At 41.0% G+C, this 144179-nt stretch overlaps 2 protein-coding genes across 4 annotated transcripts; both read left to right on the forward strand.

The window, feature by feature from the left end:
- The first annotated feature begins 37823 nt into the window (after window positions 1–37823).
- fbln2 (fibulin 2) lies at window positions 37824–101935 on the forward strand. 3 transcript variants are annotated; one of them, XM_080026777.1, is made up of 17 exons: window positions 37824–37871; window positions 40408–42321; window positions 63431–63551; window positions 64543–64672; window positions 65966–66152; window positions 71909–72118; window positions 72438–72557; window positions 74979–75080; window positions 84502–84639; window positions 87212–87349; window positions 87951–88094; window positions 88972–89100; window positions 91109–91234; window positions 92509–92625; window positions 95448–95576; window positions 96252–96375; window positions 100165–101935. In XM_080026777.1, the coding sequence occupies exons 2-17, from the start codon at window positions 40518–40520 to the stop codon at window positions 100523–100525; spliced, it is 4080 nt and encodes a 1359-aa protein (XP_079882903.1). In that variant the 5' UTR covers window positions 37824–37871; window positions 40408–40517; the 3' UTR covers window positions 100526–101935. The 3 variants fall into 3 exon arrangements, with proteins under 3 accessions (XP_079882903.1, XP_079882905.1, XP_079882904.1); XM_080026779.1 differs by having other exon boundaries at window positions 37866–37995; XM_080026778.1 differs by lacking the exon at window positions 37824–37871 and adding an exon at window positions 37879–38005.
- A 6719-nt stretch (window positions 101936–108654) lies between these two features.
- acad9 (acyl-CoA dehydrogenase family, member 9) lies at window positions 108655–127986 on the forward strand. The gene is made up of 18 exons (XM_080026793.1): window positions 108655–108888; window positions 112955–113048; window positions 113590–113691; window positions 114628–114734; window positions 114946–115046; window positions 115761–115839; window positions 116245–116416; window positions 117518–117591; window positions 117669–117744; window positions 117854–117924; window positions 118424–118543; window positions 118627–118755; window positions 119793–119872; window positions 120551–120677; window positions 120778–120855; window positions 124483–124611; window positions 125958–126030; window positions 127645–127986. The coding sequence occupies exons 1-18, from the start codon at window positions 108712–108714 to the stop codon at window positions 127743–127745; spliced, it is 1890 nt and encodes a 629-aa protein (XP_079882919.1). The 5' UTR covers window positions 108655–108711; the 3' UTR covers window positions 127746–127986.
- Window positions 127987–144179: the final 16193 nt, after the last annotated feature.

A 144179-nucleotide genomic window follows, 5' to 3' on the forward strand; every position in this document is an offset into this window, starting at 1 on the left:
GTTGCAACACATATTATTGTGCTAATTTTCAGGTTCAAAATTGTAACTTGGGTTACTACTAGACACTGTTTTAATGGTGTAGTGTCCAACAAAACCTTTACATTTCTAACAATGCCTTTGCTGAATCTCCTCTTTTCAGCCTCTGTCTGAAACTCTCCGTTTGACGCACCTGTCTCTTTAAGCCTTGCCTTCCAAAAAGCCCAGTCTGCTCGGTTTGGCCCTGAATCTACCATGCTGATCCGAATCTCACTGCCAGTTAGATTCAGGAGTATCTGGGGGTCGTGCTTATCACAGGTGGAGGTACTGGTAATGAAGGGGCGTGGCTTTCCCCTTATGATGTCATAAGTGGAGATTAATCTGGCGGGCATCACAGGTTTTCAGAAAGGTGAAGTTGGTCCAAAAGAGAGGGTTGTTATTTTTCTTATGAAAAAGAGCATTTTACATTATAGGTAACCTTTAACACTCACATGTGTGCTCTACAGCTGGGACATTTAAAGGCACTCATGTAACTTAATATCGGGCTGTGATCGACCGTGTGACAGCAGTAACCATTTGTTTAGTTGAAGTACGAAGGGAGTGACCCTATGCTTGTTTGCACATATACGCAGTATGGAAAGTAATGGAAAAGTATGGAATTTAATTTGATACATTTTTCTGGTCTGGTTAAGCGAAGAGTATGGGGGAAGAAGACTTATGACCATACTCAATAAAATATAAAAAAAAATGCAAATCACAACAAGCTAGCTTACACTATATAACAATATGATGATATGCAACTAAACAAGCTGGCTGCAGGAAAGTGTCTGGTTACTGTGGAGACTACTTAGACCTTTGGCCAAAGCATTCATTGAAAATGTTTCGCGATTTATTAATTGTATCATATAATTTATAAATTATTTTATGCGTAAATTGCAATTAATCAAAGGGATTAATAACTTTTTTTTACTAAAACAATAGCCTTCTGCTGACTTCAGCCTATTTCATAAGCTCTCGCATGCCACAAAAATAGTAAAGATCTCATCAGTTGGAGAATGATTGGTTTTATGCTAATGTATTTTCACGGCAGTCTTCCAGAGAGGTATTCTACCACCTCAGGAAATGTAATAATATTGTGTGAAAAAAATGATACATAAATAGTCCATGAAATGGTAAAGACATGTGATATACACAGATACATTGGGAGTATATTAATAATTCTCCGTATCATCTTATTCTTACGGAGGTGAAACACAAGATAATTAACATGACAACTGTGATATCAAACATAATCTTAAAGTGATGTTAAACTGTCTTACAGAAGATAATGTCTTCTTCGTTCCTCATTAACATTCAGTTCAAGCATTTCTCGTCGGTGTTTCTATAATACTATTTTAATCATTGTAGAGTTATCTGTTTTTTTTCAATTTCAAGTTCAGCCATTGATTAGTTTTTGTACTTTTCAAAGCCATTTGATCTCTGCAGTCCACTAAAAATAAATATTGTATCCAAACACAATTGATGTGTTGTGTGATTTGAATTAGAAGCCTAAGGTAGCTCACATGCAACACTTTGCGATAGGGCTGTCAAGTGATTAAAAAAATTAATCTAATTCATTACAGACTCTGTGATTAATTAATCTAAATGAATCGCATACTTATATGACACTTGTATCTGTTTGTAAACAGCTGTATAGCCTACTACAGTTTGTTTCTCTCTCTCTGGCTCTCTCTCTCGCTCTCCGTCTCTCGTAACTTCTGTCTCCTCCCCTCAGCCAGCTTTATACATGAACTAGCGCCGAATTTTCTCAAAAAAACAAGCAGACAAAATTACGACTTTCCATCTCCCACAACAGACAGCGCTGCACTGCCACCATTTCGTAGCCTACTCATAGGCAAAAATATTGACACACACACACACACACACACACACGGGGCGGGTCCTAGACAGCTAGCAAACCAAATTGGAGGAAGATTGAGAGATAGACCTACTGTTTTGAACCTAGCCTACATTGTTGCGCCCACTAAATCAATAATGCACGGACACTGCGGAGAATTAAGTAAGATGTCTTCCTACCTTCATGCATCCCATAAACCGTCCATAGAGCCCTCGAGTCGGCCCCTTTCCCCTGCTTCTCTCTTTACCTTTCTCCCTTTAACCCACGCGCCCGGCCCGGCGAGCTACAGGTGCAGCTCCGCACCACTTTTGCACCGGGTCAAAGGGCATTATAGAAGTGCGATTAATCTGCGTTAATTTTTTTAATCGCGTTAATTTTTCTGTGATTAATTAATCGAAATTAACGGGTTCATTTGACAGCCCTAGTTTGCAAACATGAACATAATGTCAGGCTGAATGAATGAAGTGAAACAAAAATGGCTAAAGTCAAACTAACTTGAAAGCACAAATAAAAAGCTGAAATGATTACTCAAATGATGCTTGTGAACATTCGTTTCAGTCTAAAGTCCAACTTTCCTGACATTTTAGGAGCTTTCCCTCCGTACCTTTCAAATACAGTGCTACACTGCTGTCTTATTGACGGCCTGTCTGATAGCTGTGGTTTCTTACCCCATCACTCTTCGTTGCAGAAAATGTCACAATGCTTCTCAATCTCGGCAATATTGCTGTCATGTGGTGGACACTGAACACCTTTATCACAATAGAAATGATGGTCAAAACTTGAAAGATGACACCCAATAAGTTGTTATAACACTCATTTGGATGCTCCATTCAGGCAGAGTTTACATTCCTGCTGTTGTTTGGATCTGGCTTTATATCCAAATTCAATATCACAAGAAGACAAAATCATTTCCAATAGGTTGAAAGCCATGCTTACTGACATCCAGGCGAAAACCTAGAGGAGTAAAGTAGCTGAAAAGGAGGAAAGGTTTTAACGTGTTCACCAAGACATGTACCGGCACAACTTGTTAGGTCAAATGTGGAAGTCTTAGAGAAACGGGAGACATCAGAGGTGTGAGACATTCTTCATTTCTGTGATAGTGTTTGGAAAGCTCAGGGAGATGAGTTAAACAAGACAAAGCTGTTGACCAAGTTAGAAGAAATGTTAAAGGAATTCTTCACCCAATACGGAACCGGCGTTCTATCATTATAAAATGGCTGTTATAATATAAAGAATGAGGTTTTGCTGCCCTCAGTCTTTCCTCAGTCTTCTCTTGGCCCAGCTGTTCTGTTAATCCTAACCCTACATTTTACCATGTGTGATGTCAAACATGGTAAAATGTAGGGTTAGACAGTGAGACCATAACACACTCTTTCTGCCTTTTCTCAGGCTAGGATGAACCGATTTCTAAAATCTTTGCACATTTATACTAGCCGGGAAATCCAGACCCTGATATCTTGAACGATAGAGGGTCTGGCCACGATCGATAGTAATTTCCAACTCAAGGGGCGGCTCCTACTTGTGCATTTCAAATGCCACTGCACGCAGTTGGAAAGCACTACAACCAATCAGAGCGATGCACAAGGTGACGTAAGCCCTGTTCGTTTAGCGAACAGCTGTTAAACTGTTAAATTAAACTTTTGCCGTTGTCGGTCGGCAAAACAGAACATTCCACTTACTTGCTAATGAAAGATTTGAGTGCCGTCTTCCAAATCGTAAAGGGTCGAGGCCAAAGCAGTCTCAAACTCACACAACATATCCGCAGCCATCTTTGATGTTTACTATCACGGCTTCGACGTTGCATGCACGTTACTGTCATCATCCGGTTACGTCCTCACCAGAGCACCATACGAAGGGCTCTGGCGCGCCCATATTAGATAGAACCAATTGAAACGTGAGCCCGGATGTCTGGTCTTTTTGAAAAAGCTTCAACGGAGAGTTTCCAGACCAACAGGCGCAGCAAATATAATTTGCCAGCGCCTAGTGGCAGGTCTGGGAATGCCAGGCTACATTTATACTACATTGGATCTCAGAGTTCAATACACCGTCATATTCCCACCGGTGAAGTATAGGTCTGTAACCGTACTGTGAATGTGTCTCAAGTAGGGTTTCAAAATTGGAAACTTTCCATGGGAATCAACGGGAATTTACGGTAATTTACTAAATTTAAAGCAGCCCAAATGCACTAAATCCTTCTAACTATGTTATTTCAGTCCAGGCAAATGTTCTAGACTGTAAAAAGCAGTTTTTTCAACTAAGTTTTAATATATTTATGAACATTTAATTTCAAATCAGATTTTTTTTAAAGTTTATTGAGATACCCAACTTGATATCATAAATTGATTTTTACTAGACCAGGTTTACAGAGGCTTAAGCTTTCATTTTAAATATAGTTGGGGACAATATATTTTATCATAATCTTGACTGAAACAACCAGATTGTATGCAAGTACACTTGGCAAATTGCACATAGCACACATCCTACTGCAGGGGTACTGAGGCCACGTCCCCTACATGCTCTGTGCATTCCTCCATCACATGGTGGGGGGGCATTTGACTTTATTTATTGAATGGGTGGGGTCAGACAGATGAGTAATAATTTACTCAACATTCATCTTTTTGTTGTTCAGTGAAATTATTGATTGTTCATAAAATAATCAACTTGATAAAGTTCTTCTTACAAATAAATCTGTTCAAATGTAATGTTTTTTAATTGTATTATTTTGCATGGATGTCTGTCTGCTTATGACCAAACATAGTGTTTAAAAGTTTAGATTTATGGTTGGTTATGAAAAAAAATCATTTAAATTACCGCCATCTTGTTAATTCCTATAATTTCCAATTTTGAATATTCCCAAAATTCCCGAGCGAAAGTTCCCGTGGAAAGTTTCTGGAAACTTTCCGGTAATTTACCGGAAACTTTCCACCCCTTTGCAACCCTAGTCTCAAGGCTATTTGTGATATTAAAACCTAATATTTGGTGCATTTTGTCTGCCATTGTATTAAACAGGTTTTACAGCTGGCTAGACCTGGAGTGGCAGGTCACACAACAATGATTTTATGATGTATATTCACATTCATCAACTCCTTTGGCTTAAATGTACTTTTAATAAGTTGGCACAGTAACGAATGGAGTATAGACTCAATATCATTAGATTAATATGATGAAGAATTGAAAGGCCTATATTTAAACAGCATGGAACCTGGTCCTTTTAATTAGGACTCACATTTTGTATGCAGGTCTGTTCTTAATACACAATCATACACTGATCCCAGGTTCCAGCTCATCCGCTCCGTTCTGTGTCTTTTAAGCTGTTTGACAGTTGTGTGCCAAAAATAACACGTGAAGTCTTCAAATGTTCTACTGTGTTTGTTATGTGTTTTTTTTTCTTCTGACATTTAAAAACTAATTATATGCATTTATAATGATACTGAATAAATCCATGACAACCAAAAGGTCTTTCTGTAACTCTTTTAAGCCTTTGATTTGCTTTCACTGCCGAGATGCAAAAGATTATTTGGAAAACCCTAGTTAATAATGCTAATGCCATGCAGTGAGCTCAGCATTTCTCTGAATTTTTCCATGGAGTTCTGCTTTTTTCCCAAATGGGTGTTCCTATAGCCCTGCCCTTTTAGGGTGTATTCACACTGGGAACGTCTGCTAGTTCACTTGCTTTGTTCCAGACTAAATAGAGTTTTTTTGTGTTTGGTGTGGTCCACTTTCATATTGCCCCTTTTGCAAGTGAACCAGCATTACGAAGCAAAACCACACGTGATCTGAGGTCATTCATTCAGCTCCAAACTGACACGGGGACAGTATTGACGGTCCCGTACATGAGAAGCAAAATAAAAACACACACTTCTTGCGCAGCGTGAACCTGTTGGCACTGTGCGAGAGACGCTCCCCTCTCCTTCATCTGATCGCTGAACACATTCAGCATTTTTACGCGTCCTCTCGATCAAATATAATATATTGTTCTGGGCTCCCGGTCAAACCACAACTTATCGTCCTAACAATGGCGACAACAACACTTTCCCATAATGTGAAGCTGACGGCAATTTATTAAAAAAGAAAAGAAAGAAAAGGCACAGTGCCTCCTGCATTTGGGTCGGATCGAGTCCGGAGAAATTCACACCACAAACGAACTGCAGCAGAGTGTGTATGGAAGCGCACCGAGACCACCTCTTCAGCTGGGTCTCGGAGCGTTTGTTTGGTCCGCCCCCGAGTGTGATTGCTGTATTCACACCTGTCTGAAAGATGCGCACCGAAGGCAGAAGTGCATCTGAGTTCGTTTCGACCGAACTAAACACGGCATGTGTGAATACACCCTTAGTCTAACAGGAGGGGCACTCAGATTTGTACATATGATGTGATGACGATCCCACACTTGAATAAAAACATCTGAATAAAGCAATCTTATGAGATGAAGTTTCCCTCATGCGTCCTAATTTAAGTTGCTTCATTGTTCAATCAACACAAGGCAGATAAACACAAAGTACACTCACACAAGGCTACAAGGACCTGCTGGTGCCAACTTATTTCTTTACTTAGCCTATAGGTAATTCATTGGATCTGTTCAACTCGTTCAATTGTTATAGCAATCACGATGTTTTTGTTTAGTCTCATTAGAAATTTGCTTAAACAGATGTTGGACAACGTTAAAGAATTATTAGGTCCAAGTCTCCACACTCAATGTACTGATGAGTGGTCTAAAGCATTTACTATTCTCCAGCATGCACCATACACTACACTTTTGGACACAACTTGGGACAGCCCTTTAATCTAGCTGCTGTCTTTATTTCATACTAAAAATATTATGAATAACCTGTACTGAATACAGTGATCTGTATGTTCAGTGCATAATCCCTAGATACAAGTTAAGGGGAGAGTTGTAAATCGAGACACAGCAATCAACCAGCAGGACCTGTAGGCTACAAGCCAAGCCCAAACAGTCCTGAAAAGAGGCACACAGAAATCAAGTAAAATCAGAAGCACCTGTGCATGTGGACAGTGGGTTTGACTGCTTGAACTAGGTCTGCATATTTATGCTGCTTTCATTTCATTGTTCACACTACAGGCGACATACTACCACGCGGAAATTGTACCAATTACAGCCTACTAATGAGCTAATTAAATACGCTAGGCAGTGGATAAATTAGTGTATATTTAATAACATCATACTTGTCTTTGCCTAACACATAAGTTGTATTAAAATGAACTATCAAGTTTGTTAAAGGTTGAGTCTGGAAAATGCTCATTGTCAAAATCCCTTTTTGTCAAAATCAGTGAATACATATCTCCTCATTATCAGCTACCTGTCTGTACTGTGTATGCACGCTGAAAAAAAGGCTCTACACAGGCATGTTGCTTGCTACGTTGGGCACTCTTTGTTTACATACCCGTTTACAGAGCCTATATTTGCTGTGTATTAACACCAGACTTTCACACACTACGGACAGGTAGGGGAACGTGAGGAGATATTCACTGATTTGAGGATTTTTTTTTTTGATTTTGACAATGGTTCTTCAAAATCACTGACTCCACCTTTAAGTAGGAACTCCAAAATGTAATTGGGCAGAGTCTATCCTGGATTGTAATAAAGTTATTGTATTCCCTAACAGTTTCTACCCACACACAGACAGACAGACAGAGCCCATCATGACAAGGGAATTTCATGCAGACCTTGTACTGACAAAGAAACCTTGCAGTAAGCTTCATTAAACACACAATGCCCTGTGCCTGGCCCCTCGATGCCGTCTCGCCTCAAATGAACTGAGCCAAAGGGTTCAGCTGGACGGAGGCCGAGGCTGTCAAACTGCTCGTTGTCTAGCTGCTTTCGATTTTGGATGTGTTTTTCACCGCTCCAGACAAAAAACAACCCAAGTGGGATATAAACAGTCCCGCAATCAGCAGCCCCCTAAACCAGCAGGTGTGAAAACAACATTACAACGAGTTAATGAAAGATTTGCTCAATGTGTTTTACTACCATAGGAGACTGTGATAATGAGAGTTTTATGGCTAGATTAAAAAGGGGCCAATTGGACACATAAAGTTCAGTGAATGTGCCACCAAGGGGTCAGCCCTGTGAAAACAGTTGTATAATGGGTTCTAGAAGGAACCTTTTCTAAAGTTTGTCTCTAAAGAAAAATCAACCCAAATTATTTCAAAGGGGTTATCTCAGTATAAGAGAGTGGTTTATTGCCAAGTAGGTTTACTCAATAAATAGGAAGTTAAAAGCAAGTTACGCAAAGGCAAGAATACAAATACAAAAGAAATGTGTGTGTGTGCGCGCGCGCGTGCGTGTGTGTGTGTGTAATATCTGTTTTTAGAATAAACAGCTATGGAGTGTGCAGAATGTTGAACAAAGAAATTGTAAGGTGCAGGACATACCAGTCCCAAAGATGTGATGTCATACATGTAGACATTAGTCAAGACTGTGATGATGTAATGTGTAGTGTCTATGGGAGGGGGTGAGAGTCAGTCCCAGGGCCTTTTTCTGATGGCCGGCTGCAAATGGGAAGAAACATTTTTTTTAATGGCCTGATGAGGTTTTAGTCCTGATGGAATGCAGCTTCTCACTGGCGGGGGAGTGTCTCAAGGAGTTTGTGATCGGGATGGAAGAGGTATCTCCAATCATCCAGATTGCAATCAATCAATCAATCAATCACCTTCTGAGCAGAGTAAAATGATGCACTGCAGCCTGACATTGTGCTTGACAGTGGCAGAAGTGTGCCAGATGGTGATGGAGGAGGTGAGGACGGACTCAATCCCTGCCTTCCGAATCGTATACTCTTTCTTTTTCTATTCTACATACTACATCCGACGATAAAAATAATCTAGTTAGGATGCAGTAGGCATACTATTGGGACATACTTTTACTTATTTGTTTCATCAAAACATTGCGCCTTGATCTTGCCTGTTGCTTTTATATCCGTTGCACCCCCGTTTGTTTTCATATGCAGGCTCCGTTGACGTGACATATCACTTCAGGTTAGCACTGGATTATGGGTCAAAATCGCCCACATAGGATGCTGTTTTCAACAAACAGTGAGGAATCTATCTCCAAGACAACTTAATCATGCTCCACCTTTTTCTTTACTGCTCTGTGAATTGAGATGGTTTTATTTATGCAAAATACTACAACCTCCAGATCTCCTCTGGATGTGGCTTAATGTAAGGCATGTATTTCATGGAACAGTTCATGGGAAAATAGACAAAGCCATTAGGATTCAATGGAATATACCTGCATAAACATCCCAAAGGCGTCATTCAAAGGACCATTAGTGAGCAACATGTGACACCCCTGGCTGCCCTGTCAGAGTAAATAGGGCCAAACTGGGAGGCAATGCAATCTAGATGGAAATTTGATCAGACAGTCGTATTAAAATGTTCTCAGGTGTTTAAACTATGTCTGCGATTATACTGGCAATCTCATTATAATGTGAGGACTGGATTTTATCCTGATCCGAGTCTGCATGGGAAATGTATTCACTGGCAAATGGTTTCTAAGTGCTGTTGTGTTATGCCTATCCCTCATTCGGCAACGCAATATACTCCTGTCAGTCCTTCCCCTTGTTTTTCCTATCCACATGTGTGAACTGTGGCTGGCAACCACATAGAAAAGTGGGTAACAGTTTGATAGTCCACTGTTGACACTCAACAAGCCATCAGTAGATATGAAGTTGATAGTTTGTTGAGAATCAACTATTTTCTCTGTTTTGCTCTGTTAATAGTTTGCAGACACTAAACTGTTTTCACTTTAATTTGACAGTCCTAAGACCTGTCTACTTACAGTATGTTTAGTTGAATATTGACTGATAGTTTGTCGACAGTCATATGACAATCAACAGATAGTCACCTACACAGGGTGCCTATTGATTGATAAAACATTCTCATCTTTATTTTACAATGAACATATATGATCAACAGAGGGTTGAATGTTCATTCATTAGATGTGTTCCTTGTGAGTGGGGGGAAAGTTGATCCATATGAAACGTAAGTTGAGTATTGGTTAATAACAGCAGTTGATAGTCAACTTACTAGAAGTTGACACTCAACTGATAGTTGAATATTTGTAAAGAACATGTAGTAAAAAGTACAATGTCTGTTGCAGAATGTTTTTGTAAAAAAAAATAACAAAATAAAATGATCCTATAGTTAACTGACAGTTGAAGTTACATGTTTGTTGACAGTTCTGTTGAGTGTCAACTAACTCAATGTTGAATATCAACTAAACATCTACTAATTGTGCAACTTGTAGTTAACTTACAGTTAGTTGAATGCTTGTTTCTTATCTGTTGAAAGAGCTCTGTTGAATATCAACTAACCATCTACTAATAATGCAACTAATAGTTAACTGACAGTTGGTTGAATGCATGTTACGTGTACAACACAACATTTACTAATAATGCAACTTATAGTTAACTGACAGTTGAATGCATGCTACATATCAACTAACTCACTGTTGAATATCAACTAAACATCTACTAATTGTGCAACTTGTAGTTAACGTACAGTTAGTTGAATACATGTTACTTATCTGTTGAGATAGTTCTGTTGAATGTCAACTCATTCACTGTTGACATGCAACTGCATATCTACTGATGGCTTGTTGAGTGTCAGCAGTGGACTATCAAACTAAAGTGTTACCGAAAAGGGATAAAAATAAAAATGTTGAACAATTTGTTTAAGTCCTTCTCTACAAAAGATAACTTTTGTGGTTGTAATGTTTTAATCTGAAAATCAGACAGCTTTCTCTGGCATGGGTGTACACCAAATAACTGAGAACAAATCAGGCTTCAGGATGCTTTCTCTATCAGGGTTATTTGCCAGACTTTGACTAAACCTTGGTAGAGTGACTGGGGGCTCACTCGGTTACTTAAAGGAGCAGCCCCACTTGGGTCTCTCACAACACAGCCCTTCTGCCTCTGATAAGTGGCAAGTAGTGGTGTGCAGGGAATGATAACTAAACTGTAAGTAGAAGAGTTTTGTATTGTTTTGACAGTTGGTGACAGAGATTCAGTGTGGGGAGACTACAGGACGCAGAGCGACTTGTGAAGCTGAAGTTTTTTTGTCTCTAACAGTTTCGTCACCGGGGGTGAAACATAGCGACTGATTTGCATTCTCAAATAAAAATCAGCGCAACTTATGGTTAAGATACACAATTGTAAACTATTCACCCCAACTAAATATTCTGAGTGAGTTTATATAATATTAAAAGAGTAGGAGCAAAATGCACAATCTTCTGGTAATCAATACTGTCAGAATAATTTCCCCTTGGAGCAGCAGAACGAGCTGTAAACAGTCCAATACTCTGGATTTACATTTATGTCGAAAATCGATATTCAATCTCCTTTAAGGTCGTCAGCATCTCCTGAATATATCCACTCTTCAACCATCTGAACTGATTGGACAAAGATCAGCTAACAGGAGCATGATATCACACTCCAAAGCAAATCGGAAACAAAAAGGCATATGTCCATGTGACAAAAGACCCACGTTGCTCACATAACTCTTGGCTGTGTCTGAAATCGCACACTTCTGTACTTACACTTACTTTTTTGAGTGCACTTTGTGCAAAACCGGAGAGTGTGCCAAAATGCAGTGCACTGTAAGTTCCTCGGTCGTGCACTCAAAACGGTCTAAAACTTGAGTGTAGAGCGATGGACACTTTCCACACTCAACGGCCGCCATCTTGCCTACGTAACGGAGAGGACGGGGCATTCTAATCAAAATAGAGGAGCTTGAAGCAACGATGGAGGCGGACGCGCTCTACAAAAGTTGAATTACACATTGTTTTTGTCTTTCCGCGACTAATGTGCCTGTTTTGGCTATCGGTAACGCAAGCAGAAAAAAATACCACCGAAGAAGAACCGTCAAAATGCAAAGTCATTTCCAGTAGGTGCGCGACGGCAGTTTGGACAGTGCACTGTAGAAATGAGAGCACTGCGTCTATAAGTAAGTGTACTGTAGGGATAATAAAGTGCACTCAATGTAAGTGCACTTACGTAAGTGCGCGATTTCAGACACAGCATTGGCCAGCCTTTGAGATATCCATGTCTGAAACAATGTAGTTTGTGTTGCTCACTAGATGGACTATTTACATATGAAAAAGTATTCACTACAACATCATATTTCTTTTTCGCAAAAAATTTTGTATGAGGTAATTTATCGTTTTGTATATGGTTTGGTGTGTTATATTTGTATTTTGTACAACCCTTTGATGCATTATCTATCAATGTATGTGAGGACTGGGGGGAGAGGGGGGGGGGGGGTTTTGGGACACAGGTGCGGACCAAGGGGTTTCTAAAAGTTATCCCCAGAGGGATAACCACTGAATCGCAAAAGCGAAGAAGGGGAGGGGGAGAAAGCAAAAAGCCACACAGGCTACTTTAAAATACCAAACTAAAGTGAGAACAAAACCATCACTGCCAAGCAGCTGAACGGACAGACAAACACTTCAACAATTATTTTCTCTTAAACTCAGAGGGCACTAGGATACAACCTCTCACTACCTCTTAAAGTGAGACAATGAGCAGCACAGAGCACTGGGGTCTCAGGGCATATATAATCTCTTCACACCTGGGTTCAATCAGCCAATCAGTGCACACACACCTGATTGCACTGAGGAAATCAGTCACCATTCTCACGGAGGCGAAAGATTCCGTGGACTCACAGGGCTGAAATCTACCGTTTCCTCACAATGTATCTATCTATCTATATTTCTATCTTAGCACAAAAATTAGGCAATTTATGTTTGGTCGAGTATTTTTCTTTAGTGTAACAATGCTTCTTGGCTATAAATATGATTATTATTAATATTATTATAATCTTCAAATTATATATCTTATTCTGCTATTGACTCTTATCTGGTGTTGTTTATTGGATTTGATGATTGAAGTCTGAAGAAAAAAATATAAACATTATATACTGTCAATTTTCCAATTAAATTATTTAACAAACAGCGGGCTCAGTAGCATGTGGAAGAACCATACACAGCCACAACAGCCTGAAACCTGCAAACAAGCCGTTTGGCATTGGCAAAGAAGATCTGGCTTGTTTTTCATGGCCGCGACCCACATACTCAACTCTGCTGCTCAACACACAAATGCATTTTATTTACAATCGGGGCACCATTTGAAAGGGAAATGAACAGGCTTTCCAACGGTATAAGATTCACCAAGAAGTATTGTAACAACAAAGAAATACTCCACCAAACACAAACTGCCTTACTTTTTGTGCTGAGTTTATCCTATATCCATGTAGCTATCTTTCAATGTATATATTTCTTTCCATTTATCTCTTTCCATTGATCTCTAGTATATATACAGTATATACTGTGTATATATATACTGTATATATTTATATACAGTATATATATACTGTACATAATAGGTGAGCTCTGGTTGGCTGGCAGTATTAGTAGTCTTGCCAACCCCTCTTGACAGCATTACAGCACGATGGGACTTCATATATCTGGCAGACCACAAATCTGATTTAGACCCTGAACGGAAAAAAAAACAATCGTTGCTGAGATAAAAGTATTTGATCTGGGTTTTCACAGCTCTTACGTCACACGTCTGACTGCAAAATACATCCATACTCTGAAAAAAATCTTGTTTTTACGCAAGGTGATTCTCATGCCTGTGAGCACTCAGATCAATTCTCACTCCCCCTGGGGATGACCAAGGGATGACCAAGGGATTGTTTTGTCATTGTTTTTTTCATCAAATCAGCAAATTGCTCATGGTGGAAATTGTTCACTTTTTGCATGATAGATTATGCAATTTCCTCCCTGCAATGCGTTGGGGAATATTAAGTGGTTTCACTCACCCAGTCAGATGAATGTGGAAAGGAGGGCTGCATACACAAAAACCCTCAACTATACTATACTGCTGAGGGTTTTTTTGTTGTTGTTTTTTTAGTACTCACAGTGGGTTTGAATGGAATCAGAAGGACATTAAAGTGGAACATTTCTTACATACATTCTTCCTGTGCACTAGCAAAAAGACTGCTCCTCCCACTTCATGATGCCTCCTGTTCTTACAAACTCCAATCTTTTTTCTGGCTATTAAGTATGCCAGAAAAAGATTTAGAATGTACCAATACATGCATATCAAATGCAGTATGCCAAAAATGCCAGGATGGCCTAATACATCCAATAGCATTTTGCAGTATGGAAACCTGCATGCTTTAGTATGCAGTATAGTAAAAAGTAAAAATGTGTAAATTAGAACCCAGCTCAGTGTCCACAGAGTCCTACCAGCTGTCAGTTGTGTTAAATTCAGCTTGATGAACATTTCCACAACACTCATTCACTTAGTGCAACAGCAGCGTCACGTCATACTCAGCATCCGGAGTTTCTGTTTTTTGATAGAAATATATTCACTAATCATTTCCCATTAGTGCTAGTAAATGTAGATTAGGCCTACACTGAATTGATCAAGAACACTTTCACACATGAAGGACGTTTGCAACAGTTGCACAAGGAAACATTGGTGACAGGAGTAACAAATTTGAAGTCTGTACATCTTTTGAAATCTCTTCAATTTTTTTGGACTGCTGTTTAGATGTTGTTGAAAGACCGGGAAAACTATGTTTCAACTGTTCATTTCTCTCTAATATTGAATATGCATAAGTAAATACACAATGATAAAAGTTGTAGTTTATAAAACAAAAACCACCTTATGTGTTATTCAATAAAAAATGGCCAATGGTTTTATCTCCAGAAAATCCACACACCCTCTAAGCCTGCTTGGTGTTTGGTCCACAAGTTGCTTTCTGTCACAGTCAATGACACATGGCAGTATTGACCACACACACACACACACACACACACACACACACACACACACACACACACACAACTATTCATATATTGGGTTTGACATTTTGTCAATCTCCCCTCAGGATATTTCACCCCACTCTCATCTTGTATTTTTGGCTCCGTTTTCGAACACTTTTTCCTCGACACATTTGTTGCCAGTATCTGCTTATATACTGTGGAGCTGAAGAAGTTAATCGGGCAGCTGTTTGTGATCTGTTGATGTTTTGAACGGTATGACTCAGGCTTGTCTTTGGCTTTCTCTGGAGTTTCACACCATTTTCTTTAGCTTGTAATAGTGAACCCTAACCAGCAGAGGGCCCACTGAAGAGGGTAAATACTGGAGAGTAATGTCCCGTATAGCTGCACACTTGCTGGGATAAAAAAAAAGGCTTTTGTTAAACATAGTGAATCAACAACTCAAAATACCAATGACCCCCCCCCCCCCCCCCCAAACTTTAAATTCAGTTGGAAACTATGTGGAGCATAATTTTATTGTGCATTTTACTGAGCAGCCCCATAATATGTATTGATAAAGCCTGGCACAAACTACACAGGAACAGGGACATACAGTAAGTGCAGGTACTCATGTATAAGTGCTTTTCAAAGAAAGGACAATATAGTTTAATCTAGACGTTTGAAAGACTGACAAAGAATACATATGGTACAGATAAAGGGAGTGAAGAGAGATAGCTTCTTAGGGGATTATTGTTGTTTTTCTTCTTAGGCTTTCCCTAGGATTCAGATCCACACACTGATCAGGAGTTCTATCCAAACATTCCTCCATCCCTTATTACTGTGATTATTGGCACTGGTGTGCAGTAAGTGGCCTACTTTTTAAGGCTGCAAATTAAGGAGAGACAATATAGAGCAAAAAAGCTTCATTTACACTTACCAATTCAACCCATTTCCTAAATCTACAATAGGTTATCCTCTTGTGCTCAGTTTGTGAAGTCATGCATTACTGACACTTATTTCCTCATAAAAACACAATGGAATCTTGAATGAAGGGAGGTGTGTGTGTGTGTGTAGGGATGCTAGAGTGTAGGTCTCTGGGCATTGTAGGACCACACAGGGCTCCAGACTGATGGTTCATCTTTTCAATCCACCAACATGGCCCTCTGCCTGGATGCAGAGCCAAGTATAATCAATCAAGCTGCTGACTTGTCGCACAGAGACACACTCTGGGCGCAGTCTTTCAATGTCTTTGGAGAGTGATGGCTTTGTGTCTTCTTAGCTGTGATGTTATCTGTGAATCGGTTTTGTCTAAGAGATTCACCATACTCTAAAAACATTCCATCCCCAATCCCATGTTCAAAGATATGAGTCGACTGAGACAGATGTGATTGAGCGTGAAACATTTGAAAACGCTCAACAAGTCACTGAAATATTTATTACCTATAGGAGTTTTTATATTAAGAGATGTTGTTTGTTGTTTATATCTTAATACACTCAGTCATCATGAAAACGGAGTAAGGATGTCAAAATGAGACTGCCAAATTAGTTATTCTTAGAAAGGAGACAAGTGGGGCTGTTGTTTGGAGGCTCAGGTGTTTGTTACCTGACCCATTAAAGGTGTATTCCCGGCTGCTCTTGCCGTGTAGACAGCAGGGGGGTCTTGTTGTAGCCCTGGTTTGATTGGCCTGCTGGAGGTCCAGCTGGAGCCAGGCATCCTTATCCATCAGCCCCAGACCATGCTGTCAGGGAAGTCTCTGAAACCACCACGAAACAATTGAAGAAACCGCTGTCCACATCCAAGCCGCCACAGCCAATTAAGTAAAACAAAAGGTCTTTCGTAACATAACTGAGCCCATTAAGGTGTTTAATTCTCTTAGAGCTCCAAATACACTAGGAGCTTGCGTGACTTGGCAGTCACAAGATCCTTTAGCTAAAGTTGCCTTATACTGTACATGGTGATTCTTGCATGATCAAAAATAAATCTTCACTTTCCCTTTTGCTCAAAGAAATAGGAAAATGTACAATAAAGCTTAACGTGAAAGTATGTAGGGAAGTGGAGATTACTCATGCACTCTAATCTTCCCTGAGTGGATTGTTATTACCTGAAACAATGTTTTATCTGTGGCAGCCCTCCATTGATAACTCAGCCAGATTGTTTCTTCAGTCCTCGCCTCATTTCAGACTGCAGCCGAGTGTCTTCTCTAAGAATTGTATGACTTCAAATTATATTCATATATTTGCATGAAAGGGGAAGGGGGGAAAACAAATCCCATTTCATATTTTAGATGTTATTCCTTCAGTTAGTGTGTTATGCTTCAGTGATGGCACATCGGGGAATGAGCCACACACACGTCCAGATGGTGCCGCCTGCAGTCTCTCTGCTGCTGTCTCACAACTTTTCATCTCAAAGAAGATGGCAAGACAAAAACCTGAGCTATACACAAGCTACACAATGTCAGGACTTACAAATGAGCTGGATGCTAGGTTCAGGATTTCATGTTGTTTTACATTTACAGTTGAATACATGCTGCTGACTATCGGGGGATTATTTGAATTTTAATCAAAAAGCGAGTCCCTCATGCACTCTCCGCCTCAAAATGTTAACTTGCTGACTAAACCTCTATGAATACGATCATGGATCAAGGGAAAGTCATTTTGTACTTACCTTGCAGAGGATGTTCAATTTTTTGACTTACTGTATTTTAATACTGATATCATTTGTCAGGACTTAATGAAACCTCTCACAAAAAGCCACTGCAAAAAGAAAAGAATTCTCTGATCCGACCCACTATTAGGCTTGTGGATTGGGTTTGGTCAGGCTTAGGGGTAACACTGTGTTTTGAGTTGAAATTACTTTTTGGTTGAGGGAAGGGAACAATTGTGGTCACGGTTAGAATAAACCAACATCAGGGCGTTGTGAAGGCCTGGAGGCTAAGGCTGACCATGAACCACAACATGTTGAATCTGAGTTAATGTTCATGTCCAGTATCTGAATTCCTGGATATTAAATGTTCATGTGCAATTTTCTGTAAAGCTCCCTGTAATATTTGATCGGCAACACTTTACAATAAGGGTGCATTAATGACTGATAGGTAATGCTTACTTACCACTATTAATGCTAACTATAATTTGTCAACTAATGCTAAGTTAAGCATTAACTAGGCATAACAGTTAGTCAATGCTTAGTCAATTAAAATTAAGCATTAACTACACAGTAATTAATGCGTAGTTAATGCTTAGTTAATGACCATGAAGCATTATTTAAGCATTAACTTACAGTTAATGAATGTACCCTTATCGTAAAGTGTTACCAACATGGTTAAATTGCATTTTAGTTAAAAAAATAACAATGTACATTAATATCCTAAGATGTTTTGAAAGAGAATGTTAAGCATCACTCAGTTAAAGTAATGGTAGTTTAGCCAGAATATTATACAATTCACAGTATTTATAAAGTGGTCCATTCTATATTTCAAATAAAAATGTCTCAACATATTGAAATTATGGTCAAACCTGATACTGTCTGCAATCCCTGATCCTCTTCCTCATGTCATTATTTTCTTCCTCAGCTCTTTGTCTTTTATTACTCATTAGTTTACCCGAAGGCTTTTCTCAAAGGAGCATGAAAACTAATATTGGACTAAATATAAGCCACACCAGGCAGTTACTGTTTATAAAGACAGGAATTGTCTGCTTCCCAGCTAGAACGATATATTAATGAATAAAAAACTGTGTTGCATTTTTGGGAAAATGAAAATGAGTTCCCTGCTGTGCCGGCAGTCATGCATATGCATACGTCTTCATTTGTCTACCTCCCATTATACGACAGAGTTGGCATGGTCCTCCTGACTCAGCAGCCACCCACTGTCCCCGCTGTGAAGCCTCAAAAGCAGCACATCTCCCCCTGCTGTTCTCACCATATTTGTAAAAAATCCCCCATATTGTCTGGGAAATGGAACAGCCAGGGACCATCATCAAAGAAGTCAATGCTGATGCCTGAATACCTTTAGAGAAGAGATCAAATAGGAGGAGCATGTGCTTTTGTTCGGAAAATGAACGTTTCAAGTGATTCTCTGTCATTGTAAAGCTGTATCGTCTTGGGTGTTTGAAGATCCATTTGAGCCACACTTCTTCCCTGATTCATCACAGCTTCCCCCTATGACAGAACTAGAGAAGAGGAGGTACATCTATAATAGTAATAGTATAAGGTTTTATGGTTGAACAGAGACTTTCAGGTGGCCTGTGACTTACAGTATGAGGAATATGTCAACTGTAGGGGGGGAAAGGCATTACTGTAGAGGACAATAGCATTTTAGGAGAAGAAAAGTATTTGCTTTCAACTAGAATACTGAAGAATGGAAAGCACTTAGTATGTGGAGAGTGCAGGAAGTTGTGGGACAATGATTAGCTGCTAAAACAGATGGAGTTTGCTGTGATTCCAGTGAAATACTGCAGACTGCCTCAGCTCCCAGAGGGGCTCTGGATCATATACCATTCACCCTGAGAAGATGCCACAAAGGGGTTTTCTCTCTTTTTCAAAAAACTGTTCTGGGTGATCATCTTTCATGAGTGACTTAAATCTATAGTACATGACTTTTTCATATAAATGAATTGTGGCTACATTCAAGCCATCGCAAAACAAGTTGACACAGGGTGGATTAAGCCTATCCGCTCCACAAAACTCTCTCTCTGTGTTTCCGGGTATGGCAGCTATCACAAACTAAGAAATGAAACCAAGAAATGTGTCAGTTTTTGATTTTACTGCTAAGAAAAAACCTAAACATATAGCAGAAGGATCAAAATCCATGTTCGATCACCAAAGGCTTACCTCATAGATTCCCCAACATTGTTGTTGTAATCAAGATTCCTCATAGAGGCAACATAAGTTACGTACTATAGTTTTAAGAGCACATATTTGCGGTAACACTTTACAATAAGGGTACATGAAATAACTGTTAGTTAATGCTTAAATAAGGCTTAATGAGCATGTACTAAACATTACCTAACTGTTAATAAATGCTTAGTAAATGCTCAATAAACGTAAAGCATTACCTAACTGTTATGTTTAGTTTATGCTTAACTAAGCATTAGTTAACGAAGCATTAACTAACCGTTAATAACTAAGCATTAACACTTACTTAATACTTAATAGGCATTAACTACGCATTCACTAACCATTAATAGCATTGACTTAGCATTAACTAAGAGTTAATTAATGTACCCTTATTGTAAAGTGTTACCCAAATTTTATTATCAGAGGAATCCCTCATGCAACGTTTCAGATTCAGATTCAGAAAACGTTATTGTCTGTCGCAACAGAAAATCATCTTTGACATGGCTCGACATATAAACAGGACAATGTACTGATATGCATTCATACAACATTGATTTCTGAGAGCACACACAGTGTGTATAGATCTTAAAACAAGTATATATATATTAAAAACTGTAAAAATAAACAAGATAAAAGCTGTGGATATGTGCAAAGTGTAAAGTGACAGTGCGTCAGGGTTCATTTGTCCATTGTTCATTGTTTATTTAAGCTGTTTATGGTAATGGGTATGGAAGAGTTTCTGTGAATGTTTTTCTTAGATAGGGGTACTCTAGGGGTTTTTAGTCTATAGCTTCTTTTTGTCCTGAAACCAACTCAAATCCAGCACATTCTGTACCATTTCTTAGAAGATGGATTCCGTTTACAAATGTTCTTGCACGACATTAATCTATCAGTTGTGTGCAAAGAACTTCTAGGAGCCTTAAATGTTTTGGACAGAAGAAAGATATTTGCTGGCAGCTGAAGCCAGTGCAGATCAGAATAGAGCCCAGTGCAGGGCCAGATGGCAGGCAGGCACAGTGGAGAGAGCTCTGTGCCATGGAGATCATCCTTCAGGTGCTGGACCACAACTGAACCCACACAGTCCCTGAGTTCCGAATTGCATACTCTTTCTTTATTCTATTCTCTATACTACATCTGACGATAAAAATAATGTAGTTAAGATGCAGTATGGTACAATTGGGACATACTTTTACTGTTTTATTTCATCATAACATCGCGCCTTGATCTTGCCTCTAGCTTTTATATCCGTCGCATTCCTGTTGGTTTTCATATGGAGGCTCCGTCAAATAGGATGCTGTTTTCAACAATAAAAATCTTGGCCGGATGTAGTAGACATCCGGGTCTTTCTAACCATCCCAAATCTGGCCACAAGAATGGGGACATCCTAAATCTTTTTTCTACCATACTAAATTGTAGAAAGTGTGCGATTCGGAACGCAGGGTGTGTCATTCCTGAACGCTCCTGTGTAACGCAAAGAAACGTTGTCCAAACATGTCTGACCAATCTTCAAGGTCCGAAAAAGAAAAAGATGATGTTTGCATGGTAATGTATTGTCGGTGCTGTATCTCTACATTTCCTGTTTTGATACTTTTGAATTTTAGTACGCACTGGTTTTGCATTTTAAATACTGTACTAAATGAGGTTACGGAACTGGACTAATACTCAAATATACAAATGAACCGTAGATGTCAGTTAAAACCTGGCGTGTATGTTTGAAAAACCTTGGTCACGTCTGAAGCTGTCATCAGCCCTTTCCCTGCAGAACAAGTTGTTTCATTAAGACACAAGGCCCTGGAACAGCTTATACTGTATAACCTGGTGCTGGAACACACATCCACGTCAAGTCTGTTGGTCTTCTTTAGGCCATTGTTCAGGGATTTTTGTGTTTAACAAGACCAATAACCTAGTTATTCTTGAATTTATTGGGTGATTCTTTGTACAAACGTAACAATGCAATTTGTGCGGTTTTACAGCCAATCCATAATGCTTTAAATTGTCTCAGATACCAGCCCTGCCGAGCTAGTGTGACACATTAGGAGTGATATATGAAGCGCTCCTTGTAATGTGACAAATGGCTGGCACTTTGCCTCAGGCTCTTGCCTCAGACTCAGCGGACACTCACAGACCACTCACAGAGACTGAGGCCCAGATTCAACCATGTGTGTGTGTGTGTGTGTGTGTGTGTGTGTGTGTGTCTGTGTTGGTGCTTCTTGTACACATGTTGATGATTCCACAATGTTTCCGCATCCTAAAAAATAGTCACAGTGAAGTCCATTGATTATCCAGGATAACTGACACATTTCCAATTTCAAAAATGAAAATAAAAACAGAAGGCCATGACAAACTATTTTCTGTTCTTTGTGTTCTCCTCTTACCATAAACAATGGGCTCTTACATGAACATGACATTTCCTGCCAGCATTTAAAGACTTTTCCAGTAGAGGTTTTTTTTTGTATTTGTGGTTTGATGTGAACCAGTCCCACTTGGGAAAAAAAGGTGATGTCACATGTTTGGTTGCCCCAATCACAATTTAGCATTATGTCAATTGGAGGGTAGGAATCTTTGCAAATCCCATAATGCAGTTCAAATCCAAGTCTTGATTTAAGGATTCAAATCAGAATTGATTCTCATCTTATGTTTATTGTACACTAAAATGCACTATGGGACTAGCCTGGAAATCCAGACCTACCGCTGGCCAATTAAATTTGCTCAGGCAGTTGGTCTGGGCACGATCCATTGAAGGTCATCAAGTATGTCAGAAAATTCTGAGTTGCCAATCAAATCGTTCTATCTGAAATGGGCGGGCCAGAGCCCTATGTATGGTGCTCTGGGGCGGACGTTACCGGATGACGACAGTGCTGGGCATGCACCGTCAAAGCCGTGATGATAAACAACAAAGGTGGCTGCGGATACGTTGTTACAGTGTGAAAAAAAAAATGACATTTATATTTTTTTGCACATTAACAAATACAGTAGCTAAGTCAATTTCCTTTTACTGGTGATATTGGTTGAAATGTAAACAAAAAAAGGCTTTTCGAAACAGGGCTTGATTTGTAGTGTGAGGCCATGATATACTACACTTTAACTTGTCTCCCAGTTGTCTTCATTTGCTCTAAGCCCCCCCTCCCCCTACCCCTGCTGTGTCAGACTTTAAACCCCCCCTAGTCCATGTGTTCAGAGTGCTGTGCAGTGATATGTTGGAAACATTGTGTTGTCTCCAGCAGTAGAGATCACCCTCTGTGCTGTAACTCTAGTACCAGCCAAAGCACAACACTGTACATGGGGCATGTCTTGGTGAAATGAAACAGACTATATGGAAACAGATTGTTTTTTTCCCTCACCCAATCTGTATAGCCTGGAGGGTTTAGTAGAGTGATGCAATGTGCTTTGGTTTCTGGCTCGCTTTCAGAGCACCACTGTGCTTACATTATAAATACTAGTGCATTGCCCGTAGGAAGCAGGTCTGCTGTGTGTGTCCCGCTCGTCACTCATTTCAAGCTTTGGTCGCAGCAGCCAATCAAACCAGAGGGAGGCGGGGTTTAGCCGGAGACTACTTCTTGTCCGTCGTTACTGTGGCCTTACGTGTGCGCATGTATTCGCCCCCAGCATGATATAAATATGATATCTTCTACATATTTGGTCCAAAACTTCATAATCAATCAAGGATGCACACCTTCGTGCCGTGCGCAAGCCATATCCAGAAGCTCAGGCCGAACAGTGAGAGAGATATGCGAGTCACAGACACACAGACAGACAGACGTTTCTTGCTTTATAGATAGATTGAATAGATTGACTTCCCTTTTTCTAACAAAGCTAATTATTTGGTTATTAAGGTTCTCACCACTGCAGGCTAAAATGTAGTTTTTTTCAAGCACTGGTCAATTTTAAGATTTTTGTCTTGTTTGCTTCTTCTTTGAAACTAGTATACAAGGTCCAAGATGTACATTTAGGCCCCCTGGTGGCGGTGAAGAGCTGAAGGTCTGGATGATGCTGATAATGATGTGATGAGGACTGGAGGTGAATGGGGTGGAGGAGGGTTGCATCTGTCATTGAAATTGCATCGATCGCTGAAATGAAAACTGATAGCAATTTGAGGACGGTTTTAAACTTTTTTTTTTTTTAACCTTTATTTATACAGGTAAATCCCATTGAGAACAGAGACTCTTTTTCAAGGGAGACCTGTTCCCATTCTCACGTTACCATTCACACACACAGTCATACACCGATAGCAGGCTTACTATCGACATTCACATGAGGCAAAGTGGGTGAAGTGTCTTGCCCAAGGACACAACAACCATGACACAAGTGGCAGGGCGGGAATCGAACCTCCAACCCTTTGATCATCAGCCGACCCGCTCTACCAACCAGAGCCGGCCCAAGCCTTCAGGGGGCCCTAAGCGAAATATGATTAGGGGGCCCCTCTCCAATGTTAGCGCTGCTGAAAACTATAGATCTTTGTTAAATATCATTCACACACCCAGTGTTTTCCGCTAGTGCCTCCACTGTGCGGCTGTGCGAAAATATTATACAGCCGAGATTCAGACCCTCCTAGGGAGGTCCGGGGGTATGCCCCCCCAGGAGATTTTTTTAACCTTTTTAAAGTGAAATGCATGAATCTGGTGCACTTTGAGGAAAATTAAGAGGCTAAATCTGAGGAATTTTGTGTGAACAAATTATTTGGAGACACTGGGTCAGATGAATTAGAAGCTATTGAAGAAGGACACATGGATTTTCCATAAAAATATTAATATAAAATAAAATATTATGGAGGGTCCTCTGGGTTGGGCTTGGAGCTCTTTTTCTTTTACGGGACATATTTCTCTGTAATATAATGAATGCATTTAAATGCAGTGTGAGGAACTAAGCAGAAGAACTCTGTTGTCCAGCTACTGTATCTTTTTTGCACAGACAAGGCTGAAATAGGCTATAGACCAGGGGTCTCCAACCTTTTTTCAACTGAGAGCTACTTTGAAAAAATGTAAGTGGCCAAGAGCTACTTGTATCAAATCGCTTATATTTATTTACATAGCACACATCAAATGAATTAAGCTTCTGTTTGTACACGTGTGAAATTGCATACCTAATGCTTTTCATAAATCATTTCCCATCAAAGGTCCAAGAACACATTACTTTACACTTTTTGTGGGCCACATATCACTGAAAATTGACATCAATGTCTATTACACTTCTTATTGTGACGCAACAGTGTTCCCCCCAGGAAATGTCTTAGTCAAGGCGGTCACCACCCAGGTGTGGAGGAGGCGCGGCGCAACGCGGCGCGCTGAAAATTTTGGGGGTATTTTGCTCAAAGATGCCAATACGCACTACAGAAATAAACAACTGCTTATTTGAATAAAACAGACAACTGACCTTACAGTTGTACATTTTTAAAGTTCCTTTTTGGATAGGGGGCTGTTGTGAGATTATTGTGGACAATTAGGCCTACTGTGATAACCTATAATTCATTAATGGTTATTATTAGCCTACTTGCTTGATTTCTTTTTAAATACAGAGGTTATTGGTCGTTTTGGAACATGTATTTCCCAATTTAAAACGTAAAAATAAAGCAGCATTGAAAATTCAGAAAATAAATCTTGTATGGCTACACTAGCAGGCTGTTTTACAAATAACTCAATAGTTGAAATAATAAATAAAATGTGTTTTCCCCTTAAAATGATTAAATACATTTATGCAAAGGTCAAAGACAGTGCATGCCGTAGTCATGCATGGCCGCATGCAGAGCCGCAGAGCAGCACACACACCAGCTGATAGAGAAACGCTTTGAGACACATGTGAACATTTATTTACCGCAAATCGCAAAGTTTTGACCATGGGAAGAGGTGCATTTACCTTCATCAGATTTTGTAACTTGTAAAAAAAAAAAAAAAAAAAAAAATTTTTGACAAGTCGGTCAACCTATCAGGCGAGCTACTGAAAACCCGCCCGCGAGCTACCGGTAGCTCGCGATCGACCTGTTGGAGACCCCTGCTATAGACTATACACAGTGCATGGGCAACTGAGGGCAGCCCCATTTCCAATTGTTTTTAAATAAACTCAATACACACTGTGCATGGATGTGAACGTGACATGATCAGATAATTTCGGATTTCCTCCCAGATGAACTGATTACATTTTTAGGCTATTAATTATCTAGACCAAAACATTTTATTCCTTTTTTTGTATAACTCACATTTGCATAATATGATGTTAATATCAAACACACAAACTAAAAAAAAAAAAAAAAAAAACTTTTTTTTTTTTTTTTTTTTTTTTTTTTAGGGGGCCCCCCAGGCATTCGGGGGCCCTAAGCGGCCGCTTAGTTCGCTTATGCCTCGGGCCGGCTCTGCTACCAACTGAGCCACAGTCGCCCCAAAACTAAAAGTTTTTTCCCCAAAAGATGTTAAGGTAAATGTAGTCTCGCAAAGCCAGACCAAACTACAGCACGTAGTATGGTCTGGAAGCACTCTGTTTAGAGCCGTCTATTCGGGTGGGGAAACCGGGGGAAACTGGACTAGCCTGTTTGTATTTGTTTAAACCAATCACAATCATCTAGGGCGGGGCTAACCCCGGGAAGCAGCAGCGGTGTCCTGCAAAATAGTGCCGGGGGGGGACTTATTTTGATGGAACGTCTTCACGTCCAGAGACTGTAAGAGAAATGGCTAAACCCGCAAACGCCACACAAAAACTATTAAAGACAAAAGGAATATACATAGTGTGTTGCTTTCTAACCAGCATGTCAAGACACCATACACTTTAGCCCCCGAGGAGCTCACGGGATAACTTAACCGGAGTTAACTAGCCACGTAGTGTTATCTCTGGTAACATTATCATCGGCGGTTGAGAGGACGGCTACGGCGGTCGAGCAGAATTTTTAGCATTCGAGAACTTATGTCACCACCTCCTATCGCTGTAGTCAGAGCCGTAGTCCGTCTGTTTACAGGCAGAACAGGGTTTTGACGTTGTGAGCGCTACACCAACTGCAGCAAGTAGCCGTAAGAGTTGCTAGGTGATAGTGGAAGCCGTTGGAATCTTTCCCCGTCGCTAAAACACCGCTGCTTAGTCCCTCACCAAAGAAAGGGAACGGCGGATCTTAATCTAGCTGGTTATAAGGTCCGGTGCTCAATTCAAACCCCCACGCTTCATTTTCCAGAGTTTATGAGGGTATTTCTGCCCGGGGGTAGTTGTACAATGAAGTTGGACAGCTAGGCTAGGCTAAGCTAGGCTGCGTCCCGGACCGCCGCCGCCAATATTATTATCCCGAAGTATAGCCACACTTTATTTCTGTCTACAGTAATGTGACTTCTCACACCCTGTGTGTGTGTGTGTGAGAGCGCTGCACATAAGCACACGGGTTGACTGTGAGCGAATTGTTTCCGAATTTGAGGGGGATCACAATAGGGGAAAGCCAGCAACCGGAAAAGGAGGGGGCTGCGTCAGGGCTGCGTTGCTTTTCGACGCAAGCGAATAGACGCTGGCGGAAGTGGTCATGCCAGACTAAGGTAAATGTGATAGGTTTGAGCTAATAGAGGGAACCTCCCATGATGAGCTGATTTGGTTGAAGCAGCAGGTGAGACCGTGAATGGACTGAGGGAGGAATCTGAAATAAAGAACACGGTGCAGATAGTAAGTCCTCCTGTCGGAACTTTCGTTAAGCTTCATATCTCTCCACTACACCCATCTTTAACGATGACACATCACTTAAAAAAAAAAAAATTCAATACTCATAACCAAAAAACTCAACTTCAATAGCACTTACATAATCATTCTTAGCTCTATTCAGAAGGTTATTACAGAAGGATTCGTTCATGTGTTGTTGACTGTCTGATATGATACGTTTAATTTCTTAAAAACATGATGAAAGTGCATTTTTAAGACCTGTGCATAGTCCCATCAACCCACGATGATCGTGCTAGTGCTTTTTATCTGACTTTGTTGTTAGCTTTACTGACTGTTGTTGTTAGCTTACTTGCTAATATATATCAAAGTGTCTGTAGTGCATCATTAGTATTAGCATGAGCTTCCACTAAACACCAGGACAACACTACCTAATCCTGCTGTGCCCGTCACAGATGCTTATTCAGAGGCGCACCAGCAGATGTTCTGTGTTGTTGTGTCCCTCAGCTGAGGACCTCCAACATGGCTGCCTCCGGTGCATTGTTGTCATCTGAGAGCCCTTTGTATCATCATGATTGAAAGTCCTGGAGCAAAAGACGTCACACCGGCATGTTTTGAATTCACATTTACCCACCGACACTCCACAAAAGTAATGGGATTTCCACTGTCAGACAGATGTTTTTGCACAGGCTCATTTCTGCCATGTTTGTCTGCCATGGGGCTAATCATCATCATCATCATCATTAAGCCAAACACAGACACAGGATGACCTATGGGACCGGTCGGGCAGAACAGATCTGGCCCACTGGGTTTCATTGTTAAAGGTGGAGTCAGCGATTTTGTAGAAAATAATTTTTTTGTCAAAATCAGTGAATATCTCCTCACCATTTTCTACCTGTCCGTACTTGCATGCGCTGGGGGAAAAAAATCCAGTGTGAATACACAGTGTAGTCTCTGTAAGCTGGTATGGTAAGAGCTAATGCGTGCCCCTTTGTTTATATATCCACAACATGGACAGGTACTGGATCGGAGGAGATATTCACTAATTTTGACAAAAAGTTAAATTAACAACAAGCATTCTCCAGAATTGCTGACTGCACCTTTAAGACTGCACACATTATTTGGGGACTGCCTGGAACAAAAATGATCATCCCCCCATGCTTGTGTAATAACAGGAAGCTTCACGTGAACAACAGCAGCTTTGAGTTGATATGTTCTAGTTTCTCCTCTCTGTCCCTGCTCTACTCTCTCTGGCAGACAGAGGTGAGGTGCTGGAGGCCGGCTCATGTGGGTCTGCTGCACATATGGGAAGAGATCCTTTGTCCTATTTCAAACTGATGTTTCAAAAAGGGCTTCAGTGCTTCATAAAACAATGGTGCACTGTTGACTTCCAGCGTGACCATTGATTGGTTTGACATTTGTGATGTTCAAGGGGTTACTCTTTTGAATAGCTGCTATACTGCTGTTAAATGAAGGGACAAAACACCACACAAAGGCAGAAGGAACATGTTTTTGTTTTGTTTTTTACAACTGAGAACCATAAAAGGATAGAAGTCAAGACATGGCAGGAATTTATTTTTGACTTTTAAGCACTCATCAGTTTGGAGATATTTCGCTATATGGCTTCAATACCATGTCTTCTTTCAAACTAGTATGAATAACAGGTCCAAAATGTACATTTAGGTGTCTATTCGACTAAACATTGTCTGCTTGCATCTGTATATTTATTCTATACTCTCATCTTTAACTGCCTTATCCCAACATTAGTGGGGAGGAACTTTCAAATCCAAAGCCAACAAGATAATGTGTGACATTAACAGAGCTTTTCCAACAGCAACACTATTTTTTTGACTGATCTTTTCTTTTAAATCAAGATACATGTCAAGAGTATTGTTTCATGATGAACATTGCAATAGAGTTGTTGTCTGGCTGCATGCAGCCAGACGCCTCGCTGAGAGAAGGAACAGCTGACTCTATACTCCAGGTGTGTTGGTTTTGTTGCTAAAGGCTTGGCTTTGTCCACTGGCTTAGCGCTTTGCTTCCATCACCACACAGGGGGAGAAGACAACAGAGGTCGTGGGATGTTCGCTTGACTTGAGAGGTCCATTCATCAGCTCACGACAGGAATGCATCTTCCTGTCAACATGGGGGGGGGGCTTCAGAACCACTAGGGTTCAAAGGTGGGAGGAACATTTGAGGTAACGAGTAGCTCTTTCCCTGCGTTCCAACACCCATTCCTTCTGCTATCTAGTATGGTAGAAAAAAGATATAGGATGTCCCAATTCTTGTGGTCAGATTTAGCATGCTTAAAAATATCCAGATGCCTTTAAGTCCGGGGAAATTTTTTAGTGTTGAAATCAGTAGGCTATTTGGGCCATTCTGGCCCACAATCAAGTGCACACCGGAAGTGAAATCACATCGACAGAGCCTCCGTATGAAAACACCAGGGATGCAAACAGGATACAATGAATGGCAAGAGAGGCAAGATCAAGGCGCAATGTTATGATTAAATAAATAAGTAAAAGTATGTGCCAATAGTAGCATACTGTATGCTAACTAGATTATTTTTATGACCAGCTGTAGAACAGAGGAACGCAGGGCTGATTTCAGAATTTAACAGCACAGATATGTATTGCCACTGAACAAAATATATATTTAATAAGTAAGACAATGTGCGGAAACCTTTCTTTCTGGCTTTACTTTACCCTCTCCTACGCACCTGCCTTAAGTCACGGATGTCCGAAGTACCCTTTTGTTTCTAGAGTTTTCACAGCCTGAAACTTTGAGCTGCCATGTGAAGACTTGATATTTTGCTGCAGTGTATAGAAGGCTGAAGACACAGGGAGCCCATTTGGAGCGACACATACTTTGGATGCCTGCTCCCATTAGAGCAACATCCCCAGGAAACCAAAGCTCCCCGCGGAGCACCTGCTGCTCGCCCATGCATATTTCATGATATCAGAAGCTGATTAACCAAATGGGTGCAAATAGTGGCGTTCAACTAAGCAATCACTCGTATAAAGAAAAATATTTTTTTAAGTTAAAATCTAGGTGAGGAAAACATGATACAAAGATAATATTTGTGATACAAATCAACTTCCTGATTTCAAAATGAAAGTTTGTCTATACATTTCAATACAATTCATGGCAGTGATTGCATTATGTATGGTAGAGGACACAAAATAAAATTATCTACTATTTAAGATAATGTAAAAAGTTAAAGCAAATGTAGAGTACGTCTAAACTTCAACTATAATGACGGAATAATGCTTTAAAGCTGCACAAAAATAACATTTTGTTATCAACAATGGATCAAATGAATCAACTGTGTAATGTGAAAAGGGCCACATAGTGGACTGACCCACTATGTGGCCCCCGAAAAAAAACATGGCCCAGCCTTCCAACCCCCCACCCACTGTTTCCCTACAGATTCAGAAACCAACCATAGATTGCTATGCCAGAACCCCAACCCCAATTTTGTGATATTGTGAGTAAAACCACATTTATTTATGATAAATGACCATGTCTGAATTATATAACTAGTTCAAACATACAGTTATTATTGTTCTTAAAATATAAATAGTCCCTTCGTTCCAAATCGCAGGTACTCTTTTTTTCTATTCTACATATTACAGCTGATCATACAAATAATCTAGTTATCATGCAGTAGGAACACAGTCAGGACATATTTTTGCTTATTTATTTCATCATAACATTGATCTTGCCTCTTGCTTATATGTCATCGCATTCCTGGTTGTTTTCCTACCAAGGCTCCGTCAATGTGACTTCACTTCCTGTGCGCACTGGATTGTGGGTCAGAATCCCCCAAATAGTATGTTGATTTCAACACTAAAAATATCGGCCAGATGTAGGAGGGCATTCAGACATTTGTAACCTAAATCTGACCCAATCTGAATCGGGACATCCTAAATCTTACCATACTAAATAGAAGAAAGTGTGGGGATTAGAACGCAGGGAGTGAGTTTTACTCAAATTATCATAAACTTATTGCATGGTCATAGTAATAATGACATAACTCCAAATGCATGCTATTTCTATGCCTCGGCGCCGACGGTAGCCAAAGGCCAAAATGTTTTGCCGTACTGACCTTTGAGGGATTTTCTTCAGACCTCTCTAATTCAAGGATGAACTGATTAGATTTTGGAGGTCAAAGGTCAAGGGCACTATGACCTCACATATTGTGAAGACAGTATCTCAAGAATGCTTTATTTAGGGATGTTCTTCAAAGTTTGAACAAATGTCAACTCCGACTCAAAGATGAACTGAATAGATTTTGGAGGTCAAAGGTTACTGCAACCTTCCATATTGTGAGGTCTCAGTGACCTTGTACCATATTGTAGCTACAAAGAAGCTTGACCTTCTTTAAAACATTACCTACCACTCACTGGACTTTCACCGTTAGGCAATTGTATGCCTGGCAGAGGAATATTAACGCCAGGCAGAATTCTAGTTACTCTATGGCTGCAGGATGTGTAAATAGGCAACTGCTTAACGCAATCACCCCCAGAACTTCATATGATGATATTAACTCAGCTTATATCAGCTAATTCAGCTTTAAATAAAACATTTATAAAAATATCTTTTGTCACATTTAGGCAGAACCCCTCAACAATGTTACATCAGACACTATTGACTTATTATGTCCTTATACAGTTTATATGGCTAGTGAATTAGCAAACAGTTGCCATTTGACACATCCAAACAGCAAATATCCATTAGAATTGGCTGAATTCCTTTCTCACTTATTATTCCTAAGTAGTCAACAACTTGCTATTAATCTCAATCAGTACACGGGGGATAAAAGTCTCCAGCATCCTGTTAAGTGGCACATGGACATGTCAGTCAATGCCCTGCTCTTTTTATCATTCCAAACGTACTGGGCTGCCAAGCAATACAGGTCAGCCAGCCACTTAGACCAGATGACAAACTGGCAATTACAGAAGAGCCATTACTGCCCTCGTTGGCCCAGAATTTGTCATGTTTTATTCGGCCAAATCGGTTCGAAAAAGGTTTTGGCGAGTCGCTTTCTTTTATTAATTAAAGTGTAAAGTCTGATTCTATTTCTTCTTTACAAAATAAGAGCCTGGAGAAAAGGCAAATTAAACATCAGCTACAGAGAACTATTGTTGTCAAGTGAATATCTCCTACTCTCAGCCTAGGCTCTGTAAACTGGTGTGTAAACAAAGGGTATATAAACAAAAGGGGACTCACCTAGCAACATGCCAGTTTACAGAGCCTAGGCTGTGTATTGAAACTGGATTATTTTTTTGTTCAGTGTGCACACAGTACAGACAGGTAACGCATCGTGAGGAGATATTCACTAAAAAAAGTGGTTCTGACAACAAGCATTCTCCAGAATACCTGAAACCACTTTTTAGCTGCAGTTGCTTATCCTCTCTTGGTTGTGATTTAACAGACGCCTCGGCACCGGTGGATATGCCTAGGCACATTCAGATGGAACACAGCAGGTGAAGTTCCCCTGGGTCTTTTTAAGCCTTGATTTCTGCAGATATTATTCTTATAAAACGGTCCACTGAGCATTTTAACAATTGCTTTTAAAAAGGGCCTTTGGTTTCCTGACCCATTTAGTAAGAGAAGCATTGACAGGGGCAGGGGCACTCTGACCCCCTTACAGTGACTGGCTAATGGAGATTCCAGAGCACAACACCACCCACTTCCCTTCTCTTCCCAGTTCACTTAAAGGCCCTGCAAATCAACCTGCAGTTTGAGGCCCATGTGAAGGTCAACCCCTCTATTCAATCCTGTACAGTACACCAAAGACAATGTTGTTTCTCTTATGTGGGTTTCTGTACTGTTGGCAAAAAAAGATTGAGTGATGCCGCATTGATGCTTTGATCCAAGTATTTTAGTATCTCTCTGTATATAATAAAGTCCAGAGGACATACACTCAGCACCTCAGTGTCCTGTGTTTTCTGCAGGAAATAAGAATGTGCAGTTGAGTTGGTGCCAGACGTTAATTGCAACATGCTGCACATATACAGTAAGTTGTTCAGAGAGGGAGACGCAGCTATTTCCAAAGCTTTTTAAGTCTCCCAGTCTCAGTCAGCGATGTTCCACAAAAATATTCTACTTTTCAATATACATTACCATCTGAGTAGAATTAGTCTGGAAGTCATTTTCATGCATCTATTCATCAAAAAAAAATAAAAAAAAATAAAGTTTCGGCCAGCAACACACTGACTGAATCACAAACATTCCACAAATTAAATTTCTCCATCGCGTTTTTTCTCTCCCCTCAGTTAAATGGTGCCGTTCAAGGACAAACCAAAATTTGCCAGTTCGGACATCAGCAGAGTTGCATTATGATACGACTAACTACCTAACAGTTTGCATTCTACAAAGTGTCCTACTTTATCAAAATAAAATAAAAAACACAGTGTTGTATCATGTGATGATGTGCAGATCATTTGCACGATAATCATTTCAGCCAAACAGGATTTTTGTGACCTACGCTTGAACTACTCAGCAGACGGAGGGGCTGGTTGGTCTTATGTGACTTGGCTCATGTATTGCAGTGCCGGCATCATTAGTTAGCTAATGTGCTCCATCATGCCATATATAAAAGGATAGAAGTTGGCAAAAAAAAGCCTTAGTATGCTGCAAACAAAGTGTTTTTTTGAACATCACGCCAACAAGGTACAGTTGTCAAATATATTTCAGTTCTGGAAAAGAACCTGGATGTTCCACTTTCACTTTGCGCTCTCTGTAACAGTAAGCAGTAAGTAAAACTATTTAAAAAAAGACAGCCAGAAACAGAATTTTTCAAATCCCAGCGACTTTATCGCCTCTGTACAGCTGTCTGGTGGCTGTGTGCAGTTGGCATGACGTCTTATGTTATTTACGCATTTGACATCTGGTCAATCTTCCTATGTTATTTTTTCTAAAGCCGTCATACATCTTGTATATTCGAAGGAATCACATTTATTCAAGCTGTGCAAAATCATATCAGGAGATTATCTTGGAGTACATCTTGCACATATTTAACATGATCTCACTTTCCTCAGGCTCCAGCTGGTTTGGAGAAGGACGGTGATAGTAATCTAAATGCTCAGCCAAAACAGGAAACCAAAGTTATCTACAGACTGTCCCATTTCCCAGTATCCGTTTTCTCAATGAATGCACTAAACTGACCCACCCTGAGCAGTCCTCATAAGTATTTGTCGCTAACGTCACGTTATACAGTATATAGTATTGACACATTACTTGCAAGTGGAGCTAAAGAAAAATGGCCCCCCAGATGTGATGTTAAAGTCGTTTTTGAGGCCTCTCTTTAATAAAACCATACTAGAATAAAACTATACCAATGAGACTTGGAACCAGATGCCTCTCTATAACCCCACACACGAAGCCTCACTCCCCGGGGGTCGTGCCGGGCTATTTCAAATCCGTGTCTGCAGTTCTTGACGACTTTCCCCAGAGATCACACTGGGCTTCCACAAATCTCACCCATGCATTTGTCAAGTCCCCACTCACTCAGTGTTTTATAGCAGGGCTGAGCTTCATCCTGTTATATGGCGCATGCAAAATCCAAGTATGAGCTCTCTACAAGTGGCAGTCCCTGCTCTGATCCTGTTACCCTGTTACTACTCTGTGTGAGTCTTCGGCTCCATTTCAGACAGAGGACTGCACTTAAAGGTGGAGTCGGCGATTCTGGAGAACGCTTGTTGTAAAAAAACGTGTGTAGCCAGAATCAGTGAATATCTCCTGTACTGTATATCTAATATTGTACTTTGTGTGCGCTGAAAAAGAAAACTGGTATTAATACCCAGCCTAAGCTCTGTAAACTTGCATGTAGAAACGGAATGTTAACAAAGGGGGCCCACCATATCTAGCAACATGACTGTTTACAGAGCCTGGGCTGTGTAATAACGTTTTATTTATTTTCGGGGCACAGAACACACACAATACAGACAGGTAGTGGATTGTGATGAGAAAATCACATATTTTGACAAAAAGGGATTTGAACAACTAGCATTCTCCACAGACGCTGACTCACCTTTGACTCTAAAGAGATGTGCTGTCAAAGCCAAGTCCACTTTCAAATGTGAAAAATAAGGCCACTGGTTCGTCATATATACTGAATAAGAAGTGTAGGCCTGTAAGCAGGTTTTGACAGTATCCTTACAATGACCCAGCCCTGAACACTCTCTCAACGCGGGTCCTCTCTGTTGTTTGACCTCAATCTCTCATCTCTATAGTTGAAAGCTGGCCCACTCCCCTGGCCATGTGGTCTTATCTGGCCCATCAGAGCCAATCTGTTTATCACAGCACAGACCACCACTCCAGCCCAGGCCCTGACAGCTCCTCATTAAGACCTTTTTATAGGGGCTTCTGGGAGGGGTCCAAAGTGCTTGTCCGGCCACTGCGTTCCAACATGCTGATTGAATCCATTCAAACACAACTAGCGTGTTATTGTATCCCAAAAACAACACTCACTCTCCCCTACACTCTTTGAACTCCTCAACACATCCCCCTGGAGGTGCCAAATTTACGATGTCCTCCAAAGGAGCCGCGCTTCAAGTAAATTGAAGGTGTGTCGTGAAAGTGAGACACAAGATTGGTCTCAAGTTGTAAAGTCACTTTAGCCTTCTTCTGCCATTTGCTGTTGGAACATTTGAATTCAGATCCGTTTGAATTCAAAGCCACGCTCACTTGACAATGACGTGCATCTTTCTTCATCCCACCAGGGAAGGATAGGGGGCACAGCATGGGATCAAACAGGTAATTTAAAAAGAAAAACAGGCCTGCATTTGAAGATTTGTTCTGTTGTTAGTAGTTTAGATAGCCTATGGCCTTGTGTTGTAGCCTGGTCCAACCAGACCATCGTACTTCATTTCATTTGTACAGAAGGTCTGGAAGTGCTGTAATTGGCAAACGTTCACTCACTTGGAGGCGGGTGTCTGTTGAAGTTTAAAACTATTGGATCTGCCCAGTGCCACTCTGGATTAGCCAACCAATCACATCACGTTTGGTCAGACGTATGTCATGAGCCGACTTCTAACGGTGAGTTTCAGTTGTACAGGGAAATAGGAAATTTCCGACTTCACTATATTGTAGTCTATGGATCTACCGGTACCTGGCAACGGTAACTTTCTAGAGCCTAACGTTTAGTTATTTGGATGAGAAAGGTTGTAAGCGTCCATACTTTGCCGAGCAGATGCACTGGAACACAGACAGGTCGGAACTCAGAACTACCACGTCGGAAATTTCCGAGTTCCGAGTATAGAGGAACGCAGCATTCAACTGAAACTGGAGCGAGACTTCGACGTCATCATTCTCAACCACTCGCTCTGTTCGCTGATTGGACCGCCAAAAATGTGGACGAGCAGAATCCCACTAACACACCCCACCCCCAGACTGACTACTGAAGTGAAATGAAAATTGAGCGGAATTAGGTAGGCAGGCGGAGCCAGGCTACTTGTGTTGTGTATGTAATGTTAACTTGCAGGAGTAGGACAGAAAGCAGCAGGAGTTATGATGTGTACCTGAGCACTCTTGTTAAGCCAAGGTTACGGTCCTGCAAGATCCTTTAAAATCACAGCAGTGGACAGCAGCTACAGTTTACCCTGAGGGCCAACAACATGGCTCTAAAGGAAACGAGTGCCGTGGCATAGTAACTGTGTTTTAACCAGTTATACTGTTATACTACAATTAGCTAAATATGAGGGGACAAATAGAGTGGAACATTACCATCAACCCTGGCTTATCTTCCTCTGTGGGCTGATGTAAACCTTTTGTGAGTTCAAAGGAGATGACCAAAGTGCGTAACTTTGGACGGAACAAGGCTAGCTTCATTCCCCTTTCCTTAAAGTTATGCTATTCTAAGATAGGCTAATTTCTTCCTGGCTCTAGATCCATACTGGATACGACAGGTATACCCCTTTATATGTCATTATGTCAGATTAATAATCGTAATATGACAATGGCGAGGCAAAGTAAACTTTGACTCAGTAAAATAGACTTTGTCTAACTTGGCTGGGATTTGGACACGTGCAAAGTCATAATAATAATAATAATAATAATAATAATAATAATAATAATAATAATAATAATAATAATAATAATAATAATAATAATAATAATAATAATAATAATAATAATAATACATTTATATAAAAAATTGCGTTGTTTTAACTGATGGTCAACTCTGAGTGAATCAAAAAAGTGGTTTTAATACACAAAGGCTCTGATCGGTAAGGGGATGTTGACATAGGTGTCCCTCATTGTTACCACATGCCCGTTTCAGAGCTTAGTACCAGGTTTTATTTTCAGTGCACACACAGTATACTTTCAGGTGATGGATTGTGAGGAGATATTCACTGATTTTGACAAAAATTGTCTCCAGAATCACTGACTGCACCTTTAAAAGTCCCACCTTAAGCTATATTTTTTGTATATTCTCTTGCACAACCTTTTTCTTTAATTATCTTCTTTTTTTACATTTAGCATTTGACTAGGCTACATAGGCTACATGTTGAACTTTTTCATCATTTGTCCATGAGCCAAAGCTCAACAGGTCAAATACATTAAATGTCCCTATACTACCTGCAGTATAGGCTATGTGCTACTCATGTGGGACGGCCCTGTCTGGAATCTCGGGCCGGGGAAACTTTTCGTTCCTCCCCCTCCGCCTCCGCCTCCCTTCTGCCCAGATGGTCAAAAGGTTTCTCACTCGCGGCGCTCAGTGGAACCGGCAGCCGGCGGCCCATCACTCCGTGCATGACAAGGTAACACAAGCCGGTGTTTACAAACCGCTTCATTCGTTAAACTGCCCACCGTCCGCGGCCTATTTGATTTGAACCTACACTTAGTTCGCCAGCGTTAAACACAGCTGAATCCATGGGTGTTGCGGTAAGAACTTGTGAGTCGCTCAGTGCGGATTTCTTTTTTCAAACTTTACTTTCATTAGAGAAGGCGACTCAACTGTGCACAATCTTGCATTGACAGTTGTAGCCTATACGTTTTCTAGTTATCAGGTGGAAAATATGTGACAGGTAGCAATGCAGTGTATGACGGACTGAAAAAGATGCTAAGTCTATATGTATAACTAAAGTCTCTTTCGTCCAGTCTTTTGTAAATTGTTGAAATAGTTTTCTTTTGTTATTACTTTTTGATTTGCTCTTACTTTTATGTTGCTCAATGCACACAGGCGTCCTGACAGCAGCAAGAAAATGTATTCAGAATTATAAAACGTTTTAATATACAGTATGCTTGTCATTACAGTCTTTATAAAATACACAACCATGAGCGTCAATCAATTTGAATTTGAACTTTAAAGCATCTCTCTCTCAAAAACAGTAGTCCTACACTTCTGTTTCACAAGCGCACCGAAAGAATCGTCTTATTTCGTTCATGGTGTCCGAGCATGACATGAGGGGATTGTTTGGATTTTTGGATTGTTTGGAGATCAGCTGAGCTTGTGTGTGTGTGTGTGTGTGTGTGTGTGTGTGTGTGTGTGTGTGTGTGTGTGTGTGTGTGTGTGTGTGTGTGTGTGTGTGTGTGTGTGTGCGTGTGCGTGTGTGTGTGTGCTTGCGTGCTTGCGCTTGTGCTTGCGTGCGTTTGTGTTAGCAGGCAGAGAGAGCACAGAGGAATCCCCCATCCCTCAACACTGGGAAACACCCGGCTGCTAGACCCACTAATTTCGCATTCTTTTGCAGCCTTGCCTTGCCAAATTTTATTATGTCTGCCCTGGTACTGTATGACGGCATGCCATTTCCATTGACATGACTGCCTAGATCCTGCCCTCTCAGGGCTGACATAAGCCCCCGGTTTGGAAGACAGAAGGGCCTTCAGGGCAGGCTGGGGATAGTTAATCCCCCTGAGGAGCCTGTGACAGACGCTTCAACTCTGAAAGTTTGCAGTGAAAGAAATGCCAATTATTCAATTCATCTTCTTTTTCTTTGCTTTATACATTGTGCATTGTGGTTCAAACTGCTTGGCTTTGACTGCAGAATATCAAAAGCAGCCTTTATATTCCAATGGTCTGGGCTTCAGAGCAACAACAAAAAGCTTGTGAAATCCTCTATGACTAAACAACACAATTGCTTTTACATTTCATTGTGCCATGTGGTTCAGTTTGAGAACCTGAAACATGACAAGACTGATAGAAAGCAAAGAGATGTATTGGCTAAAAAAAAAGTTTTTAGTCTTTGAGTGGAACAATTTAGCTAGACTCCCACTGCGTGACAACATTCCCTAAGTGCAAGGATGTGATGGTAGTCTTTTGTATTACATAAGGCATGGCAAAGGTAATAAGACAGAAGACTTCTGAGTACAATGTGTGAACTATTTCCAGCTGTTAGGTCACTGTCTGGCTCCCTCTTTAATGTGGAGCTGATGACTCAGATCACAGATGATGAAGTGAAGAGCCATCCTTATTGAGAGCAGATTTAGCAGGTTTACTGACTTGTGACAGTGCCATTTTGTGACGAATCAGTGTTGAATTCAGCACTCCTTAGATACTTCATGGATATCAGGCCAGGGATAGCGTGGTCGGAGTTTGATGGAGCTGAGCCATGTGAATGTATGCTTAGTGTCTTTGATGATGAATTGGGTCTGTCCAAAAACATTCTGGCAAAGAGATGAATGTGTTGTGTTTGGAAATGTCTCAAAATCAGAACAGAACAATAGTGGAGCAGAAGGGATTTGTCATATTTGAGACGTTGATTCCTTTTGTTGTTTCTATTCTACAAAATTGTCAAATGATTTCATGAACTTCTTTATTAATATTTATCCATGCATGATTTTTGTGTTTTTTGTGAAATGAACCAAACTAATGAACTGACTCCATAATGGAGTAGTTGTGTCAAAATAGTCATTTTTTTAATCTGAAACAGCAACTCCCATTAAACACATCATTTAGAAGAATCATTAGTCAAATGAGACTTTGCACTTTAGTCTCTGTTCCACTAATAACTACAGTGAAATCATTTCCATGAAGTGGAATCAATTTCCATCAAACACAAATACTAAAGTATTATGTCGTTTCTATGTTCAGCAATTATACTTTAGAGTTTATTGCCACACAAGATTGTTATGGCAATGTAGATAATCAGGGATGTGGTAGACTTGCCTTGGGCAGGTTCCAACTTTCATCATAATGATTGAAAATGAGGTGTATGTGGTCTTATTGTTAGGGGAAGTATGAGGCTGTAAAGATTGGACTCTTGTGAGCTCAACTATAAAGCCAGATGTTGCTATGCTTTCTTTTTTTTTAAATAAGCCTGTCTGCCTATCTCTCTCTACTTCTTCTGTTTCTTGCAGACTAGAGGTGCTTTACGTGGGCAAAATGTGCCAGAATCCTTAAAGACAAAGTAAAGGATAATACCTGAGGATACCTGATCTCCCTTGCTCGTGTACGTACACCTGGTGCAATGGCTCGTCTTGCAATAACTGAAGCAACACTGCTGAGACTGTCACTTCTCTTTCTGTACGTGAGTGTTTGCTTGTGCCAGCGTGACTGCACCAGTGTGGACTGTCCCGGGTTGGACAATTGTATCGAAGAAGTGCTGGAGAAAGGCGCCTGTTGCGCTTCATGCCTGCAAAAAGGATGCACATGCGAGGGTTACCAATACTATGATTGCCTCAATGCTGGATTCAAGAATGGCAAGGTGCCGGAGGGAGATGCCTACTTTGTCGACTATGGCAGCACGGAATGTTCCTGTCCTGCAGGAGGAGGCAGGATCAGCTGCAATTTCATGAGCTGTCCTGAACTGCCTCCAAACTGTATCGAGGTTTCAGAGCCGGCAGACGCCTGCATGCAGTGCGAACGTGTCGGATGTATCAACGATGAGCAAAAGTATGACGCCGGACACTCCTTTCACATTGACCCCTGTCGGGTCTGCCACTGCCCCACCGAAGGAGGGAAGCTGATGTGCTACCCTGTGCCAGACTGTGATCCGAACAAGGTTCATAAACCAATGTTAGCTGCACCGACAGAGGAGGACACACCAGGCCGGCGCAACAGTTTCCCCCTCAGATTTGACCAAGAAGAACGTGTGGATCAAGTCTCAAGCCCTCATCGTCTGTCTCCTGTTGAGACTCTTCCTCTCTTCAAACCGTCGCATTCGGATAAAGAAGAGCCAGAAGATTATGATTACAGTCCTACAGACACTCCAGAGACCTACCCTCAATCTCGGGTCTCTCCCACCGTGGCTTCCTCCTCCAACAGGGTCATCTCTGTGTCCCGAGACTCTGAAAGACCCGACAGAACCTCTGCCCGTCAGAACTTTAACACTCGAGGCAAGCTGGAGCTGAGAGAGCGATACGGAGTGCATACCCAACCCGCGGACAGAGAGGAAATGAGAGGAAGTCTCCTGAGAGGGGAGCAGAGTACAGTCAAGCCAAATACAGCACACAAAGACACCACAACTTCTTGGAAGGCCTCACAGGGTCTAACAAGTGTGCAAAGTGTCACATTGGGGGATCTCACTACACATGCAGATGTAGAGAATCCATCGTATCCACTCCAAAGTTCGGATACATTCATATTTCCACTGAACCGAGGAACAGGGAATGAAAAACACTCAGAGTACCCACATATCACTTCAGAGAGTACGGTTCATCACCGAAATGCATCAGATAGTGTGACACCCATTGGTTCAAAGACACAGATTGACTCAAGTCATCCAGTTAGAGATACAGACAATCAAAACAGTCATCAGAGACAAACAGATAGAGTGGACTTTCCACCATACATGCTTAGAACCCCAGAAAGCACAAATGGCCAAGAAGTATTACTGGGGACAGTTGTTCCAGACAGGGAGGAAGGTGTTGATGAGGAAGAGAGGGATGAGGAAGAAACAGTATCTTTTCATGGTTTCACTGGGCCTGAAGGAAGGGACGTGCCCTACGAGCCAGAATCAGCACAGCAGGAGAGAAGCCATGAGGATCCAGAGAGCACCCATCCATCCAGCAGCTACGAAAAGAGCACACTCGAGCCCAGCACCAGCCCACCCAGGAGGCCTGAGGACCTGACAACCCCCATGGTCAGTTTCATCACCACCATCTCCCCGACCACCATTACCCAGCCACCAGTGAGGGTCAAGCTGGATAAGGCTGAGAACAACAGGAAGCCAGGTCAAAGGCTGTTTAACCTTTACAGTGAAGACGAGGAGGAGATGGAGAAAGAGGAGGAGAGAAAAGATGGCATTTCCCCCCCCTTCAAACATGATGGAGGTAAGTCAAAAGATGCTTTCAAATCACTGACATGCACAGGAATACTGTTCACATCTTTTCTGTCTTTAAAGATAGCGATTTATATTTAAGAATGAGTTACCAACATGAACTGGTGAAATGTTGTACGCCGCCAGTATGTGTCTTGGTCAAAGGAATCCATAGGGAAATACTTTATGTGTTTGTTTTCTAAAAATACTATCAAACAATATGTCGTTACCATATTTCTCATTGAGTTCCCAATTTTGAAATCAGTCATCTCAATGTTTAGCCATATAATAATGCTCTTATTCAGAACAATGCTCCCTTTCTCTTCCCCATTCTGAATACCCAAGCCAAGCTAAAGCCATACATCATTTAGCGCATGGAATGAGCGGAGACACTGGCCTTTCCCCAGGTATCTGCACTTCAACATAAATAGTGAGCCCAGGGTCTGTCTGGAGCGGAGAGTCAAACGCTCCTCCCGTGGTGAACATGCACTCACAGCAGTCTCATAGCAGTCCACTACCATCGCTCACCCAGCACACACCCACACACACACACACACACACACACACACACACACACAAACACACACACAAATGGCCTCGCTGCCGTTTTACTGCACCTTGCCTTAGCTCTCCCACAGGAGGCACACTTGGAGCTGGAGAACATGAATTTGGTAATAAATTATCCCTGGCCTTCAACCTTCAGTCGCTTTTATTTCAGTGTTTTGTCTTAGATTTCAGAGTTTCGATTTGAGGGATTTAGAAACGATACTAAATTGTATTTCTTTGTAGGATCTTTGTGTTTCAAGTGTCCCAACAAACAGGGTGGGTGGTACTGTGGACGCTTGCTTCTTGGATTTGCTCGTTGGCCATGTTTATACGACAACAGTCTCTCTGAAAACGGGAAGGTTTTTCCATTATGTTTGCAGAAACTTGCGCATTCAGACGTTTGTCCAGTGAAATGCTTTTAAGTGAAGCCAGTGAAATGCTTTCAATGTGAAGCCGGGTGGTCTCAATAACTTACTACTCGCTTAGACTAAATTTACCCGCATTTTGCGAGTGTTATATTTGAGCCTTGACACAGTGCATGTTGTCTTCTAACTTCTAACTCGTGAGTGGCTAGTTTGACAGCAAATGTAACAGGCCGACGCATGTGCTGAGTGCAAACGGTATTATCATGTAAATGATAGGCCGCAAACGTAGAAATACCTTTGCGTTGGTGCTGCAATCGTCACCGTGTAAGTACCCCCTTAAAAGATTAAGAAAAAACAATACTTTTCATACAGCCTACCTACGGGCGATCACTGCACATTCCAAATGTACTGTTCTTTTATTTCATTCAAAGAAAATGAAGTGAAACTACATCTGTTCCTGTACTTTATCTACCCAACAGAACTTGAAGGATTGAACATGTCGAAATGAATGGCAGAGTGCTTTGCATCAACTGATGGTGGGGTGAAGCATCTAAGAGATTTATTTTGATGAAAACTACTACTGCTATTTAAATGTTGAGCCGAAATAGTTTTGCAGGTCATTGCACTTAATGTGGGACTGGCTGAGTCATTTGATCCATTGCTGAAATGGCTTTTAAAAAGGTGTGTGCAGCTGGAGGCAGTAGCAGATCCAGATGTTGGTACCCACAAGGGATCAGATATACAGAGTTAGACTTTACTTTCTAGTTTTCATATTTTCTAAATATTATTTTTACTAGTTGCATCGACTCCTCTCTGTGATCAACTCATTGTATAAGGAGTTACTGACTGGATCACTGTACTGCGTTGCACCCCATCATACATGTGTTGCTTTATTGTTTGTAAAGCTGACATCGTGTCGTGTGAGAAATAGACACTCAACTCATTTATCCAAAGCGCTATTTTAATTGAGCGTGTGGGTGACAAAAGGATCCGGTTCTTTGCCTATTAGGAGGCTTGTCGTTATCAATTCATCTTTTGATGAGATAATTACATAATCACTCTGTGACACCTTCGATTTATGCTCAGGCCATTTGCACATTGATTCACGGTAATAAGGAAGGACTTGTGTTTGTGTGTGTGTTTGTGTGTGTGTGTGTGTGTGTGTGTGTGTGTGTGTGTGTGTGTGTGTGTGTGTGTGTGTGTGTGTGTGTGTGTGTGTGTGTGCGCAGTGGGACGGCTGTTGTATTGTTGTTGCTGGCCAAAGTGTCTCTAGCTGAAAATGACACATGCAGGCTGTGTCCTCTGTAGCATATGCAGGAGGATAAGCTAAGGATTTATCTATAGGGCTGGGACGATGCTCTTATTACCAGATAAACTGCTTCCTCTAGATAGAAACGCCCAGTACTGACTACAGACAGGTGGCTGCTCTCATGATCTCAGAGTGGAACGAGAGGGCAGGGCCAGGCAGGCCTCTCTCCAGCCTGCTGATAAGTTAAGAAGTTTATCAGTTGTTGTGTGATGGCACGTTGTCTCAGGATAGCACCAGCAAAGTGGGCACAGTTTTGGGGCTACTGTTTAATTCTATCTATAAAAATCCCTTTGTGGTAATCTTTTTTTTAAGATGGAAGGAAAAGTTTGTCCCGCACTTAATCTGCAAAAAAAAATACATCCAACATTTGACGCTATTTGATCTTTTTTCTAATGACTTGGTTTTGCCTTTAAAGGCCTACTTCACCGGTTTGAATATGAAGGTGTCACAGTAAAAGACATCACAGTAATATTTACAAAGTACGTTTTTTTTTTAACCCTACATTTCTCTTTCTGTGATGTCACGAGAAAGAGAAGTATAGGGTTAAAAAAAACACTCTTTCTGCCTTTTCTCAGGCTAGGATGAACCGATTTAAAAAAAATTCGCACATTTATACTACATAGGATCTCAGAATTCAATACACCTTCATATTCAAACCGGTGAAGTAGGCCTTTAAGTGTACTACGTTACACTTCTATTTGACCGAATGTGATTATTTTAACAAACATTCAAATGGAAAGTCATTAGTGGTGACATGCATGTAAATTGGAACTCTATTGATTCAGTTGTCACCTCTGTCCCATCTCTCCCATTCAAAAGACTTGTCTTCCTCTCTCTGACTGATATCTTATTGATATACACTGAAGCTGCAAGTATTTGCCAATGAGATTGACACCAAGAAAGTTGTTGTTGACAGTTTAAGCTTCTCATATGGTAGAACTGGCTCATGTCCCCTGTCCTTCATAAAAGCAAATTCAATATATTTGGGATCTGAACACAAAACAAGAAACTTGATGACATTAAATTGAACATTTTCACTGGCATTTATCATTGGTATCTCATGTATGTTAGACCGGACTGCTTATTAACTAATCTAATTAACTAAAAAATAATCTGCAGGTTAAATTGATGATACCCCGCCTGTGTGTGTCAAATTAAGGAGGTGTGGTGTAGTGGGCGATTGTGATGCTTTAAATTCATGCAATCTTCTCGCCGTGAATAGGAAAATGTAAGAAAGTCATAATATCTAAAGCGTGACAAAATACTCATTTGACACAGTGGAGGCCAACAGCCTGTTGTGCAGCTGTGTGGCTTCATTTGAGTTTTTTCTATAACTTGGTAAAAACAGATTCAACGTGAAGAGGGATGTACAGTGTGTACACCATCGTTGAGCAGGTGGAAGTCATTTCTCGTCAGTAGGAATGCTTAGCCACACTTCAGGCTAAATCCTTTTACATGTGGGATAAACGTTAAATGAGTACCCAGAAGCCCTCACTTAGCGGTAATATGGTCGTGATGCACCAATCAAAATGCAGGATGACTTTAACTGTTGACCGCAGAGGATCATTGGGCGCTTGAATATAGTGAGAATATGATTGGCTGTGCACAGTTGTCGGGGCTGGAGAATCTCAACACATCCCTTTTGTGGCATCCACCACCTACGGTTGACCTATGACAACATGTTTAAGTGGTTTGTAGAAGGGGGGGGGGGGTGTTAGCCGAGCAGTACTTGACGTGTCCCCTTCCTCCTCCAGTGAGTTATATCACTGATTCTCTGCCAGTCAGGCATCCTAAACAGTTTGTCAGCGTGATAGAGAGGCTTAGAGAGGCTGCTCAATCAAATGAGGATGATTTATTTGTCAGCTATGCTTCACACTCTCCTGGACCCAGGTGGAGTCAGTCCTGAAGTGGCTTTTTTAAAGGCTCCTGTCATGATCCATCAGGCATGGTGGCAACAGCTGTCTCAATGTGTGTGTGTGTGTGTGTGTGTGTGTGTGTGTGTGTGTGTGTGTGTGTGTGTGTGTGTGTGTGTGTGTGTGTGTGTGTGTGTGTGTGTGTGAGTGTGTGTGTGTGTGTGTGTGTGTGAGTGTGTGTGTGTGTGTGTGCTTTAGATTACCATCTGTTACATCTCATTGCTGTTGGTCTTTTTGATCTATTGTGATTCCCACTGGACTTAACTGGAACAAAAATAAGCTGTCTTTTATACACTTCTCTCATTTCTGGTATAGTGATTGTATTTATCTGATACATTTAAGTCAGCGTCAGCATGTACTGTAACTGTACTACACTTCATGGAGTAATCGAAGTACTCATGTAAGTACACTTACCTTGTGTAAAATAATAACAGTGTCAGATTCTCCACTCCAAACTCACTATAATTTTTTAATAATGGCCCCCTTGACAAACAGGCTATTTTTCTACAGCTGCTGATGGTCCATTTGGCTGGCAGAAATGTCACTAGCAGATTGTATCTGCTTGAAAAAACCTATCAGCCCAATAGTTTGGCTAATTACGCCATTGTATATGCAACATATCCCACAACATTTAGTCTTCTTTTTGCACTGTTTGTATTGTCAATGTGTTTTCTACATTCTTTATACATTATGTATTTGATGTCATTTGGGACACTCGTGACTTTATTGTGCACTATAGCTACATAATAAACGTAATATCATATAGGGTTCTTTTTGAGTTACGGTTACTAAGCTCAATTGGATAATTGCAATGGAGAGTAAGAAAAAAGATCCAATAGAAATATGCGTTATAAGTATACCATCATAATAAAAAGCTTAATGATAACACATATAGTAGCTGCCGGGAGCTTCCTCACACTCTTCTAGCTTTAGCCTATTTGTTTTAATACATTGTGCAGTCAGGACATTGTGTTAAAAAGCCCTTAAGTCTCTGTTACCATTGAAGTCATTGTAAAGTCACTGGTATATTGATAAACCACCAAAGTCTACTGCGGCAAAACATTATACCATTTTTGAACGATGTAAGAAGCACAACTAAAGGAATAACCGACTCTAATTCCCCCTCAGCCTTAAAACAAGTCCCTGCTGGATTCTGCCTGCCTCCACAACATCAGTGTGTGATCCAGATTCAAGGTCCAAGACAGACAGTCCCCTGGCCCTGAGAAAAAAAAAAACTCCAATGAAAATGCCAGTCACACTCGCAGTTCCCTGACAGATAGGATGGTCACGGAATGAGTTTTAACACAATCTGGTCTGCCCTTAGCCCCCCCCCCCCCCCTCCCCCCCTATACACCGCAAAGAAAACGAAAAGAGCTTTTACATCATGCTTTTTCCACGGAATCTCTTTCAACTCCAGGGAACACAGCTCATGTTATAGCAGACTCTCCAAGACCTGAGTCTAAACTACCCCTGCGTTCCAAATCACATACTCTTTCTTTTTACTACACTACATACTAAAGTACAGAACAGTTTTAGGGTCAAGGAAAGAAGAAAAAAAACAGATAAGGAAGATTTCTTTTTCATAATGTTGAGGAATGTCGAGAATAAAGACGAATACTCCACAATTCTATTGGAGTTAGAGGGGCATTTGTGTATTTTAAGCATACTACAATTGACTTGCATGTATTTTTCTGGCATACTTAATAGCAGGGAAGTATGGGTATTGGAACGCAGGGTACATATGTTTAACTTAAATGCGGGACTTAATTTTCCATCTGTTTACCTATACATGCACACTGCTTCCTCTGGGGACCTACAACATCAAACAGTGAACTTCTGCACTATGGCTAAAAAGGCTTTTTGATCTGAGGTCTGGGCATGTACATAACAGCTTAGCAGATATTTCTATATGTGTGGATTAGAGACAGAAAGGATTTCATCTCTACAAAAGGAATTACCGCACAAACGGTTCAAACGGAGCTATGCAGTTACACATGACGAGCGAATTGACGAAATGCCGTAAATCTTACTAAAGTCGAATCACTTCCAGTAGTGTCACGTTGAAGCACGAACTTGTCTCATACATTCAGGGAATCTAACCATATGGAGAGCCGTGGATTCGGTGCTGTACACCCGCGTGTTCATCTTGTCATTGACACATATAGGGTCCGTCCCAGTGGTCAGCCTTTCTGTATTTGCAATAAGTCAAGTGTCTCCTTACTGTTGACAGATTTACAGTTTTTCCCAACAATGCCCAAGTGCCGGTTAAGATGCACATGTGTGAAGGACATGTGTTTCCGGCTAAGAGACTTTTCTGCTAGATTTTCATTTTTTTTTTTCAACAGCACATTCAGTCGACCGATCCTTATTTCATTTGACTCTTTAAAACCTCCTACTAGAACATTCATTAAACAGTTCAATTGTCCCCCCGATGATCATAAATGAGCTTTAACAGCAAACGAGACCATCAGAGAAAGGAATGCTATTTTGATATAGTTTTTATTAATGCCATTGCTCAGGTCATGTTTTTCCCCTGGAACTTACTAAAGGCAGGCAAACTGGAAAAAGCCTGCGTTTCCCGAACGGTACTAAATCAAAGTTGACTTTGCTTCACCATCGTCATTTGACCATTATTAATCGGACATATCAATGCATTACCTCATCGCTACGCATCTGCGGTCTCTCTTCATTGGCGTATTGACACTGGCAATCGTAAAAAAACACTACCGCTTTTGTTCAAAGGTGCCACTAGAATGAACAAAAACTGAACGTCCTTCGTCGTAGCTACTTTAAGTTTTATTCTTTCTCAATATGCACAGAGTTTACATTTGATTCCACTGTCTGGATCCTCTCTTTGAGATACTTGAGTCCATACAACCGCCTTTATACATATACTGTAGTTGGCAACACATTGCTGTTTGGATTTCACTGCTTAGGTTTCTAAAACAGAGAGCAACAGAGATGTACCTAATTCATTTAGCCGTTTTTTACAACATTCAAGCAAGAAATAAAATGTCCTGACCTTCCCTTCAGTTTTTGGGGATACAGTTTAGAAAATGCGTTATTTGTGAATTATTTTTAAATCGACTGTTTCTAAAATCTCATCACTACCAACTATACAACACATACTGTCGGGCAAACAGAAAACTTTTGCCAAATTGGTTACCACTTTATTCAGATGCAATAAATGGGCCCATGGTGCTACTAATCCCCTATTACACTGTTCATGAGTAAATACAGCTGTGTGGGAAGAATGATGGGTTAGAGTTGAACCAAGAAGTCAGGCTGTGTACGGCGCAGCTTTATGGATGTTGTTGCAGCGATCAGTTCACTTTGAGTATATTGTGTTTATAAGCACTTAAAGCACTCAGGTTAAAGCCACTACGAGTAACTTGGTCCCTTGGCGCCCCCTTTGGACAAAAGGGGGCGCCCCTTACTTTCCTGAAGTAGTTCATACTAGAACCTCACATCAACAGAAAAACCAAATGGCTACTATATACATTCCATTTGTTATGTTTAAGAAACGTTAGATATGTCAACGACGTCAGACAGGAAATCTGACGGTGTTGACATCTGACGGTGGTGATAGGCCAATGACGGTAAAAAAAACAAAAGCTGGGAGGTTGTGTCAAAGCTTAGCTCAGTAGCTTAGTATATGTTGGATACATACATGTCATAATAATGTCATGTCATACATGTCTTAATTTGCCTAAACATAGGGTTTCTATTTTTTCAACATTGCACCCTGTTTTGTCCCACTTCTCAAGAATCACTGATATATTTGATTTTCAATTATAGAGACACACAAAAGTAATCTGACTCAATTATCACTTTTGCCTCACTAGAATGTGTGGTTGAGTGTTTACCCTGCACGTATTAAAATGTTGCATAGTCTGTGGTCATTAGAGACAGACCATTGATTTAACAAATTGAACAACATGAAATGTCTTCAACAGCTCAGTAGCATTTCATGTCAGTTGCCCACAAATCAGTCATGATAAGAAGCAGGAGATATTGATTTATTTGTGACAGAGAGTTCCTCACTGTGTTTGGTCATAGAGAGACAGTGATGGTTGTTCAGCTGAGCTCCATGTTATCTAGACAACATGGCCCCTGTCCATAGCTCTCCTTTCCCATCACGGCCCCGGCATCCGACTTTCTATTCCTCCACTTCCAGTTTCTAATTATGACAAAATTGTAATTACACTCGCACTAGATTAACATGACACAAATGAACAAACCGGAGGACGACTATAGCCATTTGCAGTTAGTCTTTGGCTATGCTGCCTGCAATTAAAGCCAAGGCCGTTTTTTTTCTCCAGGCAAATGCTCCCTCCAACACCAGTGTTGATTAGGGTGGACATTTCACATGTGATTACTTCTAATGACCTCAGAATGGCAAATTAATTAGTGTTGGAGGTTGAGAGGGAGAAGAGCAATTTTGGGATTGGCACAATATTGTAATGGTTTTTCATTCAGAGACCATTAAGGCAATCGTTTGTGACAACTCTAATGTCATGTTTTCTCATTTCGGTCATTAGTTTCATGTTAAACAATGGTTGGGTGAATTGAAGCTTTTTGTCAGTTAGCAGTGGCGTTTCCAGGACATTTTGACTGGGGTGGCCAAGGTGGGACACAGAGTGGGGTGGCCATCGGAAAGCAAACCTGAACGAAATGGCATGTGAAATGCATTATAACCAATCCAAAGATGATTAACAATCGTACCTTGCCTACCTTGAGAATTACACAAAATGAAATACATACAAAATTAAAATACATTGTTCCTACTTACGCTCAATTTTCATTTCCCTTCAGTAGTCAGTCTGGATCCATGGTATATTCGCGGGTTTTCTCCGGTAGATTTTTACCGGTCCAATCAGGAACAGAGGGAGTGGCTGAGAACAATGACGTTGAGGTCATGTGCCAGTTTCAGTTGTAGTCAGAAGCCGGCGCATGACATACCTCATGAACAAACTTTATGCGATTGGTTGGCAGGTCCAGAGTGGCACTGGGCACATCCAATAGTTTTAAACTTCAACAGACACCCGCCTTCAAGTTAGTTAACGTTTGTCTATTGAGCGATTCCAGACCTTCTGTACAAATGCAATGAAGTACGATGGTCTGGTAGAACCAGGCTACATTGTTCCTGCATTTTAGTGTCTATTAAATAATGAAAATAACAAAAATTATTAGTAAATCTTATGTCTTATTCTTCAATTTAATCTTTTAATTGTGCTTATTGCAATATAAAGTGCAATGCCTTGCAGCCAGCAGCCTGTAGCACCGTCCTATAGGTGTGGGCCTGTCCTGTGGATAATAGTTCCACACTGAAGACGATGATGTTGGCTAAAATAGACTGAATATAATAGAGGCTGCTAGCAGTAGGCTAACTGACACCCCACTGAACCCAATCGTCTCTGAACAGCCTTTCAGAGTATCTGAAAAAAAATCTGATCTGGGTTGGCCGCAGGGGTGGTCACCATAAAATCACCACTGGCTGTTTGCTGGCCTGAAATTTGTCAAGTGGCCACAGTCCTACCATTACTATAGTAGTTGGAAATTGCAAACTGGTCCTACATCAGTGGATAAGCTGTCATCATTGATTGATAAGTGTTTGTTTGATAAACACGGCCTATCAGAAAGAAAGTAAGAAAAAAAATATGTATCATCTTTGAACTAGGCTACCTATCAGGAAAAAAATGACCACTGTCAGTAAGCTCTCCTTAGGAAAAGCATTTAGCTTTGGATGTAGTGTTGTTGGTTTGGCAAATACCAAAACCGGAGCAGTAGAGGCAGATGCCATTTAGATCATTTTTTTCTAGCATTATGGTTCAAGTAAGTAAACGTATGACTGACAAAGACTGGTGGAAGTGATGACATGTTTATGCTGAAATTGTTCCAACCAAAGTTGGGAATGTCTCTGGAGGATCAATTATTTTGTCTACGGTTTTGCCATAGCATCCCTGCAGAAGTTTTCAGAGGTAAAAGCAACAGGCACATATCAGTATTCTAAAAAATGAAAGGATTGTAGTTACTGTAGTTTGGCCTTCAGCAATGGACACAGCTCACAGAATGGAAGGAACACAGTTGCCCATGAAGTTGAAATAAAACAAATTGACCTCTTCTCATGAAATGATTGTGATAATGTGAATTATTCTTGATAGATAAAGTGTATATCTTCTCAAAACTTTATTGATCAATATCATCCAAACATATCCCAGTGAAAATTAAACCACATTTAACCTTTGCAAACTGTGTTTTCAAGTTTAAATAAAATGGGGGCAAGCAGGCCATGGCATCTGCTGCACAACTTAAGAAATATGAGCCCATGGTGCAGGACGGTGTTGACGTTTCCATCCAGCACCACCAATGTTGTTTTTCCTCCATAATGAATACCGGCCCATACCATCACTGAGCTTCACCTGCTTGAGTGGATGCAGTCATCACAAAAGTTCTAACCACTTATTAACAGCACCCTTTGTCTTCCATCTATATACAGTCAAGGGTATAACGGCTCTCTTCCAAAAGACAACATGTCGCCAGTGCCCAAGCTCCAACGCCTGTCAGGGGTAGCCATACTCAATATTAGTGAGTGAGTGACATTTGAAAGAGTAATATTGGACATTCCTATGCACAAAATACTTAGATTTGTGTTTCGTGTTCAATTGACCAAGGTTTAAAAATAGATTAACAAAACCCTTCCTATTTTTCAATACCCCCAATTTAATTTAAACCTGAATACACAGTTTGCAAAGGTTAACACTGGGATATGTTTGGATGAGATTGATCAATAAAGTTTTGAGAAGATATACACTTTATCTATCAAGAATAAATCACATTGTCACAATCATTTCATGAGAAGAGGTCAAAAATATTGTATTCCAACTTTATGGGTGGCCGTGTACTTTGAAACCTTTGGCTACTGATTGCTGAAGTTTGCGTCAAAAGTTACTACGATTTAAACACACAGAAATAATACATTTTAAATTGAATTTGAGTTCCGGGAGAATAGATATCTCCCATATCCATTGTGATTAAATTCACATAAATCAATTTAGCAATCGTATAAGATTACGCTTGTGTTTTTATTTCAGTATCAAAGTAATCCATTGATAGTGTTCTGTGCATTCATGGTTACATTTCTAACAGATCATTCAACAATAATAAGCTAATGACCTTTACCATGAGACTTGTGGAAAATGTTTTTGTTATAGTCTGCTAAAAAAACAAAATGTTTTGTCCCATTTTTGAATTTGCTTTACTGCAAATACAAGTGTTAGAGTTGCCTTACTTTTGGAATAACACCTGCAAATGTTGCTTTTTGATTGAGTGTTGGTTTATTTTTCCCTACAGAAGGTGCCACTCCTCAGGTGCTATTTTTCTTCGGAGCACCTAACATCAGCTGTTGCGGGGGTGGCCTCTTGGTAGATTGACCCCTCTGTCAGATCAATCTATCGGGGTAAAAAGGGTCAAGAGGAAACGTGTTAAATGAAGTCAGGCGAGCTCAGCAGGAGGCACAAATCACCAGGCTATACCTCATGGTGTTGCCGACAGTATTGACTTGACCGAGGCGGGGTGTCAAACAGACAGAGGACAGACAACACACAATCCCAGTTATTTACGATGTCAGTGGTGGCACCGACTGATTAGCAGCTCTGAGACGGATGACCCTCAGCTGTCCCATGTCCTATCCTCCATGTTAGCATCGTTAGTGTATTTTCTGTTTCTTCCTCATTTTAAAAAGGGTGTGAAAGCAGTGTTACATGTGATAGATGGGAGGCATCCGTTATTGCTTTGGCCTCAAGGGGAAGTCAACCTACCCCCTTAAGCCTTGACAGTTCTTGCATCCAGCAGTCCCTGGATAATATCATTGTTGTGAAGGTCCGCTTCTCTCTCACAAACCCCCCCGGGGTCAACCTGACCTACCGTATGACCCCAATCACCAAAACAATAGTGCATTCTCACAGTGGTCGCACATTGACTTCACAGACGACTCCCTAGAAAATATGGACCAATCACATCGGAGTATTCTGGTGTTGTGCAAGAGCCAGAATTGGTGTGGCAATGTTCGCATCATGGGCCCAGGAATAAAAACAGTGATTCCCACTTGGCCAGATCCCATTTGTGTCGTAGCCTACAGTATACCGGCTGAGCAAAAAAGTACACAGAAGAACACATATAATACTTCCTTTCCATCCCCTCTTTTTTCGGCTCTAAACTGAAAACTGCTCAATTCCTCGGGTGGAAAAATGGGAGAATGATCTTTTTTTATTGTTATTGTTATTCCCAACAATAGAGCGAGTGTTCACATCGAGGTGTCTGCATTTGAATGCACCCGGCATATAGATAAGCTGAATAATGGATGGTATTGATTCTCATCTTCTGTTATATTCATTTTTATATAACTTTTGCTCGATGTCCTTTTTTTTTTTTACATATCTTAAGTGGATCTGTGAAAAGCTTTCTCCTCTCAGCCCCGCTATCTCCCGCCCTTGTTCCTTTAGCTAATGTCAGAGGCAGTTTTTGCTGGCGGGGCTCCGAGACAGGAAGCAAATCGTCCCAAGAACAAAAAAAAATAAAAAAGAAGGTGGATGAGGATGTAGAATGGCCGCCCCATCATCTGTCATCAGCACCGTTCTCATTATCTCTGAATGTGGAGATATAGCTGAGTCACGTGCACATGATTGCATGTTATGACCTCGCAGTCATGCCGCTTAAAGTGCCAGTTGTAAAAGCGGGACATCAAGCAGCTAATCATGCTCCAAATGCATCTGTTCGTTCCTGTGTTTCTGTCGGACTGAAGTGTGAGACCGAAAACAACAAACACTGGCGTCTGCTGTATAAAAACAAAGAAAATATTATGAAGAGTTTGATGAGGACTGCAGGGAAAGTAAAAAACTATCTTTTTTTGCAACTAATCAAAGTACAAACAAGCCCTCTGGTAATAATGTAGTTTTGCGAGGAGAGCATGTGAAACAGTTTAAAGTAGAGGCTTAAAGTTCACCTATTATGCACAATGCACATGGGTCTTTCAACATTAATATGGGTGCCCAGTGTGACTAGAGACTCCCAAAGTATGAGCCCTTCCTTCTCTCGTTTTCTCCCCCTCCACTTTTCTGAAAACATGTATGCAAAAAAAACCCCAGTCAGATTTACATCTCCTTATGACCTGGTAAGGGGAGAAGCCACGCCCCTCATTACTAATTTAGCACTTCCTCCATCTGTGATAAGAACACCCCCAGATACCCCTCAATCATTCAGGGCCAATCAGAGCAGACCAGGCATTTTGGAAGGCGGGGCTTAAACGGACAGGCTCTAAAAACGGAAATTTTTCCGAAGTTTTTTTTTGGACACTACGCTATGAAAACAGTTTATAGTAGAAAACTAAATTGCAATTTTAAACCTGATAATTTGCACAATATGTGACCTTTAAGAACCAAAGACTGGTGCTGCTGCATCTGGGATATGACACTCTAAAAGAGGTAAAGATGAACATCCAGCTAGCCAATCCCTATCCCTATCCAAAGTCAAAGTAACACAACCTTCAAAGGCTGATGGATGAAAACATTGGCTTTTTTGCATTTTGAACAGCCTCAGAGGTGTAGTAAGGCAAAGTGTGCGTAGCTGCCTAACCTAGTTTCCAGTCTTTATGAGCTTGCTGGGCATCATTGGCATTTGTACTTCTACATCTACATCTAATATGTTCGTTATTGACTTAATACCTGATAAAGTTTTCAGTCCAAATTTGAAAACTTGAGGTGGATGTTGTGTTAGAGCCACCCCTGCTGTCTCGTATTTACAGGAAAACACAGGCAGACTTTTTTCTCATGAGGCAGCTGTAGCCGGTGCCCATGGGGTGCAACTACACTGTGGATAGGCTGCTGTTGACGGGTGTCCGGGAGTGATGGATTGCCAGACATGTAAAAGGGCTGACTGGCGGTGGGAGGCCGGATGCTGGGCATTGCAGGAGATTATAGAATTACTAGACAAAAAAATGAATAATGATTGGGGACTGGAGCAACAACAAAGCCGCTATAGCTCTGTTGTTTAAGGGGAGGGACATGCTGTATTTCTGGCTATGCCTCTGAGGAAGGCTGAGTGTGTGAGACAAAGAGAAGGCATTGCTGTACTCACTGTAAAGGCCTGTCTTTTTCCATTTGAGTGGAACCATATATTTCAGGAACAAGCCCATGACTCTGTGTAAAAAGGACAGTCCTTTCAAGCTTACTGTCCATTCTACTCCCATCTGCTTTACAGATGGTTCCCCCGGGGGGCTGAGTGAGAAGAAAGACAGAGAGAGAGAGAGAAGAAAAAGAAAATGGAGATGATAGTTGTCGCTGAGGTCATGTTAAAAACCTCATATGGATATGGGAATGGATCAGTGCTGTGGATTGACTGAAAACACAAGACTGCTGTTGGTCATGGTTGTTTGCCAGATGACATTGTGGAGACACAGACATTTCAGGTGTGACAACAACGTGCTGATTGAACAGCAAGCAGCTATTTTTAAAAGCAATACTAAAAGCAGTCTTTAATGTAAAAATACACCTGTCTTTTTTCAGCCTGACTTTAAAAAGTGGCCTGTCTGTCTGCCAAAAAGAAATTGTTGCAATGGCTGGAAATGCCTTCCACTGACAGGAAACAACACATTAAAACTTGGAGTGAAATGCACTTTGTGTGTGTGTGTGTGTGTGTGTGTGTGTGTGTGTGTGTGTGTGTGTGTGTGTGTGTGTGTGTGTGTGTGTGTGTGTGTGTGTGTGTGTGTGTGTGTGTGTGTGTGTGTGTGTGTGTGTGTGTGTGTGTGTGTGTGTGTGTGTGTGTGTGTGTGTGTGTGTGTGTGTGTGTGTGTGTGTGTGTGCGCGTGCGTGCGTGTGCATATGTGTGTGTTTGTCTGGCTGAAATAGACTGGTGCTGCCAAGTTTGAGAACCTGAACCTAAAGTCATGCTTTATTTGATTGATTATTATTGATTAAGGTATAACGTATTAAGGGTAACTCTCAATAGCCAAATAGCTTGGTCTGGATTGTGAGGGTATGTTGTGTTTCTGATCAGATTATATAGACCTTAACCATGCCAACATAAGCAAACAACCCCGTCATCCGATCCTGATTCAAATTGTTCCAAATCCTGATTAGTGCACAGACATACAGTACGTGACATCACTTTTGTTTGGTTGCTGACTTGAATCCAATTAGATGACCAGAAACCCAAATACGGAAATATCTCATAAATAAACCAAAACCGGTTTTGAATTTGAGGCTGAGCAATGAGACTTCACTGTGAGTGAGAGGAGGGGCTCCTGTTTACTGCCACTCTTCTCCCTAACCCATTTCATTTCAAACATGTTCCTAAGAAGATTTAAAGGTGAAGTAAGCTTTAGATTTATTTATGTTAATATAAGTGTTAAATCGCTCTTTATTCATGCAGTGATCACTTATATAGTGTGCGCGTTTCATAAAGCCGATCTCTCAGTCACCCTCTCTGCATGTAATCGGCAAATAAACTTTTCGGGGATCCCACTCCTGATGACCAATCAGAAGAGAGAAAGCCACAAACCGGAACCCGTCTCACTGCCGGTGCACGTGCAGAGCGACAGATGGGTGAATGTTTATGCGCCTACGATGGCGGAGCAGGTAAAAATCCTTCCCAATGTCTGTTCTGATGGTTTTTATTATGTTTTATCACATTTATGGATCTGAGATAATGCTAGATAACTCGCTGCTTGAAGACCGAAGTGCATTAATGTGGTGATGTGGGGTCGAGGGAGGGGACTGCTAACTGCAGTCACTGACAGGAAGTTAGCTAAACTGACCATTCCGCTTAGTGAACCTTTAACAAAGGAAATGTGTGCTGAACAGATTCTGGACTGAATTCATTTGGTGCAAAACCAATGAATCCAGCTCGTAGGCCGAGCCAGTGTTGAGGTGAGGCATGACACGACAAGTTACAACATATATACAGTTTGACAAGCATTATGTTACACATGCTAAGACAGAGTGTGCAGTAGGAGATGAGTTGAAGGTGGGTTTTTATATGATATTTTCACACATCTCACAAGAATTTAAACACCTCCTTTTCCCTGTGTCCATACTGGACCTTGAAATAATTGTTTTCACATTCTTTGGAGCTCTGTATTTTAGTGACTTCAAAGTCTGAAATGTCATTGAATATATTGACACATACTCCTGCCATTCTGCTGCACTGCATGTAGTGTGTAGTTTATATTGTATATTGTGTTGTGGTGGTTATGTTGTTTGGGAAGCATATTGATGAATGTTGTTCCTAGGCGGGATAAAGCTTGTGACTGTGCCAGAGCAATAGGGGGCGGGGGGGGGGCTAAAGCAGTTCAGCATCCTCACATTGTTCTAATAAGCCATTAACGTGCCTTAGCCTGTTCCCGTGATTACATCGTAGAAACGTCACACCCCCGACCGCCTTGAGTGCCTCCGTCCGTCCGTTCGAACTGACTGAAAAAATAAACACAAATGGAAACAGCAAACATTTGGTGAGGTGGAAAATATAGAATCCATCATGTTTTGATGTCTGTGGAAAGTTCAACAAGAACGAAGGGGGAGCTTTCCTTTCAAAAGCTAAATTGTGGGGTGTTGTTTTGTTATTACCTTACTCTGTGATTTCCCATATAAGTGGCTTTTCAGCTCTTCTTTGCTGTTGTGATGATAAAAAAGAAAACATAGCTTTAAAAATAATCTCCTGGGCATATATTAGCAAATACATACAGTATGCCCAGTGTTGCTGGAAATAAACCTGGTGAGACCAGCCTGAGCCTCACGTGAGCTTCACATTTTGTTACTATCTCGTAGATCAATCCGGCATTTCTCCAATCTCCGCCCAAAAATTAACAGGCAAATAATGTGACCTAACGTTCCTCCCTTTAGAGGAAGGCGGCTTTTGATTGGTTCATGTAGTCGTCAATCTAGCCTCCAATCAGACCGGGGCCTCCACTACAATCTGTCTGTTGAAGCTAGATTGACATCAACATGAACCTACACCAGGGGCTGCGGTCCACTAAGGGACGATCGTTACGACTGAACGCGCGCCCTGATTGGCCAGCTCATTTTGACCAGGCTCCTCCCCACGGAGATTGGAGAAATGTCAGACTGATGTGGCGATAAGCGAATGTGAAGCTCATGCAAGATCAGGCTAGTCCTGCCAGGCTATAGCTGAAAATGGTGTTGATGAGGGCACAGTGTGTCGGTCTGAAAAACCAGCACTAGCAAAAGGTGTTAAACAAACCTTACAGCTAAGGATGACTATAAAAATAGTTTGTTGGGTTTGTCCATCAAACAACTCCTTTTACTTCCCACGTGGCCATTTGATCAATTATAAATACAAATCAAAGATCCGTGCATCTTTATAGCTAACCCAATTTACATATTTACTATTTACAGAGATACAAACTTTGATATTGAATAAAAAAAATCTATTGAGATATTGTCAGACAACTAAATGAATACTGTACATTTTTCAAAGATGACACAATGTCATACAGTTTTATAGACTGCTTGTGTTCTTTCTATGAATTCTTCAGGGGAGAGTTTTCATGTTTAACAGTCGAGGTCAACACTAACTGGCCAACAGTTCAGCGTGATAAATATATCGTCACCTCATTAGCACCAGTAGTGTCCATATAGATACATTATTGGCTGCTATAACATTTTATATTACTGGATGTTGTCATACATATCTCAGGCGGGTGCAGATGTGTCTGAAACGTGTCTGTGTTGGTTTGAGAGTAATGATGGCAGAGGATGGTGAGGCCCCAGATAATCAGTCAAGCAAAACCCCATGGGAGCTCCTTTAGTGGATGGAAGTCCGCTATTTTCGGTTCCTCACTAAAAAGGCCAGTTTGGGGGAGTAGACGCGGCGGTGCTGCTATCCTAGCTAAGCATGTCTACTCTTTACAACAATAAGCCATTGACTAAAGAAGTGTTGTTCCTGAGCTATAAATACATGTGCTTGTTTCCATTGTTTTCTCAGGTATAGTTAATAGGCTTTACTCCTGCAAACTGACTGCCCAGCTGGACTTCATGTTTGGCCCTTCGGCAAGCCCCTCCCGGGAACATACCTCACATAACAGTGGGACATTACACTGCTTTTCCAACTTTTTTCCCATTTAGTCTCAGTGTGAAATAATGAGCCTGTGTGTGTGTGTGTGTGTGTGTGTGTGTGTGTGCGCGTGCGTGCGTGCGTGCGTGTGTGTGTGTGTGCAGTGGTGATTTCATATACAGTCCCAGTTTATTTTTTTCCTCTGCACAAAACTGCGACTAGGATAATGTTTTTGCTTCTTATGCCCTTCTTTTGTACATTTTTCTATTTCTTAGGTTTACTGTTTATTGCACATATTATAAATCGTTTTCCTCATATAGCACATTTTCAATGTCTTTCTCTCGATTTTGCTTATCTAGAATATATCTAATGTATATATTACTTATCTTTCTTTTATCCTCTTGTACTTATTGCACCGTGGGTCAGACAGACATTTCAATTCCTCTGTATGTCTGGCACATATTGCAGAAATTGACAATAAAGTTGACTTTTCTTGATACTATGATATATATTGAATCAAAAGCTGTTTTGTGGGTTAAATAAGAAGTTGCTTTTAACAGTACATTAGAGCCTCTTCTTCTCTCAACCTTGTGAAGACATTACAGTGCTTATAAATGATGCACAGTATGTTGCAGACAGTCTTTTGCTTTTTGAATGATTGTTTACTGAGCTTTAAAGGAGCCAGGACTGGGACAGAACTGAATGCAGTGAAGTGAATTAAGAGGACTTTTAAAGGGAGCAGCTATTTAAGTCACTCTTTCTCTACTGTTCTCTTTTTAATCAGAAAGTATACACTGTGCAGTTTGGGATTAGCATAGTTAAGACGTGTTGCACCTCGGGGTGAATACAATGGATAGTACAGCAGGGGAGTAATGCATGCTGGGAACTGCTGAATCTGATCTATAGCCATTTCTGTGACATAGCTTCTGTTTGTTTGAGAGAGAGAAACAAGCTTCCTGTTTGCGACTGGTATTGTCACGATGAGGTGAACTGTTTGTGTATTCATGACTGGATACTTTTTGTTTATGTCATGGTTTTTCTTACATACTTTTGGTTCATGTCCTCAAAGTTACAAAACAAATGGTCATTCATTTGTTTCACAGGAAGAGTGTGACTATGAGGAATATGCAAATGTCCTGTACTGTGTGTAAGCCGAGAATGGTTTATTGAGTTGGAAAACAAAAGCTCTTTGTCAGTGGATTTTTTGTGTGTGTGTGCGCGTGTGTGTGTGCGCGTGTGTGTGTGTGTGTGTGTGTGTGTGTGTGTGTGTGTGTGCGCGTGTGTGTGTGTGTGTGTGTGTGTGTGTGTGTGTGTGTGTGTGTGTGTGTGTGCTTGAGAGTTCATGCTAATATGTGATCAAAGCGGTAGGGTGAGACGGCTTTGGGTGTGACGTGATGGCAATGGGGAGGCTGACAGTCTCCGTAGGGCCAAGCAGCAGCACATGTTTCCTGCCTCTCGGTGGGTTCACCCACCGGCTGAGCAACTGGGTTGGTTGCTACACCCCCAACAGTGAGGGAGGGGGGCTGTTCAGTCACTGTGGGACAGAATGTAATAGTGATACTGGTGATGGCTGCCACGTCATGTCCTCTTGCTGTATATTTGGGGGCTCATTTTTGGCATCAACCGAAACGTGAGGGTTTAGAAATGTGTCATTATTATTCAATTACAAGGATGTAATGGGTTCCTGGGTTTATCATGTTTCATAATCAGTTCCATCAGCTGATGCCATTTTTCATCTGACTAAATGATGATGGTTTTGGAGAGGAGCCGTTATGGGAAATTTCTTTTTGCAACTATTTCACTGAATGACTGGAATCTCAGTTCATAATGACAACTGATTGACTTTATGGAAGCATTCATGAACCTGATCTGATGTCAGTTTCATGAACCAATGTTCGTGTCATAGGAATGCAAAGTCTTAGGTATAGCGTTTGGAATAATGTCTCTGCTCCCTGTTTTTTTCCCTTCCATTTGCACATTGCCATTTCAATGTTCTTCCTTTGAGGATCTCGATGTATCAGCTTTGCTTATCTACAGTAGGCAACTGCAGGTCTCATTTTTTCCATCAGTTTCATATGGCCAGTGGCTCAAAATACAAGGCTGTGAAAACATTTCATCAGGTAAACATTTGTTTCCACTTGTCTTTAGTGGCGTACACACAGCACTTTAAGATTGTCATCTTATATCTCCAATGATGCCAAGCAAGGAAGAGTAGGTTTATGTTAGAGTAGGTTTATGTCTTAGAGGTGGTTATAGCTCTGGTCTGACGGTCCACCTCTAGCCTGGCACCGCCCGCCTACCTACTTCCGCTCAATTGTCATTTCCCTTCAGTATCAGTCTGGGTCTGCGGTATATTCCCGGCTTTTATCTGCCAAATATGTGGCGGTCCAATCAGCGAACAGAGCGAGTGGCTGAGAAAAATAATGTTGAGGTTGTGCGCCAGTTTCAGTTGGCGCACAAGTCAGAAGAAGACTAGTTTCTGGCTGGTCCTGGCGCATGACACACGTCACGACCAAACGTTATGCGTTTATTTTCATAAAGCTGGACTTTGTCACTCTCTCCCTCTTCTTGTCCACAAAACTATTTATAGAATAAAGTGTAACTTTCCCCCAGCTCTGGGTAAAAGAAAAAAAAGTTTCCAATCATAAAATGGTCCTACTGTATTATGGTAACGTGACTAGCACACCTCCTCAGTCAGCTGTTGAAATGTTAAAGGCGCCTTTGAGGCCTGCTGCAGTCTACCATATGTTTCATATGTCTGACCCCTCGCTCTTTCTACCACACTCTTCAGGCTTCTGTCTGTAACATATACAGTGTAGCAGACACAGAGGATTTACTGCAGGACTGTTTTTATTCCATCAGTCTCATGTATACTGTGTGCTGATGTATGCATGCCTCTGACTGTATGTGTCTGGTCTGTAGGGCCACGTGTCTCGGCCGACGACCTGCAGAGCTGCTGCGTGGCGGGTCAGAAATGGGCCATGGAGAAGCACCACTGTGACCACATGCCACGGCTGAACAATGACAGGCACTCCGTATGCAGGTGAGTCAACTGGCCTTTGATATCAGATTGTACTTCAGCCACTTTACTGTCGCACTACTCCTAAATCTGCTTGGAGAAATGTGGAGCTTATTTGCTTGAACTGAATAACAGTTCATTCACAATAACCTGTTCAATTTTGACTCAATCAACACCATGTTACGCAGTGTTGGGGGGCCTACGATATACACATGACTCTGCATATAACACATGTAGTGGCATGTCTCCCAAAGGCCAATGAGCCCAAACCAAAGGGGGCGCCACAAATGCCAAAACCCCCGACCACAGACGTCCGCCATGATGGATTTGACCTAATTTGCATAAACTGAAATACAGTCACGTGGGTCTTTATTAGACAGGTCATTGAATTGTTGTGAAGCATTAAGGTAAGAGTGGGATTCAGGTTTAAGGGGCTTGTTACCGTCGCTATTTCTCAGTGAGAGCTTCTTCGATTTTTTTGACCATTTTATTTGTATCTGCTCTTACAAGGCGCATGCCTTTATGGAAGTCCAATACTCATCACTGCAATGCCCTCTTTTGAGACGCAAGCCCAATCTTGACAGTATTTCTGTGTCTATTCTATTATACTGTTCTATTATTCTGTCTTTATTCTTGGTATTTCTAAGCAGAGTCTGGTGTGATTGAAGTCGTGTAAGCACGCTATACACCCTTTGCTTATTCATGTTTACCAGTTGTGAGCAGGATAGACAACTTGCTCCACTTTTTTGAACTTTAACTCAAGCGGTCTGGCCTGATATGCTCCAACTGTTCTGCTACTTACTGTGTGCATAATTTTGTCTCAACATGATTTTCATTCAGTGTTGTGTATAAATACATAAATGTGTGTGTGTGTGTGTGTGTGTGTGTGTGTGTGTGTGTGTGTGTGTGTGTGTGTGTGTGTGTGTGTGTGTGTGTGTGTGTGTGTGTGTGTGTGTGTGTGTGTGTGTGTGTGTTTGTGTGTGCGTCTGTGTGTGTGTGTTTGTGTTTGTGTCAGTGTTGCAGAGAAGCAGTGCTGCCTCAGTGCCGTGAAGCAGAGCCAGTGTGAATCAGGCATGACTTCAGCCCGGAGCGGGAACACCTGTGAAGTGACTGAGAGGAGCTCATGTGCCGATGACTCCTACCAGGTGCATATAACATGTCCCTTTATTACCATGACCGCTTTCGCCACATGTTGTTTTTATTTCAAAGGGTAAAACACCCACTGAAGATGTTCTTCATTAGAGAGTGTGCAGTCGAAATGGAAGGGGGAAAAGGATTGGTTGGAGTCGTGACTGAAAGACATTATGTCATGGGGGGGATGGCGCACCAAGTTCCACATAAAACAAACACTGAATTGATTAGAGGTTATGTATTCCTTCTACAATAGATTATTAACTGTTATTGTGGTATGACTCACACAGTTTAAAATGGTTCAAGATGGCGGTGTATGTGCAAACCATAGGCAGCGGTCAGGTGGCTTGTGAATGCTTTGGAGCCGCCCTGACAATAACATGGTGAAAACACAGGGTTTTGCTAGTGTATAAAATTGCAAAACGATTAAAACATCCCCTTTGGAATGCCTCCATGTTTCTTTTTTGCCAGAGTGAGATTTAGATTTCAGGCTTCTAATGCCAGCAGGGAGGATCATTGTTAAGGTCAGACAGATTTTTATTTGTGTTAATTGGCACAACAGGTTGAAATTAAGTATTCGTTAAGAACTGCCAAAGTCTCTCATTACTGTATACGCATCCTTCAAGACTTGTGAATAACTTCCATATGGAAATAGGAATGGTGCCTCTTGCCTCTCAGACTCAGGCTGAAATAGAATTCCGCAATTTCTCCAAGAGGAAACCCGGCGGTTTGGCCCGCGGAGCCAACTGTGTTGAGCCAGCCCAGACCTATTGATATGCCAGGTCATTGTTTTAGAACAAACTTTAAAAAGAAGAAAAAGGTGAAGAGGGTTCAAGAAGGTTAAATGTCATATGCACAAAAAATTACAACAGCAGTCATTGGCAATTACATTCTAAAGTCCCAGTCTCCCTCTTAACAATGCGATAGAGAAATACAATGTCTAATAGAAAGTAATAATAACTGTAGTGAAATGGGATACTGTACATGTAAGGGAAAGCCTGGTTTGCATGAAATGTGGTTCAGCTTGAGGCGACAGTTGAAAACCTTTGCAGCATGTGTTGAACCAGCTCACTTTCCTGTTTAGCCGTTATAACTCCCCTGCTCTGCGGCTTACCAAAAGATGGCTACAAGGGGAGGGACCATAAACCCATAATAAACTCTGCTGGCGTGTGTGTGTGTGTGTGTGTGTGTGTGTGTGTGTGTGTGTGTGTGTGTGTGTGTGTGTGTGTGTGTGTGTGTGTGTGTGTGTGTGTGTGTGTGTGTGTGTGTGTGTGTGTGTGTGTGTGTGTGTGTGTGTGTGTTGGCAGGTGTGCTGCAGCTGCTGTGCCCTTGGCCTACGTGTGCGCAGTGAGGGGCGGGGCTGCGATGCCCACCAGTACCTGGGCTACCCGTGCGGTCATGTCTTCCTCACCTGCTGCGAGGAAGAGGAGGGTCTGGGCCAGATCCCACTGAGGAGGAAGCAGATGCCTAGAACCACTGCTATGCCCAGAGAAGGTATGTATATGTTTCACACACACATCAGAGTTTGAAACATCGACAACACATTCATCATGCACACGGGTGGTGTAAGGACTTACTGTATAGGTGTAAAAACAGTAACATACACTCCCTCAATGCCAGAGGGGAAAAAAGTTAAAAAAGGCAAAAGGTAAGCAAAAAAAAAGAGGCTATTTAGAAATCAAGAAGCAGCTGGAGAAGTGCAACAGTTTCCATCGGTCTATAGAGGAATGGCACTCACGGGGATGCAGGCTGAATCATTTATTCATAAAGCCTAATTTATACAACGTAAGAATTCATATCGTGCCTGAGCATGATTGACGGCTACGTTGTTTTGAACAGTGTGCTCTGTTACTTGCTCAAGCACGGTACACTTCCTTGGGCCCTGGCACGGTACGTATGCTAATGTACTAGAATGCGCAATTGTGAGTTCACTCTAAGTCACCAATACTGGTTGCTTGAATGCTGCTTTGTGTGGTCGTAGCAGTGATGATATGCCACACAGCTGAGATAACCATAACCTTTAATCAAATTGTTTCACTTGGAAACATAATATTAAAGCGCTGACAGCCTCATACGTTCACAAATGAATAAATTCAACACATCTATAAAATGTCAAAACATCCTCAGAAAATGGAGACGCAGGAATACAGGCAACATGTCAGGCATAATTAGACTGTCAGCAGCACTTTGTACAGATGTTAAAAATCCTCATGTCAAACTTGTTAGCAAAAGTGTTGTACTGTAAGGTAAGATGTATTAATGTGTCATCATAGTTCCCATCATGCATTGAGGTCTTGGAAGTGTTGTGGAGCAAATCAAATGTCAAAATGTTTGGTTTAAGTTGTACAGAAATGTGGCTGGTGTATGCTGTGCAATGATTGATTCCTGACTGGTCTCAAATAAGCCTAATACAACTTTACTTTACTGTAAACTATTATACTGATTTTATTTGGATAAAGTGGCGGATGTCAATTAATTGCATTTGGCTCTTGAATATTATTGCCAATCAGCGAGAATAAAGGAAAAAGCTGAATTTTGCAAACACACAAAAAATAAGATGTAAAAGGTTGTTTTCCATCCTCTATCTCTAATGCTTTGCAGCTGTGGATTGCTCCTCCATATTTGTCATAGTGGAATAATAGACAATTTGAGTGTACTTCATTGTGTCCGTTTTTAAGTACTACGCACCACAAATCCTGATCCTGCTTAACGTCAAACCTCAAAGTTGATGTAGTAATATACTGCTGTTGAGGTGAGCTAGTTAACCAGGCTGCTGAACTTAGAAGATGTTGACTTTGACCCTGGTCATAGTTTTTTTTTTGAGAAGCTCTTTTTCGCTGTACAGGAATAGTTCAACATTTACATTTTGTAGCTCTTGTTCCTTCCTCTCCAGCTCAAGAAAAGGCGACAGAAAACGTTTCTGTAAATGCATCTGCATGTGTTTTTGATATAGAAATGGGCAAAGGTCGCTCATCCAGGTTAGCTTAGCTCAAACACTGGTAGTCAATGGGAGCAGGTCAAAAGATAAACTTACAACATCACTAAATGCTCCTGTGTGCTTGTTGGGACGTTGGGACTATACTGTATATCATGTTATGTTGCGCTGTCTATTTTTCTCCCCTTGACTACCAGTGTTTGAGCTAAGCTAACCTGGATGAGCGACTTTTGCCCATTTCTATATCTAGGTTAATTCTCAGTTTAGAATGTTATACCCTTAGACCTTAGTTAACTAATGCTTAGTAAGGCATTAGCTAAGCATAGCAGTTAGTTAATGCTTAGTTAATGCATATTGAGCATTAACTAGGAATTAACTAGCAGTTCATTAATGTGCCCTTATATTATTGTAAAGTGTTACCGGTTTCTGTCACCTTTCTTGAGCCGGAGAGTGAGCCAAAAAGCTAAAGTATATACAACTATTCCTTTAAGTTCACTTGGGCACAGGCTATGCTCTGCACTGGAATATGGAATTCTAATGTACATATATAGCCATCACTATTTTGTCCATGTTGAAGTGCATGTCAGAGGTGGGGTATAAGGGGCCGAGTGTGATCCGTCCAAAAATAACGGACAGACGGTCTAGGTTGATTGGTCAGGAGTCACGTTTCCATTCAGAGTAATGGGGAAAGATGTATGCAAGCTGGGATCAATCAGCAACAGATGGCTTGCGCGGGCTGCTGTCTCTCTCTACTCGTGCCAGCAAAAAAGTTTTTCCTCATTTCTCTGATCCATCAAGTACAATAAACCAGTGACATTTACATCAACGAGTTTTCAAACAGTGGAGAATTTCGGGGTAAAACATGCCTCCATGCAAAAAGCATTCCAATACCCCGTTTGTATCTCTGTATCTCTATAGAAAAAAAGTTGGACCAAGCAAGTTTGTTGCTGCTTCCGTCTAGTGCGCTGGCCTAGTCTGATTATGATCCAACATATATCATGTTTGCAGCCGTAAGCTCCATGTGCGAGGGATTTGCCAACTTTTTCATCAATACAGTCATCTATTAAGATTACAGTATGTTAGTGTCAGCTGTCTCTCCTGTGTAATTAGAACCTTAAATCCATCAAAGAAGTCTTGTAACTCGAGAGCTGTATACCTTCGCTCAATTCATTGTTATGGGACATGGTAGGCCCTTTGTTTTTGGTCCAGACACATTGCATGACCTTGCAGTTCATTAGTACGCATTGTGGTTGTCCTTCTATGGGGAAACAGTTGTATCCAGGGCTCTCTATGCTTGATGGTGGTGAGGTAAGGACACTCAGCCTGTGATTTCATTCACATCAGCTTTGAAAGGGAAATTTGAATGATGTCCTTCTCAAGTGGGAATCAATTAACCTGCCGAAAGGAGTGAAGGGTTTGGGTGCTGCGAAGACTGCTCTCTCTCTCTCGGTTAGTTTATGTGTGTGTTTCTCTCTCTCTCTCTCTCTCTCTCTCTCTCTCTCTCTCTTTTAAAAAACAATGTCAGCAAAGCATCAAGATACAATAAATCCAAATATTCAGACAGTACACAAATGAACATTATATACATTATGAACATTACAGTATCTATCTTGTATACAGTGTGTGTGTGTGTGTGTGTGTGTGTGTGTGTGTGTGTGTGTGTGTGTGTGTGTGTGTGTGTGTGTGTGTGTGTGTGTGTCGGTCACTCACTGACCCTCAGGTTGTGGCATGTTACATACAGTACATACTCTGCAGCAAGATATGCCCGGTCTCCTGTATTTCTAATTGTGTGAGGTCATTCAGCTTTTTTAAAAATCTGAGATGACAGAGTTGAACTTGTTAAAATAAATGTTTCTTGTTTCATTACATGTTGTACATTGTAGGAGAAAGTGCATCTCTGTCTCAACCTCACCTGTTGAACAGTGACCACATTTTCTGTTTTCTTTTGGTTGCCATGATTTGTGTGTCTTCTGTTTCGATTGTCAGTTTGTGGTCATCTCTCTCTCTCTCTCTCTCTCTCTCTCTCTCTCTCTCTCTCTCTCTCTCTCTCTCTCTCTCTCACTTTCTGTGTGAGTGGTGTATGGATAGATCCACTCAATTTATTTATTTGGGCGATATGTTTTCAGTCTTATGACTCAACACAATTTAATTGAGACAGGAAACATTTAAATCACCTTGCCCCTCTGCATTTAAACTGCAGGTAATGGCAGACATATTTACTTAGAACCCACAGCTGGAGCCATTACTGGCTGCTGCGGTTTACTTTGGGCCCCTTGATGTCCAATGATGTCAACTCAATTTTTTTTTTTTTTTTTTTTTGCAATTGTACAGTTTAGTCCACATTCCCAATAGTAAACACACTTAAATATAATACAGTATATTTTAAAAGAAATAAAGAATTCCCACTGGCAAATGGGACAGCTCCACTGGTATATATGTACAGTATGCCTGTAGGTGCTTGTTGTTAATGCTGGATACACTCTGTTTTCACTCAGATTTGAACCCCAAATGTGTTGCCATTGATGGATTATAGCAGAATTTCCACCGGATGTTTATGAATGTCCTGTGTTCTAACATAACAGGATTTGGATGCTTACTATACAAAACATATCGTCAAAAGCAGCAGAGTGGTTTTCAAACAGTAGCCCTGCTTTCCGAATCGCATACTTTCTACTATTTAGTGTGGTAGAAAAAAGATTTAGGATGTCCCGATTCTTATGGCCAGATTTAGGATGGTTAGAAGTACCAGGATGTCTACTACATCCGGCCAAGATTTTTAGTGTTGAAAACAGCATCCTATTTGGGCGATTTGACCCATAATCCAGTGCGTACCTGAAGTGACGTCACATCGACAGAGCCTCCATATTAAAACAAACGGGGATGTGACGGATATAAAAGCAAGAGGCAAGATCAAGGCGCAATGTTATGATGAAATAAATAAGTAAAAGTATATCCCAATTGTGCCATACTGCATCCTAACTAGATCATTTTTATCGTCAGGTAGTATGTAGAATAGAAAAAAGAAAGAGTATACGATTCGGAACGCAGGGCAAATTTAACCTTTATAGGAAATAAGAATATTAGGATAAGGAATGAGTGATCAAATCAGGGCAGGGCAGAGCTTCTATTGTTCCTCCTAACTATGAGATACTAGACCATAGGCACCCACAAGGTGGATGTTCCAAGCCTGAAAAGGTGTTTCTTTGACATTGCAGGGGTTAGTAGCTTGCCGGGCATACCGTACTTGTGTTTGTGGATGTTATAAGAACAGATCAACTTACAGTTTAATCTATTCCTTAGTACTTACACTTTTACTTTGCTTTTACAAATGTGATATATGTATTAAACAAACTCTCCTTTTATGGCCTTATTCATATCCACAGCTTGACAGGCCTGCTGTGCAAGATAATAATGGACAATTGTAGAAAGTAATGCTGTCCGTCTATATTTTTTACTATTTTTTTTTAAAGCTAATGCTATCTTGCTTGAATAACACTTTGAGGTTTCTTTTGTTAAAGTCAATCAAAGCAGAGGAGTTGTAGGTTTAGGCCTTGGTGAACTGGTGATTTAAGACATATTGTAAGGACTTGAACAACACTGATGTTGTGAATGAGTTCAGTTAGCTCATAAATACCTGATGCCATGCATTGCATTTTACCATCTCAGTTATCTTTCTAAAAGCAGTGTGCTAAGCTGCATGTTGTGCATTTATTTTCCGAGGACACCACACTCACATGGGCACCCTCCCCCCATGCTATTTAAGAGTTATTTAAATGCATTACTAACGGCCCAACCTTTGCACTTGTTGCTGGCGGCTTCTTGTAAGGATGACAATTGAATTTGAAGCATCACTTTAACACACTGCATTCTAAAGTAATGGAGGCACAGATGTTGTTTAGCGTCGTCAGTCAAGTCACTTTCATGAGATAAGTGTGCAGGATAAATTAAACAGGCAATCTGGCGCTGTGCCCCCCCTCACCCCCATCCACACACACACACACACACACACACCCACACACACACAGTCGAGGTTTCATCACTTCCAAGGACATAACATATTTCCTGGAGACTTGCCCTAACCATAACCATTACTTGTATAACCATTACCATTATCATTACCCTAACCCTAACCTTAACATAAACCTAAGTCTACCCTTACCTTAAGGAAGTCTTCACCTTGAAATGTGATTCATTACGTTATGGGGACTTCCATCACAATATCACTATGTAATCAGACTTATGTCCCCACAACATGAGTAAAACAGGCCCACACACACACACACACTCACCCCCATCCTTCTCTCACTCCTTGCAGTGCCTGACAACAAGTTCCCCAAGGAGGCCTTCTCCGTCAGTGCCACGGACGAAGCAGCTAACGCAGTGGAGGAGCAGGAGGATGTGGATGAGTGCCAGCTGTACCCGGGCCAGCGCTGCCAGCACACCTGCACCAACATGTGGGGCTCATACCGCTGTGGCTGCCACCAGGGCTACATACTGCAGCAGGACGCTCACTCCTGTGCACCAGGTATGGTGACTCCCATTGGAATGTGGATTGACACATGCGTGCCAAAGTGCGTACCTTTTTCATCTAAATGAATGTTGGTTACATTAAAGCCATTGCTGAATGAGTTGACACAAAGTCTACCAGCTCCTCAAAACTCTCTGGTGTCACCCCTAGACACTGATAGGAGCTCCAGAAGCGCCCACAAAATGTTTCAGTGGTTTATTCTGTTGTTAAAAATAAATCTGGACGTGCAGCAGAAGGTATAGAATCCATGTGAAATCACCTAATGCTAGGTTAACCCTTCATGTTCTTTCGGCTTTGTCTCGTTCCCATGTGCCAGTGAGCCCTGACGAGGACAACACAGTGAGAGAGGAGGGCCCTGCTGCTGCGCTGCCTACACAAACTACTGCTACAATCACTACCACCAGCACCAGCACTGCCCGCTTCAATCCATGTGCAGGTAACGCCAACATTGCAATAGCAATGCATTGATATATGCAACATTATGTAGGCCTACAAGCAAACGGGAAAGATTAGTTGATTAATTGATCACTCGACTGTCAAAATGTATTTTTCTATCGACAATTTTGATAATAGCCATTTTGAATGAAAATATGCTGATTTCACTGACAAACGTGTTCAGTCACAGTTGATGTGCTGTGTTTACACCGCCGCTACTACTTGAATCTGGATCAAGGAGGAGATTGGCGGTGCAAAAAGCCAGGGGCCTCATTTATCAACAGTGCGTAGAAAAGGTTCTAAATTCACTCTTACGAATGAAATTTAGTATGTGCTTAAGTACAAAAAAATCGGTATTTATCAAACGTGCGCTGGCCTATCGTACGCACACCAGTAAGTCATCAATGTTGATAAATCCCACATGTTCTTAAGTGTCATACTCGTTCACGCTCAGATAATTTGCATTCAGAAACGCCTCCAATTAATATGGTCACAACACATCCCTTTATCAACCATGTGAATGTGTTTTATCACTCTCCGCCACAATGGCAAAGAGCCGAGGGTAACGAAAAGAAACTTCTCCAACACAGAAATGGAAACCCTTGTAAACGAGGTTGAATCAAAGCGAAACATATTTTGTTGGCTCACCTAGTGCAGGCATTAAAACAAAAGAAAGCTTGCTGCATGGGAAAATGTGATATTTGTTGTTAGGCAACGGCATTGTTTTGGGTCCGCGATCTGACAACTATACGTACAGTCATTCATAAACTCTTTCAATAAATAAGAGATGAAGATAAATTCCTAACAACATTAGAGTTACTAAGACCCTGTTTCCACCTGGCATTAATATGTGGTTCTGAGGAATCCGATCGTTATATGTAAATGTAATATGCTTGTTCACACCTGGCCTTAACAATGCGTCTTCTATGCGCGTTTGCGATCCGGATTCGAATTCCCCGCGCTGTATGGAAATCAGCTCGTACATAATTTCCGCTTATACACTCCATCTTCAATGTTTTCTGTTTTCTGTTGTCTGTTTACCTGCAACGGTGCACTTTTATGACGTGAATTGTCGCGTGAATGAGTACGCGTTTCCGCCCAGTCACTCGCCGCAGTTGAGTGGGCGGGGCCTAATGTGTATGAGATGCGCATACGCGTTTCCACTGTTAATGGGTATGTGGATAAGTGGTCTCAAACCACCTCAGAATGTGGATAATTTCAATGCGCATTCAATGCGCATTGAGCGTGTTTCCACCTGTAGTTAGCGCGATCGGATCCTAAAAACCACATATTAATGCCAGGTGGAAACAGGGTCTAAGTGAAATGAGTGATTGGCGAGTCTGGCGAGTCACCGCGGCTCATCCAGCTCAACTGACAGCTGAGTGCTGTCAGATGAGACACATAGAGCATCGGAGGGAACCTCCGCCTCAAAACATGTAAACGTGTGACAAATTTAATGAATAATCAATTAGAGCTTACCTAAAAATAAGTGAGCCATATAACTATTTATTGTATTTAGGATTTTAGCTCATTTGGATGCTGTTTTGACCGGCTGTTTTCATTGATAAAGCCTATTGGGGATATTATCTACTTTCAGTTTCATTAACCTACTGAGTCGCCACAAAACGTGATCAGTGTTCTTAAAGAAACTTAAGATTATAAAACAAGAGGTCCAAAACACAGATGATGATTAAACAAACAAATGTATGACTTTAAATTACGTTGACACTCTTAAATGCTTTGCTTTGCGCTTGTAATATCGCTATTCTACCACTAGATTCTGTTCGTAAGCATGGTCAGAGCTGTGCTTGAATTTGCACACATTCCTAAGTCTAAGTACATTTTGGTAAATCCCATACTTTGCGTTGCAATGTTCTTACGCCCTCCTTATGCACAGATTTGTGCGTAAGTACGGTTGATAAATGAGGCCCCTGCAGCCTGCCAGAGCCTGCACTCCAACAAAAGCCCTTGCTCCTTCAAAGTGTTAGTTATATAAGAACATCCTGAACAATGCATCGCACAGCCTGCTGACACTTCACCGCTGCAGAGGTTATAGTGGGGAGAAGGCTGTTATGTGAGAGTGTGAGGGGAAAACAGCTCCTGGTCCACGGCAGGGCTATAGTGCGTAACTTTTTAGAGTCTTGTGTTTAGCGAAAAATGTCGGCGCAGCACTCTGTTTATTGTGTGGTGTTTTTCCTCTTCATTGAATTAATCAGTGGGCTACACTCTTCAGGTACGAAAATATTGATAAATCACCGGTTTGTGCGTGAAACGTTTGTACGCACAGTATAAGCACAATTCTGTTTGTACACACTGTTAGTAAATGAAGGCCAATGTGAGTGAATGACTGTCCTGGACACGGAGCTGTGTGGAATCCGAAGATGACTGTGATCATGCTGCTTGTGTTTTTGTCTCTTTTCAGGAAACGGCCCATGCAGTCAGCAGTGTGCGGTGGTGGTGGGCCGGGCGCGCTGCTCCTGCTTCCCAGGGTTCTCACTGATGACAGGGGGACACAACTGTGAAGGTAAGAGCTACTGGTGCTCCTTCTTCATGTGATACTGTTGGCAGTAATTGGGACGATCAGCAATGGTATCCTCCAATGGATCTGTGAAACATCGTCTAATCGTGATTTAAAGGTCACCGTATATGCAAAATGCAGACCTCTCTCTTTCTCCACCTCCACGTTTCTAAAAAGCATGTGTTCAATACCCCAGTCAGATTTCTCTCCCCTTATGATGTCATAAGCGTTTCAGACACAGGCTGAAAAGAGGAGATTCAGCAATGGCACTGTGACAAAGGGTATTTTGGACATTACACCATGAAAACAGTTACTAGAAGAAACCCAAATTATACTTTTTAATAGTTTTCTTCAAAATATAGTAGTTAGCTTTTGCAGTTAAACATAAACATTCTTTTTTACCTTCTTACCTTCTAAGTCTTTATCGGACCATAAGACGTCCAGCAGTGAAGGAATCCTGAAGTACTTTTAGAAGTGACTCCTTTAAACTACCTTTGTATTTGTTTTAACATTTTATTTTGAAAAAACTGTAGTATCTGTGTGCTAACTTCAGCAAGTCCAACGCAGTTTGAGACTTTCCCTGCGTTCCAAATCGCATACTCTTTCTTTTTTACTATTCTTCATACTACATCCGACGATAAAACTAATCTATTTAGGATGCAGTAGCATACTTTTGGGACATACTTTTACTTATTTATTTCATCATAACATTGCACCTTCTTCTTGGCCAGATGTAGTAGACATCCAGGTCTTTCTAACCATCCTAAATCTGGCCACAAGAATCAGGACATACTAAACAGTAGAAAGTATGCGATTCGGAATGCAGGGCCAATTATTGCGTTTGTGGGTTGCTTGAATACCGTACAATGATATCCCATCCAACTAAAACGTCCTTACAGTAACACTTGTCTGCTGAAAAAGTGAAAAGATTGTAATGGTCCATCGCGATGATTCACGGTGGACATTGTCAAAGTCCTGTTTGGTACATCTCCCAACCCTAGTTCACAATGCTTGCGTGTCCCTTAATAATGTGCCTATGTTCCCTCAAGAAGTGTTAACACAATGTAACAAACATCCCAATGCCATCAACAATAGCACTCACTCAATCACTCTCTTGCTCACTCACTCACTCACTCACTCACTCACTCACTCACTCACTCACTCACTCACTCACTCACTCACTCACTCACTCACTCACTCACTCACTCACTCACTCACTCACTCACTCACTCACTCACTCACTCACTCACTCACTCACTCACTCACTATTGAAATAAATGATTCACAACAACAATAACAGGCACATGCAGCCATGACAACAGAACAGAAAGGGCACTGGAGCAGTTTTGTTCAGAGTTTGGGACACCTTTTAATTGGATGCAGTCGCTCATGAAGGGAGGGAAAATGCAGGTATTGTGACACTAAACAATACATCCACTGATTGGGCTCCTATACTAGACCATGGAGCATTAGTCAGCCATAGCCAATTACTGTGTGGCGGCTATAGCTGCAATAATAAACACTAGGCATCTCACATAGCACCTGTGTACTTAGCTACTTTCCTTTCATAAAGCTCTGTGTAACAGTAACAGCTCTGACAGGTGTAGGTTCAAAAGTCACAACTGCAGTTTGCTGTTGTGAAAGCGTGTGTCACCTAGCAAACACACAACTGAGAAAAAAGTGTACATTTGTTTTAACATTAATGCACAATTGATTCCACATAACATTTTGGAGTCAAAACAAACTACAGTGTGTGTGTGTGTGTGTGTGTGTGTGTGTGTGTGTGTGTGTGTGTGTGTGTGTGTGTGTGTGGTGTGTGTGTGTGTGTGTGTTCATGGTGATGGAAGGAACATGTGTTTTTAATAGCTTTTGGATAAGTGGAGCTTCTATACCACAGAGGAAGAAGATATATCTGGCTTGATTGGATACACACACACACCAAACTTGTCAGTGGGAATACTTTCATTCTTGATTTGTGTCATTTCAAGGAATGTGTTAACAATAAGAAAGCATGTAGAATACCAGTGCTCCTTAGGCATAGTGACATTGTGGAGCAATTCACTTCTAAAGAGCCAACTATTTTTCACAGGGGTAGGTAGACGGAGACCAAAACAGAGCTAAAAGAGGGAGAATATTTAACTTCAACTCATCGGGTGGCCAAAAAACACAACTGGATGTGTACAAAGGCAATTGGCAGCAGGTTATAAGTTATATTTAGCTCAGACTAATGTAGTCTAATACAACATACCCTGCAATTAAATCTTTCGTGACGTGATTCAAGTTGTCCAAGAAAGATGTGGATTCAAATGGTCATTTTGGAAGCTGTAGTTTGCCCTGCTGTTGAATTGTGTTGTAATACTGAGAGGTGTTGTCTAGTGATTTGGTTCCCAGCATTGCTATGAATGATTGATTAAGTTGAGCTAAAAGATTTTTCTTACACCCTGAAGCAGATGAATACATAACTCGTAAAAATGTAACAGGTTGATATAAAAATGTCCCTGCTCACCAAAAATAGGCTTGTTGAAAGCGCTGGAGCTGAGAATCATTGTGCAATGAAGGGAAAAAAAGCATTTACTATGGTAGTTCTGTTTTATTTTCACCCAGCCAAAAGTCTATCAAATAGATAGGACATCTACATTAGACCTCTCCCTACAAGAGAATGTAATTCCACGCCAAAGACCATTTTCCTTGGATGGCCTTACACTAATACATTTTCTGCAGCGGTTTATAAAATTGATCCATGAATGTTCGAGATGGGCGAAAACTTGGCAGAAATGTTGCCTTGTGAATTAAAGAGATGTATGTTCCAACTCTGGAAATCGTGCAAATTGTTTGCTTGTATGAATGCTTTCTCTGAGAGCATATGCCGCTTAAAGCAATAATGCGTAACGTCTGTCGCCTCCATGAGGAATTCTGAGTAATGACAACAACACTGTTGGCGCAGGTGAACCTTTCGTGATCCCGCATGGATGTTATACTTTCTGCTTGTACGTCCAGGTTTTTTCTTAGCAGTAGAATTAACAACGGAAACATTTCTTGGGCGCTTATTGGGATTTTTTTCTGAGCTCCTGCGCCAATGTGACACCAGTTTGCAAACGCTACCATACTGAAAAATACAGAGAGAGCTTTGTGGAGCTGCTAGGCTTAATCAACTTTGTGTCAACTCGGTTTGGAGATGGCTTGAATGTAACTGAAACTTATTTTATATGAAAAAAGAACGCACTATAGCTTTAAATACTGAAAATAAAAGATTTCCCTGCAGTTGTGACAGTAAATGTATACACTGGAAATGCATTCCTGGCCGGGTGTATTGAATGTGTCAGTCAGCAGAGGGGATAATACCTCTGGATGCATAAGCACTACATGGGAGTTAGTGTTTCCCCTCTACTCCTATCACTATACAGTCAGACAGTCAGAGAGCAGAATGAGGACTTTCTCTACCAAAGTGTTCCCACATGTGAAACTGTGGGTGGGCAACATTTGGGTTTGGATTGGCTTGAAACAAAGCAAATAGCACTCCAAGATGTGAGTGTGAGGAGGACATTTGGGTATTTGATGGAGACGTCAGTAGACCATGAAGTCAACTATAAAGTACCTGTTGTAGGAACAGACTGTGTAATAAACCCTGTGAAGCATTAAAGGTGGAGTCAGGGATTCTGTAGAATGCTTCGGTGAATATCCCCTCATGATCGGCTACCTGTCCTACTGTGTACTGTGTGGGCTGAAACAAAAAGAAAAGACAGTGTTAATACACAGCTTAGGCCGTACATTTCGTAAACTGGAATGTAAACGAAGGGTATATTAACAAAAGGGGCTACATTGTAGCTAGCAACATGTCAGTTATGCTACAGAGCCTAGGCACTGGATTATTATTTTTATTTTTTTTCAGCGCACACATGTCAAGGAGATATTCACTGATTGTGACAACAAGCGGTCTCCAGAATCAGGTTCATTCAGCTGCATACAGTATGAGTATGAATGAATGTGTGTGTGTGTGTGTGTGTGTGTGTGTGTGTGTGTGTGTGTGTGTGTGTGTGTGTGTGTGTGTGTGTGTGTGTGTGTGTGTGTGTGTGTGTGTGTGTGTGTGTGTGTGTGTGCGCGAATAAGCCAGAATCCTTCCAGAGTGTCAACCTGAGTTGGGATGTGTGGAAGAGAACCTTATACACAGCCTGAATTCTATGTGTTAATCAATGCACTGCCCTCTCAGACATTATCTCAGGTTCTGAATGGATATTTTCAAGTTTCCAAGGCAAACAAACACACACACACACACAAAGCACACAAAACAAATCATCAAAAACATCACAGTGGTTTCTGGCTTTAACACATGGTCGGTGCGGTTGCCACCTTCACCCGTTTATGAAATTCACTCCCGAGGTCTAAACAAAACCGTCGCGGGCAGGGGTTTGGATATGTTTTGCATTCCGCATAATAGTGCATGGAGATCAGATTTCCAGAGTTATTTGGTGGATAACTTTGAAGGAGACCTTGCACTAGATAGAAAGTGAGGCCCCATATGTTATCCTCCCTGTGGCAAACATCTTCTTTAGGTTTACACGGCTGGGATTTTTGCCCTGTTATTCTTCTGTGGAAGATTTTTAACATCCATCGGCCACATTGTTTTCATACTGGTGAAACCTGCCCAGACAAACAAAGAGAAGTCTCGTGGTCCAATCCAGGGTGAAGGTCTCCTCTTTTTTAACTGTTGCACTCAAAATGAAAAAATCATTAAAAAAAATGGATTTAATCCCATAGAGTTTTGATTTAGGGCTGTAGAGATATTCCAATAATGTTCCGTTTTTAAAGGTACTGTACGGAGAAGGCATTGGTGATTTTTTTAGAGCAGACTTGGTAGAAATAGAATATAATATTCAAAATTATTACATTTTAATTAGTATTAAATCGCTTGAAAAGAAAATGTATTACCTTAAAATTTGCATTTTATATATATACATAGGAGCGGGGTGTCCTCCACAAAGGCTGCCCATGTTGACCCACCATGTTGCTACAGTAGCACAGAACAGACAAACCTAACGGCCTTATGCGTTAATTTATATAGTGTGGGCGTCCTGGGGAAATGCACCTGTTGGAATACGAAAAAAAGTACTATAGAATAAATAACTATATACCTTCACTTCATCACTTCATATTATGGAAAGACTTGAGGCAGTGGTGGATGGTGTCATCTTCACTAACTAACTTATTGTACTTGAAGGCCACCATAGCTCATGTACATTTTCCCAAATGGAGGGATAGACACAGAGCATTGCAATCTATAACTTTCACCATTAGATGACACCAAAATAAATCAATATTTCACCCTGTACCTTTAAAGGGCGGAATAGTATCACTTGAGGTGTTATGTTCAAAAAGAGCACAACGACAAGTGCATGCAGCCTTATGGCAAAATGGTGTTTCCATAACCTTAAAAAAAGTGGTTTGATTGTTGCCCTTTGGTGCAATGGTGGATAAAGTTGCCTCATGATGTGCTATTAAATGGGTGAACACATTTCTTTGACTTTTCGATGAGAATATTTGAGGTCCGTTTGAAAGAGAAAATGACATTAATGAATTTAAATTCTTGGTCCACTTTCTTATTTTTTCCCCCTGAACAATCAACAGTATCTGGTGTCCTTCCTCTGCCAATGTAGTTGCTCAGTTGTCATGGAGATGTTATATTTGTAATCTAGGCTTTGACGCAGAAAATTGGTTAGGGAGCAATATAAGCACCATTCTTTTTCTTTTTTTTTGCCCAATTCTTTTGACATGCTGTTCTGAATATGAAACGTATGCATCAATCACACAGACCGTGAAAAGGAGAAAATAAATTTAAAAGATTGGAAGTGGTGAAGGGGACTGGTGGGGAGGATTATGATGAATCAATTTAAACCCTTTATGGGATTACCCAGCACTTTTTCTGCGAGTCCAGGAACAGAATTTTTGCAAAAGGTGCTCTTGAATCGGCCGTGAGTGACCGTGCAAACTTGTACGTGCTTTGTACTTTGGGATGGAAATATAGCCCTAGATTTGTTTAGTTTATCTGCAACCCTTTATCTGCACAACTTTATCCCATCATTGATGATTGCGAGAAAAAAAACAGATTTAAAGTTTGTGATCCTTGAAATTCCACCAGCCTCCAACTGTGTAACCCTAACCCTCCTGTCTCAAACCAAATCTGCAAATAAGCCAAGGCTGACTTCATCTACCTCAGCTTGAATTTTTCTAAATAATCTCACCGTCTGCTGGATCTGGTGTGAAAGAAGAACAGGGTGGATTTCATGGTAGGCAGGGTCAGAGTAATACAGTCTATGGGTCAGAGCCGTTGATCGGCGCTGGCTGCAGCAGCTTTGTTACTATCGTGACATCATAGCAGGGGGACCCTTAGGACAGCTTGCTACCCCAACGAAAGGGTGACACAAATAGTCAGGTATGCTTATTTTGGTACCCTTTCCAGCTTTTGACAGTGGAAATGCAAATAAATGTGTGCCGAGCCACACAAACACGAACTGCTCAGTGGAAGCAAGGCTTTATGCTGCCAGAAACTTTCCCTGTGCAGAGCCTATGTCCTCTTGATGGGATTCTTCAAAAATTGCCATCACTCCTCTGTTCCACTAAGTATTTCTCCAAAAAATAGTCTCTGTTTCCAACTTGTATTTGGATTACTTCACTCTTGTGCAACTGTGTATTAATGTGGCTGTCCCTGGGGACCAGTTAGGGAAGGTAGGAACCTCGAGGCGATAGGCACACTTTTCCCTTTTTTTTACCCTCCTCTGAATGACGCACTGGAAATAACGCTGGCCTCCAGAGTGGAAGAAGAAGGCGACTTTCTGCACCACTGGCACCACACAAGCATTGGATACAATCCCTAGGCATGACCCAGAGGACCAAGCAGACATTGCACCCTCAGTGTGACTTTCCCCCTGGAAATATCCCTACAACGAAGACAACAGATGTCTCTCGGTTGCTAGAGCAGGGCCCAAAAGACCAGTTCACTGCCTGTGTCCTGAAGACTCTCAGACTCCTAGAAATCGCTATTTTTAGTGAGTAAGAGTGACAAATGGGTTTTGCCCGCAACACTACAGAGGCGTTGTGTAATACCATGAATGATATGCTTAAAGCTGTGAGAGGTGACGCTTGTGTAGATCGCAGAGGGTGAATTGCCTTACGGGAAAATAGATGAAGACCTTTACACACACGCGCGCCAGGTATGCTCTGAAAACCTCAGATCAGTGTTTTTTTTCCATCTCTCCCACTCCCTGTGGGAAGGTGTTGTAAGGCACCACGGTTCATTCAGATGTCCCTGTAGCAATAGCTTTTGGTGGAGAAAGGCATTTTGCAGCAAGGCACTGCCAACCGATACAAAGGCAACACAGGAAAATATGTTGGCCTCTTGTGCTTGCCTTTTGTTGTTCAGCCCTGGCTCCTTCATGAACCATTGTAAAACACCTTTTTTTCAAGTACCTCTGCGAAAAGCTCAATATTTGTCCTGACCGCCACACTCCCGAGTTCCTGCACTCACACAAGCGTGCAGATACACACATAATGATCCCATGCCAACACTATCAGCGCATCCACGTAATCGGCCACGCACTGCGATGCATGATAAGGGAAATGCAGCAGTTTGATAAAGATGAGCCAAGACATGAGCAACAATCCACTGTCTCTGTATAAGCCCATCAGTATCATAAATCATCAGCTGCCTGTGGTTTGACCGATAAAACGATTTAGAATGTTTTGCAGCTGTGTATTTATTTCTCACAAACATGCACAATGCTTAGCTTCTGCCAGAACCGGATATTTTAAATTTGACTCTGGATTTACCAGGCAACAACTGTCAAAAATTCAACATAATGACTATCCAACTGTGGACACATTCTGTGAGGGTAATTTGTGTAGTTTCAGTCAGTTGAACAATAACAACAAGTCTTCATTTAGTCCAGCTAAAAGTGAATGGCCTTTTTTATTTATTTTTCTGCCACCACATATACTTCACCTCATTCAAAAACAGAAATAAAATGAGAGAAAATAGGAGACATGTAATTATTTTTGATGATGGGAATTTAAATGGATTATTAATTAGTTGAAATCATATTTGCATAAAATGTGCCTTCTAGCTCATGTAGTATTGCACTTTAGGCTTAGAAAGTCAGCTGAAACCTACTTATATAATGTAAACGTTGGTAATAATAGGTGCTAAATGCTGCAATCCTTATGGAAGTTTTAATTATGATGGTAAACCTATGAGTGACCTATTGTCTATTTGCATCAAGCTGACGCCGAACAACATTAGAATTCATTTTGGGTTGTGTTTTTCTCCAAAATTCGCCCTCGTTGTAGTTACATTTTGATCCCCAAATAGCTGTTTCTTCAACTGGGAAATGTTCCACCTTCTAATCCAGCTAGTTGGCTAACTTTGTCTGTCTGCTGTTTGGTGCTGGGCAGGTAGCAGTGTGCAAAGTGGCTTTATCAGTGTGTTACTGAAAACATATGCCTGATGCATCTGGATAATGGATAAATGAGAGCACTGAAATTGAACCAGATTTAAAAGAAAATGTACATTACATGTCTTTTAGCAGATGCTTTTATCCAAAGTGTCTTAAAACTGGAGGTAGGCAGTTAGTATTAAGGATATTGCCTAAGTGACACTCACTGGACATGCCCTGTCTGTAAGGGTATCGAACCCTGGTTTTCCGTAACAAAATCACTGGTGGTACTCACTGAGCTATCCATCCATCAAATCAATAAAGTTGCATGCCATTAAAATCCAAAACAATGAGCTGCAAGAAAATAAAAGGCTCCATCAGCTAATCATTTTTCCTTGCGTTCCTCATAATCCTCCGATCCATTGTTTAAGGTCACCTTTTATACAAAATGCACTTTTTCATCATTTTTCAACATTAATATGTGTCCCAAGTATACTCCCAAAGAATGGGAAAAAACTACTTTCTGTCTTTTTCTCCACTTTTTCTGATAATGTGTTCAAATCCCCAGCAGTGTGCCTCCCTCGATGACGTCATACAGGGAGAAGCCACGCCCCCTCATTACCAACCTAACTTAGTACTACCTCCACCTGTGATAAGCACACCCCCAGATATCAATGAATCCAACTGGCAGTTATAATATCGGCCCTTGGTTTGTATAGCCAGAGTTGCCTAGCACTTTCCTAGTATGCCTTAATATACTCATAGCTATTATAATGTCTTTCTTTGTTAGTTTCTCTTTTATTTTTTTTTAGCTGCATGCTGACTCATTGAGCCCCATCATGGTGACAGTCATATGGGGAGTGGGGGGGGGGTTATGTTTAGGGCCTTGTCCATCAGCATCCACTGAGAGTTTACTTAACCTTCACGTCATAGTCACACTCTTATGTCCCTCTCCCACCATCATTTACTCACACACAGTCACCCCTTGTTCTTGGTTTCCGCAGATGTGGACGAGTGTGGGACCAACACCCACAGTTGTCGGGCCGGCAGCGAGCGCTGTGTGAACACGGTGGGCTCATTTGTATGCGAGCGGCAGGTCACTTGTCCCGCGGGCTACCGGCGGAGGAGCGGTGTCTGCGAGGGTGAGTTCATTGTTCCTGACGCATTCCATTAAGACAATTTAGCCAGCAGTCACTTCCAGGGCCACTGAGGTAGTCAGTGGAGAGATGCTGCTGACCATGTCCCCCCGACTCCTTCCACAGACAGGCCAGGAATTTTAACTTCTTTTTTTTTAAGTGGTAAGAGAGAAAATACAAGACAGAAAAGGACAGTATAGAAAAACCGTCCAACCCTATTGCCAGATAATAAAGTCAGTATCGGAAGGTTCTACAAAACCTGCATTCTTTAGTTTTTTCGTTCAACACTTTGATAAATACTTATTTTGGCTTTCTTGCCGTGAGTTAGGTTTAGACGATGTATAAATCTCTCAGATCTGTTTGGTGCATACTGTTAGGATTTACAGTATAGGACTGGAGCTTGGTGAAGCACACAGACCTAACAGTAAAAATCTAAAGCTCACTAATAAAGAATGTATGTCTTGTTAGTCCCTGTCTTGATTGTTTGTTTGTTTTGTTTTGTTTTGTTTTGTTGTTTTGTTTTTTCCACAATGTCTTGTTTTTAATGATTTTATGATGATTTTATGCTCTGTAAGGTGACCTTGGGTGCCTTGAAAGGCGCCTATGAATTAAATGTATTATTATTATTATTATTATTATTGTTGCTTTAATCGATACAAAAAGAGAAGTTATTTATGGTGAGTGTGTAGTGTAGTGTAGTAGTGACAACCTAATGCATGGTTAAGGTTTAGAAAAAGCTTCTGGTTACGTAAACACATGGGCAATGGTAGATTTGATTTGACAAAAACTCTGGTCTCCTCAGTGAGTCATAAGTAAGGCCACATGCCTGTACCACCCTGACCGCCATTGCCTTACTTTTCCCCTTACTGCATGGGGCACGCCCTTTATTGGCACTGTACTGTTGACCAGGAGCCGATACCTGATACTTATAGGGACTTAATCCATCTAGCTGAAACACAGAACACTCATTCATATGTAGCTGCAGCCTTCGTGCTGTGAGGTTCCACGCATTACCTACAGTGTATTTCCACTTCATAACACAACCTGACATGTACGTTTGGCCAAGGTTAACTTTGTGTTGTGTTGGTGTGTAAGTCAGTGTTGCTGGATCCAATTTGGATCCAATAACCAGCAGGGAACAAGTCCAACTCTCCCATAATGAGGGGCGACTACGTCATAGACAAGCATGCACACAGGCTATTCTGGTCCTAAAGTTTTATCATCACATCCTCTCTATTGTTGTTTCTAATTGTGGAGCTGAGAAGCAAGAATAAGTTGTCCTTAAAGGGCCCCTTGATGCAAGACTGGAGCACACCATGAATAGTAATGTGTCCTGGCATTCTTGATGGCGTCCTGTATTCTAATAAGCTCATCAGCAGGAACGGTATATATTTAGACAACTCATTGTCAACCTTAAACCCTTCTCAGATGAACACTATCAGCATGTGTGACAGAAGTATCAAAAATATGTTTAAATGTTTTCCTCTGATGATCATGAATGAGTTGTGAAAGCAAACGATACCACCAGCTTAAACAATGCTATTTTTTATACAGTTAATGCCTTTGCCCGATTTAAATACATTACCTCCTCACGACACATCTGTGTTTTTATACTGCACGCTTGTGGCGTAAAACACTACCGCTTTAGTCCAAGAAGGGCGCTAGAATCAACAGAGACTGAAAGCATCCTTGTAGCTACTTAAATCACAGAGTTAAATGAATATTGCACTATTTCTCATTGCAATTTCCCGTACTATACTGTGACAATTGTTATGTGTGTGGTCATGACTTAAACCCAGCCCGGGTCTGCAAGGCGTCCTTAAGAGCCATGCTTAATGTCTTTGGTTGGCCCCAGTGGTGGTGTTGGAGCTCCATTCGAAATGCCCAGGTTCAGTGTGTAACAGGCCAATCACCCATAGAGGCAGCATTGCTCGGGCAGTAAAGCACTCTAAAGCTCTGTGACTTGTGTTCACCAGCCCTTTGGCACCAGGGAAGACCAATCAATGTAGCCAGATAATGAAGGCAATCTTTAGTCGAACGTCCAATAGGGTGAAAACTCATTAGATGCATGAATAATAAGACGAAAGAGCTCCACTATGCTATTGGAAATACTATGAATGTCTCCCTCTGATGATGATTAGAGAAAAAGAGTCAAATTAAGAACTTCCTTTGGTGTGCCACAGAAAAAGCCTCAGAGGACCCGATTACAATCCTGAGAAACGGGCTTGTGGCACAATAGAACACACCATCTGTTTAAACTACTCCCAATCGCTCATGATGTTTTAAATCACTGTCACTTGAGAATTTATGTTCAACTTCTGTTAACTTAATTGCAGAGTCGGAACAAGTGATATATTTTTTTTCATGGGGGAGGGATTTTTATTCTTCTGGAGTTAAACTGAGAAAGTTTGGATTTTCTTGGATGCTGCTCATGTTTATTCTGTGCTTGAGCCACAGTGCCACCTGCTGTGTCTAAGCTGAGAGCTCAGGCCGAGAGTGCAGATTTCAAACTCTTTACGAACGAATCAAGTGACTCCCTTTAATCCATTTTCTATCTGTTGTTTTTTTTTTCTTCCAGACATTGATGAATGTGTTCTCAGGACCCATAACTGTGGTATGGGCCTGGTGTGTGAGAACACACTGGGCTCCTTCCAGTGCAATCCCAAGCCCAAGTGTATCAGCGGCTTCACACAGGACGCCCATGGCAACTGCATCGGTGAGAGAAAATGGAAACTCACAACTGATGACCATTAAAACAGCTAATAGAGAGTGAAGGGACAATCTGTCTGTTGAATATAAAGCTTCTGGTTCGTTTAGGTTAGCATAAAGACCGGTACGACAAAGTGTCAGGTACATCTCAGCTGATATACAGAGTCATACAGAGTACAACACGCTTTTAGCAGGATGACTCCCAGTAGATTGCACATACAATACATTACAGATCCAGGATAGGAGATATTCACTCATTTTGACAAACAATTACTATGGCATCAAGCATTCTCCAGAATCACTGACTATAACTTTAAACTTGACTTAATTTGTTAATATCAATAAGTAACTTTAAAATCAAAATCATATTACATTTGTTATCCTATTCCCTATGTGTTAACCACCCATATCCACCTTCCTACTTGCAATGTAGGCCTATTGAATCTACAGCTCATATTGGGGACCCTTATAAATCAAGAAGACATGATCACAAGGAAAGACTGTTATGTTAAAATGACTGGGATAAGTGGACAGAGGTACCAATGTTATGCAGTACTGTCCTTCTCTCCATCTTGAGCTTTGATTGTCTCTCTATCTGTTTCTTGCAGACATAAATGAGTGCAGCAGCTTGGGTGAGCCGTGCAGCGCGGGCTTCAACTGCATCAACACAGTGGGCTCGTACAGCTGCCAGCAGAAGGTGGTGACGTGCAGCAGCGGCTACCAGGCCGGCCCCGACGGAACCAAGTGTGTCGGTGAGATTTGACAGTTTTTTTAAGCACAGCGGAGTGGATGGAGGAGGCTGGGAACTGTGAGAAGATGTTTACTAAAAGCATTGGTGTTGTATTTGTTTTGGCCAAGACACAATTGCTCAAATGCATAGTTACAGAATGCATGATAAAGAAGACTAAATGGTCAGTTATATGGAGACCAACATCGTATGAAATGCATTAGAAAAAAATGGAAATTAGTTATACGAACAAACACAGCCGAAATATATTGTATATAGTATAGCAATTAAATTGTCAAATTATAGAGTGTTTAAAACTAGCATCATTATTATGATTTTTCCAGTTTGCATGTGATTGGTATTGTGCTATTGACTCTGGTGATCCTCCACCTTTCTGAAACCTGTGTTCAAAAATCTGATTTTTCTATCACCCAATGATGTAATAAGGGGAAAGCCAAGTCCCCTCATTACCAACCTATATTAGAACTACGTGCCAAACAGAGCAGACTGGGCTTTTGGAAGTCAGGGCTTAAAGGGACATTCGCTCAAACGGAGCGTTTCAGAGAGAGGCTGAAAAGAAGAGCTCTAGCAATGACACTGTGAGAAATATAAAGGATATTTTTGGACACAACACCATAGAAACAGTTGCTAGTTGATACCCTTAAATTACAGTTTCTAACCTGACAATTAGCATAATATGTGACCACTAAGGCCAAATGTTAGGATTGCTATGACCTTATGTCAATAAGTTACAGACCACAAATTACAATTGTGTGTACATTTTTGAGTGTGTTTGTGTTTGTACTGTGTCTGATTGTGTGTGTGGAGCTGTTTAAGATAAACCCAGTCAGAGTGGTTGTCCTTGCTGAGGTTGCCTTATCTCTTTCTCTCCGCCTGTCTAGACATTGATGAGTGTCAGATGGGGACACACCGCTGTGGAGTGGGCCAGATCTGTCACAACCTCCCTGGAAGCTACCGCTGTGACTGTCAGACAGGCTACCAGTACGACGCACTACGTAAAGTCTGCACAGGTAACGTATAGTATGAGTGGCTGGGTCGGGTGTGTGTGACGGTGACGTAACCGGCCGTAGAAATCATTAGTAGTCATTTTTTTACATTTCGGTTCAATTCATGATTGCAAAGCATACATACACCTGCGTAGATCAATTAAAAAATGGCCGAAAAGGCGTAGGCTGAAAAAACCTCCTCTTAAGTGATGGTATTACCAGGCTGAAAACTATTTGAAGACTACATCCATTGTTATCAGGATTTTTGATTTTTTTTTCGAAACAAAATAGAAATGTCACATTGTCATAATAATAATGTCATAATGATAATATGGGAAATGGTATAATCACATATAAATGATACACATAGCTTCTTTTTCTTTTAATTGTCTGCCTGTGCGGGCGAGGATGAACACTGGACCATCTGGGGAAAGGCTGGACTGTTACATACACTAACCCTGGCTGCAGCATCTGTTCTGCCTGCATGTCATTAATTAAAGCCACTCTTTAGGCTGAGATTAGAACCATGACTCAATCACCATCTGTCCTGAAATAGCCTCAACCTGTTCAGTTAAAAAAAAAACATCAAAAAAACATTTGGAGAGAGTTATTCTTACATAATTGTCCAGCGTTAGGGAATAGGTTCCTCCCACCACACTTACATCATTCCATTAAGAAGAGGCAGTGGAGGGATGGTTTGATAGGTTTGAGGTCACGTCCTCAATCCATTATTGACGTCAGAAGGTTACACCCTATCAGCTATCAGAATTCATTAATAGAAATTAGCATGTAGTGATCTGGGGGGTTAGGTGGTGGAAAGTTTTATTTTTTTCTTAAGATAATTTTTGGGCATTTTTATGCTTTTTTTAGACAGTTTGGAGAGACAGAGATGAATTGGGGCAGAGAGGGGAATGACGTGCAGAAATCTCCTCTTTTCAGCCTCTGTCTGAAACGCTCCGTTTTAGAGCCTGTCTCATTAATGCCTCTATGGGTGGCAGTATAACCCCTACACTACAAGCGGCAGAAACTGGGGGAGGAAGAAGCAGCTGTTTTCAGGGTAAAGTGGAAGAGGTGGAGAGTAGGTGTCAGTCTCTTTCTGGCATATATCCTGTGTCGGGTACATTTTCATGGTAAACAGCAGTAGTTTCAAACATCCTTACATTAGTTGTGTAAGTCATAAAGGTAAACTATTGTGCAAAATGCTAACGCAAACAGTTTATGGTCTGGGACCAAGAGTTAACACTAGCAGTGTCAGGGGATATCTGTACTGTTAAACTTGATCGGCAGCAGGCAAGCGTTTTGTTTTAGTTTTTAAGTGACATGAACTCCTATAAGTTGTCATGACATTGTGGCAAGGTTTTTCCCTACCATCCCCAATTGTTAAACTGGGACACATTCTATAGGTTTGAATTGTCCTGCTTCAATGACGGTTTAGTAAAAAGAAATGACCACAAAATAAATGTAAAAAAATTTAAATGCTTGGCTTTTTGAATGTAGGCAGACTTTGAAGATTGTATCTCTTGATAGAAAAGTGTTTATGACTCTTTTGGAGATCCTTGTTATCAGCGTTTACAGTTGTCTGTTGGACTTTAAGGCGAGACACTGCAGGTGAAGAGGGTCAACATTTTTTAATGTATCAACTAAGAATGATTTTGGAAAATGTAGTTGATGTAGGTGCTTTAGAAGTTGAGATTTGTGAGATTAATATTATAATTATATTAAATAAATATAGAAATAGGGTTTAATTTTTCTAATACTGTATTTATGGAAACTCTCACAATCTTCTTTTGTCATGGATGATTCTTAAAAAAGTACAGGACGATATACAAAATGAGGCGATTTGGTGAGACTGTTAGAGAACGAAACAAAAAAATAGATGTATGTATGGATGAGGAAAAGTATCTAACGAGGTGAAAAGCGTCTTTCGACATCACGTGGTGTTTGTGTCTGAATGAAAGCTGACGTTGAGTCCCTAGTGGGCCCCGGAGCTATCTGTCTGCTGTCTTAATGGCTCCTTCTCCTGCCATGACAGATGTAAATGAGTGCTGGCGCTATCCTGGCAGGCTGTGTGCCCAGACATGTGAGAACACCCCGGGCTCCTACCAGTGCTCATGCACCGCCGGCTTCTCCCTAGCATTTGATGGCAAGAACTGTGAAGGTAAGCTCCACTGATTTTTATTTTTCATTTTTTTGTAACACATTGAGAATTTAAATGCCACGCTGTTTTGGAAGACTGACTTATTTTCCTGTGAGTTTTTTTTAAGGCATAAGCGCATCAAAAGCCAAAATGCAGACTCCAGGCAGACTTTGAAGATTGTATCTATTGATAGAAAAGTGTTTATGACTCTTTTGGAGATCCTTGTTATCAGCGTAAACAGTTGTCTGTTGGACTTTAAGGCGAGACACTGCAGGTGAAGAGGGTCAACATTTTTAACGTATCAACGAAGAATGATTTTGGAAAATGTAGTTGATGTAGGTGCTTTAGAAGTATGGGGGGGGGGGGGACGAATGTTAAGATAATGGCCGTTAAAGATGGTTGTATAGGATAACTATACAGACACAATACAGATAAGGTTGTCAAAGGGACTTTGACAAAAATCTCTAAATTGAAAATAAAATACAGTATACAGTGTCTCGCCTTCATTTAGCCTTCATCTCTGGCGTGCGGAGATTGTCTACACATAATGGTTTCCAGGTTCAGCCGCTGACCCATGGGCCATGATTCAAATGATGTTGAACTAGTCATGCCCATCAGCCAAAGAACTTAATCATGTTGTGAAAGTGTCTGTTCACGATCCAAAGGTGAAGCTCTGCATTTCTCAGAGATCTTTATAATAGCCTTGTCTCACCGACATGATTACATTTTGATGAGAGCTTTTCAGACTTATTGGTTCCAGACACTTGTAGCTCTGCTTCAAGTGAGGCAGTTTAATGACAAATAGCATAGGAACCCCATCATTGGACTTTCACAATGTATGAAGTGGTTATTCCCACAATGCAATTCTCCAGCTACACTAGAAACGGGCCTTTTCTGTAGGTGCTGAAAATGTCTTTGTCAGTTTGTCAGTATTTTATATTTGTATTATTGTCATCAACATCCCATGCAAATACTAAAACCAGCAATGAACTGAACTTGTGTATGTATCCAAAGTCTGATTGTATTTTTCTTTCTCTATGCCGACTCTCCTATTGTTGGAGTAATGTTTGTTAAATTCTGGGGAAAAATGGCTAGCTGACTGAAAAGACTAAAGCTATATATTTGAAATGCCATAAACAGGATAGGGTGCGTCAGATAGCATTGCAACATACGCTAATGCATTTGTACTTTTGGTCTTTTCATAGTATCTTGTTGACCTTTTGCCTTCTGCTTTTAAGAATACGAAACCCAGGGATAATTCTAATCCAGTCTTTTATTTTATTTTATTTGCTTAGATATGAACGAATGTGACAAGAAACCCTGTAGCCAGGAGTGTGCCAACATCTACGGATCGTACCAGTGCTACTGCCGCCAAGGTTACTACCTGAAAGAGGACGGACACACCTGTGAAGGTATTCTCTATACCAAGGTCACTAGGTCCAGACTAAAAACCTAAAAGGAGAGTGAATATTCCACTTACCTTCGCTAGTTGGACATTCACACCATAATAATAATGATAAGTATAATAATAAATTCATCTTGTTGTTGTTTCAACAACTTAAAGAGGACCTATTATGCTTTTTCTTCTTGTCTGACCTATAAATGCTGTTATAATGTTATACAGTCATGCTAAATGATACCAAAGTGTCAGATAATGACATACATGCATTTTGGACAAATTCCCAGCTTACTGTCTGGGGTGGCTGCAGGTGGCTGTGCACAGCCTAAACACTCTGATGCAGTTTGCGGCAGCCTAGTGTCTAGTTTCCGGGTTTTATCTACGTAGATAAAGCGGATTTTCCATGTATGGTCATGCTGCTACACGCTCAGACATGTCCCTGTCCCCCCCCTCCCCGCCTGTTCAAATCTGCCCACGCTCACACTGCAGTCCGCTCAGTGTAATGTGAAACTAGGGGGCGTGCCTGTTGCTATGCCTTCTCTGATTGGCCAGGTTCAAACAGAGCATTTTTGCTGAGAGGCTTATCTCCAGTACCAAAGTTAGACTGTAAAATAGTATAATAGCACCCCTTTAAGAAAGCAACAAAAAAAAAAGTTAAGATGCACTAAGTGGCAACTTTAGTATAACTGTAACCAATCTATACATTACAACTGCTCACCAACGACCTTAACAAAGATAGAAAGGTTTTAAGTTTTCCTTAACTCTGTCAAAGGGGTATTCATGGTATCTGGAGAATGCCTGTTGTCAAAATCACATTTTGTCAAAATCCGTGGATCCCTCCTCACGATCTGCTACCTGTACCTGTATGTATGTGTGTCCACTTAATAACAATCTGGTGTTAATACACAGCCTAGGGCTCTGTAAACTGGTATGGAAAAAAGGGGCCCCACCATAGCTAGCAACATACCCGTTTACAGAGCCAAGGATGTGTATAAACCCTGGATTGTCTTCAAGCACCCACAGAACGGACAGGTAGGGGTTCGTTAGGATGGAGTTTGCAGTGCTGCATCGTATTGAGAGGTGTCACTCATTTTTTTGCTCACCCCATTTACAAACCTGAGGGAAGGGGGGGGGGGGGTATTGGAAAGAGATTCCAATATAATGCAACACTGGGACGAACTGATACCTCAGTAATTAACATAGTGTTGGCCATTATACACTTCCATGAGGCAGAGTATACAGCTGATGTACTGAATCACATCACAATGTATAGTGTAAAATGGACAAAACAAAAACAAAAAGGAACAGTGCAGCTTTAAAGCCCTTCTATTCAAAAGTGTTAGACTTTGGCGCCTCCTAGTGGTAGTTCCTAAAAAATCCAGCAGACATTAAAGGTGAAGTAAGCGATTTATTTATGTTAATATAAGTGTTAAATCGCTCTTTATTCATACAGTGATCACTTACATAATGTGCACGTTTCATAAAGCCGATCTCTCAGTCAGCTGCTCTGCATGTAATCGGCAAATTTTTGTTGGATCCCGAAATTAATATCCAATCACAAGAGAGAATGCTACAAACCAACACCCGTCTCACTCATGGTCTCACTGCCAGTGCACGGCAGAGGACAAATGGGTGAATGTTTATGCGCCTACAATGGCGGAGCAGGTAAAAATCCTTCCCAATGTCTGTTTTGATGGTTTTTATAATGTTTTATCACAATTACTTATCTGAGATGATGCTAGATAACTTGCTGCTTGAAGACCGCAGTGCATTAATGTGGTGACGTAGGGACGAGGGAGGGGACTGTTAACTGCAGGAAGTTAGCTAAAAGAACCATTCTGCTTACAGCTCCTTTAATGCACTCCATAGATCCAGTTTAGTCAATGATCTGTAGAAGAAGATGGTACACTCGCATTAAACCTCTACATATAAGGGCTTTGAATGAACCTTCAACATAGTTCTTATAGTGTTATCTTTCTCTGTATTTTCCCTTAGTGGAGACAGCAGAAACCTATCAATATCAGCTCCAGGTTTACAAATGTCAGTACCAATGCAGTGGCTAATAATAATAAATAATGCAGGAGCAGGCAGTAAGGTGCTTCAGCATTCGGTATTTTGCAGAAAACTGATTTATGCAGGACACATCATTAGCCGTCGGCTTTTCAGATCTTGTGGGCAAATAGCTCAATATATAATAATAACCTGTACACATAGTGTAGCGGGGGTGAGTACAGTAATGGCACAGCAGCACTCTCTTGCTTCAACTTCTCTGCAGAGACAGTAGTTGATGTGTCTGCAGCAGTAGAACCTAAACAGTGTTCAACATTGAAACTCAATAGGAGCAGAGAGGGGAACAGAATATGGGAAATACTGTCAAGTTGTATGTCAACAAAGGGTATTTAAACAAAGGGGGGGGGGCACATAGCTAGCAACATGCCCGTTTATAGAGCCTAGGCAGTGTATTAACACTGGATCATTTTTCAGCGTGCACACTTCACTGATTTTTACAAAAAGTGATTTCGATAACAATCATACTCCAGAATCGCTGTATCCAACTTTAAATTGCTTGAATGGAGTTTAATTGATATAAATAATATCACAGTGTTTACATGAATGCTGAGACCAGATTGATCTTGTTATCAGTGACAGACTTCTTCTTGTCTCAATTTAGCTTCTGTTGTTAATATCCCAAATAGGAAAACAGAGTAACGCAGGTGTAGAATACACACACACACAAACAAAGAGGAAAGGTTCTACTGCTCTATTTGAACCTGCGTTTGGCCTACACACAGGGCTCTAACGTACCTGATGAGAGTGTGTGTGTTTTTTTCACAGACATTGACGAGTGCTCCCAGGCTATTGGGAACCTTTGTGCCTTCAAGTGTGTGAATGTTGCTGGCAGCTACCAGTGTGCCTGTCCCCCTCATGGATACTCCATGTCCGCCAATGGACGCACATGCAAAGGTATGGCATCAAAGTTATTGTATCTTTTTGTCATCTCTGGAACAGACAGTTTTCTGAGGTCCTATTACTTTATGTGTCAGACTAATGTGTTTTATTTTTTTTTGCAATTTTTTGCAACTCGTGAAGGACGTTTTATATATGACATCATTTCCACAGTTGGGGATCTGCAGACAGGCAGACAGGAGCTTGTTTAAAATGCAGGGAGCGGCTGAATCTTTTTGCTTACCAATGTGACACTGACAATTTGATGGTGCCTTTTATGTTCCATGTTTGTGGAAAAAATTATGGAAAATGAGATTAAAGCCTGTTTAAACAATAAAGAGGGCTAATGAGAGACACAGCACCACACATTTCTGCAAAAAAAAATCTGAATGTTGCCTCAATAACGTGAGGAGAATTAAACTTGGTTTAAATTGGCATTAAAGCTGCAAGCAGTGATGACCGTGCCTTTGCACTGGTCCAATTACTGGAGGTCGTTTGACACGGCTCTGATCAATGTTTAATATTTCCTTTAACTAAATCGGCTGATTAGGAGTATGTCAAATGGTTTAAAACAACTTGAAAATAACTAGGAAGCAAACCTCTTATTATTTCCTTATTTACATATTTTGAAAATCTGTTCAAATTCAATCTTCTATTCATATCACTGTGTTGTTGTTGTTGTGTTTTCCCCAGATATTGACGAATGCACAGCTGGCTCTCACAACTGTTCTGATGCACAGAGCTGCTTCAACCTCCAGGGAGGCTTCAGGTGTCTCTCCTTTACCTGCCCTCCATACTACAAGAAGGTGTCAGACACGTGAGTCACGCTTTTCTCTCTCCATCTTACCATTCTTCAAATGTTCTGCTCCAAGGTTGCCTTTTGCTTATTTCACAGCCAAGCTAAGCACTTGCAAAGCATTTTCTGCACTTCTCAAGTTTTATTTGTTGATCTGTGAGGGATCTGCTCATAGATGCATTGTGAGTATTTTGCAGTACCATGGACATTTAAAAGTTACTGCCCCTTTAAGCATTGAACCATATCGGTTGGGCTTTTTTTTCTGTAGGTTTCTCCTTAATGAGAAGTACTGTACAGTATATCCATGTCCCTGCAGTGCAGTGTGCCGCTGCACCTAAGGGCTTTGTTAGCTGTGAACCAGTAGCAGTGATAGAGGCTGCCCAGTGTTCCAGTGTGAGTCGCACAGAGCAAGATATACAATGAAGTCAGATGGCTTTGATCAAACCCCGGTGCTTCCTGGGGCCGTCTCTGCAGCTCTACCTCGCTCTGCGCTCCAGTGGACAGAAACAGCACACACTCACACGCTCTCTCTCTCTCTGTCTCTCTCTCTCTCTCTCTCTCTCTCTCTCTCTCTCTCTCTCTCTCTCTCACACACACACACACACACACACACCCTCCACTCGGCCCAAAGGAGGCGTTTTATGAATGTTATCTACCTCACTGTGACGTGGTCTGGTTCCACACAGAGAGACATCTTTCATTCATGGTGAGATTAAAATGTCTCCTGCTCTGCCTTTAGTGTCACCCAGGTTTCGTTGGCTGTGCAAAGTTGAAAGTGAACTTCATCAAGCATTACTCCAGGCTGTACATTCTGAAGGGTAATAGGCAGACACAGAGCATCAGGATACAGGTTTGGAAAGGCCTCCACCCGGCCACTGGAAGACACTCTACTGGTGTTGTTTTGGATCAAATGGACACAGGCACTAGGCCATGGCTGTGTTTTCTTTGACCTAACAATCAGGTCAGGTGTGGCAAACAGCGGCAATTTGATCCTGAGTACTAAACTGAGGCCAAGCTTGTCAGATGTCAAATCAGCTTTATTTGTTATACACTGTAAGCAATTGCTGTTAATTTACGGCCAAATTTTAACAGTAATTTACTGTATTCATGTATTACGGTTCTTTACTGTACTTAGCAATGCATTGTGGGAAGGTACATTTGAAAAGACAGCTCAGAAGCCCTTAACAGTATGATAATGTTTTAAATTACAGTATACTACAGTATTTTTGGGAAAGTGGGCGGGCAACGGCCTTTTTCAGGAACATTAGTTTGAAATGAGCCATTCCAGATAGGACAAACTTCGAAGGACATGTGCTACGCATCAACAAAAAGTCCAGCATTAGGTCTACTCTGCATTGATCGAGTGGAGCGTCTACAAATGTTAAGGTAATATGTTTCTGATCAATTATTTACTCTTAAAATGTGGCTTTAGATAATGTTTGAAATTAAACTAATGCTCAGCAGCCTGTCTATCAAGTGAGTATGTGATTTTAGAATATTGTTTACCAGTGAAGATGAGTTAACTAGCTCAAACATTTATACTTAAGCGCATGTTAGAGTCCATGTATGTTCAAACCTAACAGTGTTGAGCATTAGTGAGTCTTAGAGTCTTAGTCTTTAGAGTAGTAGCCTACTGGTTGTTTTTAGCTAGTGGATAGCCTTTAGCTCCTTGTTAAGAGCTGACGCAGTGGAGCTGATTATCATATCATGCCACCTATACATTTGAATTGAAGCCTAATATATCAACTGTTTCAAGTGTAATACATTGTCAATTTTGAACCCATAAAATAGTTAATTTTTTACAGTCAGTATCTAATCTTTGACTATTCTGATTTCAGATGCTTCAATGGTATAGCCTTAATCTGGAGAGAGGCACAAAGGCCATCCGGGGAACAGTTCCCTCCAAGAAGACATGGTGTGGGGGTCCAGAAGAAGTCAGCTACAGTCAATACACATGTATCAGGTCAGTGCATTCTCTCTCATCTCTCTCTCTCTCTCACTACTACACTTTTGATTGAGTGATGAAGCAACATTTAGTCACAACAGACTTCATCAGCTTTTTCAGCAGTTGTTTCTGTACATTCCCAATTCTAGATATAGTTTGACAATTTTTTTTGTTGCTGTTTTACAGTCTCAACACTGGATCAAATCAAGATGAAGGAGCAATGACAGCAAGGTGATGGTCATCTCTACCCGACCCAGAAGACTCCTCTCAGATACCAGCAGTCTACAAACAGCCAGACTCTTTCTGGAGCTAAGAATGCTCCTATCTCACAAGACTCTTTAAGAGGTAAAAGACAAGCCTATACCTCAAAGGATTATTTTAAGAGGTAAACCACAAGGCTTCCATGAGTTTCCCAAATGATCATATATATGTTTAACAGAGAATGCATTGTATTAAATAAATCAAAATTGTATAGCTGTATTTGTTAATACTGCCCTTAATAAAAGTCTGTTTGATTCACAATATTTTAAGTTGTTTACTGCTTATTTTGCATCACTTCAATATTAATGTATGATATGCATATGTCTTTAGGCCACAGAACAAAACATGTGTAATGTTAGAAGTTTGATATTTTAATTTGCTACATTGAGTTATTGTATTACATTACATCTGTCTAAAGCAAACATTTATCAGTTATCTACTTGCAACCATCTAATCAGAATGTTAATTTATTTTCAAACAGAGAAATACTGCATTTCACTTTTACTTTGAAAAACTGTAAAATATTCAACAGTAAGAATACTGTAGAATTAACAGTAACTTGCTGGCGTCTCTGCTGCCAGTATCTTACTGTAAATTTAAAAAAATACAGAAATATACTGTTTTTTCGATTACAGTAAAATACTGTAAATCAATTTAACAGTAAGGGTGCTGTAAAATAACAGTAACTTGCTGGCGTCTCTGCTGCCAGCAAGTTACTGTTATTTTACAGAGAAATTATTTACAGTGTAGTCCAATATCAATATGTGCCACTCTTTCCAGTATTTTGAATAACAAAGGTAAATTAGACTCTGGCCGATAATGACTTAGTTCATCTGGATCCAGGTTTGGTCATAATCCTACAGAGGTTTCTTTGTTGATGTCACAGCTTGACATAGTTGATGAAACACCTTGGTTTCAAGGGATTACACGTGCTCCTACTGACTCCCACTTCCACAAAAAAGCATATGTATGTTGGCAACAAATATCTGCTATCGTATTGTTGTTGTTTTGGACCATGTAACCAACACTGGCAGTTATGCTTCTACTGTTTCCTTTGAGGTTCTTCTTTTCACCTAGCAATCAGGTCCAGTGTAGCACACTGTGGAATTGTAATCCCAAATTCTAAGTGTAGCTTGGGTATTCATTCGCTAAATCACAGAGCAACAGCATGAGCGCCACCATACATTTTGTGCCAGCTACTAATGTATTCATTATTGGGATGAAAAGGCATTATGGGAGCGTGTAGGCCAGGTTGATGTAGGTGGGTAACAAGGGATGATACATTTGATGGTGCCCATTCTCGTAATATTTTATAAGCCTGCACAGGGAGCAAATATAATGAAATGAGAACAGGGGTGATATGGTCCAATGATCTTGTTCTGGTTAATATGCATGGAGCAGTATTTTGAACAAATTGCGGTTTTCTCATTGTTGATTTTAGTATTTGACATTACAGCTCTTGACTCTTTTTCCCACTACATCCTTGCAGCAGGGAGCGGTGATGAGGACTAGCAAGGCCATATGTAGCGCACTAGCTTCCAACTATTGTCTCGCTCGTCTACTCTCTTCCTTTCACTCTCAACTCTTTCTCCCCCTTTTTGCAGACGGTGTGAGCGGACCAGCTGTCCCACGAACTCCTTGGACTGTCAGAACTCGCCGGTCCGCATCACGTACTACCAGCTCAGTTTCCAGACCAACATCATCATCCCCGCCCAGATCTTCCGCATCGGCCCCTCCCCCGCCTACACCGGGGACCAGATCGTCATGGGCATCGTCAAGGGGAACGAGGAGGGCTTCTTCAGCACCAGGAAGCTGAACAGCTTCACGGGGGCCGTCTACCTGCAGAGACAGGTCCGCCAGCCCAAAGACTTTGTCATAGACGTGGAGATGAAACTGTTGAGGCAGGGGACGTTCACCTCCTTCCTGGCAAGGATCTACGTCTTCATCACATCCAGCTCCATGTAGAAACACAGAGTAAACAGACACAGACTGGACATTTGCATTCGGTGCTTAAGCTTTGTGTGCCTTCCCAGCAAAGAAGCATTATCGAAACAAGACTCTTTGCTGACGACTGTTTGCTTTTTTGTGTCTTTTTTGCAGGCTGGTTGTTTTCTGCAGACTTTTCTATGACAATCCCTATCACCAGAGATACCTTGTATTTGCATTTACCAAAGTATTTTACAGTTTGCCTCTTGATAACGTATCTTAGCCTTTATGTACCACCATTTTGGGGACTACTCAAGCTGTTGGTTCAGACAGTGGGCAAATGCTGCACAGGTCATTGCACAAGAGTAGGTCGGAGGTTTGTGCTTTTTTAGAATTGATCTTCAATGTAAATGATAATATTCATCAGAATTATTTATGAAAGTCTGATGAAACTGATAACCCTTTGCATCACAAGAGGTTAAAGGCACTTTTCACCTGAGGCGCCCTAAAACTGACAAAATGTACAAGAAGTATATGAGCTGACTCAAAAACCCACTTAAATTGTAAATGTGACTGTTTCTATTTTTCTCCGCGCAACATTTTACATTTTTGTGCCTATATGACATGTTCATATATGTCCAGGCCAATGATTGGTCCATAATGTGAGAGAGAGAGTGTGTGTGTGTGTGTGTGTGTGTGTGTGTGTGCGTGTGTGTGTGCGTGTGTGTGTGTGTGTGTGTGTGTGTGTGTGTGTGTGTGTGTGTGTGTGTGTGCGTGCGTGCTTGTGTTTGTGCTAAATACTTTAATTTGTTTTAAACTAAATGAATTAATCTTAAATGTACTAAACCAACATTTTGGAGGTTAAAAGAAACATACAATAACAATGACTTTTACACTTTATGTAAATTATACATTAGACAGTTTCATTTATTTATGTATTCAGTTATACATTTGATCTACTTTTGTCAGTTTTGGGCCTCCATAATTACCAACCAAATGTGTTGAGATGTGGTTAAAAAAATAGCAGGACCTTCAATTAGTGCATTTTGCTCAGCATTTGGTGTAAATTATAATTATATTTTGTAATGCATTCCGATGAAATGTGTTTTCACTTCAGAGAAAATCAAAGTAGACAAACAGCGAGTGGTATATGGTCAATTCCAGCACTGAGAATATTGATGTAACGTTACTGTTGACCATTGTATTGTTGTTATAGTGTCATATTCTTTCCTTTATTACTGGACATATCCTTTCATGTTACTGTGTTGTTATCATCTCAGGGTAAAATTCATGTTATTTTCTTTACGCTTGACACATTAGTGTGTTGTGACCAGGAATGAATCAGTCTGCTGTCTTAACTCCAGACTGGGCTCACACAATCTTTACAGTTTCAGTTGCCACATGACATTTGCATCTATAAACCAATCAATAAACGATTATCAAACTGTTTTCATTTGCAATTAAAGTACAGTTCAAATTCACTGATCAGTTTCTCCTCATCTATGCTGCCCACTGATGCTCGTCTCCATTTGGATTTAATAGTGAGCCTATATCCCCATCTACTGGTGGAAGCGCAAACAGACCAAGGCCGCAACCCCTTATACACCACTCTATTAAAGGTCACATATTGTGCTAAATGCACTTTTTAAATGTGTTCTAACATATCCATGGGTCCACGGTGTGCCTAGAGACTGCCAAATTATTTTTAAAAAATAACAATCTCTCCTTTTCTCACTCTCCCCCTTTCTGAAACCCCCACCCCTCCCCCCCAATATACTCCAGTCAGAATTCTCCTCGTTTCTGACCTCACAAACTGGAAAGCCAGAAGCTTCCACTGTGCAGCCCACACCCCTATGTCTTATTGGTCCACGGCCCTGACAGACAGAGGGCGAGGCGTATCTGGCTTCGCTTCCGGACAGGGGGCGGGGGGAGCTCAAAGATTGTATATTTACGAGGGGAGCTGCAGCTCTTTTTTTAAAAATAGGCCATTGGGAGATTAGCTGAACATCAGCATAGTACAATAAATTATCTGAAAGTTTTTTTCAGCAAACAATTAAAGAAAAACGTATTAGGGACCACTAAGACCATATAATATGGTGTATAATAGAACCGAAAAGTGTATAATATGGGAGCTTTAAAGGCAATGAAAATGTATTGCTTGTTCACCTATCAACATCAATGCAAATAGAGGTGTTTTTCATAAGACAGAAGGACATTTAAATAATTTAATTTAATTATTGAATTGTGGCAACATTTCATTTAGATGTTTGTTTCAAAATGAACTGCTTCACAATCAGTCAGAGCAGTCCTTATCTGAATCGCTATTATCAACTATTCTAATGTTCCACAAGGAACATTTAGTGTGTGTTACACCCTCCAACATTCCCACCCGGAAAGTGTGTGTGTGCTTTGCTACCTCAGCCTATTAATACATCCCAACAGATAGTCTCTCAAATGGAAAGTATGGTCACAGGTCACCATGAAAATAAACACCACAGTCTGACCGATACAAGGCTTCAGAGGACAATAGGGTGACAAAGTAACGGCAATGTAAATCTTGTCTGCTTGTGATGCTTGGCAGGTAGGTTAGGCCTACAGTGTGTTTACTAGAGCTTTGTTTCCGTCTTGATGCTATGAAACGGTTAATACATTTTTACAACGCAAGTTTAGTTACAACCACAACACTTTTGTTCAACCAAACGCCTAGCGACCAGTGTGGTTGTAGTAATGATTGATGACCACAGGAGGGCGCCTGCACTCACGCTCTGAATGGGATTTAAAGGTGAAGTAAGCGGTGTATTTATGTTAATAGTGTTAAATCGCTCTTTATTCATACAGTGATCACATACACAATGTGCACATATCATAAAGTCGATCTCTCAGTCAGCTGCTCTGCATGTAATCGGCAAATAAACTTATTGGAGGATCCCAGTATGTTTATCCAATCACAAGAGAGAACACTACAAACCGACACCCGTCTCACTCATGGGTGCACGCCAGAGCGACAGATGGGTGAATGTTTATGCGCCTACAATGGCGGAGCAGGTAAAAATCCTTCCCAATGTCTATTTTGATGGTTTTTATCATGTTTTATCACACTTCTGGATCTGAGATGATGCTAGATAACTCGCTGCTTGAAGACCGCAGTGCATTAATGTGGTGACGTAGGGACGAGCGAGGGGACTGCTAACTGCAGTCACTGATAGGCCTTTCACACCAAAATGAACCAAGAGTCAGTTCCAGGCTGGTGTTGGGGTCAGTTCAAAACTGGTTACAGCCTTATCCCAGTTATGAACCGGTTGGTTTCACATCGACCGGAGACAGCCATGGAGCCGGCAAGAGAGCAACGTCATGACGTCACTGTAAACGTGTGTACGTCACCCGACGCCGCTGCTCTTGTGGCTAACGCTAAAGCTACCGCTAGCTTTAAGCACAACAACAGCGGCGAATACGTCTTATTTTTACACTTGTTGGCTCTCGCTTTGCTTTCTTAAGCAAACAGGACCCATACAGCGTATTCTCGCCGGTCAATTTGATCGCTACGTTCGGTAATTATGTTATGTTTACGTCTCGTAGTAGCGGTGTTTTTAAATATGGCGGGCATGAGGTTTGAGTTGCTCTGGTTGGTCAGGATAATCCCTCCCCCAACCGTTCGCGCAAGCAGTTCTTATCAAACCCTGCTCAATCCTGGGGTATGAGTTCCCCCGGTTTTTACGGCCCGGAGCAGGCTCTCTGGCGGTGTGAAACCAAAACACTGGCTCTAACTCCGAACAAGCCCAGAACTAGCGCCGATTTTGCGGCGGTGTGAAAGGCCTATGACAGGAAGTTAGCTAAAAGAACCATTCCGCTTACAGCTCCTTGATTGAGAACTATTGGACTGACTCCATAAATGTCCATGGGTGTAGTACCTCATTGTGGCCACATGAGGGCAGTAACGAGGCGTCATTATAAAGAGATGTATCTTATTGAAACAAGTTCCTCTCACTGAAAATAGACAATAAACAGTTCTCAAACATCCGGCAAATGTACATATAATATAATTTATAAATATAATCTAACTTTTCCTTCATAGTTTTTTATAGAGATTAATTAAAAAATAATATACCAAGAGGCATCTGTTTTAACGTCAAACTGTAGAATTCACAGTCTGTGTGTGCAATAAACACACCGTCATTCTCACTGTACAGTTACATTGTGTAAACAAATCCAATGTTAATTCACAAACGTGCATGTTTATCTATGGTTGTCTCCTTTACAAAGGCCTTTGTTACATACCCTGGGCTGTGTATTAACCCTCTGGGCCTGTTGGTCCATTTTACGGACATTACATTTTTCTTTTCTTTTTATAATTTTGGCTGTCTTCATGCAAATGGCATGAAATCCGGTAAGAAAGTGTATTTTTATATGATTAAGACATTTCCAGCTCAGCTCCTACAGTAAGGCTAAAATACACTGTATACAAACAAGAGTTACATTCAGACTGCTAAGGTCCATAAAACGTCCATTGACACCCAACTCACTGCCATTAAAACATAATTGATGCATGTTTTTATATCTGGGTGTCAATCTGGGCTTCTACCTTGGAATTAATAATTTTTACTACTCTCCACCATATTACGTCATTATGACCCTATTTGGCATAGAGAAAAAACATGCTATTTCCACTAGATGACACTGTAACAATTCCCCCCCTTACTGCCGCCAGGGGGTAGCCTACAGAACTGGCCGATAGGCCTATATAAAAGTACAGATACAAAAATAAAAGATGCAGCATTGGATTAAATACAAATATTATATAAATGACATACATAAAGTGTTTTGATAGTTTTCTTATTTTTAGAATATATTTTTCATATATTGTTTGGTTTCAATTTCAAAGACACTAAATAGAGGTTTCTGATTCGAGTACTTGGATTTGTGAATATGCCATTTAGCTAATAAAATAATAAGGTTTATAATAAAATATTGGTTTGCTTGACTAGAGGTGTAATTGAAGAAACCAAACAATACATGTTCAACACAAAGGGAAAACTTGGGGTCAATGAAACGAGTGATAAAAGTGCAAATATCTTTCCATAAATGATTTGAGTGGGAACAGTTCCAAAATAAATGTGTTACATCTTCAGGGTACATATTACAAAATGAGCAATTGACCTATGTCTAATTTAAATCTTTGCAAAAATAGTTTAGAGGGATAGTAACGGTGTATAATTTTAAAAGATACCTCTTTCATTCTGTTAGTGATCAAAAATGTAGATGGTAAAGTCCAGATTTTCTTCCAATTAAGGTCAGATACACAATTATTCCAGTAGGCAACTACATATGGGACAGAGACTATATCATTTTGGAACAATGATCGTATTCCACAATTATTGTTACGTGTTCCAGGGGAGAAACACACCTTACCAACCGCAGACTCAGTAGGGTCAAGAGGTAGTAAGGTTGGCTTAACCCCTGCTGTACTTCTTAGAAGCATCAAAACTCCTGTAGGGATTGCATCCATGACAATAGCAAATTCCCTTGGAGGAATTGGAATACCATACTCCATGAAAAATTCCTGATATGACATTAAAAAACCATTACAGTCGAGCAGCTGGCTGACCTGGGGCCTGTTTCAGGTAGCTGGTTTTACATACTCTGGGTTTAACCCTGCGCTCTGAGTTGGTAAACTCAGAGCGCAGGGTTGATAAGCAACTCTGGGTTTTCGGTTACAGAACAGTGGATCAGCGTTGGGTTTATCAACTCTGAGCGTGTTCACTCTGGGTGGAGCGTGCATAAAAGCCATCGTCAATGGATCGCTGATAACATGATTCACCATGGAAACAGAAGAAACAAATGATTGATCCTCCCACTTCTCCACTTCTCAAAAAAGAAAAAAAGAAATCTCCGCTCCTCCCACTAGAGTTAGAAATATTAACGAATGATCTTATGGTAGCCTATGGAGAAGAATTAACGGGATATTGTCTCATAACTCTGATCTAATCTCCTCGGCAATTCAGAAAAAAAACAGAGCAAACATTTTTTGTCAAGATAATCATTTCGCTTCCGTATGAGAAGCCATAGTCTATTTTAAAAAGTTACGCATATCAGCTGTAAAGTAATAAAGCTGGCGCGGCACAGCATAGCTTACAGTGCCTAAAGCACTGTGCAGTAAACAGAACAGACTGTCGCTTCTTTTAAATGGGGAGTGAAATACATTAACATCAGACACATTAGGTGACAGTTTCCATTGAAGAGCCTGATTGATTTATTACCAGATCCATTTTCCTTAAGTGATCACAGTTTAAATTATTATATCATTTTTATATTCATATTAGGCTATTTAACGAGGCTTGTCTGTGACTTTAGGATCGCACAAGTGAACTACAACGATCGCGTGCAGCCGCAGCGTTACATGAATCCACCTGACATAAATCTGTTCAGTGGCACAGACGTTAAAAAACATACAATAGGCTACAAATAGGTTTATTAATCTGAATGTAGAGCATGTCACGATGTGTAAGGTGGCCGCCTATATGAACGGACCGAGGGCTGAGAACAAGGCTACTGATCAGATAAATGATTGGTCAAACGTAAAATCATCAGGAAATGATAAAAACATCCCGATGGAGATTTCTATGGAGTGATTTTGCTTCAAACTGTACAGGGACGCGTGTGACAGTGACACTCTTTTTTCAGTCGGAGCTGCAGCGTAAAGTGAAAACAAACTCGGGTAGGTCTAACCACCTATCCAGCAGGTTAGACCCACGGCGTATGTTGCCGCAGTAACTGACTCTCGGTTGCACTGAACCTGCTACCTGAAACGGAAAACCCAGAGTTTCCACCAACTCAGAGCGAACAAACTCTGGGTTGCCTCAAAACCAGCTACCTGAAACAGGCCCCAGGTGTAAACCATGTGCAAACCAGTTCTCAAAAAATAAAGACTTGTTCTTGTACAATATGTCTCTGTTATTCCATATATAACATCTTTGAGGAGAGAAATTATGTTTATAAATCATAGACCATGAGAGAAGCATCTGCTTGTGAAAGTTGGACAATTTTGTAGGGATTTTCTCAATATTATAATTACAGAATAAAACAAAATGCAGGCCCCCTAATTTGGAGAAGATAAAGTTAGGAATGAAATTCCAAATTGAAAACGGATTCTTTATAAATTGTTTTAGCCAGTTAATTTTGAAAGTGTAATTTAAGGTTGAAAAATCAAGGAAGTTAAGGCCGCCCTTATCATTATCACAGCATTTTTAATATAATGACTTTTATTCCTCCAAATAAAATTAAGTAAAATGTTGTCAATTTGTTTAGAAGTCTTTTTGTTAACATCCAAGGACCACATCTGGAATCTCTATCTTTGGTAATAACAGCTCCTAGATAGGTTATAGAGTCCTTTACAGGAATATTACATATAGACGGTAGATCGCAATTTTTAAGAGCAAGCAATTCACATTTTTTAAGGTTTAAATTCAGCCCGGAGGCAATGGAGAAAGTTTGAATTAAATCAATGGTTATAGGTATCTGAGAGGCATCCCTTAAAAAGAGTGTTGTATCATCAGCCAGCTGACTGATGATGACCTCACCATCAGCTATTGAGATACCTTTAAGTGGACTAAGCTTTATGGATTCAGTGAGTAGCTGAGTACAAAGTAAGAAGAGGTAGGGGGAAATCCCCCCTCCCCCCTTACTGTCCATTTGGCTTTAACCCTGAAGAGTATGTGTGTATCTGGGTGTCAAGATTCAAGAAAAAAAATGTCTTTGCATGTAGTATATTGAAAATAATACATTTTTTAGTTTTTTTTTCATCTAAAATACGATGGCATCATGACCAAAACCTGGCAGTTAAAGGGTTAAAATCTTTAAAAATGTATGAATATTTTATATCAATAGTTAGGTCAGATGTAAGGGAAAATAATTGGCTAAACATTTTTTTTAAATATAATGTATAATATTTGTTATAGCTACCTAAATGAAATGTCCATTTTACGGACCTTAGCGGTACAAGTGTGACTTATATTATAACGGGCCCACAGCCTACTTTGTTTACATGCCCTAGGCTGTGTTATTGTTATTTTTATTTGTATTGTTATTATTTGTTAGACGACTTTGCCGTTTACGAGGGTCCTTGAACACATTATGAAACAGTCCGAATACGTCATCAGCACGGGACAGAAATGGGTGAAAGGTATCAGCCTCAGCCTTCGTGAAGAACAGAGGTCTGTGCCACAGCAAAGATGAACGTTAACAGACTTGTCATTTCTAAATCTGTTCAAATCGGACAGCGGCTGCTCGCCTGTAACGTGAGGCATGTCGGGAAAGATGTGCTACATGTTGAGCATCGGAGGACGTTTAAAACTCAGTGCAGGAAGCTCGCCTATGCCAAAGACCTGTTCCTGGGCCAGGTCAACAAGGTAAGGATAACGTCATGGAATAGGTTCAGAGTGAGCGAGGGATGAAACCCCAACGTCAGCAACCTTGGGGCTCTCTGAATAATAGTGGCAGACGGTCTTGTCTGTGTGTTACAAGTTAAACAAGGTAGGCTACAAGTCGCCTACAATAACACTTGAGTAGTAGCCTACAAAGTATCTGATTTTATAAGTAAAATAAGTAGGAGGGGATGGAATGAAGGCCTGCCTGCCTATACGTTTTGCTCAAAGATGCAAAAGTTCAAATACCAAACTGTAAAATGACTAAGGTAGCCTATTAGTAAAAGTCCGGCATTGAAAACGTTAACTCAGTAAAACTATCCTAAGTGTAAGGGAAAAGCTGCTTATTGTATTCAAATATCTATTGAAAATAGAAGGACAAGGTGCAGATCCTTGAAGTTGAGAAGTTGGACCATGAGATGGTTGGCATATTTGCATTAAACCAGTATTGTAAAAATAGACAATTTACATTTAGTCAAGTTCATAACATTTTTTCCAAAGAACTTTCAGTTTGTGTTCATTCTAGCGCCCCCTTTGGACAAAAGCAGTAGTGTTTTTTTATGACGCTAGCTGTTGTTCCTGGGTGAGCTACCCATGACAAAGGCATTAAGAAAAACTATTTACAAATAGTGCAGTAAAAAGTAGAATATGTCCTACTGAAGTGTAGTGGAGGAAGCCTAGAAGCCACAATGTGAAGAGAACATAAGGGATATGGACTATGCAGATGTGTAGCCTTAAGAAAACCACTTATCAGTGGGGCTTATCAGGATAAAATACTTCAATTTGCCAGAGAGCATACAGACTGGACTCTGGAGCAATGGAAAAAGGTTGTGTGGTCTGATGAGACCAGATTGACCCTGTTCCAGAGTGATGGGTGCATCAGGGTAAGAAGAGAGGTGGATGAAGTAATGCTCCCATCATGCCTAGTGCCTACTGTACAAGCCTTTTTTTGGCCAGCCAGTGTATATAGTATATGAAATGTATAAGTAGCATGAAAAGAAAATGTTCAAGTACAAGTGCCTCAAAGTTTTACTTGCAGTATTGGCGCCCTGGCTGGGGGCGGTTGCATAAAACCAAGATGACATTCTGGTTTACTTTAGCCATGAGCTAGTTGCTCAAGCACAATAGTTACCGTCGTTAATTTTTATTTCTCTACCTGAGGGCTGTACTACGAAGCGAGATTAACGGGTTAACCAGGTCTGTTGACACAAAAGCCTGAGTTTTCAGTCACCAAGGTGGCTCTCTTTTTACCTGCCTTGATCTCGTGGGTAACTTAAGCTGCACGGCTAACCTGCTCAGACCAGGATTTGTTCAGTGCTCGAGATTAAAATGGATTCTTAAAAGCTCTGCCCTTTTAAAGATGGAGTCAGCCATTCTGGAGGAGGCTGGTTGACAAAGACATGTTCGGTCAAGTAGGTGAATATCTCCTAACGATCCGCTACCTGTCCGTACTGTGTGCGCTGAAAAAAAAATCCACTGATAATACGCAGGTATACAGTAGGTTCTGTAATAGGCATGTTGCTAGCTACAATGGGCCCCTTTGTTTACAGTTAACAAAGCCTAGGCTGTGTATTTTTCAGTGCACAGGGAAAGGACAGATTGTGAGGGTAAATTCACAGATTTTGACAAAAATTGATCAAGTCAACAAGCGTTCTCCAAAATCACTGACTCCACCTTTAATGAATAATCTACTCCATCGGAAATCCTGTGGACCCGCTAAGATTGGCTATGAGCGATTAAAGGACTAGTTCCCACTGTGACATCGTCGCGCTGCAGTTTTTTGCAATTGGCATTCAGTTAAAGGTGAAGTAAACAATTTATTTATGTTAATATAAGTGTTAAATCACTCTTTATTCATACAGTGATCACTTATATAGTGTGCTCTTTCATAAAGCCGATCTCTCAGTCACTTGCTCTGTATGTAATCGACACATTTTCGGGGATCCGACTAGCGACTACTGATAACCAATCAGAAGAGAGGACGCTACAATAGGCACCCGTCTCACTGCCGTTGCACGTGCAGAGCGACAGATGGGTGAATGTTATGCGCCTACAATGGCGGAGCTGGTAAAAATCCTTCCCAATGTCTGTTTTGATGGTTTTTATCATGTTTGATCACACTTGGATCTGAGATGATGCTAGATAACTCGCTGCTTGAAGACCACAGTGCATTAATGTGGTGACGTGGGGACGAGGGAGGGGACTGCAGTCAATGACTGGAAGTTAATTAAACTGACCATTCCGCTTACAGCACCTTTAATGATGCAGAAAATATCAAATACTGTATGCAGCGCTTTCCATTTGCGGAGCCCTTCATTAAAGCTGTCATTCTGTCAGGTGCATGCTGACAGCCGGCCTTTACTCTCCCAGTATAGTTATAGGTTTAGTAGGTTATTATCAGTTGACTGGATGGATAGTCAGTATAGGTATAAGTATAATAGGTTATTATCAGTTGACTGGATGGATAGTCAGTATAGGTATAGGTTTAGTAGGTTATTATCAGTTGACTGGATGGATAGTCAGTATAGGTATAAGTATAATAGGTTATTATCAGTTGACTGGATGGATAGTCAGTATAGGTATAAGTATAATAGGTTATTATCAGTTGACTGGATGGATAGTCAGTATAGGTATAAGTATAATAGGTTATTATCAGTTGACTGGATGGATAGTCAGTATAGGTATAGGTATAATAGGTTATTATCAGTTGACTGGATGGATAGTCAGTATAGGTATAGGTATAATAGGTTATTATCAGTTGACTGGATGGATAGTCAGTATAGGTATAGGTATAGTAGGTCATTATCAGTTGACTGGATGGATAGTCAGTATAGGTATAGTAGGTTATTATCAGTTGACTGGATGGATAGTCAGTATAGGTATAATAGGTTATTATCAGTTGACTGGATGGATAGTCAGTATAGGTATAGGTATAATAGGTTATTATCAGTTGACTGGATGGATAGTCAGTATAGGTATAGGTATAATAGGTTATTATCAGTTGACTGGATGGATAGTCAGTATAGGTATAGGTATAATAGGTTATTATCAGTTGACTGGATGGATAGTCAGTATAGGTATAGGTATAATAGGTTATTATCAGTTGACTGGATGGATAGTCAGTATAGGTATAGGTATAGTAGGTCATTATCAGTTGACTGGATGGATAGTCAGTATAGGTATAGTAGGTTATTATCAGTTGACTGGATGGATAGTCAGTATAGGTATAATAGGTTATTATCAGTTGACTGGATGGATAGTCAGTATAGGTATAGTAGGTTATTATCAGTTGACTGGATGGATAGTCAGTATAGGTATAGGTTTAGTAGGTTATTATCAGTTGACTGGATGGATAGTCAGTATAGGTATAGGTATAGTAGGTCATTATCAGTTGACTGGATGGATAGTCAGTATAGGTATAGGTTTAGTAGGTTATTATCAGTTGACTGGATGGATAGTCAGTATAGGTATAGGTTTAGTAGGTTATTATCAGTTGACTGGATGGATAGTCAGTATAGGTATAGGTTTAGTAGGTTATTATCAGTTGACTGGATGGATAGTCAGTATAGGTATAGGTATAATAGGTTATTATCAGTTGACTGGATGGATAGTCAGTATAGGTATAGGTATAATAGGTCATTATCAGTTGACTGGATGGATAGTCAGTATAGGTATAGGTTTAGTAGGTTATTATCAGTTGACTGGATGGATAGTCAGTATAGGTATAGGTATAATAGGTTATTATCAGTTGACTGGATGGATAGTCAGTATAGGTATAGGTATAATAGGTCATTATCAGTTGACTGGATGGATAGTCAGTATAGGTATAGGTATAGTAGGTTATTATCAGTTGACTGGATGGATAGTCAGTATAGGTATAGGTTTAGTAGGTTATTATCAGTTGACTGGATGGATAGTCAGTATAGGTATAGGTATAATAGGTCATTATCAGTTGACTGGATGGATAGTCAGTATAGGTATAGGTTTAGTAGGTTATTATCAGTTGACTGGATGGATAGTCAGTTTGTGAAACAGTGTGTCTCCTCTCCAGGACGAGGTCTTCCCTTATCCCGAGGTGGGAAATGAAGAGGCAGACGAGATCAACCAGCTTGTTGCACCGGTGGAAAAATTCTTCAATGAGGAAGGTGAGAGTCAAGATTCAGGACGGTATATTTGTCATATGCACATTAACAGTTACAGCAGCAGCCATTGGTAATGACATCCTCAAGTCTCCTCTCAACAATGTGATAGAGAAGAAGAAAACAACACAAGTGAAGAGAGCAACACCTGAGATACAAATAAACACAACAGTATTGCAAGGACGGAATAGCATACTGTACATGAAAATGAAAACAACTGTAGTGAAATAGGATACTGTACATAGAATAATGTGAAATATAAGTAGCCAAATATGTATACGCGATACAGATGTATGTAATGAGTTATGACTGGTTAACATTATTCATATTGTGCAGCATGAGTGAACATAAAAAACAAACAAACATTTTTAAACAGGGAGGAGATCTAGTGAGTTCAAGCGTTAAATAAAACTAACAAAACGCTATTAGCCCCCTGCGGCTAACATTAATATGTGTGGGGATTATTATCTGGCTGTAGTCTGTTAGCGCCTGGCATTAGATGTATGGAGGATTCTAATGCTGTTGGCTCTTTGGATTGTGATTCCAGTGGACTCCTCGAGGATCGACAGAGAAGCTAAGATCCCTGCAGAGACCCTGCAGGGCCTGAAGGACCTGGGCCTGTTTGGGATCATGATTCCTGAGGAGTACGGTAAGATGAGTGGGACACTGGAGGCCGCTAACACCAACCCTGTGTTCCCAAATCTCATACTATTTTTTTTTTTTACTACTCTACATACATACTACATCTGACGATAAAAAAGAATCTAGTTAACATACACCCGGGACGTACTTTAACTTATTTATTTCATCATAACATTGCGCCTTGATCTTGCCTCTTGCTTTTATATCCGTCGCATCCCCGTTTGTTTTCATATGGAGGCTCCGTCGATGTGACGTCACTTCACGTGCGCACTGGATTATGGGTCATAATCACCCAAACGGCATGCTGATTTCAACGCTCAAAATCTTGGCCGCATGTAGCAGACATCCGGGTATTTCTAACCATCCTAAATCTGGCCACAAGAATCGGGACATCCTAAATCTTTTTTCTACCATACTAAATAGTAGATAGTATGGGTATTGGAACGCAGGGAAGCTGTGTGCACAACGTACAAATCCTTTTGTCCCAGTTGGCGGCAGGGGGGATTCAGACCTAAGCAGAGACATTCATAATAATAACTGTATTTAAATAGCTTTCCTTCTTTGCACTGAAGGTCTGGTTTGCTGTTAGAGGTCATTAAGAATCATCAGAGGAGCAATGTCACTGTTTGACAAACATTTGAAAGTTCATCATAGTCTTTTTGATGCTTTGGGTGGATTTAATTTTTATCAATGCATTCTCCTATTGACTGCAATCCAGCAGGGGGTGCTGTAACCCCTCTCCCATCTGCAGTTCATGTGTTATACTGTAGATTAGAAGAACCCATCAACATGCATGGTTATCATAAGGCAGTTTCCCTGTACATACACCCAGCCCTGACTTTAAAATGGCACCATATGCAGGTCAAAGATAGAGTAATAGTCTCATCGCGTCTTACTAGCCAAAGCTGAAGGCAGTGTTTGTTTCTTTTCTTTTTCCTGTCAGGCGGTCTGGGACTGTCCAACACTATGTACGCACGGATTGCAGAAGTCACCTCAGTAGACGCCTCTATTGGTGTAACACTGGCTGCACATCAAGCTATTGGATTAAAGGTAAAACTAAAACAGTGTTAACTGATTGGTATATGAAACTCATCATAATGCGGCTCTTCATCTGCATTTCTGTCATGTGGAGAGAAGCTGGAGAGTAGAAAGTTATGTATGAAAGTCCACAATAGCATGATTTGGTGGTAACAATGAATGGTTGGTTGTGAGAGGATTCCGCTGTGTGATTGGCTAACAGCTGTTTGGTGTTGTGTGACAGGGCATTCTGATAGCAGGAAATGAAGCCCAGAAGCAGAAGTATTTGCCCAAACTGGCCTCAGGAGAACACACCGCAGCCTTCTGTCTGACAGAGCCTGGAAGGTAAAGCCACTGACCCCCCCACCCCCCCTCACTTACATTTTGATTACAGCATATCAATTGTGGAAATATGAAGGTGTATTGAACTCTGAGATCCTAGGTAGTATAAATGTGCAAACATTTTAGAAATCGGTTCATCCTAGCCTGAGCAAAGGCAGAAAGAGTGTTTTATGGTCTCACTGTCTAACCCTTCTTTTTCCCATGCGTGACATCACACATGGTAAAATGTAGGGTTAGGATTAACAGAACAGCTGGGCCAAGGGAAGACTGAGGAAAGACAAACCTCATTCATTATATTATAATATCGATTTTATGATTATAGAACACCGGTTCCGTACGGGTGAAGTATTCCTTTAACTCTCTCAGTAAGGATTTAAAGAGTCAGCGATTCTTGAGAATGCTTGTTGTCAGAATCAGTGAATATTTCCTCGCAATCTGCTATCTATCCATACTGTGTGTGGGCTCAAAACAATACACAGCCTATGCCCTGTAACGGGCATATTGCTAGCTAGAGTGAACCCAATTTGTTTACAAACCCTTTGTTTACATGCCAGTTAACAGAGCCTAGCCTGCCTCGATTTGTTTGACTAACTGTACCTTAAAGGGACACCTTCTAACTAATAATGAATTACCACTTTCTGTTTACTACAGAAAGGTTGTGTCTCAATATGTGTCTGAGACTGAGAGCTTGACTGACAGTGAGTTTGATCATTTCAGTGGGAGTGATGCAGCCTCCATTCAGACGCGCGCTACTCTGTCAGAAGACGGGAACCATTTCCTGATCAACGGCTCCAAGGTGAGAAAATATTTAATCGGAGCTTCAAATGAAATCATAACATCCTCTGGCTTCATCCACTCACCTTAAAGGTGCACTATGCAGTTTGAGGGGAGAGGGATTTGTTAACATTGACAGAGCCTGCAGTAAGTGCATGAAATATATTTTTACAACCCAATTTAAGACTAGAATATGTTTGTAAACTGTGGGCCCCGCTGCTAAACAACAACAGTGAACTTTTACGTTAGTTTTCTAACTTCAAACAGTGTTCCAGAGATCCAATTTTTGTGTGAGTAAAAGTTTTTTTTATTAATTTACGAGAACATACATTAGAAAATGTTTTCACTTCTCTGACACACCAGAATTGACATAGTCCACCTTTTAAAACTCTAAAGATTCTACATCTTTCTATTTGTGTGTCAACAGATTTGGATCTCAAACGGAGCGACAGCAGATGTTATGACAGTGTTTGCCAAGACGGAGGTGGAGGTGGACGGGGTGAAGAAGGATAAGATGACAGCGTTCATCGTGGAGAGGGCTTTTGGGGGCATCTCCAGCGGCAAACCTGAGGACAAACTGGGCATCCGTGGCTCCAACAGTAAGCCTCCTGTCCTGGAGACTGATACAGTATTTACAATTCACAAACCAAGCATCGCATACAACACAGTGTGTAGTAGGGCCGGGCGATAATATGGTAATACCGTCTACCAGGGTATCTAAAAATAGTAACGGTATTCCTTTCATTACCGGCAAAACCGTCATGAAAAAAATGTCTGTGTAATGTGCAAAAGTTTCAAATGAATACCTTAACAGTGTGTGGCCTTCTGTCAGCACCACTGTCTGTGTTGGAAGAAGCTATTTAAGTGATAGATGCTCTGTCTCCCCCTGGTGGCCTGTTGATTAGTTCTCAACCTCCAAAAAGTTGTTAAGACGTGCTCATACTTACGCAGCTGCGCTTTACTCACAGCCTCTTTGACAAAGCAACACTACATGGTGATGAGTTCAAGTGCTGTAGGTTCAAATGAGTATTTGGCAGAGGTAACGTCATCATGATTAGTTCAACGTGAGCTCGTAAAATTGAGTGTTAGGCTAGAAACTAAAACAAATAGGTTACAGCTGAAGTGGTAAATTGAAGATTTTTGAAATTTTTTAAGTAGTAAATTTAAGGAAACAATATATAAAACGGCCAACGTAATAACACAACGGTAATAAATATTTGAGGAGAGTTTAAAGGCATCAAAAATCATATATACAGTATGCAGATGTTTGCAGTTACATCATTGTTCTTTGCTCCACACAGTCATAGCCCTCAAAACCTATCATCTCAATCATAACAACCTTGTATTGTCATAGTATCAAATATACTATGGCCTTCAATCTTAAATGACCCAACCGTCTGCCATCTGCGTTACGCATACACGCACGCACGCACGCACACACACACACACACACACACACACACACACAGTAGGAGGTCAAACCCAGTCCATTTCAAAACTCTTTTACAATGAGCTTATTTGTATTAAGCATGCCAAGAACATGGATGGCAATATAATAACAAATACACCTGATTATGATATTAATGTCCAAAACACTTGCATGAGTTTTGATAAAAGTATGGGACACTTGGGTGTGGTCTCCATCCGCTTTGTGCCTCTTCTCCTCATCTGTAATGAAACTTTTCTTTGACGTTTTTCAGCTTGTGAAGTGACCTATGAAGACGTGCCAGTGCCAGTGGAGAATGTAATAGGAGAAGTAGGCGGTGGATTCAAGGTCAGCTTCATCCCGTTGGAACATGGCTGTATCTGAAAGTGCTTTGTACACCAATCCTTTGCCTTGTGTTGCTACAGGTGGCCATGAACATCTTGAACTCTGGAAGGTTCAGCATGGGCAGCTCTTCAGCGGGAATGATAAAGAAACTGATCGGTGAGAATCCCTGTGCAGCAGCTGACATGATTGATTGAGAGCTGACATGTTTGGCTTTTTGTAATATTATGTCTTTAGTTTGACATACCCTCTGTCTGTCTTCCTGTAGGGCTGACCTCTGAGTATGCTGCAACCAGGAAGCAGTTTAACAAAACCTTGGCTGAGTTCGGTATGATTCAGGTACAGTAAACCTGTTCTTGTGAATCGTCCACCCTGGTGAATTGTAGTGAAGTAGCAGAAATAGGGCTTGAGTTGGGATGAATTAGAAACACATTTAGAGAGGTCTTTCTGAATTTATATTATTTTTGGTAGGGGAGAGTGGGGTAAAGTGAGACACATTTTACATTACCCCCCCCCCCCCTTTAGCGAGCTAAAATAATTTTTCAGTCAAATTTAAACATTTCCCATTACCTCAGGATGTTTCCTAGCAATGGAAATTATCAGAATTTATTCTGGCGGAAGGGCAGTGAAAATACGATTGTTTTAAAAAAAGTTGTCCTGTGTCTCACTTTACCCCAGCTGTGGCGTAAATGAAGTGAGGCAGGTGCGGGGAGATTAGCCCCTGGTGTGGTCAAACAAAAGATGTCCGGCTCAGGCACAGCTCTGCGCTTTGGGGCGTCCAGTGTGTTTGAGGCCTTACACCTCTGGTTCTTATTCTGCTTTGGCCCTGTGACTGCAGGAGAAGTTTGCAGTGATGGCTCTCAGTGCCTTTGTGATGGAGAGCATGGCGTACCTGACAGCAGGTATGATGGACAGACCGGGGGTACCAGACTGTTCTCTAGAGGCTGCCATGGTTAAGGTGAGAACGCTCTGTCCTTTTGTTCACAGTTTGTGTTCAGTGTGAAACAGAATGTCTCCTCACAAGTGTGTCTGTCTGTTCAGGTGTACAGCTCAGAGCAAGGCTGGATTTGTGTGAGTGAAGCCCTCCAGGTCTACGGAGGTCTGGGCTACACTAAGGACTACCCCTTTGAGCGCTACGTCAGGGACTGTCGCATCCTGCCTATCTTTGAGGTTCGCTCTTCCATCTGAATTCTAGATGTTGAGTTAGGGCTCTGAAACGGGGCGACTGTGGCTCAGTTGGTAGAGCGGGTCGGCCGATGATCAAAGGGTTGGAGGTTCGATCCCCACCCTGCCACTTGTGTCATAGTTGTTGTGTCCTTGGGCAAGACACTTCACCCACCTTGCCTCGTGTGAATGTCGATAGTTAGCCTGCTATCGGTGTATGAATGAGTGTGTGAATGGTAACGTGTAAATGGGAACAGGTCTCCATTGTAAAAGAGTCTTCGGACTCAATGGGATATACCTGTATAAATAAAGGTTTAAAAAAAAAAAAAAAAAAAACGTCATTAATAATAATAATAATAATAATACATTTTATTTATATAGCGCTCTTCTCTCACTCAGAGCGCTTTACAGAAACAAAACAATAAACAAACAAAAAGAAGATGTGGAGTTGGGTTGGTGGGTGAACTAGGGGTAGGCAGAGGAGAAGAGATGAGTCTTGAGTTTAGACTGGAAGATGGTGAGGGACTCAGAGTCACGGATATGTTATATTAATACCATTATTATATTTTGGAAACGTTGAGATATTTTTTTAGAGTAAATCTTTATCAATCCAAATCAAATTCTTGCAAATATCAAATGGTATTGTGGTGCTCTTTCATTGTACTGTACTGTACTGTACTGTACTGTACTGTACTGTACTGTACTGTACTGTACTGTAGGCCTTGGCGGAGAATATGTCCATTAAGGGAGCGTCAAAGGGTCAAAATAATAGCACGCAATAACGTTATTTAAAACAATAAAATAAGATAATACAAAAACTAATTTTGCTCCGACTTTAATAAATAAAGATTAATGCTGACAGCCCTCACACACACACACACACACACACACACACACACACACACACACACACACACACACACACACACACACCACCTTTTATGTTGTGTTCTTCATGGACTGCATCACCACTGCATTATAGTATAATAATAAATTGTGGAATTGAAGGTGTTGCATTTATAGATTCTGTTGTCTGTTTTCAGGGGACCAATGAAATCCTGAGGATGTACATCGCTCTCACTGGAATGCAGTATGCTGGCAAAGTCCTCACAGGGAAAATCAAGTAAGAATATGAAGGTGGTCTAAAGCAGGGAAATGTCTAATATTGATATGTTGATAGATCACTTGATAAAGTCATATTGTTTAGTGTAACACTTCCCCATGTATCCATGTTTTTATCAAAACAATTGAAAAATACATGTTTGACATATCGCCATTTTATAAAGTGAACTAACGCGTTAGCAGAGAGTTGCCTGTTAAACAGATACATAGCAGCTTTAGTATGTAATATGAGTATGAGTTGAGTTTGTTTTGCCACCTGATGAGTGTCATTGTTTTTAACTGTCTGCTGAACACGTACTGTGTGCAATTGGTTTTATTTTATTATTTTTTTGCATCAAAAAACAAGCCAACTTCTAAAGCAGGACACTATGCCGATGAGAGCCGTGAGAGTCAATCCAAAAAGTCAATTAGCAGAAAACCAAAACAAGTGCTGAAAGACTTCAACCTCTGTTAGGCCGAGGTGAAATGCAGTGTTGGCTGATTATATAATATGTTGTCTCTCTGGTTTATAAGGCTGCATCACAGATAAAATATGTATTTTACTGAGATAAATAGATTATTTTAGCTGAGGGAATTTTTTTATTGTGTATAAATAATCTCCCCTCTGCTTACATCACAAGGTTTGTATCATATATTAGAAGAGTCTAGTCTCTCAGTGCTCCCTGTGCTCTGCCTACAGGGAGATGAAGAAAGGAAACATCGGCATGGCGTTGGGAATGTTAGGCAAGAAACTGAGGAGCTCAATGGGAGCTTCAGTGGACCTGGGCCTGACCGGGAAAGATGGAGTGGTTCATCCCAGCTTGGCAGTATGAGCTTTTTTTTTTTTTTTTTTTGATAATATTTCCTGTAAGCCTAACACATGTATGTTATTGATTCCTTGAGACTCAGGACTTTTTTTCTGTTTAGGAAAGTGCAAAGAAGTTGGAACACAACATCAACTTTTTCGGATCAACCGTGGAGAGCGTGCTGTACAGATACGGAAAGGTAACGTTTGATTGGTTTTTAAATGGAGGGGGACTTCCCCTTCTCACATGTGTCCCAATGCCTTTGAACACCATTCCCATCCGTCTGTGGAATGTATGAGTTGTTTGTTAATGGCACTAGAGATCTCTTCATGTCATCCTATCAGTGTCGGTCTGTTAATACAGCCGGCCCAAACTCTTGTCTTCCTCTTCCTCCACTGTGCTTTTGGATTCTCTGTTTTCCCCATAGAAGCTATAAAACCTCTTGGAAACCGTTCAGCGTTCCAGAGCCCTGCTTCCTGTATCATGCGCCTCTTGTTTTGATCCAATGCTCGAGCAGTGTCCTCAGAGGGCTCTCATCACACTGCAAGAAAACTAGAACAATTGAACTTAACCATTTCAAACTGCTTCTATTCATGGATACACGCCCTTTTAGTATAATGGTCGAACATGTTTATTTATGTAACTCTTGACTCTTTTTTTCAACTATTTAAGGTGGAATACGCAATTCTGGAGAGTGCTTGTTGTCAACATCACTTGTTGGCAACATGAGTGAATGTCTTCTCACAATCTGCTACCTGTAAGTGCTGTTTGTGTGCTGCAAAAGAAAAGTGTTACACAGCCTAGGTCATGTAAACGGGCATGTTAACAAAGGCTCTATATACAGAAGGGGCCAACCATATCCAGAGACATGCCCGTTTACAGAGCCTAGGCTGTGTGTTAACACTGAAAAAAATTTCAGCGCACACACAGTGCAGACATGTAGCAGATTCCATCTTTAAGGACCAGACTTAGGACACATACAGTGGAGGAAATAAGTATTTGATCCCTCACTGATCTTGTAAGTTTGCCCACTTACAATGAAATGAACGGTCTATAATTTTAATGCTAGGTTTATTTTAACAGTGATAGACAGAATATCAAAAAGAAAATCGCATAAAAAAAGATAGAAATTGTTTTGCATTTCATTGAGTGAAATAAGTATTTGATCCCCTATCAAAACATTGCTTAGTACTTGGTGGAGAAACCCTTGTTGGCAAGTACAGAGGTCAGACGTGTCTTGTAGTTGATGACCAGGTTTGCACACATCTCAGGAGGATATTTGGACCAATCCTTTCCTAATCTTTAAGGTTTCGAGGCTGTCGCTTGAGCTTCAGTTCCCTCCACAGATCTATTGGATTAAGGTCCGGAAACTGGCTATGCCGCTCCATGACCTTAATGTGCTTCTTCTTGAGCCACTCCTTTGTTGCCTTTGCTGTATTTATAGGGTCATTGACGTGCTGGAAGACCCATCCACGACCCATTTTTACGGACCTGGCTGAGAGAAAGAGGTCGTCACCTAGTATTTCATTGTACATGGCCCCATCCATAGTTCCCTCGATGCAGTGAAGTCCACCTGTCCCCTTAGCAGAGAAACACCCCCAAAGCATAATGCTTCAACCTCCATGCTTGACTGTGGGGATGGTGTTCTTGGGGCCATAGTCAGAATTCCTCTTCCTCCAAGCATGGCGAGTCACTATGATACTTAAGAACTTGATTTTGTTCTTATCTGAACACATCACCTTCTCCCAAGCATTCTCTGAGTCGTTCAGGTGTTCATTGGCAAACTTCAGACGGTTCTGTACATGTCCCTTCTTGAGCAGGGGGACCTTACGGGCACTACAGGATTTCATCCATTACGGCATAGTGTGTTACCAATGGTTTTCTTGGTGACTGTGGTCCCAGCTGCCTTGGAATCATAAACAAGCTCCTCCTGTGTAGAACTGGGCTGATCCCTCACCTTTCTCATGATCATTGAGACCCCACAAGGTCAGATCTTGCATGGAGCCCCAGGCCGAGGTCACAGATTTTCGAATAATCGCACCAACAGTTGTCTCCTTCTCACCCAGCTTCTCGCCAATGGTCTTGTAGTCTATTCCGGCCTTGTGCAGGTCTACAATCTTGTCCCTGATGTCCTTAGACAGCTCTTTGGTCTTGCCCATGATGGAGATGTTGGAGTTTGATTGATTGACTCTGTGGACAGGTGTCTTTTATACAGGTAACAAGTTGAGACAGGTGTGTTTTATACAGGAAACTAGTTGAGATTAGGAATACTTTTTTAAAGCACGAGGCTAATCTGTGGGAGCCAGAATTCTTTATGGTTTGTAGGGGATCAAATACTTATTTCACTCAATGAAATGCAAAATAATTTATATTGTTTTTTTAATATGATTTTCTGGATTTTCTTTTTGATATTTTGTCTATCACTGTTAAAATAAACCTAGCTTTAAAATTATACACCGCTCATTTCTTTGTAAGTGGGCAAACTTACAAAATCAGTGAGGGATCAAATACCCATTTCCTCCACTGTATACTGTATATCTTGAGGAAATTGGGGCAGTGGAGTGGTGATTCTGGATAACACAAAAACATTTTCTGGTGGAAAATCTCCGCACCATTCGCCATTCACTTTTGTTAGTAACCAGTTAGAGAAGGCTTGACTGTCTGTGCTGTAATACATGTTGGTTGTCCTTTGTGTTGTAATCAAGCCCCAACCTCAGCGATTTTTACCAGCATCCAATAAGGAAGTGACTAACTGTAGTAACCAGGAAGTGCCACTGGGGGGTGGTGCCAAGACCGAGCAGTTTTTCTTTGACTAACTTGTTTGTTAGGCCGTTTTCAAAGTCTTATTAAACCTATTTACAGCCTGGGCCACAAAACCATTTTAGTCTGTATGTTTAGGTCATATCTCCATGACAACACTGAGGGGGGTGACTTTTTTTGGACCACGCTAGTTTTTATTTTATCGGAGGTTAAAATGTATTGGGGCGATCTCTTGAGTGACAGCTCTCCGCCCGTTGTCCCTCACTTTGCCTCGGAGGTATACGTCAGCTATCTCCCTCCCCCCGACGTGAGGCGGAGTAAAAATCTCACAAAATGGCGACGCGCACAAACCAGGATTATTGGATGGCGTGTGAATGACTGAGGTCAACCCGGATGCTACATCCATATTATTTACTATCTATGGTTGTAAATGGGATTCAGGCCAGATCTACCTTCACATGTGTATATACTTTGACACAATCCCAAACCCCTCCTACTGAGAGATTTAAAACCTGCCCAGAGAAGAGCAGTTCCATTTCTACTCACTCAGACACCATAGGTATCACATATTGGCCCAAGATGTAATCCTGGTGTCTGTCTGTATGCTCAGTCAGATCTCACTGTCTCAGTCATTAATCGTTCAAATTGATGGGCAGAATCCAAACTAAACAGCGGTTAGTGAATCGCCCATCCAAGGGGGAAAAAATCTCTGAGGCTGGATATGATTGATGAGTTAAAGGAATACTTCACCCATACGGAACCGGCGTACTATCATTATAAAATCACTATTATAATATAATGAATTCGCTTTTTCTTCCCACAGTCTTCCCTTGGCCCAGCTGTCCTGTCAATCCTAACCCTACATTTTACCATGTGTGATGTCACACATGGTAAAATATAGGATTAGACAGTGAGACCATTTTTGCCTTTTCTCAGGCTAGGATGAACGGATTTCTAAAATGTTTGCACATTTATACTACATACTAGGATCTCAGAGTTCAATACACCTTCATATTATGACCGGTGAAGTAGGTCATTAAGTGTTTTCCTCCCTTGCTGCCTTCAGACCATAGTGGATGAGCAGCTGATCCTGAAGAGAGTAGCAGACGTGTTGATCAACCTCTACGCCATGACGGCCGTCCTGTCCCGGGCCAGCCGCTCCATCAGCATCGGCCTCAGGAACCACGACCACGAGGTCTGTCTGCAAAGCTAACATTAACTATTATTTATGACCACAAGACAATGTGTACGGTGAACTTAACGTCACAAGGGCTACCGGTCCTGCTACGCAACCTGGAATTAATATTTGTTTAGAATCCATTGCTTTAGTTTTAGTTTTTTATAGTACAATCAGTTTGCCATTGGCCTTAAACCAGACTGATCCACACATTGTTTCTCATTATTTTACCACACTTGAAAAGCTGACAGTAAAACTTCTCCCACACTCATCCCTGCTGTACACCGCAGCAAAAAACCTGAAAATCTCAATTTGGGAACTATCTGTTATTGCGTTGTGTTTCCTGGTTGAATCTGTGAAACATATCTAAACTTAACAAGTCAACATGCATTACAGTCGCACTTTGCTGCTGTTTTTGACAATAAACACAACAGTTGTCAGGCTTATCCAGATAAGCAGGTCATGTCTTGATCAAGATCAGTACGTTTAATATGCTTAATTGAACGCACGTCGTTATTTACTTACATGTGTCTGTTTTCACCTACTGCAGAAAGCGGTAGACAACTGAAGGCAATTAAGGCAGCAGCAGCATGGCACAACATGTCAGCTCCATTTAGTATTTTTAATCAATGAATGCAATCTGCGTGTGCTCTGATGTGCTTTTATTAACTCAAATCCATATAGTTAGATTCAGTTTAGCTACTGTATATTGGAAAGACTGCACCACCTTCATTTTATTTCAGAGCAGTAATAACGGTTTGAAGTGGAGAGGGACACAGGACGTCAGAAAGTAAACAATCATGCTGTACTATGAGACGGGTGTGTAATCAGAAACTGATGTAGAGCAAAGACGGAGAGCACACACACATCCACAATACAGAGACATTAAAGGAGGCAGTGCATGCTTTGCATTATATCCTCCCCTATGGTTCAGATGGGCAGCCCTGTGCTCCTCCTACACTATTCCTGTCTGCTGGGGCTACAGGCAGACAACTGACTCCACTAACACAGTTCTCTCTTATTTATCAGTTAAGCCAGTTTGGCTCCACTATGATTGTAAAAGGCTTGTCTGTGTTTATTTCCTCTTATTTCCATGATGATGGAAGGGAAAGTGCGTATCTGAATCTTTTTTTTTAATAAAATATAACCATTGGGGTTTTAGATTAAATGATTGCATGTTTCACTGCATTGTGTGTTTGCACATAAAAACTGAACCGACAAAAGTATGCGATCGTCTCACTTCACATTCTATTACATTTAATTATTTTGACCGCATCATATTTAGTTTTTCATTTGGGTGTTTTCCAGTTGCATAACATGCCTGCTGGGTTTGGGATGAATGGAAGTGGTTTTCTTTTGTCTAGGTGCTGCTGGCAAACACATTCTGCGGCGACGCTTTCTTCAAGAACAACTACTTGATGACTCAGTTGCAAAAACGTAAGTACAACGTCGAAAGAAAGCTAATTGAGAACAGAACCTTTTTCTTTTCTTTTTTTTACTGCATCTCAAGTACAATAGACTTGCATGAGTTGTGGAATTTCCCAGCGAACCCCCACATACCAACACTCCAACCTCCCCGCTGCTTTTCATTTTCAAACAGTGCACTTTTTCTTGTTTAATGGTCTTTATGTAATCCAGAGTTATCCGGTGACCCAGACAGATTATAATGTTGTGTTTTAAGGAGAGACACTGCAGGTGATTAGTATAAAATAAAAAAATATTTGATTAAATAAGCAGATTTGTCAATATCTAACTAATTATGCGTTAATTTGCATCTCTTTAAAAGTCTAGTGGTAAAATGAAGCAAGAGAGTTCAAATGTTTTGTAATTTTTCTGAACATATTAGAGTCCAAAGTTTTTATAGAACAAATTTTCATTTTATAAATCAAACAATACTATGTACAGGTTTTTTAAATTAATTTCCTGCTTGGTTTAAGAATTAAAAAAAAATATATAAATCAGACAATTAAAGCGGCAACGAGTAACATTTAAATATCTTTTAAACAGCCTCATGTTTCCTCTCATAATCATAAATTACCTTTAACAGCAAACGAGACCATCAGTGCAAAGAAAGACGTTTTTATATAGTTTTTATTACTGCATTTGATCTGGTCGTACACCCAGTCCGATTTTCGGTTCACGCGTGCATGCTCTATGGTCACATATCCGCATTGGTCGCAGATTTCAGTGTGGCGCAGCAACGTGAATTGAGAAGCCTATGGCTCCAGGTGAGGGAAGGGAAGCGGGAGCCTTGTTTGAGACAGTTGTTTGTAGTCATAATGACTGATAACGGGGCTGAACCATCAAAGAAAAAAAAGAAAATGCAATGAAGAAAAGCTAAAAGGAGTGTGATAGTGATAGGCGGGCGGGAGGGCTTTGCCAAGCAACGTATACACAATTTCACGGAGCGAACCTAGACTGCAGTGTTTACTCCTAAATGAATGAGCGGTAGCCTACTAAAACACAGTTTACTTTGCCTCACCAGCATCATCAGATGACCATTATTCATCTGAAATAGTCATTATTTACAACAACATAAACACATTACCTCATCGTGATCCATAGACTACTAACTAACTGCCATCTCACGGACACGGACTCGGACACGGACTCGTTCAGCTACGTGAGAGGTGACAATGCATCAACTCATTGCAATCAGGTGTGTTTAGCACTTACTGGCATTAGTTGATGCTGTGTCACTAACCACTCTCTGGAAGCCGAAAAGAGTCCGGTGCCCTCACACTTTCAACACACGGACACGCACCATATTGCTTCCTGATTATTTGAATCTTGCTCTCCCCGCACGAGCTAGAAAACAGCTGGCGTCGTAAAAATACTACCGCTTTTGTTCAAAGGTGTCGCCAATGTGCCGACTTACTCGTAGTAGCTTTAACACAGTCTGAACAAATCCTTCTGGAATGACCTTCAGAATAGTGCTACAAAAAATCTCAAAATTGTCTGTGGCTTAAAAAACAAAGTTCTTGTCTAAAGTGTCTCATCTAAACAAATGAAAGCGGCTTGTTTTGTGACTCCCATCTCCACTCATTCCAGACTCTCCGGAGAACAACGATGCCAACATCAAGAAGATTGCCATGGAGGTGTTGAACAACAGAGCCTACGTCTGCTCACACCCTCTGGAAAGAACATACTGATGATGCACCGCGTGTCTTCTCTCTTCTGATCGGACAATATGAACAAGTCCCATTCGCTTAACATTGTTTGTACACTCTAATAATGAATGAAGAGATTTCTGTTTTAGTTACTGTATTTTTATTAACTATGGCTTCAAAGAAAAAACACCGGAGCTCCTCGGGATCACAATGGGCACGTGCCTCTGATGACTTTGTATTGCGTTTTATCCAAAGTTTAGTGCTATAAAGAATTATTACACAACATTCTATCGTTCCAATGCTTATGAGCCTATTTGGTATACAAGGTATAGTTTTTGTGGGTTCTGGCTTCTATGATATTCCTGAAAGGCTGGACACTTGATGGAGGTGTCCTCGTGTTAGCCGCTGCAGGCCTTTGAAAAGTGAAGATGCACTTCTCCTCATCTGTGAGAGGCAGTGCAGTCCGCTTGTGCAGGAAGGAATGCTGCTTACAGACTCCACTGTAGGAAAGCAACACAACAAAGTACGTCAACACAAAAAAAAATCTATTGTTTTTTTGTTTTTTTTAGTATCTGAGGAGTTTTGTATTTGTTAAATTAAAAGTTGTAACTCAAACTTACAAGTAGTGGTACTTGTTGTACAGTGAGTTGTGTCTGATGATGGAGTTGTTTTTGCTGGTGAGGCTGCAGTCCATGCAGGGCCCCGGAGCCAGAGCCATGGACCTCTTCTCCTCCGCTTTGTCCTCGCCCAAGTTCATCACAGACAGATGAGGCAAAGGCTGACACACACACACACACACACACACACACACACACACACACACACACACACAAACAGCTGTTGGCTCACAAACTGCAGGGTATCACAGTCAACTACAACCAGAAGAAGAATGACAAACTGGAAAACACTAATATTCTTTGTATTTCTTTAGCTGTCTGGCTCATCATTTTACTTCTATGGTTCACTTTCTTATCGTTGGAGCATTTAGCAGCTGGAGCATTTAGCAAGTTAAATTGCAATATGTGAACCCCTATAGTAGGATATTGCTCTCCTTTCTCTGCAATAACCTCATACAGGTGAAACTCGAAAAATTTGAATATTGTGCAAAAGTTCATTTATTTCAGTAATTCAACTTAAAAGGTGAAACTAATATAGACTCATTGCATGCAAAGTAAGATATTTCAAGCCTTTATTTGTTATAATTTTGATTATTATGATTTACAGTTTATGAAAACCCCAAATTCAAAATCTCATAAAATTAGAATATTACATGAAATCAATAAAAAAAGGATTTTCAATACAGAAATGTCGGCCCTCTAGAAAGTATAATCATGCATATGTACTCAGTAGGGGAGAGTGGCCTAAGTTGTGCCAGTGGGGAAGTTGTGTCACCCCTTGTTTCTAGAAAACCATAGAAGAAATTGGAAATGTGACCACATATTTAAGAAGAGCCATCCATTTGACTCATCCTGTAAAGAAGGGAGAAACATGGAATAAGATATAAGCACATTTAAAGTGGCTACGAGTAACATTTAAATATATTTTAAACAGCCTCATGTTTCCTCTGATAATCATAAATTACCTTTAACAGCAAACGAGACCATCAGTGCAAAGAAAGACGTTTTTAAATAGTTTTTATTACTCCTTTTGGTCTGGTCGCACACCCAGTCCGATTTTCGGTTCGCTCGTGCAAGCTCTATGGTCACATATCCGTATTGGTCGCAGATTTCAGTGTGGCGCTGCAACGGGAATTGAGAAGCCTATCCCTCCAGGTGAGGGAAGGGGAGCGGGAGCCTTGTTTGATACAGTTATTTGTCGTCATAATGACTGATAACGGGGCTGAACCATCAAAGAAAAAAAAGAGAATGCAATGAAGAAAAGCTAAAAGGGAGAGTGATATAGGCTACGGGGGACGAGGGCGTTGCCAAGCAACGTGTATACAATTTCACGAGAGCGAAACTAGACTGCAGTGTTTACTCCTAAATGAATGAGCGGTTGGTACTAACACAAAGTTTGCTTTGCTTCACCATCATCAGATAACCATTATCTGAAATAGTAATTATTTACAACAACATAAACACATTACCTCATCGTGATCCATACTAACTGCCATCTATCGTTCATTCGCTTTCTGTGAGGAGTCGGACACGTAATCTTTCAGCTCCGTGAGAGAGAGTAGTTAGGTGACACTGCTCAACTCATTGCAATCAGGTGTGTGTGGCAGTGACTGGCATTAGTTGATGCAGTGTCAAAACCACTCTCACGGAGCCGAAAAGAGTCCTCACACTTTCAACACACGGACATGCACTATATTGCTCCCTTCTCAGTTCACACTCACGCGCCTGGCACGCGCTTTGCGACTGCGGGCGTCGTAAAAATACTACCGCTTTTGTCCAAAGGGGACGCCAACGTGCCATGTTACTCGTAGTGGCTTTAATGCAATAATTCATGCAAAATAAGAACCCAGACCAAGTATATAGAAGATGAATGAAAATACTTATGAAAAGAGCGACATTTCTGTATTACAAATATTTGTTTTGATTGGCTTTATGGAATATTCTAATATTTTGAGATGCTCGATTTCTGGTTCATGAACTGTAAGCCGGAATCCTGTACATTTAAAGGTGAAGTAAGTGGTTTATTTATGTTAATATAAGTGTTAAATCGCTCTTTATTCATACAGTGATCACTTGCATAATGTGCGCGTTTCATGAAGCCGATCTCTCAGTCAGATGCTCTGCATGTAATCGGCAAATAAACTTATTGGAGGATCCCAAAATGTTTATCCAATCACAAGAGAGAACGCTACAAACCGACACCCGTCTCACTCATGGTCTCACAGCCGGTGCACGCCAGAGCAACAGATGGGTGAATGTTTATGCGCCTACAATGGCGGAGCAGGTAAAAATCCTTCCCTATGTCTGTTTTGATGTTTTTTATCATGTTTTATCACACTTATGGATCTGAGATGATGCTGGATAACTCGCTGCTTGAAGACTGCAGTGCATTAATGTGGTGACGTAGGGACGAGCGAGGGGACTGCTAACTGCAGTAACTGACAGGAAGTTAGCTAAAAGAACCATTCCGCTTACAGCACCTTTAAACAAAAAAATGCCTGAAATATATAATAATGGATTGGATTTATATAGCGCTTTTCAAGGCACTCAAAGACGCTTTACAGGGTTCCAGGTTCCATTCATTCACACACAGTCATACTTGTGGTAGTAAACTACCATAGTAGCCACAGCTGCCCTGGGGCAGACTGACGGAAGCGTGGCTGCCATTCAGCGCCTACGGCCCCTCCGACCACCACCTCAAACATACAGCAGTCATACACATTCACACGAGGCAAGGTGGGTGAAGTGTCTTGCCCAAGGACACAACAACCATGACACAGGTGGCAGAGCGGGGATCAAACCGCCAACCCTTGGATCATTGGCCAACCCGCTTTACCACCTGAGCCACGGTCGCCTATATGTCTAATATATCTAGAATATATGGAACTTTCACTTTTTGAATTAAATTAGATTAAAAAAGAGCTTTTCCATGATATTCTAATAATATGGGTTTCACCTGTATACTGTATATATAAATGTAACCCATGGCCCTGAAGCAGTTAAATGATGTCATCCCACTAACTTTAAACTCTACCTGGAGCATCATGCCGGGTTTCCTCAGTGAATACTTCTGAGGCTCATCTTTCAGTATATCCTGACTTCTCTGGGTCTTTCCTCCCATATGACACTTGAACTCTGGTAGAGGGCTGTTGTCTGCAGGAAGCTGCTTCTTCAGCCAGCGGCCGTACTGCGCTGTGGCTGACTCCAGCTGCTCCCACTCCATAGGCTCTCCTGTGGACCAACAACACACCCACGTAACTCACTCTGTATAGGTTTAAAAACTCAATAGATTTCCTTCTTCGTATAACTGATCAACTAAAACAAGATTTTCCTTCACGGAATGGTTGGATAAACAGACATAAACTTATTTTATTCAGCACCGATAGGTTCCTCCCATGACCAAAGCTGTTCTCCAGTGTGGGAGTCCATTTAGTCAGCAGCGAAAAAAACTGATACTGGCTCATACCGCCGACCATCTGGGTCTTCAATCAAAACATATCAACATTTGCCTTTTAATACTGAGAAAAGGCTCACAGTGAGCCCACACAGTTGTAGAAAAAAATCCACTCTTGGAAACTCTTTTAGACAGTTACTGTACATTTAGTGCATCACTAGATACAAGTTACAGCCTAGTCTCTCATAGCCATCACTCTCTTTCTCTCTGGGTTTGGCAGAATTGTATCACTAAATGAAGCAAAGTGGTTACAAGGTGCCTTTGAAAACAGTGACAAAATAAGGTATACAAATTAAAGTAAACCTATTAGGTTTTTAGACAAACAGAATGTGAGTAAAATGGTTACCTTCCACTTCAACTGTTTTATAATGTAATGTCATTTTTTCAGCAATGTTTGATGGAACAACCATGGAAAGCAAACTACAGCAGTCATGCCCCATTGCCTGTCATGTGGCCTCCAGTGTGGCAGCACTAGGCAGATGTTAATGGAGAATTACCTGTCTCCCCTTTGATGGATTTCTCCATATTTTTCCTGCTGACCTAAAGTATAAAATAAAAGAGTCTGCGAAGAAGCCCTCTCTTTGATTCTGACACCAAACGCTGATATTCACAGCTGCTGTCTGGTGATGGCTATACACTGGAAATATATCAGTGTGACACCTGGTTATTAACATTTGGCTGGTTGTTCATGGGAAAAAGGAAAAACACACCGCCATACAACAGAATGGAGCTATATATGAAAGGCTTGACACTTTTAGCAGTTATTAGAAGTGTTGTATGGTGCTTTGATGCAGAGCAGCTTACCAGCCAGGTGAATGGTGGCAGGAGTCGGGCTGAAGACAGGGGGAGGTTTACTGTAGAGCTGAAAGTCGTCATTACGCTCACCCCAGTCCCATATGTCCCGTGAAAGTACAGGCTTCAATAGGTTGTCGTGTAGGATGTTCTCTCTCCATGGCTGGAAGAACCATGAACAGTAGTGTTATCAACATGATCCCCAACTATAAAAACGTCCAATCCTAGAAAGTCATGTTATATCCTTTGGTGTCATTTACGCCAGGGACATGTCCACACCACTTTTGGAAATGGTCAATTTTGTCCCCACCACCTTCTAAAAGTATAATTTGTTAAAAAAAAATGGAAAATTGAGTACAAAGAAATAGGGGTAATTTACATCTAGTAATACTAATAGACAAATAGCAGTTGATGATAAAAGTAGGCTAATTGACATGCTGTAAAGTACACCTTTTTTGTCATTTTCAATATTTTAAAGTCGCTAGAATGCGGCAAACCATTAGCCTGGAAATCCAGACCCACATAAAGTGCAGAGCAAATTGAAATTTGCTAGCGGCTGGTGTGGATATCCAGGGTAGGAAAACATTTCTTTGGAGCTAAAAAAAATTCTGGAGGATAACCTCCAGATTGGTTTCAGAATCCTTTCTATTTTCTAGATCCCAAGGTTGGCAAAATAGGCCTACAGGTGTTGATATTGTCTTGAAAACTATAAGTAGCATGACATTGTACATCCTGTGTCTACAGCTGTTGCTAACAAGTAGTAGGCCTACGTTACTACTAGTTGTTTTTTTTCATTTGAAAAAAGTGTCACCATGGTTTTAGTCATACACTATTGGGTCAGAGAGAGCATAGAGGAAACAGTTATACAAGTATAACACTCATTCATTCATTCAACACTCAGCAGCAACGATCATCTCCAGAACACCTTCCTCTCACCACATCACCCCTGTCCTTCACCAGCTTCATTGGCTCCCGGTTCATGTCCGTATTCAATTTAAAATCCTTCTTTACACCTTCAAAAGCATCCATAACCTTGCACCCACATATCTAACAGACCTCATTCAAATTGCCACTCCCTCCCATGCACTCCGCTCCTCCTCCTCTGTTCACCTCACTGTCCCCTCTGCCCGTCTCACCACGATGGGGAGCAGAGCCTTCAGTCGCTGTGAAAAGTCACACTGCAGTCAGGTGAAGAGTGACATCACCTTTTTCAGCTCTTCCACACGAGCCTGGCCTGGGTGTCTGGAATGCAATCTGGACGCATCACTGCTCATGCTCGCACACCAAACTGTGGAGGTAGCAGCGAAGCCGGGCTCCTTTTTAGAAGCCTCTTCTGCTGGTTCCACTGTAGCACTGTGACACTGCTGACAGTAGGTAAACCTCCGCCCTGGCACCTGCACTCAAGCACAATACATTTAAGGTCATCTTCACTGGACCCTTCCTTTCTGTGTCCCAGAAAAACACATTACATTACACCAGACTTATCCTTCAGCTGTGCGATGTCTTATTAGGTAGACTTTACATTTATGTTGACAATTTTACAATCCAGGTTCTGATTATCTGATGTATTGGTCAGTCCAAGGTTCAAGGTATCTTTATTATCCCCGAGGCTGTTGTACAGCCAGCAGTAGAGAAAGATGGCAAACATATAGCATATAAGACAACAAATAACACAAACAGATCACATATTTACAATTCCTGCCTGCTGAACAGTCCGTTCAGCAGGCAGGAATTGCTTTCCATCTATTGCTTGTATTGTATATACAGTATGGATTTATAAAATAGTACTGTACATTCTATCCTACACATTCATCCAACCTGAGCCATCTCTTTGCGGAGCAGCTCCTTAGCCTGCTCAAGTGAGTTGAGGGTCTGGATGCTGTAGTTGTATGCTGGACCAGCAGCCGGCTGTTCCAACTGAAATACAGCCGCCCCCGGCTTCTGCAACCTCTCACTTTCTTCTTGCACCTTTTTAATATTGTCCTGGAAAAAGATGATGGCTCCGTTAAAGGTGTAACTTTGGATGTGTCAGAGAATTGAAAACATTTCTAGGATATATTCTCATATCTGAATAAACAAACTTTCCTAACAGGAAAACGTGATCCCTGGAACACTGTTTGAAGTTAGCTACCTTAAAAAAAAAATAAGGTTTCACTGTTATTTTACAGCAGCAGGGCCCACAGTTTGGTTTACAAAACTATTGTAGTCTTATGTTTGGATCTAATTGTCTTGATTTAAGATTTAGGATGATATAATTATTTAATACAAAGTATTACATGTAGAGAAACTATGTTTTGTTATCCAACCACAGGCTCTGCAAATGTAAACAAATCCACCTCCCCTGAAACTGCAAAGGCACTTTTAAGAATTCGGCTCCTATATTCTGAAACATATACTAAGCCTATACAGACCTGAATGAAGTCCTTGGACTGTTCTAGTGGTAACTGTTGGCTGCTGCGTTTCCATTTGACATAGTCTCTGTTGTGTGTCTCCAGCAGTGCGTGTCTTTTCACTCGGACAGGCAGATTGGGCCGGTCCACCTCACTGTGTGCAGCGGCTCCTTGCTCCCACTGCTCAGAATACGTGCCATACTCTTTGCTCATGCTGACTATCATGTCAGCTGAGGGGAAGAGATTGCACTGCACCACATCTTTGAATTGCCGTACTTGACAAAGCTGGCTCAACCTGTAGGCAAAATACAGTAGGCAAAGAGTACTCCTCAGAATTGTATACATTGTTGTTCCATTGTTAACTCCACTACACCATTTATTTTCAAATTCATGCAAGAGGTTCACGTACTGCAGACTTTCTTGGTTTTGCTGGACAACAGCCACTGGGGCTACTATATTAAATGCAGATTAATAGTAGCATTTTGAGAAAATAGTCATAAAGTCCAGTGTGTAGCAATAGGCCTACCTACCCTGCTGGGTTTTGGTTGTAGGAGGACAAATGTGTTATTTCTTAATTGAAAAGTTCCACTATGACATAGGATGAATGTTCACTGTTATTAAATATACAACTTAACCATGTCTCAAGAGTTAACCAACTCATTTTTATACTAAACGAAAATAAATGTTCAGTGGTTGCCTTGGGAAAAGTAGTTAAAACAAAAGAAAATATTAAGGCTGCACTAATCAATATATTTGTATGTTAACAATGCATCAAAATGACTGTCTGTGTCATGTGAAAGGAGTCGCTCGTGGAGAAGAACTCATGGTATGTATAGTCATTTGGCTTCTTTCAGCTCATTGTTTTGGTTTCACGACCCACAGCTTTAGTGTTTTGGCCCAGTCTCACTGCTCTCATCAACATTGTATCAAGTCAGCAGCTGTTTTCAGTGAAGACACTTTGATGAAGTGCACAAACTGCCTAGCACTAAATGGCAAAGCTAGCAGTAGATGAACACAGCCCTTTGGCAGCTTAAGAGACAGATATTTACAGTAGAAGTTGGTGGAGAAAAAACTGAACTAAATGGAGAAACATTGATCATGAAAAAATACAGTCATCAGAAACATCTCAAAATGAATCTGCTTGTTGTGAGGTTTATTTTGTAGTGCAGTTTTCTAAGACATACAATAGCTAATATAGTGCTAATATGTCTGTGTTGTGTTTACAGCTTGTACTTGTTCCTCAAATGGTCAAAACCATGCTATACAAGCTGCTTTAAAGCCCTTGTAAACCCAAATCCACAATTCCAAATTGTTTCTCAAGCCAGGTGGCGCATCAGACCAGGGGCTCATCTCCTGTGCAGAAGCTGTGCACACCTAATGCATCAAGTTAACTTGCGTGCAGAAAGAGGAAGTCACGGAACTCATGTCCGTTAGCTTTTCAATATAAGACTGTCAAAATAAAAGTCCCGCAAAACAATCGTTATTTTGGGGATTAACTTCTCCGCGTGAGAAATTTGAGTTGTAGGCTAGCGTGTGAGAGTGTGAGCTGATTGATATGAGTGTGTCTCACGGCCAAAAGGGTGAGACTTGGCAGCTCTGTCAGTTGTCAAACAAAGCGGACGGACGTGGTCTCTATAGCAACGAGATCAGCTGAGCTATCACTGAAAAAAAATATTGTTTCCATAATGATTTCCATAGCCTTAAGCCATAGGCTAGCCTACATGTTGTGTAATTCAGTGATTTTCAACCTTTAATGAGTCGAGGCTATGCATTGGCTTTGGCGATTTCCCTTGCCTCTTTTTTTTCTCTCCACACAAAGCTCTCCCATTGCACACACGCATGCCCCGGCCGCTTCCGAGAGCACAGACTGTTAGAACTCCTACAGTAAACCAATTCCACATTGCACAAGGTGCAAACAACCTTGGTCTTGTCGAGGTTTCCATTGGGAAGCTTCTTAAAAATACATTTTCCCTGAAGCAAACCCGGCGGCTTCCTGCATCCATGTGAGCACGTTACGTTTGATGTGGTACACAGGTGCGAAGTCGGACTCGTTCTGACTCGTGCACTACAGTGCAATTCGGCCAGGTATACATCCGCGCTAAAATAAGAGGAATAAGAGATTAACGGCGATATTTTTTTTATCGCCGATAAGAGTCTGGCGTTAACGCAGCACGTTAACGCCGTTATCGGCCCACCACTAATTTTTACTAAAGCTTATGTAGACACTGAACTTTGATATCATATACTGCTTTTTTAAAACTATTTAAGACCAGGTTTCCAGAGTCTATAAACATTACTGCATGGTTTGCTGTAAACAGGAGTAAAACATGCACATCACGTGTATGGCCCTTTAAGACCACGGTCATCTCATTAAGGGGTACCTGGACAAAGCTTGGAAGCAGGGTTGGGGGACTGTGCCTCTAACGTAGACCAGAGGCTGTCCCATGATGGTCTCTAGTGACTCACATAAATGGATAGGCCTCAGGCCCACATCTAATGTGTCATAGATGCGCTTGAAGAAACCCAGGGTTGAGTTGTAGAGGACTATCACCTGCTCCTCCTCACTCCCACACAGCCTGCAAGATATCACACAAAGTGCAGGATTCTCATTGTTAAACACTATGGAAGTAAACAGCACAGCTGAAATCTGTTAGCATGACCGGCAAGGGGATAGATAGTGTTCATGGGCTTACTTCATAGGAAAGGCCTCCCAAAGTCGCTTCACTGCTTTATGTTTCAGCCCTTCAAGAACAAAGATGTGTGTCCTCTTATCTAGCACGTGGAATCCTGTAATATAGTCCAGATCCTTGCTCTCATCATGCTTAAAATTCATTATGTAATTGGATAGGGCTTTCTCTGTATTTTCCAGTGAGCGTGGGCCCAGATGGAAAGCCGAAGCGTTCAACCTGAGGACCTCTGCCCTCAGCTTGGTCAGCGCAGAGAAGTTGTTGTAGTTGAAGAGGTAAATGATGCGCCCAAACGGACCGTCGTGAAGCCCCGATTCACAGCTGTCGACCTTAGGTGGAAAGGCTATTGCAACCTTGACTTTGAGTTGAGAATTGGCGTCAAAATAATGGCCTTGTGGCATGAGCTCCCTGCTAGCTGCTGTGTCTGACATCCTCCTGCTCCGTGTACTTCGCTCCCTGTCCAGCACTGGTGGTGGAGCGCAGCATTTTATGGGTAAGTTCACCTTAAAGCTTTTCTTAATAAGAAGCAGATCGGAGAGGTTCAGGCTTGCAATACCATGAGGGTTAAAGACTGGGCTCTTCTGCTTCACTAGTGCTGCATCACACAGGACGTCTTCATCTGACCCTGTGTTAAACATGGCTGGAGCATTTGGTGTGTCACCCCACTTCCTGTCCCGGTCATGGACCTCTATCTCCAGGGATGAATCGGAGAGGAACTCCTTGAGCTCGTCTGGATCCATCAAGCCAGTCAGAATCACATTCACATCTCTGAAGTAGATGTTGGTGTCATGCCGGTGATACCGTGTTCTGTGCACGCTCAACTTATGGAACTTGTACTGGCAATATACATCCACGCATTTTTCCTGGTGTGTAGGGGGGAAACATGTAAACTATGTCATATCAAAGCTCATTACTCAATGTCAAAGGGTGCTAATCTGATGTTATCAACTCATAAATACAAAGTAAATACTGATTTGAGGAGAGAATGTGTTAAATCTATAGTGCGTAACTTCTTTTGTCGGTTACATTCAAGCCGTCGCCAAACGAGTTGACACAAAGTTGATTAACCTATCAGCTCAAGACAACTCTCTGTATTACTCACTAGGGCAGCGTTTACAAACTGGTGTCAACCCCTGACACTGGTGCAGAAGCTCAGAAAAATCCCAAGAAGAAATGTTTCGGTTGTTGATTCTACTGCTAAGAAAAATCCTGCACGTACAGCATAAGGTATCAAATGTATGCACGATCACAAACGGCTTACATCGTGTATGTACTGTTCTAATAATAATAACTCAGAGGTCTCACAATGGCCACAGAAGTTACGCACTATAGTTTTAATTGTGAGTGATTGTTAATCAAGTGTTAAAAAGTCACACCTGCAGGACGTGGAAAGGGACCGGGGATGGAGGCATTGAAGTGGCTGAAAGAATGGTGATGACCAGTGGATTGAGTTCAGCCTTCAGTTCTTCAGATATCAATGGTGTGTCCAGAGAGACGTTGCACATGACCTCCAATACACCAGATGAGCACACCGGGAAGTATTCAGTCAATGATGTTTCCTCTGGCAATTCAAAAAGGTAAATATATATTTCTTTAATGGTCAACACACACCTTTGATTTTTACCGAATCTCACAACCTTTTTAGTATCTTATTCGTTTTCAAAGTCTGACGTCCCTGTGATGCTTGGACGAGGTTTAAATGTCTAGTTTGGGGTGTAATAGTCTTGACTACTGGGATTCCCCGTTAAATTTTGTACAGATAATCCTTTTTCTTGTGGTCACTTGGGATCCTCTGACTTTTCACCAAGCGCCATTATCAGGTCAGAATTGCATTTTTTCCTAACGTCTGGTTTACAACCAAATACCAGCAAAACTATTGCAATTCCCCTCAGCCTCAGTTGTGAGCTACTCTTTTCTAGTGCTAATTAGCAAATACTAGAAGTGCTAAGCTAAGGTACATTTATAATGAGCGTGTTAACACTCATTTAAGAATAATAACATTAGCAGTTAGCTCAAAGCACCACTGTGCGACTGCCTAAGTACCACTTAGCTGCTGTACTTAGGCGCAGTTTTTTAATTGTTTAATTTTGATTGAACATACATTTAGTTGGCCGGGATTTTAGGCCATAATAAGACATTGATTCCATTCCATTTTCTCCCTAACCCCCAAAGGCATGTTAATGCAGTTGTAGTATGACAAGAAAGGAAAGCTAATTATTTTAGAACAGTGGTTCTCAACCTGAGGGTCAGGACCCCCACAAGTGCCCGCAAGATAAATCTGAGGAGCTGCGAAACATTCTGTTACACTATGACAATGTTAATGTTCAGACTTTCCTCTCATTTCATGTGAACCACTGGATAATTTTACCCCCTCCGACCTTTTTAAAATACTGTAGAATGTCAAAGGTGGTTAAGTTGGTCACAAGCAAGAGAAATATACAAGCTGTTGCTTTGTTTAGAAGGGTCCACTACAAAGGTTGGGTATCACTGTGTTACGGGTTATTTGTGTGCATGTGAACAAAAAGTTGACTCACCTGCAAACAAATGAATGAGGCCGATTTCAGCTGAGACGGTGCCATTCTTTTTTAAATGCTCAAGGTCCAAAGCATTAATCATTGGTTTTTGAAATCCTGTTTTAGGAGAGAAGAGCAATGTGGATCATAGTAGAAAGACATTTCATAAGCATCAGAGATGTATAATTATTTGCCATCAGTGTGGACACATATACGACAGCACCCGGGACAGCGACTATTAAACTACATTAAAAACTTGTTTTGCTCTATCACACACCAACAGTGGACTAGGAAGATGCAGAAAGGTGAACTAGTCAAACTGGAGAACTCATTTTAGCTTCACAAGGGAGTTGTGGGAGTACACAAATTGATCTCCCACAAGTACACATTCAATATTATGACACAACTACATTTGACAGGACACATCTGCCAAAAAAAGAGTATTATTCTTCCAATCACACAGGTGCACACCTTGGCAGTCTATGATAAAGCAGAAGGAATGCTCAGAATACTTAACATATGCCCATGGCAGAAGTGAGCCAGGGAAGTTAATTATGAAGATAATCTAAGCCAAATATATATTTAGAAGTGTACAACTCCCAGGCCAAGAACATTTATGTTTTGAAGCTTTGTATTCTCTGTTAGACTTAAGGCAGAAGTAACAGGATCATCTAAAACAAACAAATGGACAACTTTTAGATTGGAAATATTTACATTTAATATCTTTCTTTTGTTTGACAACTGCAAAACCCTTAACTGTACAAATTTCAACACAAGTTATTGGAAAGGAATTATTCAGCTTTCTGCTGAAAGCATGTATCATATTAAACAGCTGATTATTGTAGAATGAATGTTAAAAGTTGAGTTATCAAAAGTGAGCACAAAAGAGAAAAAAAGAAAGAGAAATTAAACCCCAATTTGTTTCAGAATGATAAGACAAAATGAGAAATGAGAAATTCAGAGAGAACAAATGTGAGAGAAAAACTCTTAGGCAATAACACAGTGACAGTATTTGAGATGAGTAAATTCCTAAAAGGTGAAATAAATATCACTTTATAATAATAATTTTAAAAGGCAGAATAGAAGTGGAGAAATGACCAGTAAAAACGGTTTGAGGACAGGGTGAAACTGGCTGAAGATAAGAGGGATCAGGCCTGAGGTTTGTGGATGAGAGAGGGTGAGGCTGGATGTGAGAGAGCGGGGGAGTTAAGGAGGGAGAGAGAGAGATAATGGTATAGGATGGATTCAGAAGTCTCAGTGACATTCATTTCAGAGGTCAATAGAGTGAAAGTATGTGTCTGTCTGTGTGGGTGCTTGTGAGTGTGTGGGACCTAATTATTTGAGAGAGGGGTAATGTAGAATAAGGTGAGTGTGTCTTTGGGAACAAATTAGTTGAGAGGGGGTAATGGAGAATAATGGAGAATAAGGTGTGTGTTTCTGTTTGTGTGTGTGTCTTTCTTTATGTGTGTAAAAGAGAGACTAGATTACTTTGAGGAAATAAAAAAATGGTGTTGGCAGTGTGTGTGTGTGTGTGTGTGTGTGTGTGTGTGTGTGTGTGTGTGTGTGTGTGTGTGTGTGTGTGTGTGTGTGTGTGTGTGTGTGTGTGTGTGTGTGTGTGTGTGTGTGTGTGTGTGTGTGTGTGTGTGTGTGTGTGTGTGTGTGTGCAGATAGCCAGAGCAATGAGGCAGCTTAGTTTTTGGAATGAGGTTTGGAATGAGGTGCAAGAAGGTGGAGAATAGAGGAAATACACGCATCTAAATACATAATCGACATGATTCGAAAATGTGCATGTTATACAAAAAGATGTGCCCGCAGGGGACGTGATGTGCTGAGTTGAGTGGGATACATGCATTAAACAATGTGAGAGGAAGGAGAGAGGAGGAGACTGAATTAGTTTCAGGGAGATAAGTTGGAGAATATAGAAGGGAGGAAGAGAGGGAGGGAGGGAGGGAAGAAGGCCAAGAAAATATTACACAAGTTCCTCAGGCGGCTCTGTAGCTGTGGTGTTATTGGGAGATGTGCATGTCATGTCAATTAAAAGTTAATGCTGTGTAATCACAGTGTACCAGAGGCTCTTGGCTGCATATACACAGTCCTCCAAGAGTTACACATACAGTTGTTTGAATGAGCACTATATGAGAGACGTGTTCCTGAAACTCAGGATGTCTTTAAGTTGTTAATTGATATGCAGAGTTGTGGTAATCAAAATGAACAAACAATTAAGGTAATTAAGACCAAACAATTAAATACTAGGACAATCATAGTGTGTTTAGGTCTATTGTCTTGTACTTTACAATACAGACCTTTTTAACTTGGTTGCATAATGGAAGTGCAGTTTAACTTTTCTCACCCTGATACAAGTCATAAAGTTCTTTATAAAGTCTTTTCCTTCACATGTCTACAAAGTGGCCTGACTTGTGGTGAATCCATAACTCAACTCAACCCTGCATTCTTTTTTATAAAATAAAGCATTTAGATTTATGTTTTACACTTCCGTAAAGGGATAATCTGTTTGAACTTGAACATCAATCAAGTTGCAATCAACGGGAGCAAATGTTCAACCTTGGATGTTAAAGATTAGAAAGGAGGAATAGAAAGTGAAAGAAGAGCATTGTTAGTGTGTGTGTGTCTGTGAGGGGTGGAGTCTAAAATAAAGTAGGAAGCTAAAGACAATTGAAAATAGATGTAGAATTTGATGGTTATCAATATGAAGGATTTGATCCTTTGGCATGAAAAGAGAGTTTTGAGGGTGGTTAACACAGATGAGGTGGAAATGGGGGAAAGAGGAGATCGAGAAATGGGAAGGAGAGAAAGGAGGCTTTGATGCAGATAGACACACTCTTAATGCTTTACAGAAATACAAATATTGAGAAATATGTATATTGAAAGATTTTATTGAAATTAATCAAGTCCAATAGTTGTTTGATTTTTTTTGTGGGAGGAAACCGGAGCACCCGGAGGAAACCCACGCAGACACGGTGGAACATGCAAAGTCCTGACACATAGAAACCCGTTTGTTTGCGTGCGTGCGTGTGTGTCTGTGTGTCAGGTAGGGATGGGTATCGTTTGAGTTTTGACCAATTCCGGTTCCAATTCCGATTCTGACTATCGATTCCGGTTCTTAACCCTTCCGAATTTCGATTCCAGTAGGTAAGAAAGGGGTCAAATGTTTATGTAAAAAGTCATATTTTAGATAATCAGAAGGGGAATCTCTGATATATTCTACCTGATTTTTTTTTCTTTTCTTCTTTCTATTATTCTATAACTATTCACGTGCCTATATTTACAAATGGAGGCAGCTCTTGCTGAGAGCGACCACGGTGCGTGCTGTCTGCTGGAGGCTGCTACTGGCCGTGTGAGAAGCCTACTCCCGATAGCACCAGCAGCGACACAGACGTGGCTGGTGCTATATAGTCTATGGGCCAGTGTAGTGAGTCGCGTTGATATGTGCCGCTGTGCACTGCTTATGTTATGAGCCCGGCAGCCCGCGGCTCTAGTGTGAGGAGGAGGAGACGGCACGGCAGCGCTCGCTACTCGGCTCTCAGGTGCTCGGTTGTAATGTGAACCGCGCGACGTTACACGTGAGATGCTTCTTCAGAGCTTCTTTAACACCGTTATTCCTCAAATTACCAGTAAAAGTAGCCAGATGTATCGCTTGTCGCCTGCTTTGACCAATTAATTCGCTAAAGTGACAGCAATCTGTCTTAATAGGTCCATGACGGCAATGCTGTTGAACATGCTAACCGCTAGCTCTAATCAAAACACAGACATGCCTGCGCGGTGACGTCGCATGACGTAGGCACGTCCTCGTGCGCATGCGCAGGAATCGATAAAAATAATCGAAATTGTCATTCCTTAATAATTCCTTTGGAATTGAAAGTTTGGAACCGGTTCTAAATTTAGCACCGGTTCCGAGAACCATCCCTAGTGTCAGGACTAGGCCTAAATACTGAACCTCGGCACTGCCCTATGGGCTTATACAGCTAGTGTGATGTTAAGCTGTTACTGTTTGTGTGTGTGTGT

The sequence above is a fragment of the Ammodytes marinus genome (genome assembly GCF_949987685.1).
Source record: "Ammodytes marinus genome assembly, chromosome: 4".
NCBI lineage: Eukaryota > Metazoa > Chordata > Actinopteri > Uranoscopiformes > Ammodytidae > Ammodytes > Ammodytes marinus.

Bases quoted from the DNA above. Each gene is read 5' to 3' on its own strand.
- fbln2 (XM_080026777.1), top strand. From the start codon at position 40,518: ATGGCTCGTCTTGCAATAACTGAAGCAACACTGCTGAGACTGTCACTT. The intron at 84,640-87,211 runs GTGAGTTCATTG...TTTTTCTTCCAG, and splicing joins GAGGAGCGGTGTCTGCGAGG to ACATTGATGAATGTGTTCTC. The intron at 95,577-96,251 runs GTATGGCATCAA...TGTTTTCCCCAG, and splicing joins CAATGGACGCACATGCAAAG to ATATTGACGAATGCACAGCT.
- acad9 (XM_080026793.1), top strand. From the start codon at position 108,712: ATGAACGTTAACAGACTTGTCATTTCTAAATCTGTTCAAATCGGACAG. The intron at 113,692-114,627 runs GTAAGATGAGTG...TTTTCCTGTCAG, and splicing joins CATGATTCCTGAGGAGTACG to GCGGTCTGGGACTGTCCAAC. The intron at 118,756-119,792 runs GTTCGCTCTTCC...GTCTGTTTTCAG, and splicing joins GCATCCTGCCTATCTTTGAG to GGGACCAATGAAATCCTGAG.